The sequence below is a fragment of the Mustela nivalis genome, assembly GCF_964662115.1.
Source record: "Mustela nivalis genome assembly, chromosome: 5".
NCBI lineage: Eukaryota > Metazoa > Chordata > Mammalia > Carnivora > Mustelidae > Mustela > Mustela nivalis.
In genome coordinates this window covers 31,760,852-31,905,030 of record NC_139024.1, presented here as the reverse complement: position 1 = coordinate 31,905,030, position 144,179 = coordinate 31,760,852, and the positions used below count along the sequence as shown (strand labels likewise).

At 39.4% G+C, this 144,179-nt stretch overlaps 2 protein-coding genes and 1 long non-coding RNA gene across 4 annotated transcripts in view; 2 read left to right on the top strand and 1 right to left on the bottom strand.

Annotated features, from left to right (window-relative positions):
- POU3F2 (POU class 3 homeobox 2) overlaps positions 1–6,313 on the top strand; it is a 9,171-nt gene extending 2,858 nt beyond the window's left edge. For both annotated transcript variants that reach the window (XM_082731864.1, XM_082731865.1), the window contains exon 2: positions 1–6,313. This exon is cut by the window's left edge and continues 2,363 nt beyond it. In XM_082731864.1, the coding sequence (XP_082587990.1) occupies positions 1–802 (802 nt within the window). In that variant the 3' untranslated portion in view covers positions 803–6,313.
- A 27,918-nt stretch (positions 6,314–34,231) lies between these two features.
- Positions 34,232–113,625, bottom strand: FBXL4 (F-box and leucine rich repeat protein 4). Its single transcript, XM_082731670.1, has 9 exons — positions 113,467–113,625; positions 96,878–96,995; positions 95,644–96,227; positions 87,144–87,489; positions 78,520–78,764; positions 68,454–68,667; positions 49,267–49,338; positions 44,965–45,277; positions 34,232–34,783 (listed from the first exon to the last, which is right to left on the bottom strand). Exons 3-9 carry the CDS (start codon positions 96,153–96,155, stop codon positions 34,620–34,622), a joined length of 1,866 nt encoding a protein of 621 aa, XP_082587796.1. The 5' UTR covers positions 96,156–96,227; positions 96,878–96,995; positions 113,467–113,625; the 3' UTR covers positions 34,232–34,619.
- On the top strand, positions 112,959–121,467 carry LOC309865396. Its single transcript, XR_014312068.1, has 2 exons — positions 112,959–113,267; positions 121,263–121,467. It is a non-coding gene; the product is annotated as an uncharacterized lncRNA (long non-coding RNA).
- Positions 121,468–144,179: the final 22,712 nt, after the last annotated feature.

Sequence of the window (144,179 nt, the reverse complement as noted above, 5' to 3'; positions counted from 1 at the left end):
CCCGCCCTCCATGGGAGCGTCCAACGGCGGCTTGCTCTACTCGCAGCCCAGCTTCACGGTGAACGGCATGCTGGGCGCCGGCGGACAGCCGGCGGGGCTGCACCACCACGGCCTGCGGGACGCGCACGACGAGCCGCACCACGCCGACCACCACCCTCACCCGCACTCGCACCCGCACCAGCAGCCGCCGCCGCCGCCACCCCCGCAGGGCCCGCCGGGCCACCCCGGCGCGCACCACGACCCGCACTCGGACGAGGACACGCCGACCTCGGATGACCTGGAGCAGTTCGCCAAGCAGTTCAAGCAGCGCCGGATCAAACTGGGATTTACCCAAGCGGACGTGGGGCTGGCGCTGGGCACCCTGTACGGCAACGTGTTCTCGCAGACCACCATCTGCAGGTTTGAGGCCCTGCAGCTGAGCTTCAAGAACATGTGCAAGCTGAAGCCTTTGTTGAACAAGTGGTTGGAGGAGGCGGACTCGTCCTCGGGCAGCCCCACGAGCATAGACAAGATCGCAGCGCAGGGGCGCAAGAGGAAAAAGCGGACCTCCATCGAGGTGAGCGTCAAGGGGGCTCTGGAGAGCCATTTCCTCAAATGCCCCAAGCCCTCGGCCCAGGAGATCACCTCCCTCGCGGACAGCTTACAGCTGGAGAAGGAGGTGGTGAGAGTTTGGTTTTGTAACAGGAGACAGAAAGAGAAAAGGATGACCCCTCCCGGAGGGACTCTGCCGGGCGCCGAGGATGTGTACGGGGGGAGTAGGGACACGCCACCACACCACGGGGTGCAGACGCCCGTCCAGTGAACTCGAGCGGGGGGAGGGGCAGAGCGCGGGGCTCCCCCTCCCCTACGGTCCACGGCCCTTTCCCGGCCCCCTTGTTCCCTCTCTAACTTCTGATTGTTCTTTTATTTTAATTATTATTTCCCCGTCCCTTAAGAAGAAAAAAGTAATAATAAGGAAAGCAACTAAGGCACTGGACTATCCTTTAAACGGTAGCAGGTGTAATGATGTGTTTTGACCTTTACAGGCTAGTACCCAGGCAATGGAGTGGAGTGTCTCATAGAGAGAGTGAGGAGAGAGTGTGTAATAGAGAGAGAGAGAGAGAAAGAGAGATGGCAAGCACTGAGTTAAATACCTGGCAAAACTAAATAAATTACCAAAAAGAAAAAAAAAATCCACCAAACCGTGATAAACACAAACAGCTTCCTGATGCTCAGAGTTGGCACATGCTGCTGTGTTGATTCAATGTGGATCCTCATCAGGAAAGAGGGGAAAATACACATGTTCTTTGATGTAGTCAGAATTTAACCACATAAATTTGCACTGCAGGAAAATTGAAGTTTACATGAACAAATTCATGAACATATCTTTCTTTTCAATTTTGAAATTGCCGGGTTTTGTTTGGTTTTGTTTGGTTTTATTCAGCAGAGAGAGTTGAAGCCAGCTCTTGGCTACTCTCCATTTCCAACGCTCTCGCGTTGCCCCTTGTTCTTCTCACTGTTTGTGAACTTTGGTTACATTCGCCCCCCCGCACCTGACCCCAATATTGGTGTACCATCTATTTGGTTCTTTTACCAAAGCAAAAATGATTGGCTTCATACAAAATAAAGCATTCTCTGCTTTCAGGAAACGTGCATGGTCTACCCGCTTTATCCAAGGCAAGAATCCGGTTTAGAATACAAAAAAATGAGTCAAGCATTGGTTTTTGTTACCAGCCACAAAGTAAACTTCATTTTCAGGCAGTGTTTCTGGGGGAGGTTGTGGAGGGGGAGAAAAAGAAAAATCGATAGTGAGTGACTGATTGCTTCATTTTATCAGGCGGGCCCATTGTGAAAGAGCTCAGAGGAAGTGTGGAGGTTAAATATATTTCCAGAGTTGTCCAACAGAAAGTGGCACTTTGAAGAGAACTAGGGAAATATATATCTTCAGAAACCCCTGTATAGTTCTCTGCCTTCGGTTTTAATAACTTAATTATGAGGAATTATTTGTGCTGACAGCAGCAGTTAAACTTTGTTCCTCTAATAGCTTTTTTTTTTTTTTTTAGCATAAAGAAAATAATCTGGGAACTTAATGGTGTATGCATAGACTGTTTCTTACCACACAAATACCCACATGAATAAGAGAATATCTCCACTCTAGACTGGTTTTGTCTTCACTAGCTCATTTGTTTATCAAATCACATTTAGGGTCCCACACCCTCTTCTCATAACTTATTACAGAAAATACCAGTTTGACCTGGACAGCTTTTCCCCCCTCTTTCACTAAGGAAGCCAAATGAACTGGGAAAAAATGCTATTTTCTATCCTTCCTTTTCTCCCTTTGTTAATAGTTTTAAGTGCGTTTTTTTACCTTACCTTGATGGAAAATGGTTAACTTCCATAACAAAAGACTCTACTGGGAAGTGTAGGTGAAAAAACTTCTAACTGTATTGAAAATAAATACCATTAAACTGTGATCAGTTAAAATATTTAAAAATAATCAGCACAAAAGGGCGCTCAAAGGGAAAACACTTTTTATTAATCTTAAAAGTTTGGGGCTTTTTTTTTCTGGTTAAGTATTAGGCAAATTTTTATTTAAAAAAATAAATTCTCAGTACCATGAAATTATGATTCAGCATCAAGATTAGCACTGCACTCAGTAGTTAAGGTTTTAGGAAATATGCTTTATATTGTCTTTTCAAACACCTGTGATTGTTTCATTTTCAATGTTTTTGCAAGATAAATGATGACTTATAATGGGCATATTTATTTGCCTGTATTTCATTTCCCCCAACGAATGTCACAAGGAGATGGGCACGGAGTTGCTGCTTCGGGGTGCGTCACGCTGCTTGTTCCTGAGGTGTGGGGACTGGCCTTTAGTGAAGCAATCCAGAGCGGGGCAAATAGCCAATGGTAAAGGGAGGAAATGAATTTTCAGATTCTTATTACCAAGTGAGTAAGGTCAGATGCTGGAGTTCAGGGGACCTGTCCATAGCTCCTCTGACTCTCATAGGTTTACGAAGACGAAAGTTACCACTGAACCTTACCACTATGTATATATGTTTAATATCTGTCTTTTGAAATGCAGAAATAGTTTAAATGTTTCTTTGTCTATTTTTCTTTTTTTTAATGCTACCCAGGGAAATATTTTCATATCATTTTTAAGTGGCCTGCCTCAATGTATATTTATTTCTTTCAAAGCAAAAAGGTTCTGGAAACTGTTTTTCTGTAGCTTTAAATGAGTAGATGAGCAAAATCTATATGGGATGTAATTTTTTTTTTGTTCAGTCTCTTTAAGAATACTTTGTTTTGGTACATTTGGTTGTGCTTGTGGGGAAAATAAAAACGCAGAGATCCTTATATATTTATGTTAAAGTAATATTTTATTATCTACATAAAACAGAAATGCACAATACCTTCATAGTTTGTTCTAATTATTGAAATATCTTTATTTTATTTTTAAAGATAGTGCCAAGTTTTAAGGGGGGAGAAAACCCTAGACCTTATACTGACTGAGTTGAGTTGTGTGTAAAATACTTCCCTTCCTTTATACTTCATAAAGTTTTGGAATAAATTTTATGCGTATACTGCCAGGTTTCATGTTTATAACTTTCAGAGCTTTTTTTTTTTTTTTTTAAGAGAGACTACTGTTCTGATTCTTTTTCACTTTTCATTGCAAAAAACTATCAGTCCCAGACCTTTCAGTCACTACACCTATAGCATTAAATTGAAATGGTCATTGGGTTTGAGCTTCCATTTGTTTGCCATTTCATGGTCTGACAAAGAGATGTTTATCCCTTTTAAATAAATGCAGATATCCCTACATCTTTCCAGGTCACCTTTACCTTAACTGATTGTGCTTTTTTTTTTTTTTTTTTTTTTTTTTGAGAGCATCAGTGGAACTAGGTGGACTTTAATCTTTATGCACATGTGCTCACGTTATTTGGTATCTAAAAATGCAAAGCTTAGTTAAAGGTATTATTCTTTTTAATAAATAACAAGTATCTTTCAACAAAGAGTATCTCTGACAGTATGCAAAATGTGTGTTTACCAAGTGATTATTGGTAGATCCCATGTATTACTTCTGTTAGATTTTGAGGGAAAAATAGGTTTTGCAATGGTTTATACAGTAGTGTCTGTTTCTCTTCAGGCAAGCAAACAGGCTCTAAAACAGGGTGAGAAAAAAAAGGAGGGGGGGAGAATGTATGGAAGACATTCAAGGCTGTGATGCTAATCACAGATTGTTTCAGATATTCTTAGAGAGAACGTTATACCTACCAAAATCAGTTTAGGGTTAGTGCAACATCCAAGCAGTGTTTGGTTAGTTTACAAGTTTGCTGATGTATTTAAAGTCCTCCTTGGAACACTGGTTTAAGTATAAATGTCCATTTTGAAAGGCAGTTTCTGGGCTTATTACATCTGATCATCTTTTCTAACTCCTAGTCAATATTACACAGGTCCCAAACAGATTCAGCCAAATGATCTTATCAATAGTCTGAACGAGAAGTGACAGAAAGAAGAAGTGTTTTGTGACCGCAGACATGCTGATGGGTAAAATGTTTAAGCTGGGTATAGATTTGAGTTCTGGGTCAATATCCTCCTCCATTGTAGGCAGAAAACAAGCAGCATCTGCCCTCTGCAGGGCATTTTAGTGGACCTTGAGAAGGCGGTTTTTGTTCTTAGCCACAGGGGCTACTGACTAGAAACCATCACGTGTTAAATGGACACGCCATGGTTTTGACCCATGCTTGCCGTTCAGATTCTAAAGCTACTCAGGCAGTTTCATGCCGGTTTGGGGAATGTCTTACATGCTAGAATGAAAAACTCCATCACTGCCACTAAGAGATATTTGTGGGGCAGTCATCCCTAAGATGTTGGCCAGCCACAATGACAAACGCTTTCTTTCCCCCAAAGACAATAGTGCAGAATGCGGTCTTCTGCAAGAGCTCCCGTTGTTTCCTCCAAACATGTCACTTTTTTAAATTTATGGTATAAGATAGGGGAGAAATGATCATGTGGGAGAGTTACATGAAGGTCAGAGAGAGGGAATGGCCACAAATAATATTATGCTTGGCACTTGTAGACATTCTCAGTTCCCATGAAGTTACCTCCTGTGTATTAGAGATGGCAGCCACAAAGGAGCCCTTCTTCCAGTCCTGCTCCTACCAGTGGAAGCCACACACTGGTTGGCAAGGTTTTCTGATGAAATGGCTTTAGTAGAGGCACTCATCACTCTTATTTTCTTATTTCTCCAAGAGCCACTAATAAAGAGATGCAACAGCAACAATGGGGGAGACTAGCATGGGAGGGCTTTGGTACCTGTATATCTCTATGCTACCTTCTTTTGCCTTTCACTTTGCCTTACTGTGGAAGCAACTTGGGTAGTGCTTGGGTTGCTGGGTGAGAGAAATTATCGTTTTGTCACTGGCTTCTGTGATTTGTCTTTGTTGATTTTTCAATCAGTTTATAGAACTGTGTTCTAGATTCTATTGAATTCCTAGACAAGTTAAAGAATGAGATAAAGAATGGAGCTTTTAACCGAAAAAGAAAGACGGATGGTGAAGGGAGGGTCAAAGGTAAAAGTGTTTCTTTGGGTCTGCTTGTAGATTTCAGTGAGGCAAAAGGGACAGTGTCTATTTAAAATGAAAAATGCATCTGGAGGTACGAGCAATGAATCTTGACAATAGGACTAAATGGGATGTTCAGCTAAATTTTATACCAACATTATCCGTATTCAAGAAAGTTTACTTGTTTCAGTGACGCATAATCTCTTAACAGGGGGGCAGATGGTGGTAGGAGAGAACCAGGGCTCCTGGTGTCTATTCTCAGCACTTGATTCAGTACAGGAAATAATGCAAAAGTGGCAGGGGCTTGCCACTTAACTAGAAAATCAAGGAGTAAACTTGCCTACCTTGGTAGAACTTGGGCCAGAGTTATTTCAATGCTTCCTTATCTAGAGGTGGGCACAGAAGTGCCAGAAAATGGCTTTTAGTTTTCCTAAAGGCTTCACTTGGTTATGGAGATAAACAAGCAGAATATTTTCACATTGTTCTTGTGTTTTGTGGGAAGCTAGGAAATTTATTTCCTCCTTTATTTTTTAAGGAAAAAAAAAGTTAATTAACTTTACCACGTAGTACTTTCCCTTTACCTTAATAACAACAACTCTGCTTGGCTTAGCTGTTAGAGGTTTTACAAACAATATCATATCCCATCAAAACAACCCTGGCCTCTTATTGTTAGAATTCTGGTTGTTGATAACATGAAGATGTATTTCTTTAAAAAAAAAATGTCTGAAATGTTATTTAATACACCAGTAAAAGTGCATCTATATCTTAAAGTTTATTCCTTTCACGTCTTTCTGAGTTTTTATAGCTCTTTGTCTGGGATTTGGGGGGAGGGGGGGCAAAAACTTCCATATGCGATTTGTACGTGGAGAGCTTGGGCTCTGGAGTGCGCTGGAGCTGGCGGCAAAGGGCTCTCTGCTCTCAGAATGGGGAGCTGTCATCTAGAAAAAAAGAAGGAAATAAATGCCCCACAAAGACTCACTTGTCACTGATTTTAGAAAGACAGGGGAGCACTAGGACCCCATCTGAGCAATATGGAGGGGATTTTGATTGTTATAAATTGTATACGATTAACTCTCGGTGTGCAGAACGACGGCAATAGGAAATCTCGCTGTGGAGTACATTTGAATCTGCATCCTTTTTGATATGGGGCATCTATTTTTCCTCCCACCAGTGTTTCCTCTGGGTCTGTTGTTTAAAGGCGGGAGGTGGGGGGAGCCCACACACAACAAAAATATGGCCAGAGTTTGGCAGGAGAGTGGAGAGAAAGAAAAAGTTTCTTGCGGGGTGTATAACACAAATTAGCCGTTGTAAATCACTGGGCTTTTAGGTTCAGGCAAGTCCTCGTGGAAAGGGTGGGGAGTTCTTTCCCTCTTTCTGATCAGAAATCTCATTCCGGCAGAAGAATTTTGATGTTCCACAGCACACGATTCTGGAGACAGTGATTTGACATTAATAACTTTTTGTTTGTTTGCTCCCTTAACAAAATATTCCTTCAAAGTTGTTACAGCGCCTGGCCGAGGCTGGCGAGGGTGCTGCCGGCCGGCTGCAGCTCGGTGCTCGGACGCAGAGGAGGCGCCCCCAGCCAGGCCGGGAACCCCCACTTGGGGGAAGGCCCGGCCGCTGAAAGGAAGGCCCACCCCGCCCCGCCCCCCCAGCTTGCCGGCGGAGGGAGGAGAGGGGCGCGAGGGGCCCGACTGTCCCGTCTCCAGCCCAGGCCCTCGGCTCTCGCTCCGGGACACAGAAAAGCCCCACAGTGTCTGCCAGGAACCCGGGGACCCTGCGGCTCCAGCGGCTCCAGCGGCTCCGACGTCCGAATCTTTAGGGGGAGGGTTGCTCGCCCCGACGTCGCGGGCTACTCCAACACTCTCACTCTCCAGGGACACCGGGGTGGGGAGAGGCAGTCAAGGATTGGTGGTCTCGCCCACCCGAGGCTGAGGATAGAGGTGGTGGCTAGGGGGAGGAGGGCAGAAGCCTTGGGGACAGCTGCCGCTCCTGGGAAAGTTGGTTACAGTCGCAGCGAGTTGGTGGGGCCTCTCTAGGGGCGCGTGCGGCCGGGGCAGAGATGCGCTGGGGCGCAGGGATGACGGAGCGACGAGGGTCCAGGGGCGAGCGACTCTCCGAGCTTTCTGCCTGCGCGGCTTTTCCGAGTGACTCTGCCAAGTTGGGCCCAGGACATTGCTTCCTGCACGAAAGAGGCAGTCGTGGGAGGTGATGCCCGGAGAGAAGGGGGCAGAGGAGGGACAACTGGGGAGGAGAGGGGAAGTAGAGTTTATTTGTTTGCTCGGGGGGCGACTAGGAGTGGAGCCTGGAGTGGAGCAAGGGAGCCGGGAGAGAGCTGGCAAGTGAAGTTCTGAAGCACGTTCCCTTCAGCCCACACCCAGGAAACTTCTGGCTGCTCCAGACCTCAGCTCCCGGCCTCCAGCGGAGAAGAACCTGCCCACCGAGTGGGGAAGCGTGGAAGAAAGCGAACCTCTAAACCCCTCGGAAACCGCCCGCTCCCTGCTGAGCCTAAAGTCGCCCTTTTATCTACCCTGGAGAGACAGCAGGTCCCCAACGAAGGGAACCAGGGAGCTCCTCTGGGCACCCCAGCCTCCCAGTCAAGCGAGCGGGGAGGGGCCGCGCCCCAGGACCGCAGGCCTGGGGTTCTGCTCTGCAGTCTGGGTTTTCCCAGCAAGGGCGGACGCCCCCACCACCTCCGCTTAGCCCTCCGAGGTGCCCAGGAGGAGTCGCCTAGTGGGAAGAAATCACTCAATTCTTAAAAACCCTTGTAGTCGGGCGCTAGTAGTTCTAACACGGCCTTTTGCCTATGGAGGAGGTGAGGCCTGGCGGGGAACGGGGGCTCTTGGGGGCTGGGGGCGCGGCGGGGCCACGGGGGCGGGCAGCTGTCTGAGGAGGGCTGGGAGGGCCGCCAGGGACGGAAGCAGGGGCTCTGGCGGGGCGCAGGTCGGTGTTGGCGCCCGGCCCGGCCTGTGCCGGGCGCGCAGGGCCTCCTGCTCGCTCCCGCCGCGCCAGCCCGCGGCCACTCACCGGGCCCCGCGGCCAGCCCGGGCGGGGACGCACGCAAACAAGGATGCTTCTATTTACTCGCCTCTGCCTGTGGATTTCTAAGACATTCAGCAGGCACAATCATTAAACTAATTTGTATTTGATTGTTTGGGCGGACGGAGGGTAGTTTTATTGCGCTAAGCATTCAAGCAGGCACGCATCGCTGATTACCAGTATACATTAAATAAAGTTGTTTGTACACATTGTCTTACCACATATAGGCAGAGGCTTATTATTCTAATTACTCTAATTAGTGCATTGAAATGTTTTCTACTTGATTTGAGGAGACAGTGATTAGTTCTATTACTTCTTTTAACTCGTATTTTATGGAAAACTGTTGGTGCATGTTCAAATTACTTTATTTGCCCCTGGAATATAACGGTGACCCAAACGCAGTGAACTGCACGGTCCTTGCGGGGCCCCAACTTTGATGTGGGCCTCAGCTTGGAGGAGGCGTTCGTTATTTATTATTTCCCTCCCACCCCGCGCGGCCGCGTCTCCCAGGCCCGCCGCCCCCGCCCCAGCCTGAGCCCCAGATGCGCGCCCCGCACTGGCCGAGTCCAAGCAGACGCGAATCCGAAACCGGCTTCGACGCCGCATCGCTGGCCTGCTGCCCCGCTAGTTCCCTGGGTGCGATTACTTTTAAAAGACGCCCTTAAGCATATATTCCGTGAATCTGTTTCTTGAGCTTTAATGTTACTATTAATTGATAAGATCAGCTCATCAAACATACTATTTCGATAGGGAATTGTAATTAAAACCTTAATCCTGTTTGAGACTTTTTTTTCCTTTAAATTCCTTTTTCTTATGGACGGGGTGCAAAGTTCACTATAAAAGTATTATAACAGGGAGATTAATTCGTTATCTAAATAACAATCTTTGCTATTGATCCAACGTACTTTCCTCCACCTTTTGTGTTGGTCGGGGAGACCCTTAAAAAGGAGAATATGACAAAGCAGAAGATTTGGACCTAGTTCCGCAGACTCAGATCGACTTGGCAAAACGAGGGGGTCCGCGGCCCTCCCCCTTAACCACAATCTGAGGAAGCTTCCGAGGTGGGTCTTGGCCGGCCCGGGGACCCCGCGGGGAAGCGCCGCTCCAGAGCCGCAGGCCTGGGAGCCGGGCCTCCTCCGCGCTCCTCTCCCTTGGCAAAAGGAGATCTGCTCAGTTTCTAGGTAAATATTCCACCGGTTCTGCTTTTACTGTTAATATTTAAACTCGGATTATCCCGTCTCTAAATGCGCGTTCCTAACCTTTGCCGGTGGCTGGGATGTAATAAACCCAGGCGGGGCTCGGCGGTTCAGCCTCCCCGGGTCGCGGCCGCAGCCTCCCGCCCCCCGCCCCCGCCCCCACCCCGCCCCGCCAGCGCCCGCCCTCCGCCCCTCGCCGCCCGCCGCGAGAGCCGCGCGGGAATGAAATCAGCGCCTCCCGGCAGCTGACGGCTGAGCATTCAGGACGCTCGCAGGCGGAGGGAGGCCGCCCTTTATCCCGGCGGAGGAGTCCTCGGGGGCTGCAGGCGGAGTTGGGCAACCCCGCAGCGCCCTGGGGGAGAGAGCGCCCCGGGGCCCCGTGGCCGCAGCCCCCCAAATCGGGGTGGGGGGCGAGGAAGTTGGGCGGGGGGTAGCGGGTGTGTTTGTGGGGAGCGGATCCACTCCTCATCTCTCTCCCTCCTCACACGCCCCTTTAAAAGAGGTCGTGGCCCCAGTTTGGGAAGAAGCCCAAGAATGTCTGTAGCGAAGAGGCGCGTCTGCGTTCCGCATCGGTCAGCTCAGTGGCCTGAGGTTGTCTTCTCAGCGCTCTCCCCCCATTCACACCCGCCTTCTTGCCTTCCAACAAAGTCTTCTTCCACCACGCACAGACTTGTTATGTAATCAAGTCTCCCCGGCGAGTTTAACTCGAGAATAAAGGACACCCCATTCCCACCCCTCCTTTCCATTCCCTTCCCTCCTTCCTCCCTCTTTTCTTCCCCCAGTGCATCTGTTCTCCAGGACTCCTGTCCTCGCACCTCGCACCGCGGCCGCAGGCCTTAGCCGAGTAGAACTTTGGCGCCCCACAGTGGCGTCGTCTCGGAATTACTCGCGATTTTACAGCCTCCTGATCCGTTCCAATGTTTTGTTTGGATCCCATTGCTTTCCCCCTCCTCTTCCTCTCCCTCCTCACTCTACATTCCTTCCCTCAACCCCCAGCCAAATACTCTTGAAGGTGACTTTATACATATGACTCATACAGAGGTTTCTAAACATCCGGTTCTAGGTAACTCCCGAGTGGGGATTTGAAATGCTTCATCTGGAAAGATCATACATTTTATAACAGAAACGTTCCCCCCAAAAAGGTAAGAAGAAAGAATTATTCCCCAGCCTTCGGGTCCCTACGTGTTTGGACTTTGGCAGGTCTTTTCAGTCTCCCAGAGAAGTCCTGGTCCTTTAGGGGCATCGAGACCAGAATACCAGGTTAGAAGCAATGGTTAATACAAAAATGAATAAGATACTTAGAGGACAGTGTGCTCAGTAATTCAGCCCAGGTTACACCTGTGATTTCTTTCTGTATAGTAGGTTTGTTCAGTCTTAGGTTTCAAAAAGTGAGTTTTTAGCTGTTGCTTGAACAGAGACCTATCCATGGAAAAGCTTTGCAGAATAGGGACACCGCCCCCCCCCCAAATAAATACCTACCAAAAGCATCAATTCAGCATATGGAGCTGAATTTTGTTTCCTTTAGAGCCCAGTGAATTAGTCCTTCTCCCACACTATAAGCCATTCTCACGAGGAACGGTGATTTCTCCCTCTGCTTTTATCCCAAATATCTTAGATAAAAAGGGAGAAGAGAACACGGACCCGAGACAGCTTGCGGCAGTGCCCATGGATCAGGCTTATGGAAATGGGCCTGCGCTCCTGTACCCGCTCTGCGCCACCGAGAAGTCAGTCGACAAGCCCAAATCTCTGTTGTTCTCTTTTGCAGGATGTGGATAATGCCACTTCTTTCTTTCCAACAGAATTTAAGTAAGGCTCAAATGAAATAATGAACCCGAAATAATGTACCCAAAACCAATGTGAAGTTCTGTTGTCGCCAACTCCCCTGGAGGCCTCTGCTGTGACTGTCCAGCAAAAGATGTTTTCAGCTTAAAAGTAATGACGCAGCCTTATGACTATCAGTGTGGAGAAAGAAAAAATGCAGGGATCACCATCTGAATTGTATTATCTAGGAAAGGACCAGTGATTCCGATTATTTTAACTCAGGCTACCACGGCAGTGGATTTTTGTTGTTGTTGTATTAGGATGTTCAGGCTTTGGCTTGTGGCTAAAACCATCATTAGGCCTTCAGCGCCCCACAAGAGTAATCCCAGCGCTTACAGCTCCGCTGTGATTCCGGGACCAGTCCAGCACTCCAGGAAACCACTCCTCCTCCCCATTTTTTGTTTCGTGTTTTTTGTTTTTGTTTTTGCTTTTGTTTGGTTTTAACATCTTACAACCTCTTGGCATTTATAGCATCCTTGTCGGGTGTCATTCACAGCACCCTGCATTAGTCAAGAAGAGAATACTGGGGTCATATACTTAAAGCCAGTCACATACATACATAAATCAGCAACAGCAACTATAGTACCAGCCACCAGCAGGTTCTTTCCAATCGATACGGCCCCCACCTGTGGAGAGCTCCAGTGGTCGCACGCCACATCCAGTCACTGAACTTGGAAAATAAAGACAGTTTGGACCCAACAGGCTCTCTGCTACACCTGGGAGTTCCCCGGAGGGGCGCTGTGGCTGAAGCCTGTCCTGCACTCTGGGGTACCCTTGCCCACTGGAAGCGTCCTTCACCACCCTAAAGTTCTTCCGCCGCCGGCAGGGGGTCGGGGTTGGGGGCGTCCCTCTGTCACTTGGGCGTAGGAGGAGTGGCCCTGGCCGGTCCCTCCCTTTGCCTGCGTCCGGAGGAGGCCCTCTTGGGGCGCCCAGCCCGCTAGGGTAGAGGGAGAGGTTCTGGGCATTTCCCCGCCAGCGCCAGAAGCCTCGGGTCGGGTGTTCTGGAGGTGAAGGAGGGTTGGAGGGCAGTTAAGACCAAGTGTGCGCGCAGGTCCCCGCGCAGGCGGCCGAAGGCGCGGGCGCGCTGGGGGCGCCTGAAGTACCCGCGGAGCAAGGGTTTCGCCCCGGGCCGCTTCTGAGCTGCCCCCTTCTTCCTCTTGTTGACAACGCGGGGCAGAGGACGCGTGCCAGGACCAATTTTACACTTTGTCTCCCAGGAGGTGTGGGGAAGCAGGAGGCGGTCGCCGGCCCGCGGGGCCCCACGATCGGGACACCCCCCCGGGACCTGGCAAAGACACCTCGCGCTGATGACGAGGTGGCCCGACCGAGAAATGACCTGCGCCTTCCGATCCTCCGCCCTGTGGTCCCAGCAGTGCTCCACGGGGTCTCGCCTCAATGGTTACCTTCTGAAGGCCTGGAGGCCCCAGAGGCTTCCCCTGTCTGGCTCCCGGGGGTGGGGGGAGAGAGGCGGCCCAGGCTGCCCAAGGCCGTGGAGGGCAGAGGGCTTTGCCAGCGAAGAAGGAAAGTGAGGTGGCACCAAGACGTTCCGGATCCTGCCTATCCGGCCTGAGCCAAAGACTGAACACTAGGTGCACCTTCACCTAGTTGTGGGAGAAGCCAAACCACTAGCCCGAGAACAGCAGGACTTCTTCCAAATGCGTGGAGTCCCTGAGCCAAGATGTGTGGGCACCGCTCCCTGCAACAAGGCGTTGATAATGCAGGTACATGAAAACACACGCATTTCCAACAGGATAGACCCGTGTTCAATCCATTACGATTCTTCGTTAGAATAATCAAAGTTGGAAGGGAAAGGTAATTTAGCAATTTTTCTTTTTTCTGTTTTGAGAGAGAGAGAGAGCTTTGGCAGAAACAAGAAGGAAGTCGAGTGGGCACTCTAGGTAGGAGGCAGCTGGCACTGGGTGAGACCAGGGAAGCAGGAAAAGGCAGAGGGTGAGCAGGTTTGGTCCGCTGGGCCTGAGAACAGGAGCCGGCGCTGCCGTGAGACGCTGCTAAAGGAGCCTGCGTATAGAGTTAATTGGTAGAGGATCTTGAAGAAGTTTTAATTAGATTCAAAAGGCAATTAAGAGCCATTGTAGAGGAGTGATCTGATGAAAATAATGCTTCAGAAAGGAAGAGAGTTGGCGCGATGCATCAGATAGATTGGAGAGGATAACAGCAGAGAGGTTGGTGAGGGGGCTGTGGGGAGACACCTGACTCAAAGTTATCAGGGAAGGCTGAGAAAGAAGGCAGATGATGGTGCCGATGTGGCTGTAGGCACTAAGAGGAGGGAGAAAAAAAATTGCCAGACCATGATTACATTCTTGGGGAATCAGATGGACACGGAGAAAGAGACAGGAACAAAGAAATTGTGTTCAGCTGGCGATGTACTAGTTTCACTAGTCTCTCTCTCATTCACATGTGCACACACACAGTATCACGAAGTCATCAGGGTAGCAGGTTTTTTAGCAACAATTATCTATTTATTGAACTTACCTCTAAGGCTAAGCTGGTTAAATCAATTTAATTTCAATAAAATTCAAATTTAATAAAAATGAAGCACCTATCAGATGTCAGGCCCTTTTCTAAATGACGTCTCTGTAATGTAACTGAGCTAGAAAGAGTTGGAACGGAGAGAAAATGAACATATATCAGAGGTCTCAAATTTTTCATACACAGAAGATACCGACCATGTAGAGAAACTTTTATAGACAGACCATAGCCAAGGTTCTTTTAAGTTCCCAAAAGAAGGCCTGCAAAAGCCTTGTGGCTTCCTTTTTTCTTCATGTATTTTGTATCACATATTTTCATCCAAATCTTACCTTGCTTTAGGGGAGTTAAAAAAGAAGTCTGTTTTGAGGAAATTTAGATATACATGCAATGTTCCTTATTTAACAGGTCAAGTGTCGAAAACAATGACAGGTTAGATTGGAGGATAATATATTTACTTACATTTAAGACTACTTCCCAGTAAAAGTGTGCAACCCCCCTCTCCAACATTTCCTAGCCTTAAAAAAAAAAAAAAAAAGGAATGGTTTACTGGATGATTATGAGTTAGGAAGAAAGAAAAGCAATTTGAATAGAGGTCAGTGGAACGTGGGTCTGCCAGTATTCCCTAGAATGTGGTGTAAAGTCACAGAGAGTGCCTGTTTTCAAAGACAGAGCATGAACTGACTTCATATAATTTCTCTTCCTCTTTCGTATACCACAGATATAGTCAATCTACATTGCTTTTATTTCCCACTTCCCATGTAAGTCAAGCTCACCAGATGTCCTTGATTTTTTTCCCTTGGAAGCTCCATTTTTCAGAAAAGAAAAGAAAAGAAAAGAAAAGAAAAAGAAACTTTTCACCTGAAAGTGTTTCTTAGAAATGAATATCTGGAGGATCCTGGGAGAAAAAATGAAAAGCTCTTTTTCTGCCCTCGTTGTCAGAATACGATTTAATCCTAATTTGTTAAGGGCATTAAAGTTTCTACAGTCCTTTCCCAAGCACTTCTTCAGATGTAAACATTCTACTCCCAGCCCACACCACCTTCTGAAACATTTTACAAAAGGCATCCTGTAAAAACCTCTCAGGAGCATCCCAGTGGACGGGAGAGACGACTGAGTCTGAGGTAGAGGATGTGTGTGTCCAGCGAAGGAGCTGCCCGTGCGGCCTGCCTCTTCTCTCTGCCTGTCATCAGCACAGCTCATTTGGAAGGAAGAGAAAGAGCTACTTTAAAATAGTACAGCATGGGGGCTGAGTCATTAGGGTTATCTGCGTAGTAAAGCAACGTCTTAGAAACCAGTTAAACAATTATTTCTGAAACAGTTTCAGGTAGCATAGATTTGAATGGCACCTTAATCAAATGATAAAGTATAGACTTCTCTTCATAATTTTTCAGTCTTCTCAAATAGAATGATCTAGAAAACTAGATCACGAATACCTGCGTACCTACCAATTTCTTTGAGAAATCGAACATTGTCAGTATGTTCTTTGCCCCTCACTTTTGGCTCCCTGGTGGACTTCTCTCTTCTCCAACAGAGGTAACTACTATCCTGAATTTAGTGTTTTCCACCTATTCATTTCTTTGTATTCTTACACATATTTTAAATTCTTTTTTTAAAAAAATTTTTAAAGATTTTATTTATTTGTTTGACAGAGAGAGATCACAAGTAGGCAGAGAGGCAGGCAGAGAGAGAGAGAGAGAGGAGGAAGCAGGCTCCCCGCCGAGCAGAGAGCCCGATGCGGAACTCGATCCCAGGACCCTGAGATCATGACCTGAGCCGAAGGCAGCGGCTTAGCCCACTGAGCCACCCAGGTGCCCCTTTTTAATTCTTTTTAAAAATATTTTATTTTTAAGTAATCTCTAACCCAACATGGGGCTCGAACTCACGACCCCAAGATCAGAGTCACGTGCTCCACCAACGGAGACAGCCAGGTGCACCAGCAGATGTTTTTATTCTTAAGATTTCTTCATGTTTTAAAATTTTATATAAATGATTTGAAACTGGGGCGCCTGGGTGGCTCAGTAGAGTAAGCCTCTACCTTCGGCTCAGGTCATGATCTCAGGGTCCTGGAATCGAGCTCCACATCAGGCTCCCAGCTCAGTGGGGAGACTGCTTCCCCGTCTCCCTCTCTGCCTGTCTCTCTGCCTACTTGTGATCTCTGCCTGTCAAATAAATAAAATCTTTTAAAAAAATGATTTGAAATTTTTGAATAAACCACACTTTGTAGAAAAAATGTTAAAGATCTCAAATCCAAAAGACAGGCATTTTTGGATACACTGCTCTCCTTTTCAGACTTGTATAATGCAATTGGTTCAAAGGCCTGTATGGCTATTCTAAACCAGTTATGCTGGGACATTGTGAAAGGCAGAAAGGACAGCAATTGCAATATTCACGTTTTGCCTTTTTCAATAAGCAAAACCCATATATTTTAAATTATCAGCTTCATTGTGTATAAAAGCCCAATACTACCATATGTGTGTACTTATAAATACCCGTATGTCTCAATACTTGCCACTTCAGAAATATTTATTTCCCCACGGAAGCATTATTTGTTCACTTTGAGTACTTTTATAAGTATTAAATGGTTCAAGAAGGATTCTACTTACAAGTATCGAGAGAGTTGGGATATGAAAAGGTAGTTTCTTTCTCCAGCTATGAATAAAAACGACAGGTTGTTTCCAGAGGTGGTTCCGACAATAGCCCCCATGCCGCACACTTTGCTGGAGTGAGGTTTCTGCCATGCTCTCCTGCACGGTGGTGTCAGACCCCGACCTTCAGTCCTTGGTCCAGGCCCTGGCTTTGATTAAGAAAACACGGCCATGCAAACAACTCTACGTGGCTTGCAAAACTAAGATTCAAGAGTCCATGTCACTTCTATTTTTGAACTCCTGAAACCCCTGAGGGGGGAGGAAGGATAAAGTCCCTCAGCCAACAACCTGGCGGAACCCAAGCCCAGCCGATCAGCGAGCTGAATGCAGCCACGGGTGACGACAGGCAAGAGCAGAAGGATTGGCCGAACAATCCAGAACCATGAGAAATAATAAATCATGGGGCGCCTGGGTGGCTCAGTGCGTTAAAGCCTCTGCCTTCTGCTGGGGTCGTGGTCCTAGGGTCCTGGGATCCAGCCCCGCATCGCATCGGGCTCTCTGCTCAGCGGGGGACCCTGCTTCTTCCTCATTCTCTGCCTGCCTCTCTGCCTGCTTGTGATCTCTGTCTGTCAAATAAAATCTTAAAAAAAAAAAAAAAGAAAAGAAAAGAAATAATAAATCATATTGCTTCAAGCCATACATTTTGAGCGAACTACAGTGTAGCAATAACTAACTGAGAGAAAGAGTAACATGGGAATGGACCTGTGCTATAAGGGGAAGGCATTTAAAAAAAAAAAAAAACTCACAAAAGGAAGTCTCACCAGCTCTTCATCTTAGTGAAACTAAATATCTAAACATTCTTAGGGTCTAGTTCCTGCCCAACCCGCAGTCCTCTGAGGTGTGTCAATTGTGAGCAAAAGAGGCTGTACACTAGATGAAATTTTTCAAGTGACCAGTCCAAATGGCACTGCACTCGTGGCTAAGTGTGTGGGGACCCCTGAACTCCTCTGGTAGTTTTAGTAATATTTATAATTGCCACAAGGAGTTTTTAATCTGAGCCCCCAAATCTGTACCAATTTCCAGGACTGCAGAAGCATATGAATTTTATGTGTAAGCTGACACAGAATTCTTAGCTGGAGGAGAACTCAAAGCTAAGAAGAGTAATATAAGAAAACAATTTAGCAGAGTTTAAGAAGATGAGGAGATGTGATGTGGCCCAAGAAGTGGGCTGATACTTGACAGAGGGAACAACTGGAATAGGCAAAGGAAACTTGCTCTTTATAGGAAATGGGTGGGAGGAGTAGTCACTTGTAAGAATATTTTTTTCAGAATACTAGTATTTGACTATTAGAACTCTTCCATTTACAAGTCATTGAAACTAAATAAAGCGGGCTTAACCTCCCCCCGCAAAAAAAAAAAAAAAACCCATACAATAAAACAAAACAAAAACAAAACAAGAAATGTATTAGATCATACAGCGTAAAACTTCTGAAATGACTGGACACAGAAGGACAAATGGCACCAGTGGAACAGAGTCGGGCTCACCTCATCTGGCAGGTGAACTCATTCTGGTGACCAAGCCTGCTGGCTAGATGATCAAAGTTAGGCTTGTATTCTGTCCTACAATGAGCCTTATCCTGAAGAGTTCCACTTGAGGTCCAGAATTAGTCTTATTGCACATTCTTTTTAAACAGAGTGTGGTGTGTGCCCCTGGCCACGTGCATGTGCGCGTGCGTGTGGAAAGAGCTGCCGTGCTCGGATTGGTCCGTCCTGAGTTCACATGCCAGCTTCTAAAACTAAGGAATAAGCTTCGTCTAAACCACATGCCCCTCGTCTGACAGGTGTTTTCCCAGAGAAAGTCAGGATGATGGTACAAGAAAGGTTAAAAGGTAGTGTGAACAGGAAAAATAGGAATGAAGAAAAATAAAGTGTCTACTATAATCAATGTACTTTAATGTATTTTAAACTTGTCTAGGCTAAGACTTAAAAGTAAGGGCACTTGCAGAACTCTTTCTTTTCTAGCTTGACGTAGCAACTTTAAAAAATGGGTTATATCATCATGTAAGTGAGTTACAAAAGTGAACGTTATTAGTCTCTTAACCTACAGTTTCCCTATTTCTTACTGTAGAGGTAATAGATTTTTCTAGGAAACAACTCTTAGAAGATTAAAAGATTTCATCTAAAAAATGTACTTATTTGAAATTCCACAACATTCTTAACGAAAAAATATTATCTGCATAATTACATTAAATGGCTTCTGGAATACATTACCACTAATGATGCTAATAGAGTTAGTCCAGATGCAAACTATAAAAACATCCATTATCTTTTGTCCTTGAAGGAACTTCAAAAATTGCTCTTTTTTTTCCTTGCAGGAAGCCTACTAATGCTATACTCTAATTTCTTGTGTGTTGTTTTGTAAACTGTTCTACAAACCCTTGGTATCTCACAGAAGCTTCTGAAATGATTCAGAAAATATATTCCATAATTGTTTACTTTTTTCTGTGGTTCAACATCATATGTAATTGATTTCAACAAGATAGTAGTCAACCTATTTAAATCTGATTTTTATTTATCTTCTTAGTTTGTATACAGTCTACAGATATTAGGTAGGACTGTACTTGACAAAAACATATTCTATTATTTTATTTAAAAAATTAAGTTACCATTATTGGTAATACATAAAGTTGAAAATAGATTTCATTGTGCAGTAACACTAGCGTGTTAACTCACAGAATTTACAAAAAAAAAAAAAAAAAAAAAAAAGTCTGCAAGGATAAAGTACCCTAAATATTCAAGTTCATAGAAAAGTAAAAGTCCCACGAAAATGACGCTTATTTAAAAATAGATATTTGTAAGATAAGCAAGTACATGGTGATAGAAAGCCTATACATTTAAACCTCAGTGAGTGGCTAGATCTCTCCTATAAAGTATCTATATATTGAAAACTGCTGGTAACTTTAAATGATCATATGACATGGTCATTAGTACATATGCAATGTTTTGAATACAGTTAATAGACTGTCTTTATTTTCTTGTATATAATTTGTAGGTCACAAGCTTTTTTGGCCTTGTCAGGAAGTGTATTTCCAGAGAAATGGAGCCAATGGGATATGTATATATGTATAGATATTTATACAATAGTAAAAGGAATTGGCTCATGGGATTGTTGAGGTTGGCAAATCCAAAATCTTAGGGAATGCTGACAGAGTAGAGACCCAAGAGAACCAGTGCTCTAATTTGAGTCCAAAGACTGGTTTGCTGTAGAACCAGGAAAAGCTAATGTTGCAGAGAAAGCCCAAAGGCAAAGGCAGGATGTTGGAGAAATTCTCCCTTGCTTGGGGAAGGCCAAGCGTTTTGTTCTATTCACCCCTTCAACTGATTAGATAAGGCCTACTTACATTACCGAGGGCCTTTTGCTTTACTCGAAGTCTACTAATTTAAGTGTTAATCTCATCCACAAACTAAGAATACATCCCAAATGTTTGATCAAATATCTGGACACCTAGTGGTGCCAAATTGGCATATAAAATTAACCATCACATATATACTCCTTATAAACTTGGCATCCATACACGTTTTGCAACTCTACTTAACCTTCAAAAAAAAAATAAGGTCACAATTCCACCTAACATGATACAATTATCCTGTATACAACCAAAAACCCACTAACATTTTCCCCAGAAAACACACAGTCCTGAAATGATGTTTACTTTTCTTGATATCCTGTAATGTAAATACTATGCTGTAAAATTAATAATACTTAAATACTATGATCTAAAGTCAATTCATCTTATATTACATAATAAGGAAATGAGAGACTGAAAGTTATTTTGCCATGTAAATATGTACACAAACATATTCATAATGAAATAAATGAAAAAAATATATAAAGAAGTAAATAAAGTATTCATGGCAATTACAGTATTTACTTCTGTAACTGGTCACGTGGTCATGGCTGGTATTCATGACTACCCTCCTCCCCTCCCCATTGGTATTCCCTTTGCCTTTAGCAAGCACTTCTGCCGGTCTTGGTTTTTCAGTTGGTGGGGAGACCCCAACCTTCATTCCTGACCGTGTTCTGGCACATACAGTAATTTTCAGGCACCAGACCAGGTGGCAAGTAACAATTAGGGAAATGTAGGCCAGGAGGGGTCAATGTCCAAATAAGTGGACGGTTTGAATGTGGTCTAATCTTATCTTTTTTTAAAAGATTATATTTATTTGAGAGCGAGCGAGCACACACACATACAAGTGGGGGGAGGGGCAAAAGGGGAGAGAGAGGAAGAGAGAATCTCTCAGGCAGACTCCACACTGAGTGTGGAGCCTGATGCAGGGCTGGATCTCATGATCCTAAGGTCATGACCTGACCTGAAATGAAATTGGATGCCTAACGAACTGAGCTACCCACGTGCCCCAGTCTAATCTCCTTTTACTAAAAATGTTGTAAACATTGCAAAGCTATTATTTTCTTAAGTTTTCAAAGAGCTTTAGACCTATTGTCTCAATATCAGTTCTAATCCTGTCAGGCCTTTTTTTTTCTTTTTCCTTTTCTTTTTTTAAATAAGCTCTACGCCCAAGGTGGGGCTGGAACTGACAGCCCTAAAATCAAGAGTCACACACTCAATGGACTGAGCCAGCCAGGTGCCCCAGTCAGGCAAATTTTTATGGCATTAAAAACTTCTACCGATAAATATGTTGTTTTCAGAGGGCATGTCTCAGAGGATGCTGAGAAATAAATTATTTCTTTAGTTTGTCTTTTAATCAGGAAGATTTCGAGTTTTCCGAAGAAAGTGTGAACGCTATTCCACATTCATATACCTATCCCATATATGTATCACATGAAGATAAGTGCTCAGTTTTATGGGGGTGTAAATCTGGTGCCTTTCACCAGCATTGAATTCATAGTTGGAGTTTCCTATTTCCATTAAGTAATTAAAACTTGTTGAAATGAAATATCATCTTTAAATTGCCATAATTCAAAATAAAGTATCACACATAATTAGAAAATAGACTAGGAAAAGATGGAAAGAAGAGACTTTGCAAAAGGGATGGTAAATCTAAAAGTAATAAATTGAAGTGACTTTCAAAATAGATGGGAAATTAAGAGAAAATAAAACTGCCTTTAACAACATTGCCTATGTTATAAAACTTGGATGTTAATAGTCTTGCCTTAGCCTGGCGACAGGCCACGCGGTGTATAATCTCCAAAATTTGTTCAAGCAATATTTACTGAGCCCCTACTCTGTGCCAGGTGTTAGTCTCCTTCCCAGGAGACAGAGCAGTGAACAGAACAAAGCCCTTGTTCTTATTGAGATAAAAATTATAGAGGGGTGGATACAAATCAACATATAGTATGTCAAAGAGGCGTAAGTGCCCTCGACAAGAATGTAGGGTGCAAAGGCGAGGGACTGATGGGGTAGAGAATATGCTACTTCATCAGATGGTCCATAAGGCAGTACTGGAGCGGAGCCCCAAGGAGGGCAAGGTCTGGAGCCGAGAAGACCGTCGGGGAAGAGCATTGCAGCAAGGAGCAGGTGCGGAGGCGAGGGCGGCAGTTTGGGAGAGAAGAGCCTAGAGCGTCAGGGTTTTGGGTTTTATGTTGGAGGGTTTTAAGCAGAGAAAAGGACATTATGGGAGGATGTTTTAAAAGCAGTTTGTAGGTGTGGAGATTAGATTGTGAGGAAGCAAGGGGAGAACCAGGGACACTGGATGTCACCATCTAGCAGTAGTTATAATTTTGTAGTATTTCAATCTGGGGTGGATCTATCCTGCGGATTTGGAGAATCAAATACAATCAAAGCACATTCACTTCAAAGGAATAGGAAGATATTTCATTTCCACATTTCTAAGACTTACATATGAACATAATTCTATCACTTACAGAAGTCCAATATACTAAATATGTTTTTTTATTAACATATAATGTATTACTTGTTTCAGGGGTACAGGTCTGTGATTCATCAGTCTTACACAACTCACAGTGCTCGCCATGGCACATACCTAAATATGGGTTTTTTTTTTAAAGTTAAATTCACGAAGACGAAATACAACCACCAAATGAGGAATGTTTAACTGGGAAGAATGGTATTAACTAATTTTACATTATAGTATAAGGTATCTCACTATATAGGGTTATTATTATTGTTATTATCAATATAATTTATAGAACCTGTACTGCTTAGATCAGTTTGGACACCTGGGGTGTTTGTTAGAAATGTAGTTTTCTGGGTTCTGTCTAGGCTTGGAATCTCCAGGGATTTGGGGACTGGAAGTCTACATTTTAAACAAGCTCCCAGATGATTCTTACATATGATCATGTTCAAACCAGCAAATCTCAGAGTAATGGAAGAATATCAGTTTGAATATTAAGAGGAAAAACAAGGAGAACTGTACTCTCTTACTTTACCTCCAATCCCTTTGTTAATAGGGTGGGAGATGAAAAAAAAAAAAATGAAGATTCGATTGCCCTGCCATAATTCTAGGGAAAACAACGAGTTAAATTATAATAAAAATTGAATCCATTTGGACACTATGAGAGGCATTTCGCGTTGCTGCCAGTTCTCTTCCATCAATGTCCTTTGACTAGAAGGGCAGATCCCAGGTAGGGTCTTCTATCAGCCTGGGTCCTGGATGGAGCCCACCTGCACCTGAACCACATCATGGAGGACAGCTATGGCGACCAACCCACAGTAGCTAATGTGCTGCATAAGAAATAGATGTTATGATACTTTTCAGGTTGTTATTCATCGTAGCCTGATAAAGGCTAGTACATAAGTGCCTCCAAATTTATGTATTTTATTTCAAAGATTCTCTGGTCACAGGTTTTCCCCAGGGAAATTCTGAGAAATTTGCAATTTCTTACCAGAAAAAAACATGGAGATTTTTCCCCTTAGTCCTACCCCCCACCCTCTCCCTCCTGTTTTTAGTTTTAATTTATTGGTTAAACTGATGGTGGCAATCCGTGAGGTGTGTCAAAGAGTGTACAGATGTATGTGTGTATATTGTATGTATGCTAACATATTACTGAAGGACACATTTTAATAAAGATTTCTGTCTTAATTCAAAAAAAAAACCCAGTTCCTGAGGCAGAAAGATATCAAAAGTAAAAATTCTGAGGTTCCAAGAATCTTGGTGAAAAAAATGTGTACATAGCTTGTCAACGTGACTGCATATACATTAGTGAGAGAATGTTCTTATGCAGTTTAGAGTTCAGTATATGATAGGTACATATTTGAGTTATGGTCATTTGTGTTTGGAAAATAGGTGTAATGAATCTCCATGACAATTTCATAATGTAAAATTGCACTGACATGCAGAAAGGAAATGTCACAATTTATCTGGGGATATCATTTTCAAAGTCCATGGAAATATGGGGGAATTTCTTTTTTAAATTATAATCCCCCAAACCCACAACGCTCTATCAATGTACATGACTGATGTCAGATTTACATCAGCAAAAATAATTTGCTTCTCCTTGTAAGTTTTTGCAAAGTTTTTCTTCTTGGTATTCTTAATTTTCCTACTAGTGACAATTTGATAACGGTTTCGGAAAGTTTGTTTTAACTTTATTCTTACAATGTAGTCAGTGGCAAGGAAGAATGTCCTTGTTTTTGAAGGATCTCTTGACCACGGATAATGCAACCTCTGAGGGAAAACTAGCGACAGCTTCTGATGCCTCTTCTCCGTCTGGCAGCGGTGAGCTGGGGCGGTTCACATGAACTCAAAAGAACAGTGTGTGCATCTCATCCCAACCCAGCATTGAGTGACTTCACACTGAAAGCCTGAAATCAGTCACACTGGGAGTATTTCCATGACAAAAATTGGAAAGCCCTACAAGCCAGGGATCCCTCCCTCCCCAGAGAGTTGGGGGTTAAACCTTGGTCAAAAGTTTTCAAAAGTCACCTTCTTTAACATTTGGTGTTTTAATGTTCAGAACATCAAAAAATAGATGGCCTAGATTGATTTCTGAGGGAGGATTTATGGCTACCGAGTTAAAACTGAAGCCAGCAGCTGATTACGGAGGTTTAGGACTGTGGGTGCTGAGGAATCCGTCCTAATGATGCTCCTGGAATGCCCCTCTGCTCAGACTCCAGACCATTGTCAAGGTGACGAACTGAGAGTAGGACATGAGATCCTGACTTTGGTGAGGAATGTCTATAGAAGGGGAATCAGAAGGTATTTTGAAAGTTGGAAGCAGAACAGTTGTCGAGTAGTCTAATATTTTTTCTCTTTTCTTATGTAGCTACACATGGTCAGACACACTGCTGACAGATGCTAAGGAAACATATGCTAGAAACATTTTTCAGATCTTTCAATTTTACGAATATTTCTGATTATAAGGACTTATGAATATTTATTTTAGGTTTTACTGGGTGGAATTATTTTTAGAATTCTTAAGCGAAGGAAACAGGGTTTTAACACTATCAATTCTCCATTTGGGGTATCTGTCAGCAAAAACATCTCAAATAAGAACAGTGGTGTGCCAGAGTCTGTGTTGGTATTAATAATTCTCGAGCTTTTGTGGTTGTAATCTTAGCAGCAGTTTACAAATGTCCTATAGAAAACACTGCAGAAACAGAACTTCCCACCAAAAAAGAAATTAACAAAATTAATTAAACACATATTTACTTAAAAGACTGAAATGTATATATGTTTTTTTAAATTTTTATTTATTTAAGATACAGAGTGAGAGAGAGAGGGAGACCACGAGCAGGGGTAAGGGGTAGAGGCAGAGGGAGCAGCAGACTCCCCGCTGAGCAGGGAGCCTGACATGGGACTCGATCCCAGGACTCCTGGGTCATGACTTGAGCTGAAGGCAGTCACTTAACAGACTGAGCCACCCAGATGCCCCTATATGCGTGTGTGTGTATATATAAAACTACACTATACATTCATATGTGTGTGTATACATGTATACTATGTCCCTATACTTGTGTTTTTATATATAGTATATACTTTTTGTATACTACACATACAATACGGTTCACATAAAAGTATCTTCTTTGGGAAGAAATGGTCTTGTAATAAATTACTTACTTCTTTCATTCACAAACTAGCTAAACAGGTGCTAGTTCTGAACTGTTGTTACTGAAACATACTACATATTCAACATTTTAAAATAGTCACTGATCGGAAGTTAATCTAAAATTTCTTTTTCTATTACTATACAGTTGATGAGTAGAATAGCTTACTGACTAGCACGACATATAAATGTTACATAAAGCAGCATAACAGTGAAATCCTACATACAAATAATAAAAATTTTCAGATGGTACAGCAGTTCCTTTAGCCATTCCTACTGACTAGACTATATCATTCATATTCACAAAATTTTAAGTGCCAGAAGTAAATACATTTCTAAAAATCTAATATAGGAAGAAAATTTGACTTAGGAATTTTGGGCCAAAATAAAAAGTAATTGTGCTCAGAAATATTTTTTTAAATCACATCACCAAAGTGGTTAGTCAACTTCCTAATCTTTCTCTTAAATAATACATTTAAAATATTTTTATTAGAAATAAATTATAATGCATGATCTTGAGGAAGTATATTAAAAGCTACTGTAGTGAATTTTTTTTAAAGATTTTATTTATTTTGAAAGAGAAAGCATGTAAGTGGGGGGAGAGGCAGAGGGAGAGAGAATCTCAAGCAGACTCCCTGCTGAGCAAGGAGCCTCATGCTGGACTCAATCCCACAACCATGAGATCGTGACCTGAGCTGAAATCAAGGGTGCAGTGCTGAACCCAGTGCCCCTGTGGTAAAGACTTTTTATAAGACATCATATAATACTGCTTAGTAGCACTTTCTAAACAGTGCCCTAAGAAACTATAGTTTCCAAGAAATGTTGATGAATATGCCACAGAAAATTGGAAAACAGCACAACCCTTACCTCATCTCACCTTCACAGCATCCATTAGATATAAAAAGGTTCTGAAGTTCGGCAGTAAAGAAATCTGCCTAGCTGTGCTGAATTCATGGTATCCCATGCTTATTTCACCATAGATTTTTTTTTTGGGGGGGGCACATAACCTCTTGTGAAAATTGCTCTGTGATTATTTATATGCATTCTGGAAAATTCCCCCCACACTAACATGTGACTAGTACAGAGATTTCTACCTATATTTGTGGTCCATATATATGGTCGACTAAGTGGATTGATGACTGTCTCATCTTGTGCGATTCTTTCCATTCTAGCTCACCAAAAATAGTTTGGTGCCACAAGATCTGTAGAACCTGGGAACTAATTAGTAAGGAAGGGATTGGCTTCTACAAAAACCAAATGCCACAGTACAGGATACCTTATAGGTAACAGCAGGAAAACACTGTGTCAAACTCTGGTTTAAGTAACAAACCAAACAAACTTTAAGTAAATAAATCTTATTTGGGGGAATTACGGAGAAAGGAGAGAGAAGTAAATAACAGTGTGAACGCAGTCTGCAGGTTAATTGCAGACTCGTGTAATTTTAGAGTTTAAAATGAGCTAATGTCATTTCATAACATGAGGATGGATTGTGAGTGTTTAGCACATAGATGATGGTTCATCTACCAGGCTTATCCTCGTCTCATTTCATAGAAGCTGTGACACAAACCTATTTACCCAAACCTTCCATTATATTCAGCAGTGTCCTGAAATGATCAGTTTTGAAAGTGAGCTAATGAGATACTCAAGCTTATCTTATTATTCGGAAGTACAGAATAATACAAACAATAAAAATCATTAGACATTGAACAGCATTTTTATACAAATAAAATTTAAAACATCTCAGTTAGTTGTCTGTGCAGATTCTCGTTTGTAACATTTGTAACAGAAAGAGCTGTTTTATCTTTGGTGTAATCTACTCAATTTATCTGATCATATGACTGCTTTGCTTTTAAGTTTTTCCTTAAAAATTTTATACCTAACACTGCACCAATTTACTTCACCAAATACACTGATAAAAATCTTCCTTCCTTTGAAAATGTCAATTTCAACGTAATTATCTTTTCCCTTCAAAATGTAATAAACCATTAATAGCATTCCTATGTACAAAACTTTGAGCCCAAAATTCAGACTTATAGGCAAAAATCTTAAATACACTTTCTGCTGTGCCAAAGGAAAAATCTTGGCCTCTATTCACATTTATAATATATATATAATAAATCATGATCGCTGATTAAAGTAATTTATCTTTTCCCTTTTGACTTGTAGCTATTGCTGTCAATCATCATCTCATTTGCTTATTGACATTAATGTACTGCTAGAGAACTAGGCTGGAAGGATAATATGACAGTTGCTAAAATAGTTCTTTAGCAATAGCTAACATTCTGTTAAGGGTCACTGACAAAATTTTCAGAATGGCTGAAAAGAAAAGTTCTTCTGAAATATTAATTTAGTATTAAATGTGTTAAGAGAGGAGAAAACTAGATATAACACTGAAAAATGTGTGATAAATGGCTTTGAAAATGAAAATTACTAGTCAGAAATAGGTGTCCTTTAATACTGTAAAGTAAAACATGAAAAGTCAAACACTCATTATTAATATACATGGTAAACAAATGAAATTTTTATTTGGTTTTATATCTCTTTGTTATTATTACTATACTTATAAATATGAGTTTCCAATCTTTAGTTAGTTCCTGGGAAACACCAAAAATAAAAACACTTCTTTAAAAAAAAAAAATCACTTTCTCTTCTTTACATATTGGCTCCAAATTAATCACCCAACAAGAAAGGAGGAATGTTATCTAAATGTTTTTCTGCATTTTGTGTGTTTTTTGGGTCTTACTTCAGAGAAATTTAAATTAAGAGGTTTTTTACTTATGTTCATAGAGTTAGGAAAGTATTTTAATCTACTCCTAGCCACTGGGAAGATAATTTATCTTACCCAAATGCTAATAAATATTAAAAAACTTAAGTCAGTTGACAATATTAATAACGATGGGTCATTTGGCTTCAGATTTTAATAGATAAGTCTACATATTTTGTCTTGTTAAGAGAACCCTTATACACTGCTGGTGGGAATGTAAATTGGTATAGCCATTATGAAAAACAGTATGGAGGTTTCTAAAAATATTAAAAATAGAACTACCATATGATTCAGCAATCCCACTTCTTGGTATATATCCCAAGAAAATGAAATCAAGATCTCAAAGAGGTATCTGCACTTCCACAATCATTTACATATTATTCACAATAGCCAACGTATGGAAACAACCTAAATGTCAACAGACAAATGGATAAAGACTATGTGGGATGTGTATGTTTGTACACATGTGTGTATGTGTATATTGATATATGTGACATGATTTATATATATCATAACATATATAACACACATATAATATGGAATAGTATTCGGCCTTTAAAATGGTAAAGTGAGAAAGATAAATGCTGAGAACAGATTTGAGAGTGGTGTATAAAATTAGGAAGGTCAAAGATTTGGTCCACCAGCCAAATTCAGACAGCCACTTGAAAAGGGCTTTAACATTTTTTAATGGTAAAAAAATAAATAAATAAGAATAAAATAAATCAAAGGAAGAAGAGTATTTTTGACACATGAAAATTACATGAAATTGAACTTCCAGTGTCCATAAGCAAATAGAGTTTTACTGGAATGCAGTCACATTCATTTATATGCTGTCTATGGTTGCTTCCACACCCCCTCGAAAGGGGTGAGTGGCTCAGGCAGAGACCCACGGATCTCTCAGCTTACACAGTACAAATGTAGTCATTAACTCTCCACATTCTGAATGCCACATATATTGCCACACCACCATGTCTTATTACCAGTGGACACCCATAATGCCAGAACAAAAAGAAAAAGAAAAAAAAAATGTGGACTCCGAGTTTCCTGTGTTTTAGGCACAGTGCAGTATGGATAATTCTGTTACCACAGTAGATGGCAAAGCATTGTGTTTACTGAGCAATGACACTGTAGCTGTTCTGGAAGAACACTATACATACAATGGAATTATCAGATAAAGTACTCATCACAGTGGCCAGAAAAATGAAATTGGAAACAAGTAATCTCATTACTCATTACAGAACGTCTTTCTAAAAATAAAAGAAAAATGAAAATAAAGCTGCAGCCAAGGTAAGCATCCGAGTGGTTCATTCATTAGCCCTACAAGGAAAGCCTGTTACCAATGGTGAGTTAATTAAATTGTTTTTTGATTCATCAGCTACAGAAAAGTGTCCAAAGTAAACTTGCTTCGATTATTTAATTAGGCTTTTGGCAAGAACAGTGGCTGGAAGAATTGAGGACATTGGGAGTAACATCAATAGTCAATAAAAAAAACAAAGCACATGATTCTGAGTCGTTTTCCCTGGCTCTTGCTGAGTCAACAGATGTTACTGCTACCGCCTCATTCTTGTTGTTTATTGGCTACGTCAGTGCTAAGGCTGAAGTGACTGGAGAGTGAGTTTCTACAAATAATCTGTGTGGAGCAACTACAGGAAAGAAACTACAGACAAGAGTATTTTCTCAGAAGTTAAGAAAAAGGACTTCAGGGCAACCTGAAGTAGAATCTGCTAAGATGTGTCACATTTGATGGTCAAAATATGTGGGGAGCAAGAAAAAGGCTGAGTCGGTCAAATTTATAAAACTTGTGAACATGCAAAGTGTTGAAAACTCATACAAATAACAATGGTTATTTACTGTATTATTTATGGCAGCTATTTGTGGAATACATGTGACCTGACCTTGTGCTAATGACCCTGCCCTGGGCAGTGAAGGCCACGGAACCAGCCTCAGGAATCGTCTGTCGGCTTTAGAAGCTTGATATCCCGAACTGTCCTACTACACTGCAGCCTGTTGGCTTAACAGTGGTAGTTTTATCGTGAGTTTTTGAGTTCAGAACAGTTATTTTAATTTTTCTGGACCTGAAGAAATACCTTCAATCATGATTACAAAACACGGATTGGCTTTGGAATATAGCCTTTGTTGCAGACTTGATCCTGTTTTGTAATGAATTTTGACCCAGAACTGAAATACTGCAAAACATTGGGAAAAGTTATTCCCACTGAATGTGGAATTCAGGAAAAGGTTTCTCCAGACTCAAAGAGCATTCTGGAGTAGTGCTTTTCAAAGGGTGGCCCTCAGACCAGCAGGGTCAACTGACTGCTCATTAAAATGTGCATTCTACTGAATCAGAAGCTCAGGAAACAGAACCAGCAGAACATTGCTCATATGCGAAACACATACTAAAGTAATTTTGGTGACAACTAATGTAATTTGAATCACAAAGTAACACCAAGCAGCTTTATATATTTCCTGTGCTATCAGAAGGTAAGACAAGAAGCCGCATCTCCATTCTCACGCAAATCTGCAGCATGCATTTTCTGAGCTTTAACCATAAGTCCAGCAGTGGTTTTTTGGGACCCTGATGCAAATGTAAAGGAAATTTACATTTTTCAAATCTATTCAAATGTGCAATTGAGGAGCTCCACCCAACCTTCAACTGGAAGTGATTAATCTGCAAGGTAATAGCATGCTAAAAGGAAGATACCAAAAGAAGAAAGAATCTAATAGAATTCTATCAGTGCCTTCCAAGCGATAAATATGCTCAGTGAAAATATTCTCATGGATTAACATATGTACTTGGCAATACTTATCTGTATGAAAAGATATTTTCCAAGACAAAATATGTAAAATCATACTAGAGATCAACATTAACAGATGAATACTTACAATCAATTTTGAGGACAGGAAATAATAACTTTGAATCCCAACTAAGTGAAATATTATCCTCCTCAAGAGTATTTCGTTCTTCTTGGTAGAAAACCGTATCACAAAAATTGTTCTCGATTACTATGTTTTTTTTTTTAATTAATTTTTTATTTTTTATAAACATATATTTTTATCCCCAGGGGTACAGGTCTGTGAATCACCAGGTTTACACACTTCACAGCACTCACCCAAGCACATACCCTCCCCAATGTCCATAATCCCACCCCCTTCTCCCAAACCCCCTCCCCCCAGCAACCCTCAGTTTGTTTTGTGAGATTAAGAGTCACTTATGGTTTGTCTCCCTCCCAATCCCATCTTGTTTCATTGATTCTTCTCGTACCCACTTAAGCCCCCATGTTGCATCACCACTTCCTCATATCAGGGAGATCATATGATAGTTGTCTTTCTCTGCTTGACTTATTTCGCTAAGCATGATACACTCTAGTTCCATCCATGTTGTCGCAAATGATTACTATGTTTTGAATTCTGTCAATCAAAATTTGTGGAATTTTTTTTCCTATCACCATATAATACCCATAAAATAATCTTAATTTTGCCTCATAGTCTGTTACAGAAAATGTGTGTTGACCAGTGCTCTAGAGTCAGAAGCCACTCTGGACATGTAAAACACGGGCTGAAATCACTGGTCCTAAATCCAGATGTCCAAGGCATGTATTATGGCTCTGCCACTAACAACAATGTGGACATGTGTAAGTTCTTCCATCTTTCTTTGCCTCAGTTTCCTCAACTGTAAGTGGGAATAAGTAATGGTATCTATCTTACAGCATTGCCTTGAAGATGCAGTGACTTAGGAAATGCAGAGCACACAGAGTGTGCCTGGCACAAAGTAAGCACTAACTTCATGCCAGTTGCTAATTTAAGATAAAAGTACGACTTCATCCAGTTGGTAGTCAATTTATAAGTCTCATCCTCCTAAAAGTTCCACTGGATAAAACACTTAAAATGTTTACATACATTTGTGAGTGAAAAGAAAATCCAAGTGCATGAAGGTAACAATGTAGGTCAACCCCCAGACCTGTCCCAACACCCCTTGCTTCCGCCATGAAATAGAAGATAGAATGGGTCATAGCCATGGCAGCAACCTTCATACAGAAGTTTCTTACATGGAGGACACTCTGTTACTATTTTAATATTTCAAAAGTCACAATATTACCTTCTTTATATTCTATGAAAGAATAAGCACAGTACTAGTACTAGTACTAATTTATAACCTTTACGTGTTTAAAGTTTGACATATTATATGGTCTAACTCAATAATACATTCTTATTCATTCAACAAATATTTATTGAATGCCTAATATTTGTCATATGTATAAATTCACTCGCTTAACTACTTTGGGGGGGCAATGCTTTCATGTCTATATTGTTGAGAATACCCTCAAAAATTGCCTAGAGACATATATTAATCACGCTTATTTTTTAGCTGAATGTGCTTTTTCTTAAATGACTACAAGAAATTCTAGAATAATGCTATCCAATATGATAGCCCAGGTGACTAATGAACATTGGAGATGTGGCTAATGCAACTGAAGTATGGAATTTTTTTTTTTTTTTAAGATTTTACTTATTTGACAGAGAGGGGGAGAGAGAGAGAGAGAGACAACGAGAGAGGGAATATAAGCAGGGGAGTGGGAGAGGGAGAAGCAGGCTTCCCGATGAGCAGGGAGCCGATGTGGGGCTCAATCCCAGGACCCTGGGATCATGACCTAAGCTGAAGGCAGATGCTTAATGACTGAGCCACCCAGGTGCCCCTGAAGTATGGAATTTTTTATTACATTTCAGTTAACTACAATTAAATAATATAGCTACACATGGCTAGTGGCTGCTGTCCTACCGGACAGCATAGCTCTATAGGATTACTCTAGGATGTGCAGAAGTTGAAATTTAACTCTATGTGGGAAAATAAATTTTGCTCTATGTGGGAAAATAAATATTGTTATACCATATACTTAGTTTGCTAGTTAAAACAGCCTTGTCGGGGCGCCTGGGTGGCTCAGTGGGTTAAAGCCTCTGCCTTTGGCTCAGGTCATGATCCCAGAGTCCTGGGATGGAGCCCCGCATTGCATCGGTCTCTCTGCTCAGCAGGGAGCCTGCTTCCTCCTCTCTCTCTGCCTGCCTCTCTGCCTACTTGTGATCTGTCTGTCAAATAAATAAAAATAAATGAATAAAAAGAAAAAACAAACAAACAGAAAAAACCTTGTCTTTTCACACCACAGAACATTTTCTGTTTACTTTTTTAGCAGCAGAACTAAATCAATTCACTATTTAACAAAACAATGTTGTTTGTTTTTCCTCCACTGTAACAGATTCCTAATTATTTAAGGTGCTAGGCCATGGGGGTGGAAAATATGTAAATATATATAATATTTATTTTTATATATAAAACATATATAGTAGTCTATATATAAATGAGATATATATATATATAAATGTGTATAAAAATATATATATAAAATGAAATCCACATATATATTTCAGAAGTCTTAAACCTTTCCTCCTGGCAAATTTTTAAGGCATCTGCTTAATAACTAGGAAGTTTTTTCTTTAGTAGTTTACCTCTGTTTTCTTTAGCAGTTTACCTCTGTTCTTGATTATGCTCATATTTTTATACTGGTATGATCCAGTATAAAAAGTAGAATCTGCTAAGATGTGTCACATTTTACCTAGTAAAACAGGTATATATGTCAGAAGGAAAATGGAAAAACTAAAATTTTCAAGTCAAAGAGTTAATGTATCACCTTTCCCCAACTAATTCTGGAAATTCTGTATATACCTAAACAAAACACTGGTCAGGTCATAAGGCTTATTAAGAAGACATCCTTACATGGAGGTGTGAAAAATTAATTTTATTTTTAAATATCATGATACTTTCTGGATCAACACATTCCTTTAAAAATAAGTTAAAAGGTTTCCATATTACTCTTTTATTACACATGTAATTACTTAATAAAGAATAATATTACTGATTAACATAAGATAAAAATAATGTGAGCCACTCACATACTCTTCAACAAAAGTGCTTGCAATATTTTATGAAAACATTCGTTTACATTTTTACGTGATTTAATGGACAATTTCATATTTTTCTTCAAAATCTACAAATGCCTTCATGGAACATTAAGACATTCCCACCATTACATAAACTAAACAGAACCAACCGTAAAATAAAACCCTACAAAAGCACATTGATTTTATTATAGAACACATATTAAGTCACTGTGTAAAGCTCTTTTTTATGAACACTTTTGGAAAGCTCACGTTGAGTTCTAGCACAGCTCTATTATCAATCTGTGAACAGAAGGACACATCAAGCAAGGAAAGATCTTTACAAGACTCCAGAAGTTTTCTTAAGGATGCTGGACTTACCATTCTTGTTCCTGTTAAGACAAAATAAAACACCATAAATATCATATTTCGATAGTGTCGTGATAAAGAGCACCTTTACTATTTATTGTTTAAAATGCACTTAAATTGCCTTTTAAAAATGAACAGCATTTCTTTAAACAAAAGACACGCTTCAATAAACCTGTAAAAAAAAAAACATGAACTGAATTCTCCTAGCCCACTTGGCATCTAGGATCTGAATTTTGTCAATACTCTATTCAGTTATCTTCCTGTCTACCTCCTACCCCTCCAGACCTTTCTCTTTCTGTCACCCAACTTTCCCTCAACCTGCGGGCCAAGCTTACAGTGATTTTCCCTCACAGTCCACGCAGTGTGGTTACCGAGCAAGCACCCTTGCAGGAACTTCTGTGTCAGGCGCTGGTGATGCACAGATAAGTAAGACACGTGTCTGCCATAAGGAACTCACTTACCAAATCTGAAAGCAAGTAACTACAGTACAATCTGGTAAATTTGACAGTAAGCGGTGGGTATAAAATGGCATTACCAGAAGTCAGATGATGGATGCTGGGTACCGTGTAGCCCATGGTAAATGTGAAGACACTATGGGACGTTTGAGGAGCAGCTCAATTACATACATTATGAAAACACCTGCTACCTAGCAGATACTCGGTAAATACCAAATACCATTAGGCTTTAGGATATCTGTTATAAAAAAACAAAACGACAACAACCTTGCTTTAACTACAGGTTTTCTAGGGAGAGAAAAAAAAAATCACAATCCTATCTCATAGTTCATCTATGCCTTTTTCCCTTTAAGAAATCCTTTGACTCCCTTCCCTGCCATGGGCTCTAGAAGTGGTAACTATACAGCTCTCTTGACTGTGGCTGGCCCCCGGATTCTCCTGGGAATTCAGAATGGGAATTCAGTAAAGCCTTCCGTGTCCATAGATCTCTTCAACAAAAGACAAGAAAAACTGGTTGGGGGTGTTATATTTAGCCATGTGTACCAAGATAGAGATGGCCAGTGTGACAAGGAAAGAACAAGGCAAAGCCAAAGGGAGAAGCAGACACAAAAGGGTCTGTGAGTGTACAGGGGCAGAGCAGGGAGGGGGCCAGTGCCTGGGCATGAAGGACAGGAAAAGAAAGAAAAAGGAAAAAAAACCCAGCTTTCTTGCCTTTTGGTGGTTTTCCAGTCTTTCCCAAGGTTTGGCCACAGCTAGCTCCTACCTATGGATCGCAGAGAGATGCCTCTATTTTCATAATCATTTCCTTTCCTTTACATGTATGTTAGCTTGAGCCGTTTCTGTTGCACAAGCTCAGAGAAGCTCCACTGAGACCCCCGGCTACATGGTGTTTTTCACCCACCCATGTTCTACTTGGTCATTAGAATCTGAGTCTCCTGATAAATCAGAAGACCCAAAAAGCCTAATAAGAGAATGTCAGGGAAGGCAGTCGGGAGACTGAAAATTGATGCAGGCTAGGGTGTCCTGTCTTGTGCCACGGACGCTGTGCACTTTTCTTTCCTTATCTACTTACGACACAGCTATGTTCTCAGCTCGCTCCTTCAGGGCTGGGGCCGCATCTCTCTTGTTCGCTGACCCATCTCCAGTGTTGGCAACAGTGCCTGACACGGTATATGCTCAATAAGTGTATAATAAATGAGAGAATGAAGGCTGGTGTTTAATTTCCCAATTCCATCAGCCCAGGTTAGACCCTTATTAGATGGATTACCGCAGCTAATCTCCCTGATTCTGATCTCCTCCCTCTCCAATTCACCTACCACTTGTTTCTAGATTAATATCCCCAAAAGCTCTAAATATATCACTCATGCCCTGAATTAAAACCTGATAATAGCTCTTCCTTGTTTAATTCTTTGCAGATTCCTCATCCTGGTGTTCAAAACTCTCCGTGAAAGCCTCCATTATACTAACGTTCTAAGTCAAATTAGATTTGACTATTCTCTGAAGATACTCTGTATTTTTAACTCCAATGCTTTTGTTTCATGCTATTCATTCTGCTTAAAATGCCCCCCCGATTTCCTATTCACTTTTCAAGGATACCTTTCAAATACCTATTAACCTTTTTAATTAAACTTTTTCTTATTTCTCTAATCATATGTACTCTGCTTTCTTTGAACCTCCAAATGGCCTTGTTTCTGGCATGCATTTAAGTTATTTATATATTGTTTTAATTTTTGGCCAGGTTATAAACTCTCTGAAGGTAGGAACTACATCTTACTCAGCTTTGTACTGACCAGTAAGCATTTCTGGTATGAAGAAGGTATGCCACTTAACGTTCATATGTGCCAGTTACAAAATGACAGAATCACTATCAGCTTGGGGTTTAACTAAGAAGCTGGTTTTGTTTTGTGTGTGTGTGTGTGTGTGTGTGTGTGTGTGTGTTTTAGTGGATTCAAACACTTAAAAATAAAAGGAAACCATAAAACAATAAAAATGAAAATATAGCATAGTGGTTTAGGAGCATAAACTTTGATTCAAATTCATATGTCCTTACTAGCCATATCCTGGAGATCCTGGGCAAATCACATAACTTGTTTCAACCTGTTTCCACTTCTATGGCTATAAAATACCTCATGCAGTTGTTGTGAGGGTTAAATCAGTTAACATATGCTCACAACAGCATAAACCACACAGTGCATTGTTGTTAACATAATTATTAATTATTATCCATACTTTTACTGTGTCCTTCGTATTTGAAATAAGATGTTCAAATACATTTACATGTATGGCCCTCTTTCAGCTATAATTTGTTTTGGCCTGATAATGATACTTCCTTGCTCTTCTTTTCTGAGTACAGTTGACCTACAATGTTACATTAATGTTACATTAACTCCAAGTGTTCCAGGTAGTGAGTCAACAAGTTTATACATTATGCTATGTTCACCACAAGTGTAGCTACCATTTATCATCGACTATATTCCCTATGCTGTGCCTTTTAGTCCCATGATGCACTTATTCCGTAACTGGAAGCCTGTATCTCTACTCCCTTTCACCCATTTTGCCCATCCCTCCACCACCCTTTCCTCTGACAACCATCAGTCTGTTCTCTATAGGTCTGATTCGGCTTTTTGTTTGTTTATTCGTTTCCTGTTGTTGTTTTAAGATTCCACTTATGAGTGAAATAATGTTACTTATCTTTCTCAGTGTGACATGTCACTTAGCATAATACCCTCCATGTTTCATAAATGGCACAACTGCATCCTTTTCATGGCTGTGTAATATTCCGTGGTTTATCTCCATACCACATTTGGTTCATCCATTTTTTATTTATAGACATTTAGGTTGCTTCCATATCTTGGCTACAATACATAATGCTACATAAATATGGGGGTGCATATATCGTCTTGAATCTGTGGTTTTGTTCTGAGTAAACACTAAGTAGTGGAATTGCTGGAACATACAGTAATTTTATTTGTAATTTTTTGAGGCACTTCCATACTGTTTTCCACAGTGGTTGTACCCATTTACATTCCCACCAACAGTGCATGAGGGTTCCTATATCTCCACATCCTCACTAGCATTTATTTCTTGTGTTTTTGATTTTAGCCATCCTAGTAAGTGTAAGGTGGTATCCCATTGTGGTTTTGATGTACATTTCCCTGATGATTAGTGTTGTTGAATACCTTTCATATGTCTATTTGCTATCTGCATGTCTTCTTTGGAAAAATGTCAATTCAGGTCCTCTACCTATTTTTTAATTGTATTGCTTCTTTGGCATTGCGAAGTTCTTTATATATTTTAGATAGTAATTCCTTACAGGATAAATCATTTGCAAATAACTTCTCCCATTCAGTAGGTTCCTTTGGTTTATTTTGCTGTGCAAAAGCTTTTTACTTTGATGTAGTTCCAACAGTTTATTTTTGTTTTTGTTTCCCTTGTTTCCCTTGCCTTAGGAGACATATCGAGAAAAATTTTGCTACAGCTGATGTTAGAGAAATTACTGCCTATGGTTTCTTCTAGGATTTTTGTGATTTCAGGTTTCACATTTAGCTCTGTCATCCGTTTGGGTTTATTTTTGTGTAGGGTATATAAAGTGGGCCATTATTACATTGAGGTATGTTTCCCACTTTATTATTATTATGATGAAGTTTATTTCACTTTGTTGAGTTCTTATCATGAACAGATGTTGAATTTTATCCAATGCTTTTTCTGCATCTATTGAGATAATCAGATGATTTTTTAGCCATTTCTTCTAGGATGTCCAGTTTGTTGGCCATGTAAGTTTTCACAGTATTCTATTTGTATTTCTGGTGTGTCAGTTATTACTTCTCCGCTCTTATTTCTGATTTTGAGTTCTTTCTCTTTTATTTTTGGTGAGTCTGGCTATGGGTTCATTGATTTATCTTTTCAAGGAATCAGTTCTTGGTTTCATTGATTTTTTCTAAACATTTTTTTTTTTTTGGTCTCTATATCACTTATTTCTGCTCTGATCCTTCTATTAACCTTGGATTTTGTTTGTTTTTCTTTTTCTAGTTCCTTTAGGTGTAAGGTCATATTATTTGAGATTTGTTTCTTGAGGCAGGCCTGTATCACTATAATTTCCCTTTGAACTGCTTTTGCTATGTCCCAAAGATTTTGGACCATAGGTTTTTGTTTTCATTTTTCTCCATTTTTTAAAAAATTTCTTTGATTGCTTCATTGACCCATTCATTGGTTGTTTAGTATCATGCTGTTTAGTCTTCAGGTGTTTACATCTTTTTTAGTCTTTTTTCTTGTGACTTACTTCTAACTTTTCTTTCTTGTGATTTATTTCTAGTTTCATACTGTTGTGATTGGAAAAGATGGAAAACATGCATGGTATGACTTTAATCTTCTCAAATTTATTGAGGCTTGTTTTGTGGCCTAATATGTGATCAATTCTGGAGAATGTTCCATGTGCAATAAAAAAAAAATACATTCTGTTGTTTTCAGAAGAAATGTTCTCTATACATCTGTTATGTCCAGCTAGTCCAATGTGTCATTCAAAGACATTATTTCCTTGCTGACTTTCTGCCTTGATGATCTATCATTGATGTAAGCAGAATGTTAAGGTCCACTACTACTGCTCTATTACCATCAATTTCTCTCTTTACATCCACTAATGCTTGTTCTATGTATTTAGGTGCTCCAGTATTGAGAGCATAGATATTTACGAGTGTTACATTTTCTTGTTGGATTTATCCCTTTCTTATTATGGGGTGCCCTTCTCTGTCTCTTATTATAGTTATTGTTTTAAAGTACATTTTGTCTGATATAAGTACTACCAACCCCCCCCCCCCTTTTTTCCCCACTTCCATTTGCATGGTGAATGTTTCTCCATCCCATCACTTTCCGTGTGTTCCTTTTCAGGTCTGAGGTGAGTGAGTCTCTACTAGTCAGGATAAACATGAGGTGGGATTTTTGTTTGTTTGTTTTCAAATCCATTCTGCCACCCCATGTCTTTTGATTGGTGCATTTTGGCCAATTACATTTAAAGTAATTATTGATAGGCATGTACTTCTTGCCATTTTATTATCTATTTTCTGGTTGCTTTTGTAGTTCTCCTCTATTCCTTTCTTCTTTTGCTCTCTTTCCTTATGATTGATGCGTTTCTATAGTGTTACATTTTTTGTTTGTTTGTTTGTTTTCTCTCTTTATGTATATCTATTATAGGTTTGGGTTTGTGGTTACCATGAGGTTCATAAATACCATCCTAAGTGTATAGCAATCTATATTAATTTCATGATCTTTAAGTTCAAACACATTCTAAGAACAAAACACAAAAAGAAAAAAGTACCCTTTTATCCCCTCTTCATGTTTTATGAATATGTTGTGCTACCTTACATCTTTTTATTCATAATTTTCTAATCTCTAATTATGGCCATTTCTTTGCCCCTAAATAAGTCCCTTTAACATTTCTTGTAAGTCTGGTTTAGTGTTGATAAACTCCTTTATTTTTTGTCTGGGAAAATCTCTCTCTCCCTTAAATCTGAATGACAGCCTTTCTGAGTAGCGTATTTTTGGTTATAGGTGTTTTCCTTGCAGCACTTTGAAGGTATCATGCCAATCTCTTCTGGCCTGCAAAGTTTCTGCTGAGTAATCAGCTCATAGTCTTATAGGTTTTCCCTGGTAGGCAACTTTTTGTCTTTCTTTTGCTTTTAAGATGATCTCTTTATTAACCTTTGACATTTTAATTATTATGTGTTGTAGTGTGGACCTCCTTGGGTTCAGCTCATTTAGAATGTTCTTTGATGTGGATGTCTACTTCCTTCTCTAGGCTTTGGAAATTTTCAGCTATTATTTCTTCAGGTAAGCTTTTTTTTCTTACCCCTTTTTCTCTCTTCTGGGACCTCTATACAGCAAATGTTTGTGTGCTTGATGTTGTCCAAGAGATCACTTAATCTACCCCCATTTAAAAAAATTATTTCCTCTTTTCAATGTCCATTTTGGGTGCTTTCCATTAACCTGTCTTCCAGATCTCTGATAAATTCTTCTGCGTCTGCTAATCTGTTGATTCCCTCTAGTATGATTTTTACTTCAGTGATTGTAGTCTTCAACCCTGACTATTCTTTTTTATATTCTGTATCTCTTTATTGATGGTCTCACTGGGTTCTTCCACTCTTCTTTCCAGCCTGGTTATCTTTATGATCATTACTTTACATTCTTTTACAGGCATATTATTTATTCCTGTTTCGTTTAATTCTTTTTCTGGGTTTTGTTTTGTTTTGTTTTGTTTTGTTTCCTTATTCTTTCTTTGGAGCATATGTCTCTGTCTCCCCATTTTGCTTGACTTTCTGTGTTTGTTTCTATGGATTAGACTGAATAGCTACTTCTCCTAAATTTGAAGGAATGGGCTTGTGTTGGTCATTCCCTATATAGAGTGTATGCTTGATGATTTTTGCTGGTTGGCTGGAGCTATGGCTGGTATGGGCTGGAGGGAGTGGGGGTCCTTTCTACATAGTGAGTGCCCTGTCGGGATAGCTAAAACTGAAGTGGATGCAGGCCAGGGTGCCCCAGGGTTCTATGTGCTGAGGGCACCCTAGCAGGACAGCTCACGCTGAAATGGGTGCGAGCCAGGGTGTCCCAGTGTGCTCTGTGTAGGGGGTGCCCTGGCTGAGTGGCTGGAACTGATGCAATTGCAGGCCAGGAGGTCCCTGAGCTCTCTACACAGAAGATACCCTAGCAGGATAGCTGAAACCAACGTGGGTGCAAGCCAGGGAGATACAGGGCTGCACACACAGAAGGCATCTTGGAAGGACAGCTGAAGCAGAAATGGATACAACTAGGAGTGTTCCTGGAGTCTCCCCACAGAGGGTGCCCTGAATGGCGGCTGTAGTTGAGATGGAGAACAGGCTGGGAGGTTCCGTGGCACCCCACACAGGGAGCATCTTGGCAGGACAACTAAAGCTAAAATGTGGTCACTGGGCTCTTCACAAAAAACATGCCCTGGCAGGATGGCTGAAACTGAACTGGGTGCAAGTTGGGTTGTCCCATGGTGTTCCATGGAGCAGGTGCCCTGGCTGGGTCGCTGGAGCTGACACTGGCAAGGGTGGCAGTGTTCTGGGGTGCTCCACCCAGGTGGCCCTGGGCTGAAATCAATGCAGGCATGGGCCTAGGGTACCTGGGGTGCTCCATCCAGGAGGCACCCTGGCAGACTGTCTGGATCTGAAGCAGACGTCAGCCAAGATGGTCTGAAGCACTCTGCACTGGGGGTATCCTAGCAAGTCATCTGAAGCCAAAGCAGTGTGGGCCTAGATTGTTTTGGGGTGATTTGCACCTGGGTCACCTTGGTGTGAAGGCTGGAGCTGTAGTGAGAACCAACAGGTGTGTCCTGGTGTGCACCACTTTGTGACTGCCTTGGTGGGACAGCTGGGGCTGGTGTGGGCTAAGGGCCCAGGGATCACTGAAGCACCAGGCTCGTTAGGGTGCCCAGACTGTGCAGTGGTCTGTGCCTTCAAGGTGGAGGGGGAGTGCAGACCATGTCCATCAGCCCCACCCACTCTGAGAGCATCCTAGCAGCTCCTCCCACTGTTTGGTGGACTTCTAGCACCAACTCTTTTATATACTAGCTGCTCTTTCAGATCATGGCTTTCTGGGGAAAGAAAATAATAATAATAGAAGATGAAGAAGAACAGAAAAAGTGAGAAAAGCAAAAAAGATAAAAATGAAAACAAAAACAGAAACAAGAGACACACACAAAAATCCCACAGCTTATTTTCTATGCCCTAGTGCCACTGTCCCCAAAGGGGACTTGTGGACCCTGGTCTCACTGAGGTCGCAGCTTCACTGTGATGACTGGGAACTGTGGTCTCCAGATCCTGCTGGGGTCTAGGCTTTTTTTGGGGGTGGGGTGGGAACAAAAACCGTGTTGTTCTCCAGTCTCTCCTACCCAGAGAGTAAGCCCCCAGCGCCAATGCAGTTTGGCAGGGTTCCCAGTGTTGTCTCTTTTGTATGCTAGTTGCTCTTCTATACTGAGGCTTTCTTTTTCTGCCCAAGGACAGAGAGATCTGGTCCCCATCCCTCAGTACTCTCCCCCACCACTGCTGTTGGCATTGTCAGGGCTGGGGGCGGGGGGGTTCCTTCCGTTACTGTGTTTCAATTATTGTTGCTGTTCTATCTCCCACCTGCAGAAGATGTTCAGTCAGCCTTCAGCTCTTCTGCAGGATGAACTGTTCTATAAACAGGCATAAATGGGTGCGTTCCATGGAGGTAAGTTCAGGGTATTCCTATGTTGCCATCTTGGACTGGAACCTTCCATACTTCCTTGCTCTTACATTTAGGAAAGTTACAAATGTTTTCAAAAAGAAGCCATTATACTTCTTACCTATTTTTCTTCTATGTCTCTGTCAAGTAATTCATCCATTTGTTGGCCAAAGTTAGGTCATTGGACCACCTACCCCATTGTTCACCACAACTGTGCTTTTTGTTTTAGATCAGTGTTACCGACTATCTTTATGGTTTTGTAGCATCTCTTTCAGACACTGGCTACTCTTCATCTCTGCTGTATGAGGTTTTGAGGGGGAGGGTTGAAAGACAGGTATTAACCAACAATACCACCAATCCTCTGAAGCAAAGCCTAATGTGATTAGCAATCCAATTTTAATGGCCCTGGCCACTGCTCCTCATTCTCTCTCATGTTCTTGAACTTCCCCAAATACTTCTCTGACAAAAGGTCCAGACTAATTCAAGGTGGAACGTAGGTAGGAAGGAAAAGAAAGAAGCAAAGAAAAGCAGGTGTGGTGGGATGGAAAAAAAGTGCTCACTATGCTGGGGCCCAAAACTTGGCATTTGAACCACTGTTCTGCCATATACTAATTGCTGGGCTCCAGTCCCCCTTCTATAAAAAACAATGATAGCCGATTCTCTGAGCTAGAAAGAATAAAGAAATACAACATAGATGAAGTAGCTAGCCCAAAATGTACATGCAATAGGCAAGAATTTCTTCCTAAATTTTTAGGCAAGAATTTCTGTCTAAAAGTAGCTTGAATAAGTAACATGCAACCTGGACTGTGAGTTTTCAAGGAAACCAAACTCAGAAGCTGAAAATCTTCAGGTTTTCCTGTTGTTGAATGTTTAATAAACGGAAAAGGATATAATTAGCACTCCATGGGCTAACCTACAAATACTCACAGATTATTAGAGAACACAGTACGAGTGCTATAAGAGTCCCAGAGCACCAACTGTAGGGGCAATTGTAAGTCTGGTGTTGCCAGCAACACCTCACAGGGCTCCCGCTGACGGACTGCAGTAAGGACACAAGGAATCCCAGAACTGGGAAGGGTTTTTCAACAGATCTTCACTGGGGCAGAACTATTCCTAAAATCTAGAATGATCAGGAATGAAGATTTGGCAATATTCCTTAATAACGAGTTTATCATCAAGAATTGTGTGTGTGTGTGTGTGTATAATTCATTATAAAAATGGATTAATTTCTTCTCTGTCTTTAATAAAAATGGAGAACATAGCTCATATAAATTTTCACTCTTCTTACTAGACCAAGAATTAGTGTTTGTTTAAAGGAGCTTTCTGCTAGATTCAACTACAAAATTCTGTTATTTTCCTTACTCTTTTACCCATTATTCTCGGTATCAGTTAGCCTATCTTGCACCTCCTCGGACCAAGCAGCCTTATCAGGACAACATTTTACTGTATCCACGAAGTGTTTTTTGTTTTTTCTCTTTCCTTGCAACAAGTCATGTCAAGGCTTTAAAACAAATCTCTCTACGCACCCTTACCTAATATGTCCAGTTGCCGTAATCTGCTACAATTACACGCCAGCTCTTCGATGTCTGTGTCGCACACGGACCTGTTAGCGGTGAGGAAGAGTTTTTGCAAGTTGGGGAGCTGGCGCGCCAGTCTGGCGAAGCACCCGGTGCTGCTCTGCAGCGTGGGGCACCAGCCCAGGTCGAGCTCCTCCAGAAGCGGGCAGCCGGACGCCAGCTCCGCAATCCCGTTCTCGGTGATGTTCTTACATCTCCACAGGTCCAGTGTTCGGAGTTTTTTACACTTGGCTCCTATCATGCTGGCTATCACGTCATAGTCTTCAATCTGGAAAGCAAATCATTCCAGTCTCTGACGTGCTGTGCTCAGAAATACAAACTGTGTAGAGCGAGTTAAAACACTCTTCTTATTTAAGTTAAAACAGTATTAATCATCTATTGTCTGCTTCCATGTAAACAGACCCACGTTCTTGATAATACCGATCTACCCACTCGTCTCATGGATCTGCCACTGTCTCATGAAACAGCAAGAACCATCACCTACTTAAAAATCCATTTAACAGAACTCCAGACAGGGGACTTCATGAATGAAATCCCAAAACAGTATGAAACCCTCATAAAGAATGTGAGGATTTTGTGTTGTTCTGAATGCCTTCCATTCTGACCTCGCTGCCGCTTCTCATCGACGGGGCCTAGTTTCTTCTCTTTTATACATAATTCATCAGCTTTGGTGGGTAGAGAAGATCGCCCCGACAAAGCTGTGCACTTCGCCAGGCTCTGAAATAGTATGTGAATCTGCTGAGAGTACTAATAATGATACTGGCGTGGAGTCAAATGAGGTATTTGGGGACTGGATATACAGCACAAAAATAACTTAGATCATCATATGCTAGTGTCACTTACTGCAGGTGTCCACTAGTTTACTTCCTGATCACAGGCTACTCCCTGACCAGACGAGGATTAAACATTTCAGTTCACGGGCTTCATACACCTTAATAATGTTTGTTTCAACAGGTTTCTTTTAAGACTTCCATTTGTTTTAGAATCAGGTACCAAAATGATCACCAGAAGTCAAAAGGAAACAAAAGAGCTACCACTTCCAATTATTATTTCCTTTTGTTCATTCATTTATTTCTTTTTTCAACTACCATGTGCCAGCATCACTGAGGCTAGAACAACAGGGAACCGGAATACAAAGACTTTGTTCACATTTTTGGGAAAAGACCGTACAGACAAATGAGCCAAATAAATTCAGAGAGTGAAAAGTGGTGTGAAAATAATAAAATAGGGAGATCCGTCTGTCCAGTGCTCGGTATACGGTGTGGTGGACGGAGGGAAGAAGGTAGCGAGGAGGGAAGGAGGGAGCGAGGGACTGGTGACTGCTGGATTTCCAGGAATGAACCCATTGCATTCAAGGAACAGATGTAGGACCCGGTGTGGCCCAAGGTGAGTGACGAGACCCAAGGGGAGTAAGGAGAGAGACCGCGAAGGCGACAGCTATGCAGGGGTCAGGCCATTAAGCCAAGGAATCAATGGAGGGTTTGAAACAAATATGATCTACATTAAAAGAAAAATTCCTCTGGCTTCTGTCTGGAGGATGGTCTATGGTGGGTAAGAAGAGAGAGGAAGCTCAGTTGCATGAGCGTGTAGAGACAAAGGCTTGGATTAAGCTTACAGCAGTGGAACTGGAGAAATGGACAGATCTGGGGATATGTTTTGAGTCTGAACTAAGGCCTGATGGCTTAGGTGTAGTCATGATGATTTTGAAGGTTCTGGTCTTTGGAACTGTGTGTGGGAGAATCATGCAGGAGACCATGAGAAACAGGCTTGGGCGGGGGGCAATATAACTACTTAAGTAAGTGTACCTGAACTATACAAACCTGTAGCTTTGAAAATTACTGCAGTCAATTAACTTCTTTACAAAGAAGTAACTTTAAAACTTTCTAAAACCCATGATTCTGATTGTTATTATTTTGATGGTCAAAACTGAAATCGGTCATCTTGTCCTCTGGTCAGTTGACAGAAAGAAACTGAAATAAACATGGTATTAAAGTGTCAACAAAGATCCGTCCGTGTTACTGTTCTGGTGACCCCTGGACCTGCTGTGAAGCACGAACAGTATTTCTATGACAGGTGCGAATGTTTCAGCCACAACATCAGTAACGGGACCAGCAGTATTAGTAGTATTTCTGAACTTCAATGTCAAGTCCTTAAAACTTAATTTCCCAGAATACAAATATCAACAGCAACCATATTTTACTGAAGACTACATACTTTAATTTAAAAATAGCCTCCTGGGGTGCCTGGGTGGCACAGTCGGTTAAGCATCCGACTCTTGGTTTCATCTCAAGGTCGTGGGTCTGAGCCCCGTGCTGGACTCCACACTGAGCATGGGGTCTGCGAAAGTTGTTTCTCCCTCTCCTTCTGCTTCTCCCAGCCTTGCTCATGCTCTCTCTCTCTCTCAAATTAATAAATCTTTTTAAAAAATTGAATAAATATAAATAGTCCATTTATCATAATGCCTAAGAAAAGTCATGCTTTAAGGAGCATTTTCTACAGTATATCACTTAATATGGAACTGTGGGTTCGGTGGTCAGGTAAAGTTGGAAAACAAAGGCTTATGGAAAGGCACACACTTTCTTTGTTGCAGGACATACCACTGAAAGCTCCAGGAGGAAGAGAGAGTAGCATCACTTCCTAATTTTGGCCAGGAATCTCTATGTCACTCTTCCCCAATACACTGTCCCCCAATTCCTTAACTGAGTATCTTTCAGGACTAATATTCCCTGGGTCAACTTGCAAATGCAGACTTAAAACACACCTCATTCTACTGACAAACGTATACAATTCCTAATCTAACGTGTCTGTGGTCAGAGGCCTGCTTTTCTAGAGGATGTTGCTCCAGTTTAAGGGGAGGCAAGTTAACAGGCAGAAAAAAGTACCTCTAGCCAAGATTAAACAGGGCACTTACCAGTCTAAAGATGACAGGCTAGCCACAAGCAAAGAGCCAAGTGGCAGTAAGTAGCTGGTCTGTTGTCACAGACAGAGCCATCACATGTCATTGGGCCTATCTAGAAGTGTCTTCAGAGGGACTCAAGAGAAGCCCATGGAATGGTTTACTAAGGTAAATATTTGATCAAAAGTAAGGAAAGCCTAAAACTGTGTTAGTGGGCTCCCAAGATTGTTTCCAGAGACCGGGGTCAGTCAGAGCCCATACGTGGGGTTTAATCAGGCCTCACCACCCGGATGGCTCTCACATGGGGATATGGACATAGACAAGTGGCCATAACAGGCCTCTCTAACCTATACTGCCAAATCTTGAGGCAGCTCTGAAGCCATCATTGAGCTCTAAAAGGTATTCACATAGGATTTCTTTCAGATTGAATCCAAGCATAGGACCCCAGGAGAACTTCTCTGATCTTGTAACCATCCTGCTAATAACTCAGGTCTTCCTAGTAAGTGGACACAAAACTGGAATGGTTCGGAATCTCCTGCATCTGTTTTGCAAGCGGGAGGTATAGAAAGTAAAGAGTGATGGACTGCTCCGCAGTCAGTTGTCTTGGGAGATGCACTTGCTCTGAGTGTGCACACAAACACAAACACTACTGTCGTTGGAGTCTCAGTAGTATTCATAAGCCACATTACTCAGATGGAAAAAATGTAACTCATTCCATGAAATCTTTCAGTGGCACATAAAATCATAATTTTAAATCTGGAAGGACTTTAAAGACAGTCTAGTCTAATAGTCCTTATGCTTTTGGATTTAATGGACCCGTAACATTTCAAAAGAATCTGAGTTCTAACATAGGGTGCCCATCTTTTTTCTCTTAACCAATAAGGACAATAAAACAAACACACACCAAAAACAACAGCCAAAACAAACAAAACAAAACAACAACAACAAAAAAACCTACCTAAATCATTAGCATTTCCAGGAAATAATTTCAGAACTTAAAACTAAAATTAGCTTTGTGAGAAACTTACTGCACTAGTGGCATTGGGTATGACTGATCTCTTATTTTGTAAAGCGATCCAGAGAGGTAAATAGCTTCTCTGAAATAACATCTGGCTTGAGGCAGAACCAAACTCTTTTCAACCACGTACACTTCTTCCCTTGCTCTCATAGATAAATAGTGTCAATGTTTCGAAGACATACTCTCCAATTTAAGAAAAATGTTTGAAAGCGGGGGACACCGTAGTTCACCATAAATCTGAAAAGCTGCAGGTGCGTGTGGAGTGGGCGGGTCAGGATGCCATTAGCCCACGGGAAGAGAAAGAGAACAAGCGAGGGAGGAGAAAGAATTTTCAAATACTCACCATTACACAGCTGCCCAAGCTCAGGTGCTGAAGCTCCGAACAGAAGTTCAAAATGCTGAGCAGCGCTGTTTGCTGCCATCGGGGACAGCATTGGCGGCAAATATGGAAAGTGAGAGAAAGTGAAACAAAGAGAAGAGGTCAATTAGACATTAGAGGCTGTCACTGCTTTTCTTGAAACAGAGCTCACAACCCAGGTTACAGACACCACAAATACCATTTAATGAGTCCCCAGGTGCTCCCACCATTGATTGGCTTGAAGTCAAGGTAATCATTACCAGTTTCCATGTGAGTCCCCATTTCATATATGGTTTTGCATGTCCTACTGATACCTATATTCCCTGTGACCTCTCGGCCCATCTCCCAAAGGTAAGCAATTGGAAAGTCTGGTTAAGACTGAACAAGAAGACAAGCTAAACAGCCCCTCCCTCAAAAAAAAAAAAAAAAGGGGGGGAAAAAAAAAGCCAAAACCCAGAGAGGGCTGGTGACACTCTCAAGAACCGCGGCAGCTCTGACATTCACTGATCAGCGGCCGCCTGATGGAGCTGCCAATAGAGTCACCCCAAATCAGGATCGAGCCAGTGACTTTAATGTCAAAGGATTCTCTCTGCTGACAACGATACCAACAACCATCGAGCACCTGTCACTAGCAACATGCTGACTGGAACATATATAATGTGCACTTTCTAGTCATGTTCCTGCCATTTACGCCCATTTATTCGGTGCAATGAAAACGGTCTCACCACCAAAGAAACCCAAAGGTATGCCGGACTGCTACACAAGCACGGGACCTAAGATCTCTCTAGTCCTAACTGTTTGATGAAATGCCTGCCATGAAACATTAAAGAAACAAATAATGCAAAGCATTCAAATTTCACTGGAAATCTAGGGTTTTTTTAATTCCATAAATTAAGGGGAAAAAAAAACGTACTCAAACTTATGTGGCAAAATTTCTTTCCATACATTTTAACTCAATCCTATCTAGTTAAATGACAAGTGTTCAGAAAAGTGTCAGTCAGGGAAAGGATAAAGAATGTGTCAATGGCAACACAAAACATGAATTCACCCCCAGATAAGATTCTCATTGAGAAAATAATAACTATTTCAGATAAAATAAACTTAGATAAGGCAAAAATAAAATAATAGGCCCAGAACAAAACTAGACTTAAGACTAATTGTGTCACTGTCGGATATTTCTTTAAATTTAAGCAAAAAAGAAAAAAAAAGTTTATGTTGATTTTACAATTTTATGTTTAAGTTTCAAGACCACTTATATTTATAAGACAATCCCATGTTGCTTTCAGAAGGCTGGCATTAGAAGAGCTCTATGAAGATTAGTTAATTTTCAGATTCTTTATAGTAGTTAGCTATTTTAACTTACTAATAGATGGGAAAACGTCATTAGGTTTGTTTTGTAAAATACCAGATCCTGGGGCACCTAGGTGGTTCAGTCATTAAGCATCTGCCTTTGGCTCAGGTCATGATCCCAGAGTCCTAGGATGGAGCCCCACATCAGGCTCTCTGTTCATGGGGAAGCCTGCTTCTCCCTCTCCCACTCCCTCTGCTTGTATTCCCTCTCTGTCTCTGTCAAAAAAATAAATAACATCTTCAAAAAAAAAAAAAAAACCAGATCCTTATGATAAGGTTGTTTGAAAGATTTTCCCACGAGCAAGATCCAGAACATAATAGAGAATTTTTAGAGAGAAATCCACATATTTTCACGGATTAGAAATCATTTAAAAAAAAAATACACTCATTTCGTTCAAGGAACTTGCTGGTAATTTGTTTTAAACTATTACAATGGTAAATATCAGGTATATAGACAAGTACAGAATCCAAGATAATGAATACCCATGTAGCTGCAACTCAGATTTACCAAATCTTAACATTTTGCTTTCTTTGCTTACTCTTCTGTATTTATGAATCCCTCCAACCATTCACTACTTCCTTAGAAGTAACCTTTACCATGACTTGGTGTTTACAAACATGCTTAAAAATTATGATATTATACATTATGGATTCATAAACAGAATATTGTTTACATGGTTTTCATATAAAGGATGTTATATAAATATGCATATACTTTTGCATCTTCCTCAAAAGTGCTTGTGAGTAATTTGTTCATGTTGATACAGCTTTAGTTCACTGACTTTTTAACTGCTGTATCCTATTTCGTTATGTAAATATATTACAACATATACTCTCATTTAATGAATATTTAGTTTGTAAGTTTTAGCATAATGAAGAATGTTAAAATAACCATTCTTATACATGCTTCCTTGTACATTTTCTAGAAGAGTTTTTCTCTAGAGCACATACCAGAGAAAGAATTTCTAGATTTTTTGTATGCTTTGACTATATTAGATTTTGCAAAATAGTCTTCCCAAGTGCCTGCATCAATTAATGCTACCATCAGCAATAAAAGAGTACTGGGTTCCCACATCTTTGCCAACACAGTCTTTTCATCCTTTTTAACGTCCGCTATCTGATGAGCACGGAATGGCATAATATGCATTCGTATGATTACTAGTGAGGTTGAAGATCTTTTCCCATGTTAATGGGCCACTCATATTTCCTGACCCATAAATTGCTTAATCATATCCTTTGCTGATTTTTTCCATTAGGTTATTTCTTCCTTCTTGACTTGTAAGAACTTTTTTTCTATGCTGGATACCAATCTTTGTTAGCTATATCCATTACAAATATCTTCTCTAAATATGAGACTTGTCTTCTGCTTTGTTTATAGAAGATTCTGAGACATGAATTTTCTTTTTTTTAAATACTTTATTTATTTGACAGAGAGAGAGAGAGAGCACAAGCAGGGGAAGGAGAAAGAGAAGCAGACTCCCCACTGAGCAGGGGGAGCCTGATGTGGGACTCAATCCCAGGACCCAAGGATCATGACCTGAGCCAACTGAGCCACCTGGGTGCCCATGAGACATGAAATTTTAAATTTTAATAGAGTCACATCAATCTTTCTCCTTTATGTTTGTATTTTGTTCTCTTTTCTAAAGAGTACCTTTTTGAGGGGCACCTGGGTGGCTCAGTCAGTTGAGTCCCTCTTTATCCAAGGAAGAATATTCTTCTTTTTAAATAACGACATTGAAGTTTTTCTTTACACTTAGGTTTTTAACCAAACTGTAATGGATTTTTATACATGGCAAGATATAAAACTTCATTTTTTTCCTTAAGAATAACCACTTTTCCTGGTTCAACTTACTGAAGATTCTATCTTATTTACCTATTTGTGGTGTCTTCTGTTATATTTCAAGTTTCTGTAAATGTATGAGTCAATTTCTAGATCATTTTCTTCCTCTTGTCTATTTGCCTCTCCCTGCACTAACACTTTAGTCTAAATTATTATACTTTGTAATACGTCTATAAAGGTGGTAAGGCAAACACCTTTTCCTCATTTTTCAAAACTCTTAACTGTTCCCAGTCCTTTGCTCTCTCCAATGAATTTCTGAATCACCTTAAAGATTTTAGTTTACCTTTTTAAAAGTACTACAGAAAGATCAGTTTTTCTTTTTTCCTTCCTCAATGGTCATTATAGATGATCCTTGAAGAATATCAGCATTAAGGGTGCTGACTTCTGCACAGTCAAAAATTCTTAAGTATATTTTTTGACTCCCTCAAGTCTTAACTACTACTAGCCTACAGTTAACTGGAAGCTGTACCAAAACATACTCAGTTAAACACACATTTTATATGCTGTACTATATACTGTATTTTTATAATAAAGCAAGCTAGACATAGGAAAACATTATTAAGAAAATCACAAGGAAGAGAAAATGCATGTAGAGTACTATATTTACTGAAAAATAGAGTACTGTATTTATTGAAAAACATATAGAACTATATTTATTAAAAAATATCTGCTCACAAGTTGACCCAAGTTCTTCAAGTGTCAACTGTATTTAACTTATTGGCAGTTTATCAATTTCTGTGTCATAACTGTTGATTATATCTGATGACTTCTCACTGAACTTTTCTTCTTGTTGAAGGATATCATTAATAGTTTTTTTAGGGGGCACCTGGGTGGCTCAGTGGGTTAAAGCCTCTGCCTTCAGCTCAGGTCATGATCTCAGGGTCCTGGGATCGAGCCCCGCATTGGGCTCTCTGCTCAGCAGGGAGCCTGCCTCCCCCTCTCTCTCTGCCTGCCTCTCTGCCTACTTGTGATTTCTGTCTGTCAAATAAATAAATTAAAAAAAAAACCTTTAATAGTTTTTTTAGAAAAATCTTTGGTAGAATCTTAACAACAACACACATTTATAGAGTAATTATTAACACGTCAGGTACTGCTAAAAATTATATATATTAGTCCTCACAACATCCCCATACACTCATTTACTCACTTAATAAACATTTATTCAATGTCTACTCTGTGTTACCCACTGTATAGACACTTGGGATTTACTGATAGTAAACACAGCAGATAATAACCTATAAGGTAGATAATATTATTCCCATTTATTTACTTATGTATAAAGATTTTATTTATTTGAGAGAAAGAGAGAGCATGAGCGGGGGCGGGGGGGGGGGGCAGAGGAAGAGGTACAAGCAGACTCCCCGCTGAGCAGGGAGCCAAACCCCTGTGATCTTGACCTGAGCCAGTCAGATGTTAATGGACTGAACCACCCAGGTGCTCCTAGTCCCACTTATTAACAGATAAGGAATGTGAGTCAGAGAAAGTTAAATACCTTATTTAGTCTTTTTTTTTTTTTTAAGATTTTATTTATTTATTTGACAGAGAGCACAAGTAGGCAGAGAGGCAGGCAGAGAGAGAGGAGGAAGCAGGCTCCCTGCTGAGTAGACAGCCCAATGTGGGACTCGATCCCAGGACCCTGAGATCATGACCTGAGCCGAAGGCAGCGGCTTAACCCACTGTGCCACCCAGGCACCCCGTCCTTATTTAGTCTTTACATTTTCTCTCAGTCTTGAATGAAAATTTAGTGCTCGCTTCGGCAGCACATATACTAAAATTGAATGAAAATTTAGCTAGGCAAAAAATTTTAGGATGACAGCTACCTTCTTCCATCACTTTGAAAGTGTTACTCCATTCCTATTAGCCTCTATTATTTTGATAAGTTTACTGTCACTCTAATTCCCTTCCTCTGCAGGTAATAAGACCTTTATCTCATATTTTGCAATTTCATCACAATGTATCTAAAGATTTATTTTCACTTATTCTGTTTTGGTTTCCTGAGTGAACATCTGATTCAAAGATTTGTATCTTTCATTATAGAAGATGAAGATTCTTAATAACTTTCTCTTCACATATTGCTTCTCTATCATTTGTTTCTTCTTTTTTTCCTTCTGGAACTCCTACTAATGAACACTGGAATCTCCCAAGCCCAGTGCCTAGAGTAGTTTAAAAAATATGTCCACAAACTATTCCATACTTTTTCCTTCCAGAAATGGAGCTTAGTTCTTCTCCTGTAAGAGGGTGCTGGGCTTAGTGACTTACTTCCAACCAAAAGAACATAGCAGGAGTGATGGTATGTTAGGTCATTGTGATGGTTAACACGTCAACTTGACAGGGCGACAGGGTACCCAGGTATTCAGTCAAACATTATTCTGGGTGTTTCTGAGAGGATGGTTTGGGATGAGATTAACATTCCAATCAGTAGACAGAACAAAAGGCTGGCTGTCCTCCTGTCCTCCATGTTAAGAGAATTCTTCCTGCCTGATGGCCTTCGACCGGGGCATCAGCTTATTCCTGACTTCAGATCGACACTGAAACATCAACTCTTCCTGGGTCTCAAGTTTGCCAACCTTCAGACTGAGAATATTAGCTCTCCTGCAACTCCGGTTTGCTCACTCACCCTGTGGGCCTTCTTACTTGCCAGTCTCCAGTTCCTCAGAATAAAGCTACACACACACCCTCTTATCTCTGTTTCTTTGGAGAACTCTAATACAGTTATAAAAGGGCTATGGCTCCTCCTGGTTCTACCTTCCCCTGCTGCTCACTCAGGAAAAGCCAGCTGCCATGTCAAAAGGACACATGGAAAGCCTACGGAGAAGCCCACGTAGAGAGCCACAGAGGCCTCTGGCCAACAACTAACAAGGAAGTCTGCTGACAGCCGTGTGTGTAAGTCTGGAAGCTGGACCTCCAGCTGCAGTCAAGCTCTGAGATGACTGCAACCTTCTTAGAGACCCTGGCCCAAAACTTTGTGGCCAAACAGCTTCCAGATTCCCGATCTACAAAAGCTGTGTGACATCATGAGTGTCAGCTATTTTTAGCCACTCAGTGTGGTGGTAATCTGTGTGCAGTAACAAATAAATAATACAATGGCTGGCATATACAGTAGACACAATATATATTAAGTTAATAAATAGGATAATTATGAGGATTAACTGAGGTGTGTGTGTGTATGTGTGTGTGTGTGTATTTTATACATACAAACTAAATGCAGTGATGCCTGACATTCATTCAATGAATGCTTTAAAAAGTTTAAGTGAAGTCCTAAAAACCTCTTCTAATTTAGCAATTCTATCTTTGTGTCCAATGTAGAATTTAATCAATTTTTATTACAATAACTATCATTTATTTCCTAGATTTCTAACTAGCTCCTTTCTACAACTGCTTGGTCTTGCTGTTTCAGTGTGTGTTCCATAACAGTGTGTGTTCCATAATTTCTTATTCCTCTTTAAAAGATGCTTTCAGGGGGCGCGTGGGTGGCTCAGTGGGTTAATCCTCTGCCTTCAGCTCAGGTCATGGTCTCAGGGTCCTGGGATCAAGCCCCACATCGGGTGCTCTGCTCGGCAGTGAGTCTGCTTGCCCCTCTTTCTTTGCCTGCCTCTCTGCCTACTTGTAGTCTCTGTCAAATAAATAAATAAAATCTTTTTAAAAAAAAGATGCTTTAATTTACTTCTTTGAACTCCCATTCCCTGACCTCATGGCTAATGGTCTTGTAGACTGCCCGCATCCAGAACCACCACTTCTACTGAAAGGACAGTGGACCTGCTCTGCAGCAGTCCTGCGGTGACTGCAGAACCAGTAGAGGCTTGGCTCAGTTCTGACCATGAGGTCCAGCGGATCCCAGGTCACTGGATCCTTTTTGGTGCACGTGCCCAGGCCTGAATCCCTCCTTTCTCTAAGATTTCCATCTAATCCCTGAGATGGCTTGGGACAGCCATCTAACCCAGTCACCTAGCCCTGACTATGCCCATGTTGGGATAATATGATTCTCTTGATAAAGTTGGAGAAGAATTCCTGTAAATCAGTATTTCTAATTAAAATTAAGAGTAAGGAAAAAATTTATGGCCAGGAATACCATATTAACCTCTCTGGGCTGCTCCTCAGATGAGCCGTATCTATTGCTTACTGTCCAGCTTAAAGATTATAACTTTTAGGCATAGACAACACACTTTTGGATTAAAATTCTCATAATTATATATCTAGAAAACATTTTCTGTAACGGCAACGCATTCTGGAGGAATCTCAAGCCACAGAAATGGAATTCATGGCGCACCATACTTAGTCATGCACAGATTTTACAATAACATACAGTCTGCGCATTAAATTAGGAATTAAAAATTCATTTAATAGTAAAGGGAGCCTTTATTTTCATTCCCCGCCTTAAAGAAGGAACACATAATAAAAGAGATTTATGCTGAATGATACCACCCAGCTTTATTAAATAGGAGATGGGAGATGAAATGCCGAGACCGCCGTACAAGGGGATGGAGGTGATGGCCACGGGAAACAAGGATGACCCTGGGAGAGATGCTGTGAGGAATGCAACCAGGAGTCAAATAGATAAACAAAAGGGCTGACAGGCAGCACTGAGGCAGACAGGGACAATTTTATAGTTTCATGACTTTCTCCAGCAGAGCTCATGAGAAGCCAGAGACTGTGGGAGTACCCAGGTTCAGAGAAGACAAACAATAGTTTGCGATCTAAGTCCAATTAATCAATTTCCTCCTAGAATATCTTTAGGATATTCTTTCTCTATGCTGTTGGTATTCAGAACTAAAGAAGTGCTACTGATGCTGAAGCAAAGAGGGAAAACTAAAGAGAAATGAACTCTTTGTTTCCAGATATAGAAGGGCCTGATTTGGGGGAATCACAGATTGATTGATTCAGAGGAGGAGTTCATAAACTATTGCCCACAGGCCAAATCTAGCCTACTGCCTGTTTCTGTAAATAAAGTTTTATTGGAACAAAGGCACACCCAATCCTCTATGTATTGTCTATGGCTGTTTTTACACTATAACAGCAGGGCTGAGTAGTTGTGACAGAGATCACACAGCCTAAATACGTTTAACGTATTTACTGTCTGGGCCTTCATGAAAACAGCTTGCCCACCCCTACTTAAGAGTTAACAATTCTACCATAATGAGTACTTGCGGCACTTCTACACATCTAGAATGCACAAATGGATGGACTATACCTACATTATCAAATGTGCTATGAAAAAGGAATTCAGAAATAAAAAGTGAAAAATTGTATGAATCTCTTAAGGTACCAGGTCCCCAAGTCCACAAACTCTGCTGGTTAGTTCTCTTAAGGTATCAGGTCCCCAAGTCCACAAACTCTGCTGGTTACTTCTATAAAATTCAACAGAAGCACCAGAGTAGCACTATAAAATTAAAATACCATTTAAACAGTTATCAGCCTTAATAATGCAGGACAGCAGATTCATTTTCAATTGAGTCTGTAATTTTTAAACAAAGGCCCAACCTTATTTAAATCACCATGGAAAGGAATTCACTAAGGAGTGACCGGATCCATGTTAGTTTATCTGACAGAATTATCAAAACATCCCCTAGGTGAATGCTGGTATCTAGGAGTACAATATATGCTCCTAAAGAAAGAATCCTTTTGCTTTCCACTTAAAATCTACCTGTTCAAAAGCTTCAAAATCCAATGGATAACTATATGTCACAGAGAATTATTAATGCTTCTCCTTGTTACACAGAAACTTATTAAGAGGTAAAAGAAGGAATTGAAATTTTCATTCAGTTTTTTTTTTTAAGAAATACTACCCATAAACTACGTAACCGTCCATCCTCCAGACTTCTAAACTGCTAAGCAAAAATACTTAATAAGATGATAACTGATGTTTATTATACTCGCATATAAGTTTTAGACAGTCCAGATTTATGGCTTAATAGAATTATATTTATGCATACCATGTACATTTTATAATACATGAGACACTGTTTAATCAATATGTGCAGTACTGTGTTCACATTTTATATTAATACAGTTTTATGGTTGTTATAACTAGTTTATGACCTTTGTTTCTCAGTTAAAATTAACTGTTACTTATCTTTAATAAAGAATGCAACCCTTAAATACAACATTCTTAACATAGGAAGGTAGGATTCCAAATCAGTATTCTCCACTCTAAAAAATGATTCCTAGAAAACATTCTAAAGGAACATTGTAAGTTTATATATTACAGACATATATTAGCTAAAATATAGAGACTAGTGACATCACCTGATCACAAACAAATATCCTTTCACTGATCATTATATTTCAAACACATTAGAACAATATCTACAACTAAAGACATGGGATTTTATAAAAGTATATTCAATATGTGAAGATTCATAAATTAGCATAAAAATACCACCAAAGAAATCCAAAGAACACAATCAATCAGCAGAATTTTAAAATATACCTATCCGTACGGGAGCCCATGGCTGGTTTAGTTGGTAGAGCATGTGACTCTTGATCTCTAGGTAATGAGTTCGAGCACCATATTGAGCATTGAGATTACTTAAAAAAAAAGAAAATACACGTATATGTATGAATCTTTCTCTAATTTTAATTTTTTTTTTTTTGCCCCAGTGTTCCAATCTCAATAAATTTGAGGAAGGGGAATATAGAATAAAAGAGGTATTTTGTGGAACACCTGAGTGGCTCAGTCTGTTGAGCATCTGCCTTCAGCTCGGGTCATGATCACAGGGTTCTGGAATCGAGTCCCACATCAGGCTCCTTGCTCAGTGAGGAGTCTGCTTCTCCCTCTACCTGCTGCTCAGCCTGCTTGTGCTCTCTCTCTGACAAATAAATACATAAAATCTTTTTTAAAAGAGTATTTTGAGACCTGTTTAAAGTACTCGCAACTATCTATAGGTAGAAATAATCATCATTCTAGAATATTTAAATTCAATTACTTTACAGAGCTTTGCTATGAACCATCTACTACAAGTTGTTATCTTTTATAAAGTCTAAATATACAATATGGTATAGGTTATATAATGATACCTAATCACAACTGAATATAAGAATATGTTTCCAAGCATGGAGGACAAGGGGAGTTAGAGAGGAGAAGGGAGTTGAGGGAAACTGGAAGGGGAGGTGAACCATGAGAGACTATGGACTCTGAAAAACAATCTGAGGGTTTTGAAGGGGCAGGGGATGGGAGGCTGGGGGAACCAGGTGGTGGGTATTAGAGAGGGCATGGATTGCATGGAGCACTGGGTGTGGTGTAAAAACAAGGAATACTGTTATGCCGAAAATAAAAATAAAATGTAAAAAAAAAAAAAAAAAGAATATGGTTCCAATAATTTGTTAAATTCCCAAAGTCCAAGTGTGTGATAGAACAAAATCATAAACTAAATCACACACGTTGGCCCAGCCTCATTCAGAAGCTATTTTCACCACTGTAGTGGATCTCTTCCATAATCATACAGTTGAATACAGTTTTGCTCACAGACTAAACCGACCAATTTCCATATCAACCCATCATGGATGATGGCAGAGATCTGCAGTCACAAATTCACGGCAGTTTCCACACCAGCTGGACTTGATAGTAACCTTACTGACTACATAAAAAAAGAATGTTACAATCAGAGGGGTAAGGGCTGGACGGTAAAGAAGCACGTAAGAGGAGCCTGAGGCCTACGTTGGTTGACACTGTTCGTTTAAAGAGAGCGCACTAGTCCAAAGACTTAATCTGTTCTCTTTCCTGTTCAGATGAAAGTGTCCACCTGTTCTCTGCTAATGCCCTCAATCACTTAAGTCGCAAAACTCCCAGTGTTCTCATTCTAAACTCACCAGAGAAGTCTGATAACTACAGTTTGGTTTCCCCTGTGATATGCCAGCAGAGAGAGAATGTGCTAATCAGCTCATCAGCTGTCTCTAATGAGTGATGCCCTTGCCAGGTAGACTTCTCACACCTGACTTCCCGGTGGATAATTATGAGTCTGATCCCCAAGAGATGACACTGCCCCCACATCCCACCTCACTGCACTTCACAGGGCTTCTTGGCCCTAAATGAACACCTGACCCTCAACGAACCACAGCCACATACACTCAACCCCACCAAAGGCCTCATATTCCCACTGGAACTTTTGTAAAGCCTATCAAGATAAAAAGAAGTACAGATACATTCTTGCCTGGAGACATACAGTGAAGACTTTAAAAGTTGCTGACTTCTAGTATATGATAACAAGTTAAATATACTAAAAGTTATTAAAATTCTTAACTCTTAATTCTGTTTAAGAACGGGGGCACCTGGGTGGCTCCATTGGTTAAGCATCTGCCTTTCGCTTGGGCTGTGATCTTGGAGTCCTAGGATCGAAACCTGCGTCGGGCTCCCTGCTCAGCAGGGACTCTGCTTGTCCCTCTTCCTCTGGCCCTTGCTCCCATTCATATTCTCTCTCTTGCTCTCACTCTCTCAAATAAATAAAGTCTTGAAAAAAAATTCCGTTTCAGAACAAAGTAATTACTAATATCCTTTCGTTTTGTATGTTACCTAGCCAAATTAATCTGTCTGAAGTGGATTGCATTTACGTGGCAGTTAGCCAATGACTGCCTGCATCAGTCAATGTAGGTGACCAACATAGGTTTTTCATACATCAGTTTCTCCTCCTGGTCTCAGTTATCGACACCAGCTCTGTTAAGTAAGTGGCCATCCCTTTCGTTTGAGTCTGTTAGCTGCACTGACTCCATTAAAGGAAAGGCCATCCTGGCTTCTACTTACGAGCATAAAATAATGTGTTCTTTAAGTCAAAAAAGAATGGAGTAAGGAGACCACCATTATCTCTGTGTCAAAAAGCAGATTTATGGCATTAAATCAAATCAGACTGTTTTCAAAAGACAGTTTATGTATCTCTTCTGGGACAGCTGAAGCACAGGGTGGTACACATTTTTACTTCTCTATCTCCTCTCTGCCAAATAAACTGGTACAGAAGAAAGAAAATATGAGGAGAGTGCTGATATCCAACAGAAGTAAAGATCGACTACTTTTGTTGTCTTCTAGTTGATGAAGATGAAGGCAGCGGGGTCCTTGAAACGGTTGTCTCTGCCCTGGTAGGCCAAGTAAACAGCTGCCAAACCATACTTGCGGATTACTGTCATATACTAGTCCCCCACAATACCTATAATCAGTTTTTTCACTTCTTCAGATTCTTTCAATTTATGCTCTATCATTCTTGAAGTGAGGCAATCAAAACTGGATGCAGGTGTTCCATTTATAACTCCAACTTTTAAAAAACACACTTGGTTTTCTTGTCTGCTGCTAAGCAACAGAATGACATTCTTACTGAGCTACTATCATGCCCCATCTCACACCCATTCCAGATTTTATATATATCTATATCTATATATACAAAGATATATTTTTTTTTAACAAACAAAGAAAAGGTAAACAGACTCAAAGTTCTAACGCTAACCCAGATTCTTTTAGGAAATGCACAGGACTGCTCTTAAAGACACTTTTTATGCAATGTGTTAAAAAGTTATTGTTCTGCCATCCTCTACAAGCTGTATTAGTCCATTAGGGCTGCTCTAACATAGAGCCATAGAGAGGTGGCTTAAACAACAGAAATTTGTTTTTGCACAATTCTGGAGGCTAGAAGTCTGAAATCAAGGTGGTGGCAGGGTTAGTTTCTTCTAAAGCCTCTCTTCTTGGCTTAAAACTGGCCATATTCTTCCCATCTTCACATGCTCTTCTGTCTGTGTGTGTCTGTGTCCTAATCTCCTCTGCTTACAAAGACACCAGGCATATTGGATTGGGGCCCACCCTGATGAACTCATTTAACTTTAATTACCTCTTGAAAGACCCTTTCTCTAATGCAGTCACATTATGAGCTACTGGGGGTAGGAGTTCAACACATGAATTTGGGGAAGACACAATTTAGCTCTTAACAAAAGTATAAAGAGCAGGTTGCAGATATACGCCCCTTTAGAAGCAAAGAACTGTACCTTCCACTTATTTCCAAATGGTTCAGGAAAAAACAAAGTTATGCATATGGTAGGGGAATCTATTTTTTATGTCACTTTTCTTTAAGTCTAAAATCATTTCGAAATAAAAGGTTTTCTTTTAATTATTTAAAAGTCTATTTAATGAGTTAAATTCTTACAGCCCTCCTCTCATGAAAATACATCATCATGTATAGCAGAAGAAGTGCTTGTAATCAATGCTTATCATACATAATAAGAATCTTGTGAACAGAGAAGAAAAGCACCAACGGGACTGAAACAAAGTCCTTCCTATCAATATATATCCAACTCTATTATAATGACCTCTTCATCATGAATGGTAGAAGATCCTAAGTTCAAGTTTCTTTCCTGTCTGCTCTAAGTTCCCATCTTTGCCTAAAAAATGTTGTCTGTACAGCCTAAGAGACCCACTAAATTCATTAAAAAAAAGTTACCCTATTTACCAATCCATTTCACTTGTTACTCTGGGATCATATAGTAAACAAGGCCCAAGTCTTGGCTCAAGGGTCATTTCTTCTAAAAAAGATCGCCCAACATGACTAAGCACAAGCCATGACACTCTTAGTATGCATTTGGGCTTACTGAACACCAGTCCACTTTGTCTCTATCGCAATACTATCTTGTTCTTTACAGGCATATGTTTACTGCTCTGCATCCACTGAAATTCAACAACTATGTACCATTAACTCTGCAAATAGCTTATTTAGTGATTTGTGTGTGTGTGGGGGGGGGGGTTGAGTTACAAGAAGACATTTGTTACTTCTCTGATGAAACAATTTTTCATCTCAAACCTAAACACCTAAAAAATAAAAAAGATCTCTTGAAATAAATGAACAAGTTTGAATTATATTTCACTATCTTTTAGGGCTAAGAATTCTGAACAAATACAGTTCAAATATTTTCTTACAAATTTTTCAAGTTCAGATCTAACCATCCATCTGCTTAATACATGTGCTTATCTAATAATGAAAAAAATGAATTGATGAGCTAGCTATTACTCAATCATTCAACACAAGTTTACTGAATACCTACTACATATATTCATGATAGTGAATACCAGACACTGTTTTATGTACCAGTAATGAAGAAGAATATAGTCAAACATGGTCCTTCCAATTACAGAGTCTGCAAGTTAGGAATGAACATTTCTTTCACCAGAAATAGATCAAAAGGTTGAAAGAGATAATTCAGCCTAAATCTCCCTTAGCACATGATGGGAAAGATACTCTCTCATTTAGGAAGATCTGTAAGAATACTTCACAGAGGTGGAAATATTTGTGCGGGATCATGCTGAGTAAATCTATACTATCATTTTCACATTTACTTAAGCTCATCTAATTTATACAGTATATGGTTCTTTTAAACATATAACCTTATTTGGCCTTTCAATAGCCTATGTGATAGGGTAAGCTTGATTTTTTTTTTTAATAGACAAACGTTTAGTGTAGTACAAGTGACTTACCCAAGCACCTAAATCTTTTAAGTAGAAAAATGAAGATAGGGACTGAGTTATAGGACTTAGGGCCCTGATACAGACTAAATAACAAATATCTTCCCAGCTTGCAAATGACCAAATAGTGTGTGAGTCAGAGACCTGAACCCTACTGCCAGGTAAAATTTTTAATCACGGCTAGTCACAACAAGATCCTACTACTGCTTTCTCTCACTGTGGGGTACCAGCTACAGTTAATTAGCCAAAGCAGTGGAGCTGGGCAGAAAAATATATATATATATTTTAATTTGATGTGTTGCATTCTGTAAATTTAAGATGTACAGTGTGTTACTTTAATACCTTTATATATTGTAATATGATTATAATTGAAGCAATCAGTATTTGTATTATATCATTACAGTATATTATTATTGTCTCTATTCATTATACTGGGCATTAGATTTCTTTAGCTTATTGATTCATGTTATACGTTTGTATCCTTAAACACCATCCATCTTATCCTTCCCCCACCCTTAACCCCTGGAAACCACCATTTTACTCTGTGTTTTCTTTTTATAGGTTTGACATTTTAAATGAACTAGGCCAAATAAAAAGCTGGGCTCAAAAACTGGTGACAATGGGGGTGCCTGGGTGGCTCAGTCATTAAGCGTTTGCCTTCAGCTTGGGTCATGATTCCAGGGATCATGATTCCTGGGATGGAGCCCCGCATCGGGATCCCTGCTCGGAGGAGACTTGCTTCTCCCTCTCCCACGCCCCCTGCTTGTGTTCCCTCTCTCACTGTGTCTCTCTCTGTCAAATAAATAAGATCTTAAAAAAAAAAAAAAAATTGGTGACAATGACAGCTAGATCTTATTTAAGGTCACTCCCATTTTAGTTTACTACCAAAGCAGCAATCAAGCGTACAAGATATACACCAGGATACAGCCCTGGCACCTGACAAGGTTATGCATGAGGCTCAGTGGTCAATGCAGCAGTCTTGATGGTAAGATCTGCCCGGGAGAGAGAAGCCCACAGCCCTGTGCTCACTGCCTGTTTCACCACTGGCTCAGGAAGGGGCCCTGTCAGCAAGCCAGGATCTTCCTACCAGCATAAAAGGCAATTTTATTCTCACCTTATTATGCTGTCATTCTCCTGGGTTCTCAATCTTACAGAGTAATCAGACCTGCAACAGGCCTGGCTATGCCTAACCACTTAAGAACATACTAGACATCAGCAACACATCATTTTACATACCAATATTATTCGTGGGACTATCTGTCCCAATGATACTCTCTGCTATGGAATAATATTGAGATTGGCCTACATAAACTATTTGCTTAAAGCAATTTATTACATATTGATTCTACAAACTATTACTTAAATGTAATCTGAATAACTTTTTTATAAATGTAGAACTAAGACTTCAAAGTAAGTTTGTTCATAATAAAAATAAAAGACAAACATTCCACTTCCCTGTAGTAGTTTCAACTAGAAAATATTTATACGGGGCACCTGGGTGGCTCAGTGGGTTAAAGCCTCTGCCTTCAGCTCAGGTCATGATCCCAAGGTCCTGGGATCAAGCCCCACATCGAGCCCCACGTCAGGCTCCCTGCTCAGCAGGAGCCAGATTCCCCCTCTCTCTCTGCCTGCCTCTCTGCCTACTTGTGATCTCTGTCTGTCAAATAAATAAATAAAATCTTTAAAAATATATATTAAAAAAAAGAAAATATTTATAGAATGTACCTTAGTAGTTTATATTTTATACTGGACTGTGATGTTGTGTATTAGTTTCAATGTTATACTTTTTTACCTGTTGCAAACTAGAAAAGGAATAGGTAGTAAGGAAAAACCCCTGGTTTAAATAAAGACAGTAAAGATATTAGAATAACCACCATTCTATGCTTTGATATATCTCACAATTTTAACAATAATACTAAGACCACCAAAGCTAGATTCAAAGCCTGACTCTAACTTACTGCCCTGTGCCACTAGGAACGTTACTAATCTTTTGGGACCTTCATTTGGACTAGTGTAAAGAAATTAAATTATATGCAAAATGTCTAGGACAGCAAACAGAATATATTCAGGAAATTTTCCCAAACTTTGGGACTAAAATCCAGGTCTCCAATATTGCCTAAAGCTTTGTTCACTATGCACGCAACCCTTGTGTCATATAAAATGGCACAAATGTGTTATGTTTCTTATTGTAAATTATATATAGGCACGTAAAGTGTAACTCTACTAAATCATAGATCTAATGTCTCTGAAGTTAAATGCTATAACAGACTCAACATCTTATCTCATTTTTGCTTCTTTTAGAACTTTGTAGAATTCAGAAAAATGGGTAAAAGTTGCACTGGATAATTAGTATTCCTTCTTAGAAAAAAAAAAAAAAAACCAAAAAACCTCTCCCAAGAAGTTCAAATTTATCTTTTTTTCTTCTACATATTTCCTTAGAGCAAAGAGAGGCATTTAAGATTAATTGCTATTCCCTTTTTTTCAAAACAGTTTATAACACCTGAATGTACTACCAATGATCAACAATTACATGGAAGGCTTAGAGAGAAGCCAGGCCCCTAAATCGTGTCTTCTCATTCCCTGTTCGCTCTTCATCCAGCACCACCACGACTGAGTGCAGGACAGGAAATGTACATGCATGGAAGAATGAAGGGGTGACGCAATGCGTAACATGCTCTTGGATGTAAAATAAGGCCTACATGCATGATAGGAAGCCTTATTAAAGAGCAAAATGAAATAAAATGAATGTATTTCTAATAAAATCCTTGCTGAAAGATACAACTAGAAGAAGAATATATAAGGATTAACAAAAATGTTTAAAAAGTATAACGATGAGATTGTCCCTACCATCGAGCACAATATACTACAAAACTGCCATGATGATACTATTTGGACTAATATTTATTTATTGAGAGTTTATTATGTTCTAGGTGCCCTCTAGGCACTTTACATGTAACCTGTAGTTTACATGTAACTTAATTCTTACAATTATCCTGAGATATGTATTTTTATTCTCTCTATATTAGAGAAAAAAAAACTGAAATACCAGAGGTTGAATACCTTGGTATGTAAGGTGACCTTCAAGACATGCAAGGGTTCACTACAGCAGGAAAACATCTGGTATACCATCTTGGAAAAGTAATTTGGTTATCTTAGTCATTCATTTAATAAATATTTATCAAATGACTATCTTACCAAGAACCATTCTAGACCTTGGTAATATGGCAATGAAAAAGATGTACAAGGCTCCTACCTTCATGACATTTATATCCCAGGGTAAGGAGAAAGATAACAAATAAAATCACTTCAGAGTGATAGAGATGATAAGAAGGAAATAAAACTGGATGATATGAGAAAACAAACCAGAAGCGGGGGTGGGGGGCTACTTTTTTTTTTTTTTATCAATTTCTAAAAAGTGATCTCTGAAAAAAAAAAAAAGAAAAGAAAAACTTGAACACTGAGCTAAGAAAAGGGCAGCCATGTAATAAACTGGAAGAATATTCTAGACAAGCAGAAAAGCAAGAGCCAGAACTGGGACCAGATCAGAATGTTCAAGTTATAGAAAGAAGGTCACCTTGACTGGAGTAGAGAAAAGGAGAGTATGACAATAAGCGGGTGTTTACTGCAGGGGCCCAGGCGCATCCTCTTAGATCCAACAATGCCACTCACAGGACTCTGTCCTACAGCAGTAACAGCATGTAGATGCAAAACTCTGCATAAAAGAATGTTATTGCTAGGTAATTTTTAGAAGGAAAACAACTGGAGAAACCTGAAAGTTGATCACTTGGGGAATGGTTGAATGGATTATGCTATAGCCTATACCACAAAGTTAATGAAAAGAATCAGACGCTATAGGGTGTGATCTGGAAAGAAGTCCTAGAGATGCTATGTGAAAAAAGCAAGTAGGTCAATATAAATGACAAGATTCCACTTTTTGTTAATGAGACTTCTAAACTATGGTATGGAAAAAAATTTTGTTAAGCTTTATTTATTTATTTGAGAGGGGCAGGAGGGAGAGAGACGGTGCGCAACAGCAGGCAGAGGGGGAAGCAAACTCTCTGCTGAGCAGGGAGCCTGACTCAGGGCTCACTTTCAGGACCCTGGGATCATGAACTGAGCCTAAGGCAGATGCTTAACTGACTGAGCCACCCAGGCACCCCATGGTATTGAGAATTTTAACTCCCAAGTCTAGCCCCGGATAAATTCCACTTCGCTTCCTCCCCACCTGCACACTGTCACTCTGCCTCCTTCTCTAATTAATTCCCTGCCAGCATTTCAGCTCACCTCAGCCCACTGTTTACTTCTCTACCTGCAAACATGAACAGTATTACAACAATTTTAAGAACACAGAGAAGAACATTTTCCATAACTATACAAACAATACAATAGACTAAATAATTTTGAAATGACTGAACCAGCTCTATTAATTTTAATACAATCAGGCGGCATCACAATCTATTTAAAAATCAGAAAGCGTATTATCATGGGTAATTACAGGCAACTAAATATTCAGTTGGCTATCACACAAGCAAAGATGTAAATGATGATTATCCTTACCTCTACTTTTGTTCTATAGAGAACAAGACGCCTAAGACCACATAATTTGGCAATGTGGTTGAAAGCTTGAGGTGGTAGTTTATCACAGGAGGAGAGGTTTAAGTCCTGTAAATTTGGACACATCTCAGAAATAATCTCCAAGCAAGTTTCATTAAGAAAGTGGCTGCACGATAATTCAAGGCGCACTAATTCAGATCCACAAACCTTCAGAAACCTGTAAAAACAATGTTCTGTGTGAATTTTGTAAAATGAAAAGATACTTTTGCGAAGTACATTGGAATTACCTCAATTGTTATTAGACACATTCAGAAGAATGGATTTCTATTAGGGAAAATGTAAAACTTGTTTCCCTTAAGTTCTCATTTACTACTTACCAAAATAGGCATGATTAGGCTAAAATAAATCAACCTGATATGATAAGATGTATTCATATCTTATAAAAAGTCAGCTAGCGCTAAGTAAAAAATTAAGAAAGCAGAGAACGTATTTATCCTATCTAAAATTCACTTCCTAGTTGATAGAACCAAAAAACGAAAACATAACAAAACTCTTAGTAGACAGTTCCCCCAAATATCCATACAGTCCAGGATAATTTATTTTGAATGTGGCACACAGGGTGAAATCTTTAATTAAATGACCTTAAAATAAATCAGACTAGCCTCCTCCTAACTAAGGAAATGTCTTATCTGGTTTAACTGTCCTATTGTAATGTTCCTTAAAACTGTTACTATTTACTAGAATGATGCTGAAATTATTACAAGATATTCAATTGCAGCTTCACATAAAATACACAGAAATAATTCAACATGGTAGACATAAAACTCTATTATCAGAGTGGTAATAACAATATTTGTTGTAGTTGCATTACAGATGAGGGGGACTCTCCTGCCCATAATCATCATCTGAAAATAATATAAAAGTAAATGTGAGTCTAGGAATATTTGAATCCATGAAACTTTATCAACTAAGCAAATTGACCCTGAAGTGCACCCTGTCCAGGTCTCTTGACATTTTCTTGCCTGTCACAGTGCCACATTAGTAACAAACTCTTACTTTATTTATGTCACATCTTTTTCCTGAATGGATTAATTAGCTTCCAAATACACATATAAAGTAAAATTAACTAAATCAATCCTTTATGAAAATAAAAGAAGTTAACACTGGACTTCTAAGTCAAAAGATTAATTTTTAGCCCTGCTCCACTTCCTGGCATGTGACCTTGGAAAAGGCATTTACCCAAGTCTCAGTACTTTCTCAGCTGTAAAAGGCAGACTAGAATTACATAATAGCACTCACCACACTGCCTCCTGGTTTTGAACATCAAACAATATGTGAAAGCAGCTGGTAAAGGTCAAAGCACCCCACAAACATTAAAATAAAAGTTGAATCTTGGCCAACTCACATTCAAACAACAAAAAATTCAACTGTTACAAATTTATTTTAAATGTTGAAAATAACTATTGCCCACATGTCTTATTTATACCTGAACACCTATTTATTCTTAATCCACTGCAATATGTGTTTTGCTCTTCCTAAATTTGCCCTTTCCTTTTAAATGCCAAATTCAATGCCCTTTCTTTTCAGTGCTTGAATTACTTGACTTATTGTGGCATTTCACACAACTGCCCACCCCTTCCTTAAAATTCCCTGACACTCCTCAAGCTACTCCCTTTCCCGGATTTCTTCCAACCTGTCTCACTACTGTTACCTTTGCTAAACTGAATTAACTAAACTGTGCTTTGCATCAAGTACGTTCACTTATTCATTCAAGGAATATTTATTGAGCTCCTATTATGATTCAGGCATTATCATAGGCTCTGGGGAGTTAGCAGTGGATAAAACAAAGTCCCTGCTCTCATGGAGCTTACCTATATTTTGGTAGGTGAGGCAGGCTATAAACAAGTAAATGAGTAAAACAAATAGTGTATTAGAAAGTGAGAAGTGGGGGTGCCTTGGTGGCTCAGTGGGTTAAAGCCTCTGCCTTCAGCTCAGGTCATGATCCCAGGGTCCTGGGATGGAGCCCCGCATCAGGCTCTCTGCTCAGCGGGAAACCTGCTTCCTCCTCTCTCTCTCTGCCTGCTTCTCTGCCTACTTGTGATCTCTGTCTATCAAATAAATAAATAAAATCAAAAAAAAAAAAAAAAGAAAGAAAGAAAGAGAGAAGTGTTGAGAAGGAAATAAAAGCAGGGAAGGGCAATGGGAAGGATCAAGGGTAGACAGGGTAGTCAGAGACTCCTCTCTGAGAGGATGAGTCAAGACCCAAAGGAAGTAAGGAAGTAAGAAAGCAGGTATCTGGGAAAGAACATTCCAGGCTGAGGGAAAGGCAAGCACAATAGTTCTGTGGCAGGACACCAGGTGGAGTGAGGAAATGTAAAGAGACTAATGTAGGAGAGCAGGAGGTACAAAGTGAGGGGGAGGAGAGGAGCAGGTCAGAGAGGCGTTAAGAGGCAGCTCATATAGTACGTGTCCCATAAACATGTTGGCTTTGAGAGAGATGGGATTCTTAGTCATCAGAGGGTTTTGAGCAGAAAAGTGACACAACCTCCTTGTGTTTTAGCAGGATCACTCTGGTTTCTGTGTGGAGAACAGACAGAGAGGGAAGAGGAGTAAAAACAGGGGGACAGTCAGGACACTACTAAAATAATCAGGAAAGAGAAGACTATGCACTGGATCCAGATGGTAGCACTGAATGTGGTGCTCAATATTCAGATTCGGGATCTAGGTCAAAGGTGATCAGGGTATACTAAACTACAACACACCTTCTCTACATGGAACTGAACTCAGGCTTTTTTATTCCTAAAGCACTACATTTTTTTTCCCTCTTAACTACAATTTCCTTCCTTACTAATTTGTTTATATTGAGTTTTATAAACTGCCTCAAATCCCTTGGCAACTGAAAGAGATTTCTGGTGTACCCAATACTTAGCACAATGTCAGGCACGGAAAAAACATTTGATAAGAGTTTACTAAATGTATCTTCCAATTATGAAAATTCACTTGAAGAATTTAAGTTTCCTCTTACTCCAGAACACACTAAGTTCTACAGACTCAGGGTATTTTTCCCTTACTAGGGTGAAACTATTCCCAAGAAATACAATGAAATTAATAATTTTACCTAACTTTGAGTATAAATAGTAGTTATAGGTAGTTCTTCATATTTTTGTAAGCTAGCAACCTAGAAATGGATGTAGGGTTTCAGACTTTGATAATTCTGCAAGTATTGGCAAATTACAAAAGCTAAATGAGCATATTAACTCTTAAAATCTTTAGGCATCTTATCTCTTGAAGGTCTTCATTTTTTTTGGCTAAGTACTTCATTCTATAATTTTTTCTCATACTGGACTTGTAACACTTCGACATTTCTTTTCTCTTACCCTCATTACTGAACTTCTCTGAAGAATTTATACTGATGTCAAGCCAATCAGCAGAATGCCAACTGTTAATAGACTAGAAAACTTCCCCAAATGATTTAATGAATGACAGAATTCGAAAGCACAATAAAGATAATGATCATGCCTATAGTACCTTTCTGACTTTCCCTCTCTTTTTCTATATTGCATATTTTTACTCAGAGCAGATTTAGTTAATATTACCATACTGTGTCTTCCTAAATTTACAGAATCTACACACCTACTTCTTCATGATCTCTGCGGTTCAAGAAGGCAGAAGTAGCAGCAGACTCAATTAATTAGCCAAACACAACTCTTCTTTCTTTCCTTAATGCCCCTCATGTAAGTTTTATGTTACTGCATAATTACATTCATGTTTTTGTCTTGGTCATCTATTTATTCGTCTCAATTGTGATACTGGTCACCTTAAAGGAGAACTACAGCTTCTTTATTTTCTATAGTCTCTTCATTCCATGATATGAATTCTCATAAAGTATTTCCTGATACTGAGGGTATCAAGAGAAGACCTAAACTAGGTCTCTTGCTATGGGGAAAGAAAGAAATGGCTTAACCTTATGTGGTGAATTAAATTGTCCACAGTAATATAGGCATGTAAGAAGTAATTTACTATGTGGTAACTTGCACCCTCAAATAATAAAATCATATGAATAAATGATTTAATCTGAGCTTACTCATAAAAATAAAAGGCACCAGTCCTCACAACTTGCCTGATGTAAAAAGGTAAGGGGGGGAAAGGTAAGGGGAGAATTAGACAAGTATCTATGGCTTCTGATTCCTAGTGGTACATTTTGTTAGCTGACTCTGAGTTTTATAAAATAGCATATTTAAGATAACTCTTTAATATCTTATAATTTGGAACATTATTTAATACATCTGATCCAAAATAAAGCCATTAAAAACAAAACTTGTGAGCAGGGGAAAGAAAGTCTTAAAGCTGCCTCAAATCTCTGGGAATTAACATTCTAAAAGAGACAACTATATAAAGCATAGGTAGGCAGCTAAAGAAAAGAATAAGTAATAAGCCCTTTATCCCATAAAATTGTAGCTCTGTGTCAAAACACCCAATAAAGCCTTGAATATAAAAAAAGCAACCAAGAATATTTTCTTGGATCTCCTCTTAACAATTAGAGGAGTCAGGGATAAAAACCTCTACATAACTGAGGTGGAGATCAAGGTGATTAATTTGGGCAACTATCCAAAAAACATAGTAGTGGTAAAATAAACTAAAGGCTTTTTGAGAATCAGAGTGATAGATTAAGCCTCAAAGCACAAACAGGCAGGGGAGCAAAGAAATATTGGAGACTTTAGGGAACTGTATTGTAAAATAAAAATGGAATTATAAAAGATGTGATTCTAATGAGTAATGATATGCATGAGCAGTACTTGAAGTTGCAAATCACAAATCTGGAGATAAAATAGGATTTTAATAACTGATTAAAACTTTTAGGTTCTTGTTATTCCAATTCAACCTATTTTCCTACTATTCTGAATAATATAAATTCCTAAAAAGTTCTTTGAAATGCACTTAAACAGTTCCAAGTTGTGAGGAAAGGTTTTGCCACAACAAAAATAAACTGTATCAAACTTTTCCCAAACACTTGCTCAAAAGCAGCTCATCATCACTGGGCTCTCGTTTCAAAATGTACTTTTTTTCTTCAAAGTATTATTAATAAGTCTTCTTCACAGTAATGAGCATAAACAGACCATACTTATTCAGAGATTACTCATTAATAATCAATCCATGAATATTTATTGTTTATTCAGGGAATGCTGCCTACAAGCCAGCATGACTATCAATTCAGAAGTCAAGTCAAGGGGGCCAACAGCAATCAGTAGGCAAAACTCCAATATCTCCCACCCATAAAAAGAATTCTCTCTTCCTGGTATTTAAACTTTTTATTTTCTTAATGGGAACAAGGACTATGCTTAAAGGAATGCTATCAAGATTTATAGTTTTACTGGCTAAAATATTAGCATAAAATATGGAAAACTTAAATTTATGTATGCACTTTTGTGATTATTCAAAGAGCCCCATAGCAACTAACATGGCTGAATTGAAAATGGGCGAGAAATAGCTGGTGAGAAAGTAGACTGGAGTTTTAATCTTGCAAAAGAAGATCTTTATCCATTTTGAGTCTAAAATTTAAAAAGTAGCATTACTAACTTTCTTCTCACAACTTATGCCTCTGCTCATGCACCAGAATGAGCAAAACAAAGGGAGTTTTAAAACAGTGACTTAATATTACTGTTCCATTTTACTCATGATATCATGGTCATATACAATGTTTTGCCAAAGAAGCTGGACTTCAGCTGTTCACTACCAATGCTTTCTTTAAAGTCTACACTCATGGGGGTGCCTGGGTGGCTCAGTCGGTTGAGCATCTGCCTTCAGCTCGGTTCACTATCTCAGGGTCCCAGGACGCTGGCACAAGTGCCATGTGGGCGCCTCCACTAAGTAGGGAGTCTGCTTCTCCTTCTCATTCTCCCTCTGTGCTCTCACACTCTCTCTCTCTCACTATTTCTCTCTCAAAAAGATAAAACTCTTAAAAAAAAAAAGTCTGCACTCATTAGTTATCATTTTGTTATTTCATTAATAAAAATATAGGAAGGATGTTTACATGTTTATAACTTTATCTTTCCTTTACACTGACGTAGGAACTATGCTAAACATCTCTTTACACAGTCAACACTCACTATAATTTCTTATACACGAAGGGTGAAAACAAACAATAAATTTCTAGTAGTGGGAAACGTTGAAGAAAGAGCTCTGAGAGGAACTAAAAATAGCTGAAAGGTCCTTATAATGTAAAATAATGCTATGACACCAGTTAGTCATCTGTGAGTCAGTCGGTCTTGATTTTGAGCCACAGCAGGCTAAACACCCACAGTTATGGTTAGCTTCAGTCCTCCTTGGTCCCATTAGCAGGAAGGAAAACTTTCTAAATGAAGTATGGGGTGGGGTGGGGAGCAAGGGCAAGTAAAAAGGATTCAGCTTTGTTGACTGTTTCCTTTGCTGTGCAGATGCTTTTGATCTTGATGAAGTCCCAAAAGTTCATTTTCGCTTTTGTTTCCTTTGCCTTTGGAGACATAGCTTGAAAGAAGTTGCTGTGGCTGATATCGAAGAGGTTACTGCGTATGTTCTCCTCTAGGATTCTGATGGATTCCTGTCTCACGTTGAGGTCTTTTATCCATTTTGAGCTTATCTTTGCCTATGGTGTAAGAGAATGGTGAGTTTCATTCTTCTACATATAGCTGTCCAATTTTCCCAGGACCATTTATTGAAGAGACTGTCTTTTTCCAACGTATATTTTTTCCTGCTTTGTCAAAGATTATTTGATCATAGAGTTGAGGGTCCATATCTGGCTCTCTACTCTGTGTGTGTGTTTTTATGCCAGTACCATGCTGTCTTGGTGATCACAGCTTTGTAGTAAAGCTTGAAATCAGGTAACGTGATGCCCCCAGTTTTATTTTTGTTTTTCAACATTTCCTTAGCAATTCAGGGTCTCTTCTGATTCCATATAAATTTTTGGATTATTTGCTCCAGCTCTTTGAAAAATACCGGTGGAATTTTGATCGAAATGGCATTAAAAGTATAGATTGTTCTAGGCAGTATAGACATTTTAACAATGTTTATTCTTCCGATCCAAGAGCATGGAATGGTCTTCCATCTCTTTGTGTCTTCTTCAATTTCTTTCATGAGTGTTCTGTAGTTCCTCGAGTACAGATCCTTTACCTCTTTGGTTAGGTTTATTCCCGGGTATCTTATGGTTCTTGGTGCTATAGTAAATGGAATCAATTCTCTAATTTCCCTTTCTATATTTTCATTGTTAGTGTATAAGAAAGCCACTGATTTCTGTACATTGACTTTGTATCTTGCCACATTACTCAATTGCTGTATGAGTTCTAGTAGTTTGGGGGTGGAGTCTTTTGGGTTTTTCATATAAAGAACCATGTCATCTGCAAGGAGAGAGAGTTTGACTTCTTCATTGCCAATTTTGATACCTTTTATTTCTCTTTGTTGTCTCTGACTGCTGTTGCTAGGACTTCTAATACTATGTTGAACAAGAGTGGTGAGAGTGGGCATCCCTGTCGTGTTCCTAATCTCAACGGGAAGGCTGCAAGCTTTTTCCCACTGAGGATGATATTTGCTGTGGGTCTTTCATGGATAGATTTTATGAAGTTCAAGAATGTTCCCTCTATCTCTACACTTTGAAGCATTTTAATCAGGAACGGATGCTGGATTTTGTCAAATGTTTTTTCTGCACTAATTGAGAGGACCATGTGGTTCTTCTCTCTTCTCTTAAAGAGGCAACCCACAGAATGGGAGAAGTATTTGCAAATGACAGTACAGACAAAAGGTTGATATCCAGGATCTATAAAGAACTCCTCAAACTCAACACACACAAAACAGACAATCCTATAAAAAAATGGGCAGAAGATATGAACAGACACTCCTCCAATGAAGACATACAAATGGCTATCACACACATGAATAAATGCTCATCATCACTAGCCATCAGGGAGATTCAAATTAAAACCACATTGAGATATCACCTTACACCAGTTAGAATGGCCAAAATTAGCAAGACAGGAAACAACATGTGTTGGAGAGGGTGTGGACAAAGGGGAACCCTCTTACATTGTTGGTGGGAATGCAAGTTGGTGCAGCCACTTTGGAGAACAGTGTGGAAATTCCTTAAGAAATTAAAAATAGAGCTTCCCTATGACCCTGCAATTGCACTACTGGGTATTTACCCCAAAGATACAGATGTAGTGAAAAGAAGGGCCTTCTGTACCCCAATGTTTATAGCAGCAATGGCCACGGTTGCCAAACTATGGAAAGAGCCAAGATGCCCTTCAACGGACAAATGGATAAGGAAGATGTGGTCCATATACATTATGGAGTATTATGCCTCCATCAGAAAGGATGAATACCCCTTTTGTAGCAACATGGACGGGACTGGAAGAGATTGTGCTGAGTGAAATAAGTCAAGCAGAGAGAGTCAACTATCATACGGTTTCACTTATTTGTGGAGCATAACAAATAACATGGGGGACATGGGGAGATGGAGAGGAGAAGGGAGTTGAGGGAAATTGGAAGGGGAGGTGAACCATGAGAGACTATGGACTCTGTAAAACAATCTGAGGGTTTTGAAGGGGCAGGGGGTGGGAGGTTGGGGGAAGCAGGTGGTGGGTATTAGAGAGGGCACGGATTGCATGGAGCACTGGATGTGGTACAAAAACAATGAATACTGTTAAGCTGAAAAGAAATAAAAAATTTTTTTAAAAAAGGATACAGCTGTGTTTCACTGGATAGCTGTCAAATGTCCAACAATTTTTAAAATGTGGATTCTATAAAAATTCACCAAAATCATTCTGCTAAAAAAGAAATGTCTATTTTTTTTTACCATAGATATCTCCTAAGCAAATTTACATAATAGAAAACATTTTGTATACATAGCATGTTATAAAAAAAATATTTATACTGTCTGACCCACAATACCATAATGTTTTATCTAAGAACTCCCTTCCCTGGCTCTATTTTTGGCGGGAAAGAAAGTAACTCAGGGAATCCAGGGTTTCAACATGTGCTATAAGCCATTACTGCTTGTGTTTATTTTTTACTTTGTTGCATAAACTATCAATATTAGCACTTTGAACACACGGTTACTACCCCAAACATTATTATTTCATCCGAATCTTATGGCATCAAATATTTATTTCTGGAACTGCATCTTTATTTTTATAGTCTAGTCAAGGGAAAACAAGGCTCAATATACAAATTTCTAATTCATAAACCACTGTTCAAGAACATATCCACTGAGAGTGTGTGAAGGGAGAGCTATTGTTTATTTTTAACTTCTAAAAACAGGATAGATTATTCATTAATCAAAAATAACAGGTAATTTCCCCAAAGTTTCAACTCCTCCATTATTTAACTTAATGAAATGATGGGATTATACTGTAATGTACAATGAGAATAACCTCATCAAGGTTAAGAGAAAAACACCTGTTTGTATCATAGGCAGAATTAATATGGCATTACTAAATGAATATGCACTTGTGCAAGCTTTCAATGTTTAACAGGTGACATTTAATAGTAAGAAAACGAAATGCTTAAATAGAAAGGAGCAGAAACACCTGGGCAGGTCTGCAAGTGTGGCCGCCTACTTAGCATGCAATTGCATTTTCAACATAATTAGTTTAAATGAGCTTCTAAATTTGGGTGATGCATTGCACATGTAATTAAGATTTAATTAAAAATGTTCTATAATAAATTGTTTTCCATTTCTGACAAATCACATTAGAGAGGTGGATTTTGATTTGGAAATAGTTTTTAAAATGTGTTAATCATCGGCGCTGAAAATATGAGAAAGAAAAAGAGGAGCACTGCTGAAAGTTACTTGGGATTTACAAAATAAGAGGTAAAGGACAGCGTTTTCCTTCATAGTACTGTGAGGTTTAGCTGAAGAGGACGGTGAAATTCACTTGCTTTGGTAAGTAGAAGCATGCCGAACGTGATGATACACAAGATGGATTTCTTTCTTATTTCTGTAAAGGATATGGTAGATACTTTCAAACTTTTCTTACGGGAACGACCCCATTGTTAAGTACTGCTTAGTGGTAGAATGTGCGAAGCACGGCTTGGCACTAACCTGCTAAATCCCGCCACAGAGATGAAGCCCCTGTTGCCAGTCCAGGATAAATTAAGCCACTGGACGAGGGTGCAGCGAGGTTGCAGAAATTCCAGCGAGCTGTCATTGAGCTTTGCCCAGTACGGCTGCAGGTTGAGGTGGGTGTACTGTAGAGGGTCGCAGCAATGCTGGTTCAGCAGTTTGCAAGTCTGGGCTAATCTACACAGGTCTGGCAGCGTCAGATGATTCAGAATCAGCTGAATGAGCTACATCAAACAGATTAAAAACCAGTATCACTGAAGTACAGCGTATGCTCTAACAAAGAACAGCAACATCACGTGTTTCCTAACAGTATTTTCACCTAGGACATCGACACCACAGCATTACCCAAAGTCAGAAAAAACCATACTTACATAAGACAAGATAGATTACATTCCAAAATTGTTTCAAGTATACTTGGCTCATGTCTACCACTTTTTTTTTTTTTTTTTTTTTTTTACAGTACAAACATCTATTTTGGCAATCTGTTGACTAATAGTTTTTCATAGACTCAACATTTCCTGAGCCATCTGCTACACCTCAAACGTGGTGAGAGATGAGAGTTGCCATTTTCGGAGTTTTGCAGAGTCCAGTGGGAACTGGAAAGTACAATGACATGTTTTAATGGCTTTGAAAGATAGGAGCAGAGGCGGCTCGGGAAGATACAGGCCTAACCCCAAAGGGAGAGGCTACTTGTACCTGGAAGGCTCAGCTCTCAAGCGTGAGAGGCAAACTAGGTGAAAGACTAGTTAATGTTTAAGGGCTGCGTTACAAAGAGCCTCAGAGAGGAGCCTGAATGTACTCCGGAAGCAATAAGGAGTCTGGAAGGGATTTACACTGCAGAATGACCTGGTCAGATCTGTGTTTGGAAAGCTCACACTGCAGGGGTTACTCTTGGAGGTAGGGAGGCAGGAAGGGAAACCAGCCAAGGAGCTGCTAGAGAGTTCCCTGAGGAAAGAGAAAACAGGGGCCTGCTGGCAGGGATGATGTAGCAAACACATACAAAAAGTCTTAAACAGAAGGAATCCAAAAGATTTTTATCTCTAATTAAAATAATTTCCTTGAACTAGTCCAAGATTTGTTGTTTTGTTTTGTTTTTATGGTGAGCAGTTTGGGGCTTCTAAACTAATTTTTCTAAACTACTGCTGAATAGTCTCTTCTGGACCAAGAAACAAAGAAAAAAGAAGATCAAATATTTGCTAAATGCTAAAAATCTTTAGATGAGAGGGAATATTGAGTTTCTTGCTTAATGCAATGTATTTGTCTAGCTACACTTTTTGTTTTGCAAATATGCCCTTTAACCTAAATGATGTTCTTTAATTTATTTGACTATGTAAGCCCAATTTCATTTCAGGTCAGAATTTCACTGTTTTAGGCCAAAAAATTACAAAACTGTGATAACGTGATATTTAAAATAAGCTTAAAGGGTACATAAAATATGAGCATTGCTGACTAGTACATAGATTGTGTTCAGTAGGGCTTGGGGTATTTTCGCTCTTTAAGACTGAACTGGACTTTTAAAAATATTAAAGGTTAGTGATATTTTAAAAAAGGAAAAGGAAATTAAAAATTAGTCTAAATCTCAACACCCCAACAATATGCTAACTTCTTTTTTTTTTTTTTTTAAAGATTTTATTTATTTATTTGACAGAGAGAAATTACAAGTACACTGAGAGGCAGGCAGAGAGAGAGAGAGAGAAGGAAGCAGGCTCCCTGCTGAGCAGAGAGCCCGATGCGGGACTCGATCCCAGGACCCTGAGATCATGACCTGAGCCGAAGGCAGCGGCTTAACCCACTGAGCCACCCAGGCGCCCCAATATGCTAACTTCTAACATCTAAAACACTTACACAAAGAACAAAAGAAAACTGGAGGAAAACATTAGAAAACCCAAACACTGAAGAAAGGTAGAAAATGAGAAGTCTATCATCAAATCTAACGAACCTTCTCCCCACTGGTAAGTCCTTACGCTTTTCTGATCTCTTCCAATGAATATGCACAAAATCCCATTTTGGATTTGCACTGAAAGAATGATACTATATACATTGTTCTATACTTGGCTTTTCTCATTTAATGCTGTATCTTATAGGTACCTCTTTATCTGCACATAGAAATCCACCCTATTTCTTTCTATAGATATGGCATACTGTTAACTAATTTCTCACTGACATAATTCCATTTTAATACTGCAGTAACGTTGTGTATGTGCATGTACGCATATCTTGGCAAACTCTGCAAATATACCTTAGGGTGAATTTGATGCTTTTAAATTTTGACATAAGCACAAAATTGCCCTTCAGAGTGTTTGCACTGATTCACTACGAACTGTGTAAAAAAAGTGCCCATGCAGGGGCACCTGGGTGGTTCAGTCGGTTGGGTGACCCACTCTTGGTTTTGGCTTAGGTCATGATCTCATGGGCTGTGGGACGGCACCCCGCATCAGGGTCTGTGCTCAGAGAGGAGTCTGCTTGGGATTCTTTCCTTCCACCCTTCCCCTCACATGCGCTTTCTCTCAAATAAATAATTTTTTTAAAAAGTACTTATTCACTTATGTCCTAGACAGCCCTGGAATCAATAAATTTCATCATTCTGAAAGCAGAAAAAAAGGAAACAAAGCAAAAACAGTTTGGTACTGTTGTTTGTTTATTCTTCTTTTCTTAACTACAGAAATGTAACCCTTTGCCAAGGGAGTTGCCAATGTTTCTTTTCTGTTGGTCTGTTTCTGTCTATTCTGTTCCATTTATTTATCTGTTATTTCTCTCACATCAATAGACCTCTGAGTCAAATGAGTTTTGTTCTTTTTTAGAGTTTATGCACTGAGATGCCCTGGATTGTCTGGTTGCAAAGCAGACTCTTTCTTCATTGTTGACCCACAAATATCATTCTCATAGGTTCAGAATATGTCTTATAATCTGAGAAGACTAGTGCCCTTTCCATCACTCTTCTTTTCCAGAATTTTTCTGAGTATTTTCATGATTTTTTTCAGGTAAATTTTTCAATTAAAAAACAAAAATTCTTTATTTTAATTGGGACGTCACTGAATATACCGATTAAGGAAAACTGACACCTTTACTTGATTGTGTCTTCTTAGGCAAGGGCATGGTACAATTTATTATTTAATCATCTTTCATGTCCCTAGAGTTCCTAAAAGCTACTGAATTTTGTCTACAAAGTTTGTGACCTGCCAACTTACTTACTGTTCCTAGTAGTTTTAGCCTAGTCTCCTAAGAATTCTAGTACGTAATCATATCACCTGCAAGTGATGACTTTATCATGATGATGATGATGATGCCTCCATTCCAAAAATTATGTCTTTTCCTTCTCATATTTCCAGCATTAGCTCATGCTTTAGAATAATGGGAAGTAATAGTGTTGTCTTGTTCCTGGCTTTAATTTAAATGTGAGCCACAAATGTGAGGTACATATGTAACTTTGAAAGTAAACACATTTTTTAAAAAGTCAAAGAGTGCAGTTAATAATACTGTATTGTATACTTGAAAGTTGCTGAAAGTAAATCTTAAGGATTTCCAACACAAACAGTAAAAAAAAAGTTAGCAATACAAGGTGATGTATGTCTCACCCATCTTGATCTTGGTAATCATTCTAGAATGTATATGTGAAAACATGTTGTACACTTTAAATATAGACAATTGTATTTTCAATTATTCCCTCATGAAGTTAAAAATAAAAGCAAAAGAACAGTGACATTAATTTTAATAGTTTATTTAATAATATTTTTAAATGATCATTTCAAATGTAATCAATATAAAATCACTGAAATGTTTTACTTTTTTTGTATAAAGTATTTGCAATCCTGTATTTTATACTTTCAGCACATCTCAATTCAGACTAGCCATATTTCAAGTGCTCAATAGTACATGTGACTAGTGGCTACCACAGTGGAAAACCCATTTCTAGTGTCTGATAAGTAAATATGATGTTAGCTTTGGTTAGTAATATTTGGTCATAGACAATTACAAGAAGTTTAACAAGGTATACAATTGTTTAACAGAAATGGATATTTGGATATCCATCCAGCTGTCATTTGTCAACTAAATTTATGTATCTATAAAGATGAGAGAGGATTTTTCTCCTTTTGACCTAGAACTATGGTATTATAATTCTCTTATAGCAAAAACAATTCTCTAATACCAGAACACCCTTGAATTCCAGGAACACATCCTGAATGATTTTGTTGTACCATCTTTTAAAATAATTCTATTTACTTTATTGTATTTGTTTGCAGAAGTAAAACTGGTCTGTAGACTTTGTATGTGCTACAATGTTAAACCGGTTTCATAAAAATGTTGAAAAATTTCCTTTTTCTTTATGCCATGGAAGAGTTTAAATATTATAGGATTTATCTGTTTCTTAAATGTCTGAAAGAACCTATGAAAGCCATCTGGTCTTGGCAACAGTAGGACCTTAAATATTTGTAGAATGAATTAAAAATCTGTTGTTTTAACTACAATATTAAAAGTTATATCAGGACATTTTTAAGCAGTTAGTACAAGAAGGCATTTAAAATTAAATATATCCCTGTATTAGAGGATCAATAATTCACTTTTTCTAGATGATTTGTAATTTAAATAACACCCAGCAATTTCTGACATCATTCCAAACGAAGGACACTAATGTTAAAAGATGTGCATCTTGTGTGAAAACATCCTCTGATACTTAATATTACATTTTAAGCAAATATCAAAACAGAAAAAGCATAAGGAAAAGTCACTGAGATCATGATATTACCATGTGAAAAAGCACTTTTGGATTTTGATTAAATAAGAGAGAACTCATTTCAGGCCTACACGACAATACCCATTAATCATTCCATACCTGGTATCTATCACAGTGTGTTTTTATATGGGGATAGCCTAGCATGAAGTACTATTTGATACTACAGTGCATGTAGGATGTGATAGTGGGGAGGACTCTCCAGAGTTGGTCTATTCGCCCTCAAAACCCGCTCTACTCATAAAACAATTATTTTCAACTATGGAAACACTGTCAGTTGACATATTTAAAAATGGGGGTTTTTTTCCACTTTAAATAATTTGGATTATCTTAAAATAATTTGGGTAATTTTTTTTTTTTTTTAAGTTTCTCTTTTTAGTCCAGGACAGATCATTCAGTGTTTGGTGCTCTCTCTGCGTGGTGCTTGGCTTTCGTCAGGGCTGCGTAATGTCCACAGACTACAGATTCCTTCTCCTGGTTTCCGCCCCATGCCTCTGTGGTCCTGAGCAAACCCCTGATCTGTACTGGAAGCCTTCCATCTCTGCTGCCCCTTCCCTTCAGCGCAGAAGCATGCTGAAATCTCTCCCAACTTGCATCACAGACAGATACCTTCCTACTCTGCTGCTTCCTCCACCATTCACTTGTCCTTTCTCCTTTTAGAAGGTAAGTTAGAACAAATAATTCCTTTAATTCATACTCTCCCTCATTCTGATATGCCTTTTTTGAGTGCCACCCAAAGGGGCGAAGTGTTAGGCAAGATGACCAAGTATTCCCTATTGGTGGACAGTCTTCTCCATGTCACAGATCATAAACAGAGTGTATTAACAGAAATACTTTTCTGCTTATACTCAAAGTAAACAGTTTTTGTCTCTGCTTCTCTTACCCTCCTTCATGCCTTAATCAAATATGACAAGGTTTTCCCATTCTTCACCTTAGGTTCACAACTCCACTGAATCAGCTTCCACTGATTATCCTACAGGATTATCAAAGAACTCCCAGCAACCAAAACCTGTGGGCACTTGTAATTTAGCTCTCCGCAGCAATGTGGCTATGTCCTTTTTATGTCTTCTATGCCTCTTTCACTTCCCATTGCTTCACTGTTAAGACACTGTCATCTTCATCTCAAGGGCCTTTTCTGACAGGTCTTCCTCTATGGGACTCCTAAATGTTAGTATTCCCAGAATTCTGCTCTTGGCCTTTGATTCATACTCTAAGACTTTCACCAATTAATTTTATCTACCACAGTGCCCCTCACCTCTTCCAAGTAGACTCAGTCACATATAAAGTCAGACCTTCCTCCTGCGTTTCAAACTGAAATACTAACTGCCTACTCTCCTCAACCAGCTGGGGTGCTTTGAGGACTCACAGGCACGTCAAAGTCAATGTGTTCTTCCTACCTTCACCCACTGTTTTACTATTAATGGTATGTCCGTCCACCTAGTCATTTTGAGCAGAAACCTGAAAGTCTGATGTTCTGCTTCCTCTAGAGATGAACATTTACTAGTTACTTTCAATTTCTACCGTCTGAGCTCTGGAATATTTCTCCTATTCATCTCCTTTCCAAATCTTCCAATATCCAGGCTTCATCATTTCTTGCCTCAATGACAGCAGTAGTTTCCGAACTGCTGTCCCCTGCCTCCCACCCTGACCTCCTCTCGGTCTCCTCTTCATTTGCCAGCGGGGTAATCTAAGACAGAAATCTCATTTTCTTATTCTCATTTTTAAAATAAATTAAATAAAACCTTCAGTGTTTCCCTACTGACTACAGAAAAGGTTCACGGTCTTCTTTATACCATGACACATAGGAAAGACGGAATTTACATGAAGGCCAAAAACTTGGGCAATTATTCCAATTGTGGGCCAACACAGGTGCAAAAGTGCCTGCATATTATGGGTAATTCCTGGAATGTTAGCTATTCCCCACCTTTCTCTCCCTCTCAAAAAAGCATTACAAAGAATACAAGAGAATACAAGAAAGTGAGTGTGAAACTATTATGGGTATATAATCTTGGATCTCCTCTAATTTCTTACCAAAACTTATTTATATAAGGTCTCAAGTATCTAGGAGTTCCCCCAATTAATCTCGCTGTGTACTGAAGAAACACAGCACCCTGAGGAACATGGGCTGAAGGGATAAAAGGCAAATCTCTCAGTAAAACCTGCAAGACCTCTCCGACGCAGACTGTGCACCGCCAGGGCTAGGATGTCCTGCTCCCATCGACACGAATGGTGTGCCGTGGAGTTAGGCACCGAGGCAGTTCTGAGCCTCCATCCGGTTTCATCTCCTACGGCCTCTGCTATCAAATCCTCTTCCAGTCACCCTGAAAGGCGGGAGTTCCCAAACAGGTCACACGTGTTCACTTCCTCTCACCTCTGTACATTCTCTTCCCTCTGCCTGAAGTTCCCCTCAGTTATTCATTGGAATGCTCTCTGTCAGCCATTTCTCAAGTCTGGATAAAATTCAAAAACTGTTCAAAGCATAATTGCTGAATTTAAATCTCTACCTTGTAGTTTTAGGAAGTGGGTAAGAATCAAAGAAGTGATTTCGTTTCCTCCTGATGAACTGCTCCCACTGTTGTGAGGGCAGACGCTCCCTGAAGCCCTGAGGGACAACCCTGTCGGGATCCCACGCTCCTCTTTCGCCAACTCAACTCTCCCTTCATCTTTCCTCAGTCCTCTCACCCAGGGGCCAGCGGGTCTCATCCAATCTGTGAAGCTTTCTTTCTATAACACAAGACTTGACCCAGACAGCCTGGGTGGGATCCTGGCGCATGGCTTACTGACTAAATTACCCTGGATCCTTAACTTCATCTTTTCGTGGCAGCTTTAGCTACTCCACAGGATGTATGGCAGCATTTTAACTGTAAATGTTGTACGGACATTGTGGTGACCCTTAGGCCTTCAAGAGGCCATCTCACTGTTCCATGCAAGTTAAGCTACTTGTGTTATTACAAAGAAACCTGCAATACCTACCAGTTTGGAAGAGGATAGTCTAAATTGGCTAAAATTTGTGTTTATAAATCTTTCCTAAAAAGACTTGGTTATATTGTTTTTAACCACACATAGCAGTTGTCAGCGAGGGACAAAAAATGCCTCGTGGTCCGCTTCTGGCATCTGATGCCTGGGAGCCAGGGATGCTAAGCATACTGCATAAATGCCCCTAGAGAGACACAGTGAAAACAAGGCTTTCGGCAGAGGCACCTTCCACCTACCTAGACCAAAAATTATAACTAGTCGTAGATTATAAATGAGAGTTAGTAGAGAAGAATAAAGGACACTTGGGAAAACTATGGGCTTATCAAGTAGATAAGCATCCCTTTCACAGTCTTACTAACACTCTTAATGCAAGACAGAAGTGGTAAGATTATGTAACATAATTTTGTCTAGTTTTTTCAAAATCAAAACATAGCTGACCCTTGAACAATAGCAAAAGTTAAGGCTGTCATCCCCCCCGCCCACAGCTGAAAATCCATATATAACTTCTGACTCCCCAAAAAGTCAACTATTAAGAGCCTACTGTTGACTTAATTAAGCCTTACAGTGAACACAAATAGTCAAGTAACACATTTTATATATTATATGTATTATGACTATATTCTTTCATGACATAATCTAGAGAAGAGAAAATGTTAAGAAAATCCTAAGGAACATGCATTTACAGTACTACACTGTAAAAAAAAAAAAAAATCTATGTATAAGTGGACCCACACAGTTTAAAAGCCATGTTGTTCAAAGGTTAATTATATATAATACATGAGATTACATACACTTTACCAACACTTGCATTTCTCTGATAGTAAAATAAACATTAATATCTAAACATTTAAAAATTATAGTCTTATGTCAATACTGCTACTAATTATCTTTGGCTTACCTCATAAGGCAGTTTATCAAAATATCCATTATTTGGCCCCTCCCCGAGGGCAGTACTACTAAACTTTTTGTCAAGACTATCCATTCCACAAACATCCTTTTCTTCATAGTCATCATCTTCTAAATCATTCATGTCAATAAGTGAAGTCTTGAGAGAAAGCACTGGCTTGTCCTTCGTACCGTGTAACACGACAGCATCTAATTCAGTGTAATAATCCAGAAGAGAACTATTTACTTCCAGCCGTATGAGGTTTGTGGGAAAATTTATCTGCCTGATACAAGGTTTAAACTGGCGAGCCTGGGAAGCATTCACCTTCGTCGGTTTCTCGGACCAAAGAATCTCCCATCTGCCAAAGAAAGAAACTTACCTATAATACGCTTTGGAATGAAATTTACTGTTACTTTAGGATTATGGCCCCATTCCCAATATGTTCATGTGATGCACAAAGGTATGAAATAAGGTGAACAGAATCAAACACAAGTATTGTTTCCAGTACATAAAAGAAATATATACTAAATGCCATATACTTTGAAATATCTATACTGCTTAAATTATTTTTATAATTCCCTAGAAAGTTCTTTCTGGCAAATTTCACATTGGTCAGTTAGAAACTGGCATCGCTAGAACTACATAAGGAACACCATTTGGTTTTACAGAAAAAGAAAACCCTAAGTCACAATAAGGCACACAGGATGAACAAAGCTCTTACGTGTCCCTGTCCTAAACCAACTGTGGAAATGACACTGAGTGTCTTGTCACACCGGGGTCTCCTTGTCCAGCTTTTTCATTTCTTTACTGGTGTCATATAAACTCAAAACTTCCGTTATCTCTGGTTTTCTTTCATCTGGTCATTAAGTTTCGTCAAACTTTTCACGAAATTCTTGCTTTTATATGCTTTTCCTCTGAATTCCCATTATTCTCCTCTTTCAGCCATCTGTGTATGTTCCGTATCTAGCAAGTATCTAACACATACCACGTAAATAACATTTTCTCCTACTCCTCCAAGATGAACCCCACATTCCAGCCAGATTAGTCATTACCTTCTGGATAATAAACTCATTTCCATCGTTCTGTCTTTGGTCATGTTGTCTCCCCACAACAAAATGCTCAACCTGCAATTATCAGCCCATTGATTCTTCAAGGTCCAACTCACATGCCATCCCTTCATAGAGGTCTCCTTATAAAACTATTTTCCAAAATTATTTAAAGATTCTCCATAATGTAGCATCATTAGATATGTAATACTCTCACATATGTGTTATTAGTAACCATTTCTAATATTGTTCCCAAATATATCAGAGAAACTTTAAAGTGCAGACCAAAAAAAACACTTTAATAAACATCTTTCCATTTCTAATGACTTTAGTTAGCAGAATTTTTTAAATACAGATTTCATGTGAAAGACTAAGTATTTCTAAGTCTCTCAACACATACTTCAAACTGCTTTCAAAGAAGCTTATGCCAATAGCATTTAAGAATGACTACTGAAGGATGCCTGAGTGGCTCAGTCAGTTAAGCCTCTGACTCTTGATTTCAGCTTAGGCCATGATCTCAGGGTTATGAAACTGAGTCCTGTGTCTCCACACTCAGCATGGAGTCTGCTTAAGATTCCCTCTCTCTCTTTACCCCCCACACCTCACCTACCCCCTGCACGCACACATTCTCTTTCTCTCTCTAAAATAATATATGAACTCTTCAAAAAGAATGACTACTGAAAGTTTTATTTATTTTTTAAAAATAATCTGTAATTTCACGGTAAGCCACATCTCCACAAGATATAATTTATAATTCACTGATTACCAATAACACTTAAAATGTTTTCATAAACTTATGAATCATATAAGGTTCTTTCTTTTTAATATATCATCTATTCATTTCCTTGGCCAAGTGACCTATCAAGATTTAAGTAAAAATTGATTACAGCAAGGCATTTAGGAAACTGAAATAGACAAAAGAGTGTGAGTCAAAACTACAGAAGTCATCAACATGCAGGTACCCTAATGGTCTTTAGGCCAAGATGGCAGCGAGAAAGGCACAGAGCACCAATCTGGAAGCACATGGCAGAAGTTCTCGGGGATTATTTAAACACATCACTAACCATTATAGTAGGAACTTTCGCAGTTACAAGCACCTTTATAATCACTTCATATCTGCTGCTTTTATAAAACCCATCAAACAAAGAGCCTGTGAGTGTTATACCTGGAGATAACACGGAAGTAGGAATGGAGAGATCAGTGTCACTCTCTAACCAACCTTGGGAGATGAGGGAAGAGTTCTAAGGAGTAGAGCAAGTTGTGGCAGGTTCAGAGTGAAGGAAAGCATGCTGGGCATCTTGCTCTTCCTGTGACAAAGCAGTAAAGCCCACCAGGAGTGCCAGGCTAGACCCAAGTACCCCTAGAGCGTAACTGCAAAAATCTTGAGGGTTCCTAACAATAGAACTGATTTCAACACTCTAATGTAAACCTATGCAGTTAAATAGAGCTAGCCATACAGATACAAGGAACTGAAGTAAGAATCATTTAAAACCGTGTTGGTGGGAAAATGCTTTCCTAATTTGGGACAGTATATTTCCAAAAATCGTGAGGCAAATGGTTTTACTATATGTAAACAGTAAACTCTTACTACTTGTTGCCACGCTAAAATGACATCAGATGTTAGAGGAACGCTATTGTCTGGGAAACAAGGACTGCGCAGGGCCCTGTAAAGTAATGGCCCATACTGGGTCACAACACATGTGGTCTAACCCCCATCTATTATGATTTAGCTTCACTGAGGAGTTTTTATGAGGCTTAACAGAAACACTGAAAATGTGATACAGAAATCATCTCTGCCAGGTCCTTTGCAATAAATAAACACACAACTAACACATGTTCTTCACGTATAGTTTGAACTGCTTTATAATGCAAATTACATTATAAATTTACAAACAGCTTAAAGAAAAGCACTGCCTAGAGAAGATTCTATTTTAATAAGGTATTAATCCACTAAACTCCTCCCTACCTACCTTGCAGAATGGACAAAGTTAGATGATGCTTTAAATTAACTTCCTTAACTTTCTAGTATATTTAAACATATCAGTATTAATGTTATTTTAGTAACATTTTTGCTTCTTCTATGTAGCATGAATATTCTATATTTACTTACACATATATCTTAAATTGTAGATATGATAGTACAAAGAACATCATCATGTTTGTTTTTAAAATATCACCAGTTTTTAGAAATATTTAAAAATATGTCTAAATATAAAAAACTTTCATGTATCTAAATTATTTATATTTTACTTTTTCTTGATAATCTAAAAAGCAAAAATTATAAAAAGAGAAAAATTATCTTATATGTCTGTGGTGTGGCCATCTGAATTAAACTAACATTAACCATAAGACCAATACAAATTGATCCTGAGGTGTCTGCATTAAAGCATTTTTTTTATTTAAAATTTCCTAATAGAATTACAATATATTATTTCAAAGTTAGAAAGAGAAAGGTATCTATTTTATTCAATAAGATAATATGCCAATATTACTTTATTCTGGAAAACTGAAGCCAGAATCTTAAAATCTAGTCAGAGAAAACAAGCAAGCAAATACAAACAAATGTACATGTGCACACATGTGGATGAACACACACACACACACACACACACACACTCCTTACTGGGAGACAGCCCAACTCTTTCAATCCTCTTGACCCAGTACAGTGTTAAGGAGATCAGACTGCTTTAAGTCATGCCCTCTGTAGTCTATACATTTATCTGTTTACTATGTAGTCACATACTGTGTGTGTGTGTGTGTGTGTGTGTGTGTGTGTGTGTGTGTGTGTGACAAATCTGACAGACTCCAACGTCCTATGTAAGTATTTAAATCTACAGTATTACATATGAAAATTCAGCTTGGAATTCCATTCTGGCTGTGCTCAGAGCACTTAATTCTGGGATGGTAACCAAGGGCATTCTCTTCATCCGCCCACCTATTTCCCCATTCTGTTGATAGTACTACTGAATGCCTACTATGTGTCCAGTACCTAGAAACAAAGAAACAAACCACTCCACCACCGTGATGTTAATTTGTTGCTGCCCCCATTGAGAGAGAAAGAGAGATGTTCACCAATGGAAACCAGAGAAACAAGTTTTCCAGCATACTTAGGTTGGAAACTTGGCACATGGTTACAAAAAGCTTCCCTTCTAACCAAAATTTCTCCTGGTTGGTCAGCGTGCCTAGCAGCCAGCACAAAGAAAGTTCTCTTGCTAACACTGCTGCGTTCCATCAGCCGAAAGTGAAAGGACAGAAGAGGAGCACCAACAAGAATAAGAGAAAAATACTCTGATACACGCCTACTCACTGCCTGCCTCCCAGCCCATCTCTAATTGGAACTAACTAGCATCTGCTTTAACAAAATCATGCTTCTTGGCCTACAAAGTCAGGACCACACTATGACCAATTTGTGAAACTGTTGTCTAAGCAACTCCCTTTGGCAGCAAATTCACTCTACGACAGCCACTTTCTGCTTTCTTAACTTCAGTGTTATATAACAAGTGTTTTTAACACTCAGAAAAATCCATACCACTGAATTTTATCCCCAAATAACTTTATTCTAATCAGTTTCTTTAATATGACCTCAATTTATCCTTTTACTTTCTCCTCTTTTCCTGTCTCTCTATTCCAATGTGTAACCCCATGCTAGCCTATCTTCTGACCCTTACATAAGCATCCATTAAGATACTACCCTCAGTACAGGGACATTGGATACTACTGGTTTTCTTTTCTCTGAATCAGGTGCTAGGCAAGATGTCAGAAGACTTTGAGATCTTATAGAACTACCTATAACTTGTCTACTTCACTTACTGAACAAAAAAAAAGGAAACCAGACAAAATGGGGAAAGACTGCTTTTAATTTTTGAATGTTCTGGTACAAGTCCATTTCATGCCAATTCCTGAGCCACTCCCAACACACTCGCTTGCTAATTCTTAAGGTAGGCATAAAACCATGTGCTCAATTAAAATAATAGTCCCAGGGTTCCTAAACAACAGCGTGATGGAGATCTCCATGAATAAATGTGAAAAATAAGGAAGTGTATTGGTGTATATAAAAATACGCACACATACACATGTAAAGTCGCCAACCACTCTTTAGATTCTGATCATGCCAACTTCCCAGTATAAACTGAGGTTTCTTTTATAAAGTGATGATGATGATAAATAATGCTAGTTATTTCAAGGGTTTGCCTTCAGAGGTGTACTTATTTAGCAAAGTAAATAATCTGACAATCTATATCGGTTCTCTGATGTTTACTATTATTATGTTTCCTAGTTTATGAGAGCCAACGCCCCCTACCTGTACTCCACTCAGACCTCCTGGGCAGTTCTGTGGGCCCACCTCACGTCCCCCTGCAGCCTTCTTCAGAGAACTACTCGGGCTCCTAGAGCCTCTTCGTCCAGAGGGTGGCCTGTGCCTGGCAGATTTCCATTCCCCTTGCCACTTCTCTAGCCCTTAGTCCAAGATAAACCGGTGTAGGAACCTAAGAGCCCGGCTCCTCAGCAACTTTTCCTCTAGGCTGATTGGGACTTCTTATGAAAGTGCATCCTTGTCTGACTTTTTCCCTTCCCTGCAGTGCTCTCCCCATTCTCATAGAGGTTCCTCCAGGAGCCTTTCCATTGCAATCCTCCGCATAACAACAGTCCTCTCAAGGTCTGCTTCTCAGACACTGGATCTAAGAGCCCTGCGATTTCCAAAGTCTAGAAACCACTAGTCTAGATCTAAAGAATGGCACTTCCACGCTTGTGGCCCTTTGCTAGCTTGTTGTCTACACTCAAACCTTGTGACTTCTTTAAACTCCAACACCTCACCTCACGACTTCACCTTTGCAATGTGCTGTTCTTTCTCCACCTTTCCTATCCAAACTAAAGCTTCACTCAACTTTTGGGTCTCTGTTAAGTCACTTCCTTAAGGAAGACTTCTCTGAGCCCCACAGACCAGGTTTGCCTTCCACCAGCACATGATCTCTATGATCTCCCAGTCTTCTTCCAGGCTGGCCTGTAACACTCAAACAAGAGCCAGGTTTGTCAGGTTCCTTGTTTTGTTCCCAGTAGTGAAGTGGCAGAGAAGGTGGTCAATGTTTCTGTTTAAAGAAATTCACCAAAATGTTAACAGTTACTGAATCTGGGGAGAGTTGTAGGTTTTGTTTTGTTTTGTTTTTTTCCGTGTATTTTCTTTCTTGATATTTTATAACAAGATTTTTTTTTAAACAATGAAACCTCTACTGATTTCATAATCAGTAAAATTTAAAAGGTCCTTTTTTATCCTGCAATAACATATATTGGTTAGATTCTTTTTCTCTTAAAATTTAAAGGAATGGTATTTTCTGTGGAATAAAGCTAAAAATAAAATAAGCAAATTCTAATTATTGCTACATTTGTAAATAAAGTTGTCACTTTAATCACAACCATATATCACAACTCTAGGAACCCAAGAGCACGATTTATATTCAAAATGAATTATGCAGACATTATGGTTTAAAGATATTACATGTTCATAGATCTCATTCCCAAATTTGCCTAGCTTTTCAGGGGAAAAAGCTTAACTTTGTAGGAAAGACACAAAGAATGACAGAATCCAATAAAAACAACTCTCGCATAGGAAAGGATCCTGCCCAAAGTACTTTTTTTCTCAGAAACAAACCAAAACATATCTGTATATTATGTGATTTTCTGTTTTTTTTTTTATAGGCTCATTAATAATATTCACGATTAATTATCAAGGTCATTCTGAAAAGAACAAATAAAGACTTTCCGAGCAGACTCCAGCTTGAGCTGAGCTGTACTCTGCATTTGTTTCCTGAGACTGGGGAGGTGTTCCCTTAGAGCTGAGGGGACGAGGGCCTTCAAGGAAGCAGTATAACTGATCCCTGTCCCCACTCCTCCTTCAGTGGCAGCTGGGGACTGACAACTTAACAGGGGTCCACAAACTGCTCTGGGGTTAGAATTAATTCAGACTGGCAGGGCTTCTTGTCTATTTTGTTCTTGTTCACTGCTGTATCCCCAGTACACAAATCAACACTTAGCACATGGAAGACACACATATATTTAATAAATTAGTACAGTGATAGAAGGATCAGTGGTATCAACAAGTAATGGAAAAATGAGCAAATAATATGATCAGATAGTAAATAAATGGCTTTTTAACATGAAAGCATATTCAACCTCAGAGATAATAAATATTTCAACTTAAGGTTTACATAAGATAACATTTTCACCTACCAAAGTGACAAAAATATTAAAATTTATGAACACACTCTGCAGGTGAGGCCTGGACAAAACATGTATGCATATACAATACTGGCAGGAATATAAATAAGCAGAGCTTCTTTGAAGAGAAATTTGGCACTATATATCAACATGGCAAATGCGTAGACCACCCCCCCCCCCCGGCCCCGGCCCAGCAATTCTTTTGGAATCTTAACCCACAGATATACTTGCACATATGGAAACTCATTCATGTCATGGTTATTCATTGCATTAATGTTCATAAGAGCAAAAGTATGGAAAAACTAAGTACCCATCAAAAGGTGATTGGTTAATAAGTGGGGATACATGTACACTGTGCTTTACTTGCAACCACAGAAAAGAATGAGGACCCTCTCTTCTCATTTATATGAAAAGGTACAGTATATGCCGTTAGGTGAAACAAGGTAGAGGATGGGGTGAAGAGTCTGCTTACTGTGTTTGTATAAAGAAAACAAAAATATATTTGTATTTGTTTATATCTTCATACGGAAACTCTGGAAAGAACTAAATGAGTGGATAAAAGTGGTTTCTTTGAAGACGGCTGGGCCTTAGGCACAGGGAGAACAGAATACATGCAAGACTGCATTATGTGCTTTTTAAATTACTGAACCATGTGAATATATCACTGGATCAGGAGTTATATTTTTTTAAAAAGAGGAGGCTGAACTGCAAAAAGAGAGAGAGAGGGGCACTGCTGTGCAAATTGATGTAAATAAATAGGCTTTTAGAAAGAATGTATGAATCAAAGCAACATTTGTTTTTAAATGAATATGCTTGCTACAAAGACATTCCCCTAAGATTAAAACTAATTCCCTAAGTACCCCTCCTAAACTATCACTCTATATAGATCTACTTTGAGTTACTGTGTGTAAAAGCAGTAACATGACGTTTGTTTGAATATATGTTACAGGTCATATTTCCTACTAACTTCTCAGACTGGCCCACATCCCAATTAGCTGAAATCACGTTTTTTGTTTATTGTAACTTGTGACACACAAATCTCATCATCTATGAATATTACAGCGTAAAGTGTTAAAGGTATAAAGAATGAGTACAGCTTTAAATGCATGATCTTTCTTTTCCCTATCAGAAAACTAAAGGAAATTTTGAAAATCCAATTTGTTGAAATTACCTAAAAGAGTAAGAAAAGACCTCCATTATTAAAACAAACAAAACCTTTCAGCCATATAACTTGGTCATTAAAAAATGAGTCTTACCTTACTTCAGCTGGTGGAATTGGGGAATAGGGATTTGCAGAACAAGCCAGAATTCTGATGACGGCTCCAGGATGATAGGTTTCCAGAACATGAACGGCTGTTGGATACACCTGTTGTTCAAAAGCAAGTTCCACATAGTCTTGGCTTTGAAAATTAGGCGGCGTCCTCTTGAATGGCAAGGAAGCACTAGGACACTGGTCCCACCATGTTCCGTAAGTTCGAAATACAGCTGTCTGAGTGAAGTCACCAGAACTTGGAAATACATTTGGTACACCTGCCAAATTCCACATGGTATAGGACATACTGTTCTCACTTCCATAATGGGAACTGAAATCGACTACTTCTTTGGCATACTGGACCACCTCTGCATTGAGAGGGGAAGTCCGGCTGTTTGATTCTATAGTTCTATGGCTGTTCATCATTTCTCCTCTTGTAGCTGTCCTGGCTCGGCGCCGAAGGCATATATAATAAAACATAGTCAGAACTGTTAACATGGGAAAGACTGGTGACATCTAGGTGTGAATTATGAGGCTTCAAAAGGTCAGGTGTCCTCAGGAAGATGCATGAACTCTTTGAACGATGTTCTAAAAAAAATGGATGGCTTGGTAAAGTAAAAAATAATTCAAATATATAGAAAAATGCATGGATAAGATAATAATCGGTCTTTTCTCTCAATGTAATTTCCCAGAATGAAACTAGAAAACCAAAATTCACTGTAAATGTAAATCTCCAATATAATTTACTGAATGAATTTTTAAGAAACCTAAATATTGATAATGCATATAATTTTATGCTATATGGGAAGCAAAACTGATATTATAAGGTAATGGAAAGTATATGATCCCAAAAACTCTATTTTATACAAAATTGTAACTATGTTTCAAAAAACACTAAAGTCCTTGAACTTTTAAAACGAAAATCATTTAAAATATATGGCTAGCCACCGAAACACTGCTTTAAATCCAAAAGAAGGCATTTTATAATTTCACATTTTAACAAATGATTCCCTATTGTTAATTATGACTCACCTCCAAACTTGATAAGTACAGATTTCACATTATGGGAATACAGTTTTCTGGAGCTGACAGGTAATCCAGACCAACTAAATTAACTGCCTTACACATCACAGATCACCAGACAGTGTTTAATTTATAACTCTTAGCAGTATTTGTTAGGGCAGTCCATGGCTGGCTGGCATCTGGTTTGCTGCCAGATACTCTTAGAAATCACTCACCCCAGAGAGAATGGTCACAGGATACACACAGGAAATGCAAAAGTTGGCATTCATCCATGTGGCCTGAAAATTGCATGCTGATTTCAGGTTCAAATGTTGAAATGTCACATTCTTTTACCTATAAGACAATAGTTTTAGAAGATCTTTTTATTTCCAACTTAGGAAGTAAAATATCCCCAAAAGATTATAGATCATCTTTTAGATAACAGACAAACATTGATAAATAGCTACTTATTAAGCAGAACTTTCAAACTGAACAGGTCATATATTTTGGAATTTTGTGGACAATTCTGAATAATTTTAAAATTTTGTGACAGACTGTAATAAAAATGTAATAATGACCCCTTTCTATATACACAACATAAACCTATAGCTTATGGGTCCACATATGTGGGCAGACATATATTACGGGGACCAAAGCATATTTTTCATCTTATTGTTTTATTTTTCTTTTTAAAACATTTCTGAGTGTAGCTGACACACAAAGTTACATTAGGTTCAGGTGTACAACATAGTGATCTAACATCTCTACATGTTATGCTATGCTCACCACAAGTGTAGTTACCATCTGTCACCATATGCTATCACAGTATCATTGACTATATTCCCTGTGCTGTACCTTTTATTCCCAGAACTTATTCATTCCGTAACTAGAGGCCTGTGTCTCTCACTCCTCACCCATGTTGCCTGTTCCTCACCCTCCTTTCCTCTAGCTACTATCAGTGTTCTCTCTCAAACCTATTTATAGGTCTGATTCTTTTTGTTTATTCATTTTGTTTTTTAAATTCCATATAGAAGTGAAATCATGAGGTATTTGTCTTTCTCTAATTTTTAAAAAATATTTTATTTATTTATTTAACAGAGATCACAAGTAGACAGAGGCAGACAGAGAGAGAGAGAGGGAGGCAGGGTCCCTGCTGAGCAGAGAGCCCGATGCAGGGCTCGATCCCAGGACCCTGGGATCATGACATGAGGGTAGTCCAGAGGCTTTATTTAACCCACTGAGACACCTAGGCACCCCTCTCTGACTAATTTCAACTAACATAATGGCCTCTAGGTCCATCCATGTTTTCCCCACAATGGCAACATAATCCTTTTTATGGCCATATAATATTCCCCTGTGTGTGTGTGTGTGTGTGTGTGTGTGTGTGTGTGTGTGTTTACATCTTCTCTATCCATCCATCTATCAATGGACATTTAAGTTGCTTCCATATCTGGCTAGTGTAAATAATGATGCAAAGAACATAGTGGAGCATATCCTTTTGTGTTACTGTTTTTGTTTTCTTTGGGTAAATACCCAGTGGTGGAATTATTGAATTATGTTTCTATTTTTAATCTTTTGAAGAACCTCCATGCTGTTTTCCAAAGTGGCTGCACCAATTAGATTCCCACCACCAGTGCACAAGGGTTTCTTTTTCTCCACATCCTTGCCAACAATTGTTATTTCTTCTCTTTTTGATTTTAGCCACTCTGACTGGTGTCAGGTGATATCTCATTGTGGTTTTGATTTGCATTTCCCTGATGATTAGTGATGTTGAGCATCTTTATGTGTCTAGTGGCCATCTGTATGTCTTCTTCAGAAAAATGTCTGTTCAGGCCTTCTGCCCACTTTTTTTAAATCTTTTTTTAAGGTTTTTATTTTATTTTACCTATTTATTTGACAGAGAGAGATCACAAGCAGCCAGAGAAGCAGGCAGAGAGAGAGAAGGAAGCAGGCTCCCCGCTGAGCAGAGAGCCTGATGTGGGGCTCAATCCCAGAACCCCGAGATCATGACCTGAGCCGAAGGCAGAGGCTTAACCTACTGAGCCACCCAGGTGCCCCCTCTGCCCATTTTTTAATCAGACTATTTCTTAAAGGCAGGATCTAGCCAAAGATCTTCATTTCTCAAAGTACTCAGTACATGGTAGGCACAAAATATTTGATATGCTGACAGAAAGGTGATGAACAAACAAAAAACACTATAAATCTAAAATAATTTAAGATTACATAATAGCATTCTTGTGCCTCTTAATCCCAGCCAGATCCAAACACAGTGAAAGGCTTGACAAAATACAACCAGTAAAACAGTAGAGAATTGAGCTTGAAACAAGTGAGGATAATCCACAGTTGTAAGAAACAGAAGAAAGAGAGCAAGAGCTGAAGCTACTATAACTTCTGGAACCAGGTACAAGCCTTAATGGTTATAAGTGGACTAACACCGTACAGAGAGGTTATTTCAAGCCACAGGTATGTGGAAAGATCTTCATAAGTCAAAAAAACAGGAAAGATCATCCTATCTGTTAAAAGCAGAAATAAGAAAACTCACTGGCCAGGAAGCCTAAGGAGACATGACCTCAATTTCGGCAATGGGGAAAAGTCCTCAGAGGAAAATCAGAATCCTGTTAGGTGTATACCATGCATACAGCATGCACTGAAATTCACACTACATTCATGAGTTAGAATCTCTACCCCTTCCCCAAGCAAAAAAATTTGAAAAGATAAAGTAGCCCTGAACTTGTAAAACTTTAGAAACTTTAGGGGCAGATGTGAAACCTCTTTACAGGAATACTTCCAGGATGCATGACACAGGACAGACTAAACCCTTCCTAAAGATACATCACAGTAAAAACTTACAGACTCCAAGGGAAGATGAACCATGATGCAGGACAGTCAGTAGGCAGGCTCACTAAATGGAGAAATTCATACCCCAAGAACAAGAAATAACAGAATAATTTGAACAAGGTATTTTTTTAGAGAAGAGTAACAAAACATGTATTAAAATAAATAAGGTGTTTCTGCAGCGCACATTCCAAGTGCTGATGTACCAGGAATCAAGAAATCAGATTCACCTCAGGAAATATAACACCAAGGGCTAAAGTATAGGTAATGTTATAAATGTGGGAAAAAATAATTATCTAGTATATCACTTCTTTATTCAAATATTTTACCTACCACAAGTATAAATCTATCACAAAAAAAATTACAACTGCACAAATCTCAAATCTTTGATGCCAAAATTTAAAATGAGACAGCTCTTTTACCATATATACTTTATTTCAAAATAGGCCCCCAGGTATCTTAACAGGCATAATTGCTCAAAGAATTTACTTGCTTCTTCTCTTTCTTAAAAGAATAAAATAAACTACAAAAATGAAATTTAGGAAATAAAGAACAATTTATAAGTATCCAACTCAACCAACAGACAATTAGAAGACTGCATGTTTTATTCCTGGAAACCTTAAAAAAAAAATACAGAATTCTCTCTGCTCAAGTAGACAAATGAGTTTGGCTATATAATCTTTTTCTTAAGATTTATTTATTTATTTGCAAGAGACAGATAGAGAGGAAAGGGAGGGAGCACGTGGGGTTGGGGCAGAGAGAGAGGGAGAAAGTTCCAAGCAGAGCACAGAACCAGAAATGAGCCTTAATCCCAGAACCCTGAGATCATGACCAGAACCGACCAGAAGGGAAACTGAAAGCTGGAAGCTCAACCAATTGCAGCCACCCAGACGCCCCTGGCTATATGATCTTTGGACATCACTTCTCACTCCACAGTCTATATAAACTGCTTCAAATAGGCTTCTTTCACTTTCTTTACAAAACTGAATTTATCAGAAAGTAGAAATGTTATAAAACATCTATTTTATAGAAATATCTGTAAAATAAGAAATCATCATTCATGTGAACTTTCATGATCATTCTTGGCATAAAGATTGAGACAAATTGTGAAAAATCAAATTCTATTTGACACACCAAGCCCCAAACTTTCTGTTTCCCAGATAGCTTTTATGATTATAGATCACAGGATAATACAAAAGCAGCAAGAATGCCATATACGCAATATCATCTTTAAGCTGGGTTAAAGTTAAGTAAAATTTTACACTGAAGCAACATATATAAAAGTGAGTTATAAACTGTAAATATATGTACTATATAATCAAATTTCTGCAGAGTAGAAGAGAAATGTAAATGGATGCTTTATTTCTCCAACTATGAATAACAATAATCATTTTTTGTAAGGTAAAGCTAAAAATGACAAATTTTTGAAAGAAGGAAAAGCAGTACACAGTACACTGAAAAAGCAAATATTTTTTTCCAGCCATACTATTCAGAAAAATGTAATAAAATTAAAACCTGTCTTTGAAAATGTAAACAAGGCACAGAAATAAAAAACAAAATGTGCAAACCCATTGTTAAACCCTTTCGTTGATTCTAAGCTCCTTTCCAATCAACTAAGATGATGCTATTAAAGTGTTTTTGAGGGGGAAGAACATATGGAGAAGAAAGGATAGCTCACTCTACTCTTCCCTGGGAAATGAAGCTGAAAAAGGTAATAGAGCCATAGTCTCAGGACTCATGTGGGCAGCAATGGCCAATGCTGAAGTCCAAATTGTCCATGTACTGTCTGGACTTTTGCCAAGGCATGGAGGCAATTTGTGATAACCAATGAATATCCCAATGGGCAATGAACCAAATGCAAAAGACACAATAACTCTATTTTATGAGGAGAATGGGATTCAAAGACAAAATGACTTTTCCCACCTGGTGCAAATAAATAAATATTAGTCTGGTATACTAAAGGGATTCAAAAGGGTGATTATAAAATATACCTTTAGAGACATTTCTTTTCCAATTTATTCAAAATGCTACTTTAATTTTTAAAACTCTCACAACATATAAAAATATTATTTTCCATTTAACAAAAGTCACAATTACAAATAGGGTGGTCCTTATTTTATTAGTTATTTAATCCAATTACTTATCGACAATGGCTATGAGGGGAGAAATTCTCCACAACACACGGAACTTTTATACTAGCACAATCAAGGAATACAGAACAACCACCATTTTAACTTCTATCCTGAGACTTCTATACTCCTTGGGAAAACAACTTGCTTTACACGACATGATTTTATTATAATACAACTTTATTTTCAACTACATCTTTCATATTATAAAATGCTTAACAAAGTTAAATAATACAATTACAGAGAAAGCAATAACAGTGGAAAAGAGAAATTAAGAGGTATAGACAAGGGAGAACATATGTTTTCTACTGAGATTTGAAGTGAGATGGGGAGTCGATGAGGCGGAGAGAAGCAGGATGGCAGGAACTGCGGAGAAGACGGCTCCTGCTCCTGCTCCAGTACAGGAAAGTGGAGAAGGAAACGGACTTTTCTTAAAATAAACAAAAGGAGGCGATCAGAATGAACATGAACAGAACCAGGACCATGGCCAGGCCAGGTTCGCGGTGGGATCAAAGAACCTAGAAACAAGCTTAAAACTCCAAGAGGATTCTCAACTTAAACTGAAAAGATATAGAAGGAAAGAAAAAAGGACATGCAAAAAGGCACGGCCAGATACTGAAGTCACCACACAGTCCTGTTGCAGAAGGGCCCACAGAGAGATAAGCCAATGAAGTGATGGGGAAAGACTAGGGTCTGGGCAGCTCAGCAGCCTCACACCTAAATGTAACAGAGTGCATAATGTGGTAGGAAATCAAGATAAAAAGGCCAAACTCAGTAATGTTATCATTTCTGAATCCTGCTGAAACTGATCAACACTATTTTGAGAAAGGACTCTTCTGGAGAAGTCTAGAATCCAGACATCAGTGAATGGAGGAAAATATCAATCAAGAAGAGGGACATTATATTTTAATTCAGTGCAGCAGCTGCCACTCATTCCCAGCCCTCTTTCCTGGCCTGCCCCCCTATGCTTCTAAGCCACCATGGGCTCTTCTATATTCTTCTGCCTGTCTGATAACTGCCTGATAACCTCTCCTCCCTGGGCCTTCTTTATTCTCAAATATATAGAAGTACCATTAAGAGAAGGCTGTCTTTTGATGAAATGATACCCAAGAATGTTCCACCTACCTTGGCACATCTCCCTCTTCCTTGCATTTCCACACTCCCCCTCTTTGCTGTAGAACATCTGCCCTGCCCCAACTGCACACCTCACACACCTCAGCATCTCCAAGTCTTCCACTGAGGCTGGGCTGCTCTGGAATGCCCTGTTCTTCCCTGCTTGGCAGCCTCTTACTCATCCATTAAGGTCAGGTACAGACTTGGTCTATCACTCACTTTTTCTCTGCTCTTACATTTTTGTGTGCCATTTCTTACATGGTGAGAGATTTCCTTCTACCCCAACACACTATGAATTCCTCAAATTCAGAGAACGTGACTTACTCATAACTACAGGACTCCGCGCTTAGCACGTCCCAAGATAAGCGAAATAAGCATTTGTTCTGCTTTGAGAAGATGGCGAGACAGAATTAAAATAAACACAGAAATGAAACCAGGGACTCTTCATGATAAGAACCCGAGGACCGAAAAATGAAGTAAAAAAAGTTCTGTATCTTGATACAGAGCAAAAGAGGGGGAAAATGGATAATAAAAACCGAATCACAATAGGTAAGAATCAAATGTATGACCTTCTTTGAAGCCATCCAATAAGGAATAGTATACATATTGAAATTTTACTGTTCAAAGAGAATGTAAAAAAGTAGTAACCTCTGTTAGTACAAAAGCAGCCCCTGAACACATAAAAGAGACTTGACCTTGGCTACAAAGAAACTCTGATTGAAATTAAAGAAAGATTCATGAAAGAGATGATTGGAGAGGTAAAAGGAAACTATTTTCTCAAATACAATGAATTTTCTTTAACACTCCAAATCTGCGTTAAGACCACAGAATGATTAAGAAGAACTGGAAAAACTATGAGTGGAAAAGAAGTTCTTAGAAAAAGTGATAACCTAGGAACAAGAGGGCAGAGACAAGTCCAGGAACACCATAATAAAAGAGCCAGGTTGATGCTATTCTGGTATTAGATGAGCTAGGGAGGAGCAAAGGCCAAGTGCTAGCAAAGCAGCCCTTTTTTCTTCACCATAATTATTTACATTTCAATGTATTATATTAAAATAATGTACGGGTGTCAGTAAGGAGACTACTGGACTACTGAGGATGGAATATTACTACTTTACATGCCTCTCTCTTCCTCTAAGTAAATTCTCCTCCAATTGAAACATTTTTATTATAATTACAGTTTTTATTCAACAAGGCCCCAATATAGAATAAACATGCAAGTTCTTAACTGAACCAAGTGTATGGACAGGGAAAATAGAGCTTCCTAGCCAACTTCAAAAGTTTTTTGAAAATCCAGGTAAGTAGAGCAAAAGAAGGGAGGGGAATCACTTGGGAACAAAAAACCTAAAGGCTGAGGGAAAATCCTGAAAACCAAGAAAGACAAACAGTACTTCTTTCTCTTCCAGGAATCGAAGCAGGACTTAAAAATACAAAAAGGATGGCAACAGTAGGCATTTCAGAACATTGTCTGAATTAATGAACAAATGGTGAGGACCACGTAAGGAGTGCCCAAGAAGTCAAACCAGGAACAAACTTGTCAGAACACAAGGGAGAAGATTTAGACTCAATTTAACCTAGATATTGATAATGGCTAGTTCTCTCCCTCTTTCTTTGCTAAACTTTAACAAGCATATCTCACCTTATGAAATATTTCATGAGCATACTTTAGTAGAGAAAGAAATGAATCAAGGAGCCAATGTTTTCTTTTTGTTTTAAAAAACAGAGCTGCAGGGTGATTTAATACAATGGACCTCAAAACCCTCTTCCTGACGAAAGTGCTGGCTCACAAAATGACAGGAAGGACTTGTTTCTAATAACACACATATGATATATAAAGTAACTTGGATAAGATGCCACCATGCTATATTCTCTGTATTCACCTTTTCTTCCCTTGTTAATGATGGGTAAGAATACATCATTCGAATAGGAAGAATTGTGAATTCAGAATAACTCCAAACCTTTGGCTGATATATAATATATATTTAACTAAACACTAAAATATTAGGGATAGTTGGCTAAGGGCAATTCTAATGGACTCACTGAAGAGAGAAAAAAATATCTCTAGCCACTAAAACCATAAAGTATATTGAATTTACTTTATTCAAATACTAACTATACATTTTTATACAGTAAAATAAAGAGCTTTTACTTACAGAAATATATGACATTTAGCCTTCCTAACAAAAATCCAACTACAAGATCATAGGTATGTCACTGCTAACCATTTGTGCTAAAAGAGCAATTAACTAAAATAGTGTAATACTATTAAATTTAGTGTGTAATTTACATTCCAAAAAAATGTACTCCATTTTAAGTGTGCAGTATAATGAGTTTCCAAAGACATATACCAATGTAACCAATTCCAGAATCTAAATATAGAATGTTTCCATCAACCCCAAAGGTTCATTGCTGCTCCCTCCCAATCACCAAACCACTTCCTGTACCAGATAAAAAATAATTTGGTTCCCATTGCTATAACCCAGATTGCCCTTTATTCTTGAGTTACATGTAAGTGAAATAATATGTGTGTATTCTTTTGTGTTTAGGTTATTCTGCACAGCCTATCTTTAGATTTATCCCTGTTACATATATCAGTAGTTTGTTCCTTTTTACTGAAGAATCATAACCATTATGTGGACATATCCACTCACCTGTTGATAAAAATTTCGGTTGTTTCTTGTGCCAAAGTGTTTCTAAAATGGCTGCCAACATTTTACATTTCTACCAGTAATATATGAGACTTCTAGTTGTTCCACATCCTCATCAATAATCAATGTTGTCAGTCTTCAGCCATTCCAGGAGGTGGGTGGTAAATATCTTGTTTTAAATTTGCATTTCTCAATTGACTAGTAATGACGTGGAGCATTTTTTCACATCTTTGCCATTTGTATCTTCTTTAGTGAAGTGTCTATTTTGCCCATTTTTCAGAATCAGGTTTTTTTGTTTTCATATTATTGAGTTGTAAGAGTTCTTTGTACATTCTAGATATAAGTTTTTTTATCAGATATATATTTTGCAAATATTTTCTCCCAGTCTGTGCCTGGTTTCTCATCTATTTGATAATATCTTTTAAAGAGAAAATGTTTCAATTTTTATTAAGTCCAATTCATCATCTTTTCCCTTTTATGGCATATTTTTGTGAATCCTTGCAAACATTTTACTTCAGAGCAATGTCAACTATAATTTCAAAAATTCTAGAACAGATAGTATTTAATACCTTAAACCTGGGAACAGTTAATTGCACATTAGCGAAATTTTAAGATGATACCAAACTGGATGCCTCAAACGCTCCTGGTGGGAATGCAAAAATGGTATAGTCACTTGGAAAAACTTTGTCAGTTTATTATAAAGCTCAACATACTCTTACTAAACCATTTAGCAATTCCACTCCTACATTTTTTATCCAAGAGCACTGAAAACCTATTTTCAAACAAAAACCTGTACACAAATATTTATGTATTTATTCATTATCACTCCAATCTGGAAACACAAAAGATGTCCTTCAACAGGTGAAAGAATAAACCACCATACATCCATACTATGAAATATTACTCAGTAATAAAACAGAATAAACCACTGATTCAGCAAATAGCACAGATGAACCTTAAAATGATTTTGTAAGTGAAAGAAGCTATACCAAAAGCTACATATTGTAGAACTTCATTTATAGGATATTCTGGAAAAGGCAAAACTATAGGGAGGGAAACAGATCAGTGATTGTGAGTGAGATAGAGGAAAAGATAGGTTGCCTCCATGACTAAATGGGCCCACACTAAGGAATTCCTTGGGTGATAGAACTGTTCTGTATGCTTTTGATTTCAGTCTTTGTTTGGGACCAAAACAAAGTCAAGTTGAAGATTTAATATCTTCATATTGGCTTATATCATGGGGGTCCTATTTATTAGTCTGTTCTCGACCAGCACACTCTGAAAGATACCTCTTAGTTGACATGTCCTGCCCATTTTTGTGTCCAGGACAAAGCCCAGTCACAGAGGCCCTTCCACTCACCTGGCTTTAGGGAACTACCTGTCTAGAGGAGAGAACATGAAGTGACCCTTATGACTTCACATAGAAACCCAGCCAGGAACAAATCAGCCAACACAGATCTGTATTTGTATGTAGAAAAAGAATTACCTATCTTAAAAATAAGGAAACAGTTTGAGCCATTAGAGCAAATGGTCTCCAATAAAAGTGAGTGAATAGGAGGATAGTTTTAAAATTATAATTGTTATCTTTAGTGTGAATTAATAGAGCATAGGATTCACATAACATGGAGAAACTAATTTAAAAAAATTTTAAGGTCTTTGACATTAAAATTACAGTAGCCAAATTCAAAATTTAAATGAAAAAAAGTGTAAGTAACTTAGAAGACAGATGCAAGAAACCTACTGCCTGTATAAAATCAATGTGAAAGACTGAAGCTGAAGGAAAGTTAAGGAAATGCTAAAAGTTAATGTACTATTTCAGGAATTCTTAAGAAAAAAACTGACTCAAACTCTTATTCACTTAGAAAAATAAACAATACAATGAAAAATATTTCTGGACATGCAAACATACTTCCTGTAACTCTTCTTAAAAAATATTCAAGACCATATTCCAGTCAAAAACCAAAGAAAGGAAAGTAAATATTTTTAAAAGGGAAAGATGCAATATTCAAGTAACTAGTGACCTGAAGTCAAATTTAAATCTTTACAGACACAGTATTGGTGAAGATGAAAAGGATGGTTAAGGGCAAAAACACAAGTAATATAAAAAAGAAATCAAATCAATAAAACTAAGAATGTAGGGAAAGCAAGGAGTCACAGCCTCACATTACTAAATGGAGGTATAAGGGAACAGTTACAGATGATTTTAGAATTTCTGAACTTGTAAGGGAAAGATAAAAAGGTAAATATTTACCTTTTTTTAAATTTTCCTATTAAAAGATAAAGTCTTTGGACAAGGGATCTTTGTAATGAAAATGTTCTGTATTTTGACTATGGTGGTAGTCACAAGATCTACATAAAATTGCAGAGAATTAAATGCAAACACACACAAGTGCATGTAGAAGTCATGAAATCTGGACAAGGTCTATAGATTGTACCAATGTCAATTTCCTGGATATAATACTGTACTATAATTATGCAAAACGTTACCACAGTTGATAACTAGATGAAGTATACATAGGACTTCTCTGTATTATCTTTTATAATTGCATGTGAATCTATAATTATCTTTTTTTTTTTTTTTTTCCAGAGGGAGGGCACAGAGCCCAATGTGAGGCTTGATCTCATGACCCTGAGATCAGGACCTGAGCTGAAATCCTGAGATCAAAAGTCGGACACTTACCAGACTGAGCCACCTAGGCACCCCCTATAATGATCTTGCTTAAAAAAAAGTTTAAAAATGCAAGAAAATAAACGAACTTTAATACTAGGAGGAGGGAAGACTAGGGAGAGAAATAAAAGTCAGCTATATGATGTTTGATGTTTAAAAGAGGCAAGTAAAGCAAAATGATGTGGAAAAACTAAACATACGAGGATCTGGCACACAGAAAACTGACAGGGATGGCAATAGTAATATCAGACAGTGTAGACGCCAAGGTAAAAATCATTAAACAGGGGCGCCTGGGTGGCTCAGTGGGTTAAAGCCTCTGCCTTCGGCTCAGGTCATGTTCCCAGGGTCCTGGGATCGAGCCCCGCATCGAGCTCTCTGCTCAGTGGGGGGCCTGCTTCCCCTTCTCTCTCTGCTTGTCTCTCTGCCTACTTGTGATCTCTGTCGAATAAATAAATAAAATCTTTTAAAAAATCATTAAACAAGGCAAAAGGGATATTTTATATTTTGTAAGATGAAAATGCAAACAATTACACACAGGATGAATTCAACCAAATTCATAGTCACAGTAGAAAACCAATCTATTTTGCTTACTGATTTGTCAATTTTGAGGGGAAAAAGTAATATAGTATGATTAATGTGTCAGGAAAAACAACAGGGAAAGAATGGCTTATCAAAAAAAAAAAAAATGTTTTAGAGAGATACCACCTCACACCAGTCAGAATGCCTAAAATTAACCAGTCAGGAAATGACAGATGCTAGCGAGGATGCAGAGAAAAGGGAACCCTCCTACACTGTTGGTGGGAATGCAATCTGGTGCAACCACTCTGGAAAACAGCATGGACGTTCCCCAAAAAGTTGAAAATAGAGCTACCCAGCAATCGCACTACTAGGTATTTACCCTAAAGATACAAATGTAGTGATCCAAAGGGGCACGTGCACATGAATGTTTATAGCAGCAATGTCCACAATAGCCAAACTATGGAAAGAACCTAGATGGCCATCAACAGATGAATGGATTAAGAAGATATGGTATATATACACAATGCAATACTATGCGGCCATCAAAAGAAATGAAATCTTGCCATTTGCGATGACCTGGATGGAACTAGAGGTTATTACGCCGAGTGAAATAAGTCAATCAGAGAAAGACAATTATCGTATGATCTCCCTGGTATGAGGAAGTTGAGAGGCAACGTGGGGGGCTTGGGGGTAGGAAAGGAATAAATGAAACAAGATGGGATCAGGAGAGAGACAAACTCTTAATCTCACAAAACAAACTAAGGGTTGCCAGGAAGAGGGGGTTAGGAAGAGGGTGGTTGGGTTATGGTCACTGGGGAAGGTATGTGCTATGGTGAGTGCTGTGAAGTGTGTAAACCTGGCAATTCACAGACCTGTACCCCTGGGGCTGATAATACATTATATGTTAATTTATAAATTAAAAATTATTTTAAAAATTTAAAAAATGTTTCAGAAAAATGTTCAGATATTTAGAAAAATAAATTTGAAATATTATCATAGCAACCATTCTTCATCTAAATTAATGATACAAAATATCCAATTAGGGGAATTTGTACAAAGTATTTTAATAATCTTGGGGTAGAAACTTAGCAATCATAAAGGCAGAGAATAATAGAACTGACAACATAAGTGTTATAAAAATTTCTGTAAAGCAAAATTTCCCAGAAAAAGCATTAAAGGAATGCACTAAGAAAAAAATATACTATCAAATGGTGTGCCAAGTCACTAGTAGCCACTACATGTAAAGTGCTATTACAAACCAGTAAGACAAAGAGAAACACTTCAGCAGAAAACTAAGTAGATGATGAACATGTAAGTTACAAAAGATGCAAATGACCTTAATTTACAGATATTTAACTCCATCAATAAACAAAGAAGATGCAAAATTAAAACAGTAAAAAAAAAAAACAGCATTTTTCATCCATAAAATTACTAAAATGTAAAGAATGACTGTATCACCTCGATATAATTCTTCACAGGTCTCTCATGTTCATGCGTGTCTTGTAAGTGGGGCACTGATAGCCTTTGTTCCAGACTATCTTTTCAAGGAGGTCTATATTTAGCAAACATCAATGGTAGATAAAGTGAGGTTTCCCTTTGGAGAAGAGGGCAGGTTTGTTTATTATCCAGCATAATAAATATAATGCCTCTCCCTAGGACAAAGTTTAGGTGAGTTTATTTGCAGCCCATTATGAAAGATTTGGGTTCCCTAAACTCAGGGTTCCTGTCCTGTAATGAATCTACGGTGTGTGCTTGAGTCATCTCATCCTTACCACATCACCCAGCAGAAAGTGGGGTTCAAGGAAGCAGCACAAGAAAATGAGGATACTCTGGCTACTGTTGTTGCTGTGCCTTGTCTCTGGCCCTGGAGTCTCATGTCTTTTGCCAGTATACATGAAACTGTTGCCTTGCTAGTAGGGTAAAATCTCAAGATCTGTGACAATCCATGGCAATGATACGGCAGCAACAGCATTCTTACAGTGTATACATTGACTCTTCCAATACCTTTTCAAGAGCAAGATGGCACAATCTATCATAATTTAAAATGTAGGTAGCCTTTGACCTAGCAATTGCTTGTTTAAGCATTTACACTGAGGAAATAAACAAATGTGCTAAAATACACATACAAAATGAATAACAGAAATAAATTTCTATTCTGTAACAGAAATATATTTGAAATGGCTTAAATTTCTGTTCTGCAATAGAAATAAATCTGAAACCGCTTAAATATCAACAGGGAATGAGTTAAATAAATTTTAGGCTATTTCTCACTGAAATACCAGAAAGACTTTCAAAAGATAATATTACATGCGCTGTCACAGAAAGATGTTCATCAATTATTACTAACTGGAAGTTATAGAAAATTCTATATAGTACACTGCCATTTATGAAGCAAATATACACTGATGTACACTGATACACATGTATTTTTAGTGTCTGGAAGAACAAATGATTAATGATGATCCCTGGGAAATGGGGTTATAGACCAGGTGGGCATATAACACTTTCATTTTCTCCTTTAGCTACTTCTGTATTACTTGAAATTTTTTTTTGAAGAATGTAGATATCTTTTTTATAATCTAATAAAGTTTCTAAGCATCTATAATGGCAGCACTTGAAAATTCATTATATTTAAGACATCCAGTTGCAATGGTGAAGTAGAAATGGACAAGGGGCTCTCCTGGGTTTCACTTCTATGGGCACTTAGAAACAAGGTACAGAAAGTCCTGAGTCATAGCTGAGGAAAAACACACTACACTTACTAATAACACAATCCAAAGTTAAAGGGCATGCAGATTTTGAACAGCTGCTTTTCTATGTACAACTCTGAGGAGCAACTCTACATGGCAGATTCTGAGGTACCAAGAGAAGGGATTTATTTAGCAATGGTTAATGAATCAACGCACCATGAAATAGGTTAGAAAAAATAATAATTTCAAGAATAGACAAGAAACTTCAAAGGGGTAGAAGGAGGCGAGTGGTAAGGACACCTGGGTGGCTTAGTCGGTTGAGCATTCTACTCTTGATTTTGGCACAGGTCATGATCTCAGGGTTTGGGGACAGAGGCCCTGCTCTGCAGGTTCGGCTCTGTGCTCATTGCAGAGTCTGCTTGAACCTTCTCTCTCCTCCTCCCTCTGCCCCTTCCCACTGCTGGCATTCTCTCTAAATAAATAAATAAATAAAATCTTTTAAAATAAATAGAAAGATAGAAGGGGTAAGGAAATCAATTTAACCCCATTAAGTGGGGTTTAGTGGTCTACGACATACCAGATACTGTTTGAATCAACAGACATTCAACACATTATAAAACTAGAGTAAGAAAAGCAGCATGGTATCAGCATAAGAAGCCAGAGATCACTGACGAGCAGTTCAGAAAACGTCCTTACCATACACAAGAATCAGGACCTTGGATAAATAGAGTATTTGCTATCGGTAGGGAAAAACAGAATCCAACAAATGATGATGGGGTCAGTGGCTAATAATTTTGGGTGGGGGGAAGCACCTTACTTCATTTCTCACACTAAAATATACTTGAGATAGGTTAAAGACGTTTGGATGAAGACTAAGATCATTAAAAGCACCAAAAGAAAACAGGTGGATATATATTACAGTTCATGTGGCAAAAAGTCTGAGAGTATATCAAAGTTAGCTACGCAAAGTTAAGACAGAATGTTGATCACAGGAAAATCATGATGATGAGGCAGTAGTTAACAATATTTTAAAATGCCATGTACACAGTACTACAAGTGCATTTACTCGATCACAGCATTATAAAGAAGAAATTAACCATTTTCCATAGAGATGACCTCTCCGATTTTCAAGTCAGTAACAGAAGAGAAGCGCGGGATACTGCAGGATTCAGAAAAGTCAAAATTTGAGACAGTCTAAAAAGTTGATACTCAAAAGAGATATGAAAAGAAGGATCCAATTCAATGAGCAGTTAGAGAGTGCCTACCACAGAGTGATGCACGTTGCCACGAGGAAGACAAGTGTGCTCTTTCCCCAGTAACTGAGTATCGAATAAAGAACTGTTGGATAGTTGATGTATTAAGAAAACCTCCCTTTACTTAACCAACAGGTATAATATATAGTACAGAACTACAGAGGCATCAAGAGAGCTTTTTAAGGATAAAATGTGCCTGAAACCAAGGACTGCACGCCAGGAAGCAGTAAAGGCAGCTTGTGTCCTCAAACGAATTGGAACAAACAAGATCACCACGCATGGTGTTGAACCCTCCAGGGCAAAAGGCCAACGCCTCTACCTGACCACGGGTTTATATCACCTTGACTTTCTATTTATTCGTATCTTTCAACGAGTGACTGCATCCCGAGGCTATGTGGCAATAAACCTTTGGGAACCATCTAGACAATCCAAAACCACCCCCACTGTAAGCATGTTGACCAGGAGGCCACGGGGATGGTCACCATCAACACTACACTCTAAGGGCACCCTTAAACACAGAGGCCAAGGTTGCTGCCGGTATCCTGTTGCAGTCCTGAAGTCATGGGCCTGGTCAGTTAAACACCAACGATGCCAGGGGAAACCAAGGCGACACGCACAGGAGCAACAAGTACGCAGGCGGGCAGGTGGCCGACGCGGGACTGCGGGGTCAGCACGGCCGGCTGACAGCGCGATGTAAACAACCCCGGGCAGGGTGGACGCCGGGACAACGCTTCACGCCGTGCAGAGTGGGGCAGAGAAGCAGCACCCAAGGCACGTAAGCCGCTCGCAGGTGCCCAGCAAGCTCCGAAAGCGCGGCGCGGGCTTCGGGGGGAGGGGCGACCGGTGGGGAACCTCCGCCCCGCGCCCAGGCTCCCCCAAGCACGGCGCTCCGCCCCGGCCCGGCCCCGCCCCAGCGCCGAAGGAGGAAGACGGAGACCCGCAGGAGGAAAAAGTAAAGGAAGGGCCGTACCCTGCAGGGTCCGGGAGAGGTGCACGCCGTGGGGCTCACCACCGACCCAGGCGGCACCGGGAGACGCCGGCGCGGGGGCGGCTCCCAGAGTCCCGCGCTGCGGCGCGCCTGCGGCGAGGCCGGCCCAGCGCGACCCGGAAGGAACACGCAAAGACCGCGAGGAGGGGCGGGGCCGAGCCAGGGGAGGGGCGGGGCCAGAGGGGAGGCGGAGCGCCGCTCTCGCTGGAGTCCGGCGCTCGACGGAGGGGAGGAGCTTCCTACTGACTTCCCAGCCCCAGTCGTGCCCTACAAATTGCCCAGTTACTGCCCAGCGGGCAGTGGTTGAAATCCACTGCGGGAGTAATCCGTTCCTCGCACCAGCCTGCCATCTGTAGCGTAGTCCTGCTAGGGCTTTTGCTGTCCAGAGTTGGTGGGTCAGGTAATGCATAGGGATTATGGGTGATAAGGTCCTCAGAGCAAAAGTGGAAAATAAATTCTAGGTGCTCTAGAGGCGTAATTCACGGAGTTTGCAAACGTCTTCTGCTCCAGATACAAACCGTCCTGCAAACTCTTTTCCCTCACGTATGGAAACCGTGGCCTTGATCCCTCATGAAACAGATGCTCTCATGTCTCCCTTACTCAGTTACTTTTATTTATTTTCAGTAGATACAATATCAACTTTTTAAAGTTTGCATTATACTGATCTCATTACAAGATTGCTAATGAAATGGAAAAACATTGAATAATGAAGAGACGTTAACACATTACTTGTTACCTAGTTGCCCCTAAAGAGGAAAATAATAAAAATATTTATAAATTATATATATGAACTGAACTGATACATGATGTGCAATAAAAATGGTATGCAAAACTAGATACTTATAAAAAGAATGTAATGTGCAGCATAAATTGCATGCAAAACTGGACATTTTAAAGCAGTTTGGTTGTTTTTTTTTTCAAGATTCTTTTTAAGATTAATAATTTGAGAGACCGAGAGAGAGAGAGAGAGAGAGCGAGAGCGCACAAGTGGAGGGGTAAGGGTCAGAGGGAAAGAGAGAAGCAGTCTCTCCACTGAGCAGGGAGCCTGATCCGGGGCTCGATCCCAGGATTCTGGGATCATGACCCGAATGGAAGACAGATCCTTGACCCACTGAGCCACCCAGGCATCTCCAAAACTGGACATTTTAAAAAGGACTTGAAGCTTAATCCTCAATTTCCCTTGAGAGTGGGCACCTTAGTGAGTTGCTTCCAGAGAACATGGAAGGGAGGAAAAAGTAGCTTTATTGTGGAGAAACCTGGTAAACACTACATTGGCCAGATAAAAGTTAACACCATCAGTGACAAACCAAGTTGATAGCATGCACCCTGATAATGGTGTGATGAGAAAGACACTTCATAATTATCTTTCTCAAAACCCATAAACCTAGTCTGACCTTGAGACAACATTAGAAAACCCGGAAAAACCTACAAAATACCTGAACAAACTGTCTAGCTAATGGAAAAAATAGAACAAAACAAGTAAAGAAAAACTGAGAAATTGTCACAGACCTGATGCGAACTTGGGTGTTAGGACCACTAAATGTAACATGATATTTTGAATGGGATCCTCAAATGTGAAGTGGATGTTAGTGGGAAAACTAGTGAAATAGGAATGGAATTTAGTTATCAGTGGTATACTAATGTTGGTGTCTATTACAATATATGATGTTAAGAAATAAGGGGCAAATGGATGAGTGGTATATAGAACCTTCTGTACCACCACTGTGACTTTTCTGCAAATCCCAAGTCTATTCTAAAATCAAAAGTGAATTACAACTAAATTAATTTATTAATATGTAAATAAAACCTGCTCTTATGATTGCCTGATTTTATGAGTTGATGCCTTTAGGGCACTGAGACCCAGGCTAACTAAAAAAAATTTTCTCATTTCTAATTTTTGAAATAAATAATTTTGAAATAATTTTTTTCTTAAGGTATAAATATAGTCAGAAAAGAACACAAAATATGAATGTAGAGTTTGATGAAAAGTAAACACACCCATGTATTCACCACTTAGATCAAAACATAGATAATTACTAGCACTCAGAAGCCCCACACTTATTTTCTTAAAACTCTTTCACTCCCCACCAAAGGTAACCATTTCTCTGACTTTAATACCAGAGTGGTTCTTGCTTTTACATAGTTGGATTCATACATTACAATCTGGCTTCTTTCTCTCAACATTAGGTCTGTGAGAGCTGTTCATGCTGCTGAGTGTAGTGGTAGTTTCTAGAGTTTCTAACATATTAATACACTGTAACTTATTTATTCTACTCCTGATGGACACTGAGCTGTTTTTTGTTTTGATTATTATAGACAATGCTGTTAAGAACATTCTTGTTCATATGTTTTGTTGCATATCTTTTGATTGCCCCCCCTCCATACCTTTTCATCTCCTTGGTGAATAGATATAATAGTTGAGATATAGCAGTTGGTGCTATTATTTATTTTGTTTAGTGTTTTGGTTTAGTTTTTTTTTTTTTTAAGATACTTAAAAGTGCTTCTTGGAAAGTGTGTAAGGTTTTTTTTTTTTAATTTTTTAGTTTTTATAAACATATAATATATTTTTATCCCCAGGGGTACAGGTCTGTAAATCACCATGTTCACACAGAAAGTGTGTAAGTTTATATTTAAGGAAAGGGAAAGACTAGGGCAAAGTTCCATTTCTGTGACTAGACTGAATTTTGGTCATCATTGCTCAATCTACCCTCCCTCCAACCTTTTCATCTCAAGTGTCATAGCATTGCCATGCTTCATTTACTGAGCAGAAGAGCCAAGTGGGGCCAAGGAAAAAGGGCGATACTTATCAGTTAGTGATGGTGCTGATTTAATGGGTGAACTAATGCCTAGTTATTAAATGGAATGTTGTTTGGAGCTGAATAGCATCCCACGCTGTAACAGCGCTATTACAAATAAAGAAAGTCCCAACAAAGCTTAATTGTGCATAAAGAACCAGCTCAGCAAGCTGGTTATGATCCATTCTATGTTCGCTTCAAAAGTTACAATGTTCTACTCAGATGGGGAGGCGGACAAAGAAGGACCAGGTTCAAAACTCTTCTTTGTCTCTAACTCTTAAAACACTCACCATTATACCCTCCACTGTTTTCAAGTGATTTGTCTTTATCTTAAAATGAAATGTGTACCAATTATAAACTTTCAGTCATATGCATGACAATAAGACACTATATTGGAGGTGAAGCTAGCGTATGCTCTTTACACGGCAGAGAGGACCAAAAATATCTTCACCATGACTCCGTTAGGTTTCCTATCATTGGTTCCCAAGTAAAGTCTTCTGTCAAGTCAAGATCTCTCAGAAAATGCAACTCTGTACCTTTTCTGCATAACTCAGCCAAAATAATTTACCTCATTGTGAAATCTTAAGTTAACTAGTTTGTTGAAAAGTGGCTTACCATCAATAATATTAGTCCAAGGGGGCACCTGGGTGGCTCAGTAGATTAAGTCACTGCCTTCGGCTCAGGTCATGATCTCAGGGTCCTGGAATTGAGCCCCACATCTGGCTCTTTGCTCAGCGGGTAGCCTGCTTCTCTCTCTCTCTCTCTCTGCCTGCCTCTCTGCCTACTTGTGATCTCTCTCTGTGAAATAAATAAATAAAATCTTTAAAAAAACATAATGTAAGTCCAAGGTTTTAATATCCCAGTGGCCAAGGAGCATGAATAAGAGCCGATAGGAGTGATCTCTTGGTACACTTTTTTGAACCTCTTAGGGTCTATAACATGTTCTATTTTAATATTAATCTACCACGATATTCACCTAGAAACAGTCACAGCCCTAACTGTGAAACAAAATAACACTTCTAAGCCAAAAGTCCACCCCAAATTCATGTAATCCCAACGCCTGTATTACTGATGGAGAAACTAAGGCTCGGAGAGATTGACTTCTCCAAATCATACTGTCAGACTCTCAATGACACCTGGTTCTCTGGCTTTACATCCAGAGGGTTCTTTTTTTTTTTTTTTTTTTTTTAAATATCATATTACTTTCTGATTTAACAGAAACTTAGCTAGTCCTATTACCATAACCTTGAAGTACCCTGAATACAGTAGAAGAAAATCCAACTTGGGAGTAGGAAGACCTGTCTATCCAGCTCTGCTATGTAAGTAACTCTGTGATCTTGGATAAGTTACAACTTCTCTGAGCTTGTTCTCCCTTCTGTGAAATGTGCCTAACTCATAGGCACTGGAGGGATTTAAAAGAGAGCATATATGTGAAAGCACTTTGTGAGCTATAAAGTAGTATGCAAATGTATGAATATTATTAATATTTATTAAAACATGTGAAAGATAAGAAATTGAATCTTTCCAGCACAAAATTTCAGAATAGAACTTTCACATTCATTCTAGTCTATTCCTTTCAATTGTCACCAGAGGAGAGAAAAGGCTGGAAAGACTGGGTAATTTTTCCAAAGACTTAGGGCAAGTTGCTGGCAAACCAGGACTTGAATTAGGTCTCCCAATTTGCAGTTTCAATAGACTTCTATTATGTTTGATAAGTGAATACTAACTACAAATCAGCAAGTTGGTTTAAAATAATCTGATAAAATTTTAGACTGAATTTACACAGGCTTAGAAAGGTTATCTTGAAATACTTTTAAAAGTACTTTTAAGATATATTTAAAAATAAAAACTTTTCAAACTCACAATGTCTGTGCTGTTTTGTCTTATATTATTGCTCCTCCTATAGCTTGGATCATTTGCTTATTCCTTTTCCTGTAGCTTGGATCATAACTAAGCATTAATAAAACATTGCCTGTGGGGGCACCTGGGTGGCTCAGTCGGTTAAGCCTCTGCTTTCCGATCAGGACCCTGAAGTCCTGGGATTGAGCCCCACATTGAGCCTCACATTGGGCTCTCTGCTCAGTAGGGAGCCTGCTTCCTCCTCTCTCTCTCTTTCTCTGCCTACTTCTCTGCCTACTTGTGATCTCTGTCAAATAAGTAAATAAAATATTTAAAAATAAATAAATAAAATAAATAAAACATTGCCTGTGGTTGGGGCCTGGTGGGTCAGACAGTTAAGCATCTTTGACTCAGGCCATTAACCAAGGGTCCTGGGATCCAGACCTGAGTTGGACGCCCTGCTTGGTGGGGAGTCTGCTTCTCTCTCTCTCTCTCTCTCTCTGGCCCTCCCCCTGCTTGCTATCCTCACTCTCTCTCTCTCCCTCTCTCTTTTTCTCTCAAATAAATAAATAGATAAATCTTAAAACACACACACACTGTCGGTGGTTGAAAATAATGTTGGAGAACAACCACCTAGATACAAAGGACAAAACAGACCTCTTCCTGAAGTAACTTCCTGCCCATGCTCCTAGGAGGATGGAAAATGCAGCCACAAAAATGACGCTCATGGGCAGGGTCTCAAGTAAAGCCAATTGAGGCTACAATCTGTTTTCTTCTTACTTTTTCTTTTTTTAAATGAAGAAGCTTTTGAAAGAATTCTTATGCGTGTGTGTTAGACAGAACCCTGTGGTCTATTCACAGAGTGACAGAGTGACACGGCAATCAATAGAAAAAAAGTAAAGGTTTTCTGTCAACACAAGTAAAACAAATACCTGAGAGTTTCCATATTAATGTTCCATATAATTCAGTCCTTAGTGGAAGATTCGAGAGGACTGGGTCATCCAGATAAACACTCATCATTCACCCATTTATTTGTGCCCTTAACAACAGTGAACGTCCCTTCCCCACTGTAATATAATCTGTGTATTTAAAACAAAGAATGAAAATACCATTTTCCAGGTAGCCCAAATCCTTTGGAATGCAAACAAGTGCATCCTATTTTTGTTATTGAGCCATAAATATGTTCCCCATTTAGTTAATATGAGTAATCAAATGTATATAGAAAATAAAAATGACTCAAGAATTATATATTAAGTATAATTTAAAATGAAATCTTTACAATTGCTGAAACTTTCTTGGAAAGCATCCCCAAACCAGTACCCTTTGCTGATGCACTTCTTTCATCCAGCATTTCTGCATCTCCCATGGGTGTTATGTGAAAGAGCAAAGGTAATCTGGCAGAAAGCTCTCTAAAAGCACAGCTTTAAATATCATTCTTTAAGGAGCACCTGAGGCTCAGTTGGTTAAATGGGCTCCCTTCTCAGTGGGGAGTCTACTTTCCCTCTGCCAGTCCCCCAACCCTGCTCATGCTCTCTCTCTCTCTCTCAAATAAATAAATCTTAAAAAAAAATTATATATATATATATAATTTTTGAGATACCCCAACTGTTTGGGGTTTCTTGGTTCTATTCCTCATAGTCCCTTACTGGGAAAAATTCCTCTATTTCAAAGTCATTTAAAAAAGAAACAGAAAATAAATTTACTAATGACTTGCCTCCCCCAGCCCCCACGTTATAAATTGGTAGAAAGTTCCCAAAATTTTGAGAAGAAATTGACTTTTCTTCAATATGTTCTCAGAATGTTACTGAAGACAAAGCTCTCTATTATATACTCTCCTCTAGCTAGTTTTTTCCTTGCTTATCATTTCAGCCTTTAATGGCATGAGATTTGATTGCTTTCGAGTAGGGGTCTTTTCTTCCAAATCAAATGACTCATAGAGCAAGTCAGTAAGAGAGGAGGGTGAGCAGCCAGGATGGCCTGCTGGCAGCGTTCCTCCTTCCGCCCGTCTCCTGGCCTCCTGCCCCCTGGGAACGCCTCTGGCTGCCAAGACAGCACAAACAACTTGGAGATGGGCCAGACAAGATTTAACGATGGTCAGTTGGGATCGATCTTTTATGGAACTGGGCACTTTATTTACTATTTACTAAGTAGATTGCTATTCATATATTGTTGGACTAGCTTATGGGATGAGATGTCTTGAGCTAATTTCATATTTGTATGTCCTATTTCCCTAATAGTGAATATTTTTCCATAGCCTTTAGTGCAGCTGGAAAACAAGTTTAATGCAATCACTCAGAAGTACCTCTTTAGAGAACAAACACAAGTGTTTGAGATTCAGATGAGTCTATGATCTACTTTCTTTGAAGGTCATATTTTGAAATTGGAAGGAGCCACCTTAATATTTCTATGGGCAATATTAGTATTTTATTCTTCCACTAATAACTGATGTTCATTTAGACTGAGAGTTGGAGTTCACATACAAATTGTGCTTGGTGTTTTTTTCTATTCCAATTTTGTCTGTGCCTCCAACTACAGACAGAATCCAAGCAGGCATTCTTTTATATGGAATACCTGACAAATACAATTTAGGTAAAAATGGTAGAAGTTCTATAGGCCAATACTTCTAAAACTTTAATGTGCAATGGACTATTTCTCAGCCATGAGAAAGGAGGATATTTTTTCATTTGTGACAACATGAAAGGGCTTCGAGCACATTATGCTTAGTGAGATGAGTCAAACAGAGAAAGACAAGTACTGTATAATCTCACTTATATATGGAATTTTTAAAAAGTTAAACCTGTAGGGGAAAAAAATATCAAATATTGTTACCAGGGAATGGAGTGGGGAGGATTCAAATGCTGGTGTTCAAGGATACAAACTTGTAACAGGTAGTAAAGAAACCATAGAGATCTAATGCACAGTGTCATGAATATAGATAATAATGTTATACCATAATTATATAATGGGATAAATTTTGCTACATTGACCATCATATTACAATATATAAATGAGCCAAAGCAATACGTTGCACACCTTAAATTCACACAATGTTACATGTCCAATTTATCCAATAAAAAAAAAAAAAACCTTTAATGTGTCTATGAATCTTCTGGAAATCATGTTAAAATGTAATTCTCATTATAGGTGGAGCCCGAGTTCTGAACGAATCACAAGCTCCAAGATTATCTAGATGCTGCTGAACCCTGCAATCCACTTCCGGTAGAAAGCTCTAGGCCATTTCCCTGCGGAGTACTTTATCTCAACGTGAGGGCTTACCATGAGCAGGTACTCATGTTACAAAGCAATACCTCAATGTCAATGGTGACTCGAATAAAGTAAATGGATAGAATCTTGTTGAACATTTGTGTTGACTTCTTTTGATGGCTAAATAAGGATAAGGATAAATAATGTATATTCCCTTTCTGTTTTACTGATAGGGCAGATCCAAGAGAAAAATCTATGACGTGTTGGCGTAAGTGGGCATCTCTTAAGTCTCAGGAGACTGTGGCAAACCCACCTTGCAAGGTAATTGAGAAAGCCAGCAGCCAATATTAGAATAGTTTGGGGGATAAAATTCTGGCATATACCAACGCTGCATGAGCTTGGCCAATTTCACTTTCTGTACGTCAAAGTTCTCCACCAGTAGTGTCATGTCTCCAGCTGCTGTTCCGCTCCATTCTGGCTTTGTTTTCACCCAGTTCAAGTGCAGCAGGGAAATAAGGGCATAAGAAAAACATCAGATTTGTTATTCACAGCAACAGCTCCAAGCCCAGACAGCTCCAAAGTAAATCTGAGCAAGGTCTTGCTGTGACTTTGTGACCAAAGACTTAATGTTCTCATACCATTAGTGGGCTCTGGCACTTTATCAAACCTGTGATATTGACTAACTACCAGTAATTGCTGATTTATGGGCAAAGTTTTCTCAGCCTTGTTTTCTTCAGGACTCTAATATACCTTTCTCTTCTGGAAACATGTTGAATCAGTCAGTTCACGTTCTCTGTGAGCTTTGCTGTTGACATATCTAAATAGAGGACATCTTGCCCTTTTACCTATTGCTGTTGAGATGACTTTGTAGGACTTAACTTCTCTTAGCTCTTAAGAAAGAAATCCACACTTCTATGCATTCAGGGAGGGCAATTAACAGAATACAGCATGTGGAAAATAAACATTATCGTTCTATACTTTTTTAAAGCTCTTTACTTAAGCAGGAGAAGACAATGATATAACTACAAGGATTTCTAAAGAACATCTAGTCCCAGATAGCAAATGGGTTTCTCTTCCAGTGTCATAGGACATGGCACAGGAATGAGGTCAGATGCACTTGTATCGTCTAATCCAGAATTAGTATCAACCCTAACTTCTAGTCCATGCTTCCCTTCCCTATTTTTTTCCCCTTTTCTACCTTTCTTTCTTTGTTATCTGGCACTCTCTACCTAGATACAAGTACCAACCAAACCTCAAAATTAGAGCCAAGGAAGAATTAGGGTCATGTCAAGAGCCTAAAACAACTCTGTCAATGTTGCCTCCCTTTCAGACTTCTTCTCCTACCCATTCCATTATTAACCAGCACCTGGGGCTCCCCAGAACCATCTCCACGGCAGGCTGTTTCCTTTACCATTTCCAAAGGAGTCCATGTCGCTATGGGTGCTTTGTGCCTGAAGGATCATGTTACAGCAAACTTTGAACCATGCTATGAAATGTTTATGACTAAGCCACAGCTCACAATAGTTGCACACATAGAAAAAATCTCTGGTTTCCAGTTAATTCCTTTTCCAGAATCAAAAACTCCTATCAGGTGCCTCCTTCATCGCTTTTTCCACTTCCTTATTCATCACATACAGCACTGGGAGGGAGGCAGATGTTGGTGAGACCAACCGAGACCTTATCATATCTTGGAGGTGTCCAAGTATAGAAATATATTTTGCCCTGTTTATTTCTAGCTTCAGTAGAGCGCTAATTGCAGCCAAGACGTCTAGAGCTCATTTAGATTTTTCTCTGGTTGTGTGACCTTGGCTGAGTTACTTCACCTTTTTGATATTTTGTCAAGTATGGATAATGGCATCTTCTTTTAAATGTGGTTAATCAAAGAAGATATGCAAAAGAACTTTGCTTTCTCCACAGGAAAGGTTCTAGTCTATATAAATACAAGGAATTATTAAGATACTGATATTTTCAGGCTAAGTTAAGTGTGATTGAATTTTACACCATTAAATGTGCATGTTCAGTGATTTCTTTATTGGTAGGCTGATTCTTAGTATGTTAATGAAGACCTATGTATAGTTTTCTTGATTAACTCATGGCTCAGGACTTGTTACTTCAAACACCAAACAAGATTCAGAGTTTTGAGGCATTGCATCCAATATCTCAATTATTCATCTTAAGAATTAGTGTAAAATTAGCACAGATCCCTGTTCATATGGAAATAGATGGGTATGTTAAATGGAATGCTGTAGCTGGAAAAAGTCTTGCATAATGAAAGGATTAATATTAATATCTTTGAATGGAAGAAGTATATCGCATTATTAGTAAGAAATAATTCATTCATGGTACTTGTCATCTAAACAATTATTTTATGTGGTTTATCTCACTTCCAAAGTTCAAGCTATTCAATCCATCGAGGAAATATTTTAAAATGGAAATATGCAAGCACATTTTTAACTTAAAGTAAAAGCTATGTTAAACACTGAAATTTCTTCCTTGTTTCTTCTCCTTGTATTTTCTATCACTTCTCATGTTCAAATTTTCACATCAGTCACTGTAGGGTTTAATTCTTAATCAGAACTGGATAATTAGGGTACACTTCCACTAACTATACAGATAAAATACTAGGTATATATGATAGTTTGCCATCACTAAAATCTCTTAGTTCTTTCAGGTAAGTCTCTCAGAGTCTTATCTGAGTTTATTACAAAAATAAACCCAAGGGCCGGGCGCCTGGGTGGCTCAGTTGGTTAAGCGACTGCCTTTGGCTCAGGTCACGATCCTGGAATCCCGGGTTCGAGTCCCTCATCGGTCTGCCTGCTTGGCAGGGAGTCTGCTTCTCCCTCTGACCCTTCCCCTTCTCATGCTCTCTCTCTCTCTCTCATTCTCTCTCTCTCAAATAAATAAAATCTTTAAAAATAAATAAATATATAAACCCAAGGGTGCCTGGGTGGCTCAGTCCGTTAAGTGGCTACCTTCGACTTGGGTCATGATCCTAGGTTCCTGGGATCAAGGCCACATCGGGCTACCTGCTCAGCGGGAAGACGGCTTCTCCCTCTCCCACTCCCCCTGCTTGTGTCTCCTCTCTCTCTGTCTCTCTGTCAAATAAATAAATAAAATCTTAAAAAAAAAAGTAAACCCAAATTGTGACAACAATAATTTATGGAAATGCTAAAGGAAATGAAATACCAATGTACATCACATGTACATATATATAATATAACATAAATTTACATTATATATATAATGTATAATGTATAAATGTACACACATGCACACACCCTAGACTCAAGTTGAGGCTCTAATCAGTTTTAAGTTTCTGAAGCTTTTCACTATTATAATATAGCTTTATTCTAATATTTTGCCATTCCTTTTCATTTAGAAATTAACTCAATAATTTCATATTGAGAATCTGTTAGGTGAAAGGCACTTTGCCAAATGTGTGGAGGAAATAAAAACTAACAAGAACCTCATGATGTAGGTGTACAAACCCCTGTATACAAATATTTTAATCAGAAGAGGACAGCTCAAAAGCATTTTAAACAAAATTCTGTGTGAACCTAAAGTTGGACAAAATTGTCACTATGCATGGCTGCATGAAGGAGTTGGCATGTTTAACTGAGCTAAAAAGATAACAATTTGAGGGATTTCCAGGCAAAGGCACAACATGAAAAAAAGCTTGTGGGGGGTGGAGGGAGGAAGCAGGAAGTGTTTTGGGATTGGTGATAAGAGAGAGTTGCAAAGAGTACCGAAGTATCTCCTACTTCTTTTCTACCCAGAGTACTTTGTGATAATCTTACCTCTTTTTCAACCAAAAAAATTGGTTTTGAATACAGATTGATACGTGAAGAAATTCTAAAGCAGAAAGTGATTTCCCAGGGAAAACATACACAATAATTTCACTGCTTTGAATTGCCAAAGACAACTGAGGATGGTGTAAACTAACATTGTAAACATTTATGGGGGCCTAGGGAGTACCCAAAAGGAAAAAAGAACCATCTGATAATACAATGTTGGCAGCCATGTGACAAGCCCGGTGCACAGACAAGATGGACGGCAAAGCCTAAGAGTCCACTGGCTGAGAGTCTGTCAGCTGAGACACAGGTCTGGGCACCAAGAATCACTTCATACTCCAGTTGAAGTCCCATGGTAAAGGGGACTGGGAGTCTGGGAAGACATCAAGCAAATAATCCTGAAATGGATGGGTTGGTTTCTTCAACCATTTCTAACTCAGAATTCTGGGAAGAGAACCCCTAAACATACTACTTATTTACATATTTACCCAAAGGGCCTATTCCACTTACTATGACATAGAACAAACTATTCTAAAACCTCAAGAAGAAAAATTGCTATTATGTTCACAGATTCTGTGGGTCAGGTTTTTGACAACAAAGTGACATCAGCTTGCCACTGCTGTATACTGTCAGGCCTCAGCTGGAAGGCTTGAAGGCAGAGGCCTGGATCATCAGAGGGCTCATTCTCTTGCATACTATGGAGTTAACACTGGCTTTTGGCTGGAGAGTTCCTCTTCAATTGCGCTTCTGATTCTGAGCTCCCCACAAAAAACCTTGTTTGATTTCATCACAATATGGTGGCAGAGTTCAATGACAAGCATCCTAAGAGACAGAACCACATGTGGCCACATGTCCCTTCTGTGTCCTTGCTTTGCAAGTCATATAGCATCACTTCTGTCCTCTTTTACCTGTGGAAGGGTTGGTTGTCAAGCTCCTGCCCAAATTCAAGGTGAGAAAACAGAGACATTGCCTCTTGGGAGGAGGAAAAGCAAAGTTCTGAAGAGCGTGTCGAACCAGAAATACCACCATAGCCATATTTGGAAAATACAACCTGTCACAGGGCCGTAGAGAGCTCATAGGACAAATACTTTTGCCCCCTCTTGCCCTCTCCTATATCTTCTGTAACTATTGTGGTTTCTTAAATGAAGGGAGAGGCAGAGGATTAACGAGAACTCTGGATTCGGCTTAGGAGAATTATTAATAAAGTTTATTATGGGTTTTCACAATTCGAACTCAACATAGATTAATAATCCCAGAGCATGGGAAAGATAAATGTATTTGAAGAGGTGGCTTGGGATAAATCGTTGAGAACTTTAAATGCTACTCTGAGAATTTAGGTTTTATGCTGGACTTGGGACTTTGTTTTGTGTCCGCGGAGAAATGGCTGCACAGAAATGGTTTCTTTGGCTGCATCATGAGTGACATAATCATTTAGGAAAATGACACATTCTTAAAGCCCTGGGCAGGATGGCAAGACATTAGAAACTGAGAGAAAACAGAAGTTCTCTCTCTCTCTCTTTTTTTTAATTCAAGTATAATTAACTTACAGTGTTATAATAGTTTCTGGTGTATGATACAGTGATTCAAGAATTCTATACATTACTCAGTGCTCATCTTGGTAAGTGTACTCTTAACCCTCTGCACCTGTTTCACCCATCCCCCCACCCACCTCCCTTCTGACAACCACCAGCTTGTTCTCCATATTTAAGAGTCTGTTTTTAGATCTCTTTTTTCTTTATCCGTTTCTTTTATTTCTTAAATTCCACATATGAAATCATATGGTATTTTTCTTCCTCTGTCTTACTTCACTTATTATACTCTCTAGAGCCATCCATATTGTTGCAAGTGGAAGATTTCATTCTTTTTGTAGCTGAGTAATATTCCATTTTGTATACATACTAGAGCTTCTTTATCCAGTTATCTGTGGACGGACACTTGGTTTGCTTCCATACCTTGGCTAAATAATGCTGCAATAAACATAGGGGTATGTATATCTTTTCAAATTTGTGTTTTTGTTTCCTTTGAGTAAATACCCAGTAATGGAATTATGGGAACATATGGTAATTCTATTTTTTATTTTCTGAGGAATGTCAATCCTGTTTTCCATGGTGGCTGCACTGGCTTGTCTTCCCACCACCAGTTCATAAAGGTTCTTTTTTCTCCCCATCCTTACCAACACATGTTGTTTCTTGTGTTTTTGATTTTAGCCATTCTGAAAGGTGTGAAGTGATAGCTCATTGTGGTTTTGATTTGCACTTTCCTGGTGATGAGTGAAATAAAACAACTTGTCATGTGTCTGTCTGCCATCTGTATGTCTTCTTTGGAAAAACTGAACAGCTGCATGCAAAAGAATGACCACTCTCTTACACCATATACAAAATGGACCACTCTTTTACACCATATACAAAAAATACCTCAAAATGGATAAAGACCTAAATGTGAGACCTGAAACCATAAAATTCCTAGAAGAAAATTTAAGCAATAATTTATTTGACATAAGCCATAGAAACATTTTTCTAGATATGTGTCCTCTGGCAAGGCAAACAATAGCAAAATTAAACCGTCAGGACCACACCAAAATAAAACAGAAATTCTCTTAACTGACCTCTTCTTAACAGAAATGCCGCATTCATACTAGCTCTAATGTTGTCTCCAAAATCCATGGACTGATTTGCAGGACATCCTGGATGTTGAGCCAGTAAGACACATCTCAACCCTCTCTTGTATTCCTACTCCTTCCAGGTGAGTTGTTTGCTTACCAATAGTCAGAATGTTTGTTTCCAAATGTGTTTATGAGCTTTAGTTGCAATTACATAATTTAAGGAATACTTTAAGACAAAAGTAATGATAAGTGTAAAAGGAAAGAGAGTTGATGTTTCTGTGAAAACTGAACTACCTGCTTTGGGAAAGACTAAAAAAAGGTATAATAATTGTTGTAGAATTAAGGGTGTGTAAAGCAAAGGTAAAAGATTGGGGAGAAAATTAAAATCTGGAAAGATTCTATAGTGAGTCTTGTACTTTCAGAGTAGACAACACAGTGCAGCACAGTGGTGAAGAAACCATAGAGCAAAATTTAATGAAACCACTTCCAATTCTACCATTGCTATCTATGTGACTTTGGATAATTTAATTAACTTTTGCATGCCTCCATTTCCTTATCTATAAAAATAGAGTTAGTCACTACCTACCTCGTAGTTTGTATGAGAATTAATAGAGTTAAAATTAATAAAGCGCATAAAAAAGTACCTGCTACATAGAAAGTATTTAAGAAGACTATTACTAATTATTCATTATTATTACACACTGTGGATATAGTTTTTTTTAAGATTTTATTTATTTATTTGGCAGATACAGATCACAAGTAGGCAGAGAGGCAAGGAGAGAGAGAAAGAGAGAGAGGAGGAAGCAGGCTCCCTGCTGAGAAGACAGCCCGATGTGGGGCTTGACCCCAGAACTCTGGAATCATGGCCCGAGTCGAAGGCAGAGGCTTTAACCCACTGAGCCACCCAGGTGCCCCAGGTGGATATAGTTTTCAGAAAGGACAATATGTAGGGGCTCCTGGGTAACTCGGTCAGTTAAGCGTCTGCCTTCAGCTCAGGTCATAGTCCCGGGACCTGGATCAAGCCTTGTGTCTGGTTCCCTGTTCAGTGGGGAGTCTTCTTCTCCCTCTGTCTATCTCCCTGTTTCTGCTCTTTCTCTCTCTCTCATAAATAAATAAAATCTATTTTAAAATTTTTAAAAAAGGAAGAAGAATGCAGAACATCAATAAGTGAATCAATTCAGGAAAATGCTCTGGCTACATTAAAAGAGGAATGCATGAATATACGTTCATAAGTTCACAAGGTGTATATGTATCATTATTTTTATAATTCCCTGCTGAAACAGACCTGATAAGCTATTGGCTTCAATTATGGTGAGATAAGAGATGCTTCTCTGTCTGTAGGACCCTAGCAGGAACAGGGAGAATGGAGAGGAAGGGGCAGAGATAAGAGACTTGGTAGAAAGAGACTCTATAGTACCTGAAAACTGCTTGCACACAAAAAGAGAGCAAGGACTCTGACCCCAAGGTTTGAGCCTGAATTCTTGAAAAGAAGTTTATCAGAAAAGAGAACTTGATTTGGGAAGGAAAAATGAAAATGTTTATTTAAATATAATTGATTTGCGGGGCACCTGGGTGAGTTAGTGGATTAAGCTTCTGCCTTCGGCTCGGGTCATGACCTCAGGGTCCTGGGATGGAGCCCCACATCCGGCTCTCTGCTCAGCAGGGAGCCTGCTTGCCCCTCTCTGCCTGCCTTTCTGCCTACTTGTGATCTCTCTCTCTCTTTTTCAAATAAATAAATAAATAAAATCTTTAACATAAATAAATAAATATAATTGGTTTTTAAACTTTGGTGTTTCCTGGGATTTGTTCGTGGGCCCTCTCTCTACATTTCTCCCCCAAATCCTCACTCTATGTAAACTCATCTCATTGCTTCGGTTAGCATATTCTAATCATGTCAAAATTCATCATCCAGCTCAAATCTCTCTGTTGACCTTTAGTATATGCAGCTGGGTCCCAAATACATAGCTTTTCTCGAATGTTCCACAGAACACCCATTGAACACTCAGTGTGTGTCAAGCAATTTGTCATCTTGCCACCAACAACTGTTCCTTTTCCAAACTGCCTTAACTAATGATACCATCATTTACTCAATTATTCAGGCCATGGGTGACCAAAAAGTCAATCTAAATGTCTCCTCTTACCTTACCCTTACATTTAATTGGTCTCTAAGACTTGCCATTTTACCTTGTGAATACTATTTTAATCTGTCCCTTCTGCCTCCTAACTCAACTCCTTGCCTTCATAACTGGTTTCTTTGCCTTCATGCTTCCTCACTTCTAACCCATTGCTACCAGAGTTATATTTATAAAATGCAATATGATCATATTGCACGAATGGTTAAGACTCTTCAGTGGCTTCTCATGGTCTGAAGGATCCAGCCCCAGATTCTATAGATGGCAACAGCATCTAAGTCATATTGTGATCTATTCTCTGCTTTTTTCTCTTTATTCATCTCTGCACCTTGTGCTCCATGATCAGTCATACAGATTTATCATGAAAATAACACCCCTCCCAGAATTTACCCTTCAAAAACTTGGCACAATGGAATTTATAAGACAGAAGATTTGAACCTGCTCCACAAAGACTATCTCCACTGGCTTCAAGAAACAAAAAAGAAACTATCTCAATCAAAGCTTTCTGAATTCTTTTTAAGAAAGTCTACCTAGTATTAAGTGTCCAAATCTTGATCTCAGCTAAGGTCTTGATCTCAGGGTCAGGAGTTCAAGCCCTGCTTTGGGCTCCAGAAAGAAATCTAGTATAATTTTATAGGGGGAAAAAAGATCCTCCAAAAGGTATGTTTTCAATCTATATTTTATTCTAAATATCTGTTTTTTTTAATTTATAAATATTTGCTTCTAGTTAACAACTATATTTTGTATTTTCCTGACATTTATTTCTATGATTAACATTGGTATTTTTATAGAATGAATAGGACCAGAACTCTGATTTGTAATGTTATATCTATAAGACAAAAAGAATTTGTCTAAGAATGACTCAACTTCTAACAATCATATAAGAACTAATTATGCTGTCAGAAGTGCCCTATACACAAAGTTAAAAATGAAAAAGAGAACAAAGAAGTTATTAAAAGAACACCAAGAAAATACTTTGCACAGCTCTATAATAATAAAACCTAGAAGAAATGAACAGTAGTCTAAGAAAATATAAACTTCCAAAATTGGCCCTTGAAGAGGTAGTAAATCTAAATAAATCAATTTTCATGGAAAAAAATAAAGTTGTCACAGAATTACTACTTAAAAATGTGCAGGACCCAGATGGTTTTACAGATGAATTATTTCAAACTTTCCAGGAACAAATTGTTTCTATGTTATATAAACTGGTCCAGAACTTGGATAAAGAAAGAAACTGTTTCTCTTCCTTATATGAAGTTAGCATCCATTTAACAAGGAGAGCACAAACTTCAGACCAATCGCCCTTGGAAGAACTGACACAAAACTCCCAAGTAAATGATAAACCCATTTACTTTAAATATTTTTCAATGATAAAGAATGACCCAGCAAAGTTAATTTAAAAAATGCAAGGATAGTTCAATAGTGGGCAATGTATTAATAGATCAAAAGGAAAATCATATTATTATTTTATATTGCATAAAGAGGAGGCTTTTATTTTTATAAACTTGACCTTGGAAAATGCACAGATACTCCATGGTTGGCATAACTGTGACCTGCCCTTAAAATGAGTATGAAACAGTTAAAAAAGGCTCCCTGAGATGTCACAAGGCAGCATAAACTCCACATGTTCTGTGCAGTGAAGGAGCCTCTCTCAATCCGATTCTATCTACACCCTCCTCCCAGAAATGGAGGCTGAAAGGCCAAGTCCGTCACCCAGCACTGCCCTGGAGAAGAGTGAATATAGGTAGAGTATGGGGGCATAGTGCAGGAAGCCACGGCTAGCATTTTAATGACCATGCTCTCAGGGAGAAATACAACTGATGGAGCAAACGCCAGTGCAAGAGTTCCTTCTCTGGAACGGACTTTACAGCTCCGGTGTGGAGAGGTGATCCTTGCACTTAGATGAGAGAGGACCAGAACAGTGGGGAACAGAAAAAAGTCACTGGTGCAGCTCAATTGAAGAGGAGCATCCAAACTGGGGCAGGACCAAAACCATGACCTTTGCCACAGCTGAAACCACATTTGGTATGTGCTCTAGTTGGGGATATTTCTTGCTAATTAAGTTCATCCTACAAATTGTACCTTAAGGTAAAGAGAGAGGGATGCGCCAAGCATGTGACACAGGCCGTGAAGACCTCGGGGCCTATGGCACATTGCCACTTTCTAAGGACAAGCTCCTGAACTGCTTTGCTTGGTTTGGTTTTGTCTTTTTACGGGCACTGGGATGAGATGTGCCTCTGGCTCCGGCTTCAGGTGAAAACCACCGGCCACTCTAGCCCATGCTCATAGAGAAAAAAGTTGGTATATGAAGCAAAGGCAGCCTGATTGTGGACCCTGCAGGCATTAAGCAAATAGTAGAGGCTGAAAATTCAATATATTGAAATTTGAGTGAAAAGATGATGTTTGAAATCTGAGCATGTGATTACCTTTTAAAAATATACTTTGACGGGGAGGGCGCCTGGGTGGCTCAGTTGTTAATTGCCTGCCTTTGGCTCAGGTCATGATCCCAGGGTCCTGGGATTGAGCCCATGCATCGGGCTCCCTGCTCAGCAGGAAGCTTGCTTCTCCCTCTCCCACTCCCCCTGCTTCTATTCTCTCTCTCACTGTCTCTCTCTCTGTCAAATAAATAAATAAAATATATAAATAAATACATAAATAAATAAATAAATAAAAATATACTTTGGGGAGAGGGCAGAGCTCCTCAGAATCTATATACCTACCCAGATGAAAAATGGGTACTTGTCACAAGTCACATTTTATTTTTTTTAAATAGGCTTTTATTTTTCCTTTGAGCTATTTTGGAATCATAGCAATGTTGATTAGAAGGTACAAATAGTTCCCATATACCTCCTGTCCCACACATGCACAGCGCCCCCTAGTAGAGTGGTACCTTTGGGACAATGGATGCATCTACCTTGATGTACCGATATCACCAGGAGCCCATAGTTGACACTAGGGTGTGTTCTTGGCATTGTACATTCTATGAGTTTTGAAAAATTCATAATAGCAAGTATTCATCATTATAGTTATCATACAGAGTTGTTTCACTGCCTTAAATATTTTCTGTGTCCAGCCTACTCATCCATCTGTCCCCTTAACCTCTGGAAACCACTGCTTTTTATACTGTCTCCATAATTCTGCCTTTCTCAAAATGCCATATAGTTGGAATCATTTGGATTTATCCTTTCCAGATTGGTTTCTTTCACCTGGTAACATGCATTTACCTTTCCATGGCCTGTTCATGTCTTTTCAGCACTGAATAATACTCCATTGTCTGGACATACCACAATGTATTTACCCATTCTCCTGGACATCTTGGTTACTTCAAAGTTCTGTCAATAATGAACAAAGCAGTTATAAACATCCGCATGCAAGTTTTTCTGTGGAAATGTGTTCCACGCCTTTGGGTAAATATTAAGGAGTGCAATTGCTAGCTTACACGGCAAGAAGATGTTAGCTTTCTAAGAAATTGCCAAACTGTCTTCAAAATGGCTATTTTGCATTCCCACCAGCCGTGAGTGAGAGCTTCGGTAGCTCCACATATGAAGCAACTTTTAGAGTAAACTTATTTAGTCAAACAGGTATGCATGGCCCAAGGCCTCAGGACCCCAAAACACTCTGATGAGGCAGAATGTTCCAAGTTGTCAGAAGTTATCTCCTTACAGTTAGCCAAGGGCCATTCCTGAAGATGGGCCTTTCTCTGGAATGTGATGAGTTTGAACAACCAAAGTCTCCTGAGTTAACTCTTTTCTACTCCTAAAGTGCAAGTCCTGAGCATCCAGCTATTCCCAGGAGGTAGTTGATCTATACCCAGTTGCTCTCAGTAAGCACCTGGTCTACACCTAACACCCACCATGCGTTAGTATGAGAAAGGAGAGCGCATTCTGACTTTCTACCAGGCAGTCTGAAGTAAAAGACACAATCCTTGGCAAGGCTGGGAGTCGACCCTAGAGAATAAAGCATGCACTCTAGATGGGGAATGCCCCATCTCTCTCATAACCAGAAAACTTGTGTTCAGGACACAGAGGGTGAAGCTGATAATGATGGTACTCTTAATGACACCTAAAGGTCCACTCTCGATATTTCAGGTTAGACAAGGCCAGACCCAGAAAAATAGTACACTCCATTTTAAGGAAGCTGAATTTATCCTGGAGCTAATGAGAAGTTATTGAAGGAATTTACATGGACCACTGCAGACTAAGGTTTAAAATTTTAAAATATTGCTCTGAACACAATGAGGATGGAGGGAGAGAGGAATGGATGCCAATTTAGGAGGTTGCTGCATTAATTAAGGCCAACACTAAGGACTGAACAAAGACAGTAACCGTAGGAGTGGAGAGGAGTTTGGATGAGAGATATTCAGGGAGTAAAACTGATGTGCAGGGAAGCATCTAGCACAATGGTCACATCCTGGGTTAGATGAGAGAAAGAGAACACCTTAGTCCCAGGCTTCCAGTAGGAAATACACAGGAAGGTATAACATGCACATGGTGGACACCACATAGGAAGGGTTAATAGCATCTTTAGTAAGTTGACTATTGGAGGAGGAATTTTAGGAAGATTATTCTGAAAGCAGTAAGCCATAGGTACCAGAGAGAGGGGAAAGCAAAACCTGAGATACCCTAACTAGGGTGTGACAGACTAGAAAAGATATAAGCACCAGTGAACTTTCAAAAGAAAGATCCCTCAGTTCTGACATTTGATTACTAGAAAACAATGAATGAGGGAGAGAAAAATTAGTCACACTTCCAACTTTTAATTCCTGGCGACATACCAAAGTTACATGACTGGAGTCTCATGGATAAATAATATTATTAATTCCAATAAGAAACTTCCATTTGAATTTTATTGTATCGTTAAATAATTTCTCTCCATTTGGCACAAAAGTCTCATTACACTTACAACCATAATCCCCATTGGAAAAAGAAGTTTTCTTGCCCAGAATTGAGCTGATTGCCAAATTCCTGTTTGTGCTGATGGTGTTTAAGTGCCATAGCTTTTGTTTCTAGGTTACTCTTGCTCCCTGATGAATGGGGATTTAGTTTGTGGAACCATTTAATACACCAAGTTTTAAAGCCTGATTGTAACTTCTGGTTCGAGATGTTTGACCTTTTATCCACATTTAAATATCTGAAAAACATTTGGAAACTTCAGCTGGGAGATCAAACAAAATTCTGTCACAAAGGTTCCTGACCTTTCTACATCTCTGAGAAAAGGAATTAAGACTTCAGGCTTTCTTAATACACATTTGAAACTAAGCTCATTGATTGAGAGCTTTCTGTTCTGCATTTGGTTCCGTGGCTTCACCTGGTGTCAGTGTGAAATTTGTCGCTCTTTATCCTTTATTTTCTTTTTTCCTCTGACCTCTGTAAAGTTCAACTGACTTTCAGGTGAATAAATACAAGTCCAGATTGTGTTTAGATTTTAGTAGACCATTGCCAAAATGGTCACAGTCTTAAACTGGGAAGCTAAAATGTCAGTAATTCGAACACTGGCTGGCAGAGGGTTGACTTAAATTTGAGACCTCAGTATTGTTTTCATTTGAGTAAAACTGAGTATTTTCCACTGCTTCATTTATTCGTTCAGTAACTCCTTTTTAGGGCACACTGTGTGCCAGGTACTTGGGATGCATCAGTGAATAAAACAAAGACCTTTCATTCATAAAGCTCATACTTGAGTGGGGATATAAAATTATAAGCCTAATAAGTAAGTGTATCTATGTGATTAGTTCTCTGGGAACAAGAAACATGTAGAGCAGGCTAGGGAGGAATTAGGAGAGGAGGTGTGGTGGAGAAGTTGCTATATTAAATATAGAGATCAAGGGGGACATTGTGGAGGAGGTGAGATGGGAGCATAAGCCTGAAGGAGGTGAGGAAAATAACCAGAAAGATATCTGGGAAAAGAGCATTCCAGGCAAAGGTAAGAGGAAAAGCAAAGACCTTAAAGCAGGATGCTGCCTAGAATGTTCACAGAAGCAGTAAGTAGGCAAGTTGCCCCAGGGGGGGTGGGGGGGAGGTTAGCCGAGGACATAGGCTGTTGCAACCATAGGCATGAATAAGTATTCTGAAATATCTGACAACTTCAAAACCATAACTGGCGCTTGATCTGGCCATAACTATGCAACCTTTGCTTCATTCTCCCACTCCCCAGAGGAACTTTCTGCTTGTTAAGCTCATATTTTCATCATCCTTCCAAGCCATTCCTGTCTACTTCTACCTCTACGCCCTTGTACATCCCTCAAGGCACCATACTTCGGACCTTTATCCTAGTAGCAAAATCCTCCCCTTTGCTAAGGTCACCTCATGGTCCACCCACCCTCGGTGAGGTTTTCCTTAAATTCATTTACCCATTTTCTTTCATTTACTCAGTGCCACCCAGTTTAATCCCTTGAGTATCTGCTATCTTGTGTCATGCCTTTATTACGTCATGTGTGCCAGTCTTTTCCTAGAAAGTATGTACTTCCTAAAGTCTGAAATCATTCATCTGTTTCTAACTAGGCTTTGCTGTTAAATATAACTGGGAATACAGACGTGAGTAAGACTCTACCACTATCCCAGAGGAGTTCAATCTGGAGAGAAAATGGCTGGCAAATCACGACCAGTGATACTCTAGGATCTCTATACCGCTGTGAGTCTGAGAATGACAGAGCACTCTGAACAGAGAGAAAAAGAGAAACCAATATACATTAGATGCCACACATCATCTCATTTAATTCTTACAATTGCCTTGCAGATAGAAGTTATAAGCTTCATTTTAAAAGATGAGGACATTGAGGCCCAAGAGAGGTGAAGTTTCTTGACCATGGTTACTCAGGTAGATACAATCAGTACTGGGACAGGATTTAGGCCTTTGATTTTCATTTAACTACACAATTCTTCCACTCACTTATTATCCTTTACCAGTCTGAAGAACACAGCAACTAAGAAATATGTATTATACCAATCAAATAAAATAGCTATTTCTTTCATTTGTCCTTATGTTGCCTTTCAAATATCAGAGGATGCCCATGGTAAACATACTTTTCTTTATTTTATAAACTTCAACCTTGTCTCTCCTCAGACTTCGATTTAAGAAAAATGAAATCCAGTTCTAGCTATATTTTTCTCTTGCAATTCCTATTATATGTTTGTTTAAAGATCACTTGTGAAACGAAAATGTCAAGTTTGAATTCTAACTCTGCCTTTCATTTATTACAGGTTACTCAGTTTAGCGGTTTTAGGTTGCTCCATTTGTAAAACAGAGACAACCTGTATGAGGATCCTAGTAGAATTAATTAATATTTTAAAAACATCTGATACTATGCAAATGAAAAATACTAGTTAAGTGAACACGATTTCAGTTTTCATTGCATGTGTAGGAAACATTATAGGATACATACATTAGCATGTTAGCTAATTAGGTGACTTCTCAAGTTAACTGTTAAGGAAAAAAAGACCATCCAAATGAGAACAAGCAGGAGCCGTATGTTCAGAACTCACTATCACAAGGGAGTCAGCCACCATCACTTGCTTTGCGGCAGAGAAGGGAACTTTTAGATGTGCTCTAACCGGAGGCTGTGGGCATGGGGAGTTGTAGTTAGGCTAAATAGAAGTGGGGCACCCTAAGTGAGTGGTTTAGAGTGCATATCTGGTTTTCTCTCTTTGGCCATTAGGCGGGAGCCGAGACAAGAATTAAGGAAGCTGTCAGTTATTCATCAAGTCCTGGCCATTTTGTTATGGACATCATTGTTTGGCTTCCTGGATAGTTGCTATCGGTAATTGGTCGGACTTTCCACAAGTCTGACGTCCAGCAGGTTGACTTCCTAGGCTAGTTAAAGTAGGTAATGGATTCACTTTCTGGGCTGGTTGTTGCACATTGTGGATCAGAGTTCTATTTTCACACAAGGCTTGGCCTTTGTCTGTTTGTACATTCAGTCTCTCAGTGCAGGTTTATTCAAAGTTGAGTTAGCAAGTCTCTATGTTTTACAGAACTCTACATTCACTTTAATGAGTTGCTGTTTTTAAAATTTTAGTTCTAGAAGCATCTAGAATACATGTGCTAATTTTTCTAAGCATTAACCTCATTAAATTTGATATATTAATAATTTGGGTATGCCTTCTCTTGTCAAAACTTTTAGCAAATATTCCAAATGTGACTTAGAATTTCTATCATGATTTATTAGAAAATACATGTAGAATAGAAAAGTCACTGTCCTGTTGTAAAGAGTTTATTACCATTGTTAATCACCAGTTGTTAATTGGTCCTTCAGAAAAGTTAGATTGACCATATATGCGTTCTATTTTTTGAAGGCTTATAGGAGAACAAACAAACAAACAAAAACAAACCTACAGCTGGGATTCAAGATGCTACACACTAAACAACAGGAAGTTTCTAGAAAATAAAATCACACTTAAAACTCCCCATAACAAAAATCACAGTAGCCAACACAGGAAAGGTAATTCAGGCATGTGCTGAGAGAGTCATACGACACCATCAACACTGTGGTTTCAGTAAATATTTTCTTGGTCATTTCAAATGAAGGTAGCCAGAAAGACAGAGTAGACATTTGTCCACTGCTTGCTTGAATAATTTTAATTAATGACCCATCTCTCCACTACTCTTAGTTCTCATTATCAGAGGTCAGATGAGACCCCTCCTAGCCCTAGGGGGCAAACCCAAGCCTAAGCTAATCAGTATGTCAAATTTCATGACTACAGTGATTGGTTCAAAGGTGGGCTCCTGACCTCACCTGGTCCAACCGGAATAAATGTAAGAACTTTTCATGAGAATGCTGGAACAAATAATCTCATATTTCCCCTCGTGGGTATGAGCCACAAAAACTATTCCCTAAGGGCAGTGGCAGCCAGCTTGTAAGCACAAGAGTGCAAATTCAGGAATAAGACCCACAAGGATGAAGCATGGCCCAGCAGTGTACGGGAGAAACTCGGTGTCCTGCCTTCTTAAGTGAAGAAAAACCCAGTTCTTCCCTACTAGGAATCTCTGCCTTTGTGAGTCGCCTTTACTACTCACACAGAACGCTTGACTTCTGACCCTTCTGGGCATCAAATGTATAGAGGTTTTTTCTGCACAATAGCAGGCAACTCTCTGTGACACCAGATCAGTATCCTACAATTTAACTCAATGTTAATATTACCTACCTGGAGATAGTACCTGGCCCCAGATCCTACAGGCTAAAGGTTTAGTCTCACAAGACAGTGCTTTCCCACCCTCCCCACCTCCCCTCCTCACAACCCTACCCCTTCAGATGCCAGTTCCAAGTCCAGGCTGTCCCCTGTGCTTCTGACCAACTGATTATGGGTTGCAGGGTCTAACAACCCCCTCCCTGGAGTCAAGTAATTTGAGCAGCTGACAAAACTCAGGGAAGCACTTACTTACATGGACCAGTTTATTTACCAGATATGATAAAGGATACAGAGGAACAGCCAGATGGAGAAATACACAGAGTGGGGTCTGGGAGATTCTGGAGCTCAGGAGTGTCTGTGCCTTTGGAGCTGGGGGTGCATCACCTTCTGGGACATGAATGTATTTGCCAGCCTGGAAGCTCTCTGAACTGCTATTGGTATTTTGTGGAGGCTCCTCCTGTTGTCATGATCAATCATTAACTCCAATCACAGCCCCTGTCTTCCCTGGAGAATGAGGAGCAGGGCTGCAAATCATGGCTTTTCCCAGCTTCTCATCAAGGCTTGGTCTTTCCAGTAACCAGCCCTAATCCAGGAGCCAGCCGGGAGCCCCACCCACAGTCACCTCAGTAGAACAAAAGATCCTCCTGGTGTTCTTATCACTGAGGAATTCATGAGGGTTTTAGGAGCTTGGAGTCAGGACATGGGAGCAGAGACCGATATATATGTATTTCTGTTACCTCACAAGCTGTAAAGAGAGAAAAACCAGAGAGTCACTGATGGTGTTGTTTGAATCTATTTTCCTAATTATCACTGTATAGTCTTCTCCCAGTTAGAAAATAAACATAGGGGCCGCCTGGGTGGCTCCGTGGGTTAAGCCTCTCCCTTCACCTCTGGTCGTGATCTGAGGGTGCTGCGATCGAGCCCCGCATTGGGCTCTCTGCTCAGCGGGGAGACTGCTTCCCCCCCTTTCTCTCTGCCTGCCTCTCTGCCTACTTGGGATCTCCCTCTCTCTGTCAAAACAAAAAATAAAAAAAGAAAGAAAACAAACATAGAACAGCACAAAGATAACATAAACAAGGCTAAAGAACTAAATAACCCACTGCCCATAATCCAATCATCTAGAGATGGCCTGGTGAACATTTCAGGGGCAGATCTCCAATGGACAGGCACCTGGATGACAAGCTTGTATCTAGAAACTGGGCGCTGCATTTGAGGAACAAACCAGAAAAGCAACACATATCCTATTTATCATCAATAACAGTGGACTGCGATTGCCAGGCAAAATGCTGAATGTTTTTCCACAAAAGCACTGCGGCAAGGATGATTATTTCTCGCAAGGAACAGCGACGGTGGCAAACCAGTGAACAGTATAAGAAAATATGGCAGATCCAAGCCAGGTCTGATTTGACAAACTCACACAGATAATCTCAGTGTCAAAGAAAAACTGGGAAGTCTCTAGCTGCCACTGAGGCAAAAGTCCTCCCTTTGAAGAGGAGAGACCTGTTCCGATCCCTAAGGCTGTCCTGCCCTCAGGAAGCTTTCCATCAAGAAATGTGCTTTAGAGCCCCCCAGGTGGGAAGGCAAATGAGCAGCCAAGGGCTTAGAGGGATTTATTTGATCGGAGAAGTGCCTTCATTTTAGGCCTTTAAAGCTCCCTCCTCCTTAAGTCGAAAGATCCCACTCCCCGAGACATTTCGGGGCAGTAAGAGAACAAAGCTTGGTGCCCTAGTCCTACAGAGACATTTTCTTTACATGTGAAACAAACAAAATGTGACTGAGCTCGAGTTATGTAAATGAGCCAGAGACAGCCCCTGTTCTCCGGAAATGGCCCCATTGCTATTCACTTCCTCAGCAGGCTAAGACCTTTAGCCCCAAGCCTGCGGTGCCAACCTCCAGCGCTCACACATCAAATTGCTTTAAATAGAATCCAAATAAATGTATTTTTAGCCTCTTGGAGTCTACCTACTTTACAAACCCGTGAAACTGCACCCAATATCTGCTAAGCATAGATAAGCAAAGCCTGTGGCCGTAAACGAAGCCAACCCCTAGGTGCCCTTCAGAGTTCTCTGACCCAGAAACTCTCCCTCTTACTGTTGAACCACAGCACCCAAACACAGAGCCCCCACTCTGATTTCCCCCTACCTCTCTAGGACTTCCTCTGCCCTATTCCCCTTCTGGGTGGCGGCCCTGCAGTGATGCTTCTGGAAGGTCTCTTGCCGGAAGGGGCTTTCCCCACTGTGCTGCAATGTTTATGTCCTCCCCAGCCAAGTTGCTTGTATGTGACTGTGGTCCCTTCTCTACCTTGTTCAACCCTGACATCTCTGAACTTACCAGAGCCAGCTGAGTCCAGTCTTTCCTAATGTATTTGTGCTATTTTGTTCAGAAACAATGTATCCCCCAAATCTTATCAATGAAATGAATTTCATTGTATATTAATATTAATATACTTCTCCTGCTCCCCCAAGTTTTGAACCAACTGACAGATAAACAAGTCAAGAGGACGGTGATCAAATTTCTGAAACAACTATGAAGACTAAGGCGTTGGTGCGTGACAACAAGGGCCGTCCCCACGCTCCACCAAGAATTATGTGCAGTTAGTCATTGGGTCTCAGTCTCGAGAGGGGATGGAGATCTGACCCTCCGACTCCAGCAGCAGATTGGATCTCAATCCCTCCAGGCAGCCAGGCAGATGCACCTTACTGTGACAGGCAGAGGCTAGAGCTGAGGCTTTCCTCAGCTGTCCCAGCCAGAGAAGCCACTAGTGACCGGGCAGAGAGAAGCTAAGAGCTTCCTCATGGATGGCTTCCATGAGGAAGAAACAGCAGGATTGGCAGTCAGTGTTCTCAAGAGCACATTCTCTTCTGTGACTGTAACTGTAAACATAAAATATTGCTGTGGAACGAGTTTAGCTTCCAGATGATTCTGTTTTCCTCAAGAACCACCACCTTGACAGTCCCACGTTTAAAGGAAGAATACTACACCTTCTTCTCATGAAAACATTGATTCAAATACTCAAGCTCTACCAATGAAAAGGACTACGTTTATTTTTATATTTAGGGTAACATTTAGGATACCTGCCTAAAAATATATCAGCTTAACTAACAGTTACATCAAAAGTTAATCAAAATCTTTAAGCTAGGAGTCATTGACTGAGAACCCCTAGCTTAGGGTTATGAAACTTCCGGGTTGTCTTTTCTAGGAAAACATAGCACAGTTTGGGGTGGGTTTAGAACCTCTTGTAGGGATGACTTTCTGGTTTTTCAAAATGAACAGGTCCATCTCAGTTCGAAGAAAGTAGAGTCCAAGAGCTCCAGCAGTGGCGACAGCCTAAAATACAGGAAAGGAGAGTCCGTGTGGGAATACCTCATCCTAAGTGTCTTGAAGGCAGGTTGTCCTATGATGTTTAGCAAGTCACAACCTGGATGACTAATTCCATAGGCTCACGTATCTGCCTGGCACGCTTCTGTGTTCCGAGGTGTGCTTGTAAATAGTAATCTGGTGGAAATGAAGTACACAGAACTTCAGTGACAGGAAATAAGGACGGAAAAGTTTTGAGCCCACGAGAACAAGAGGTTATATGAGGGTACTGTGGCTTTAACTCTAAGCCCTGAAACCCGGAGCGTGTTGTGACACTGTTGTGACATTTAAGAAGAGTTACACCAGACAATTTAGATTTCACTGTGACATATGCTGTATAAATTCTTTAATGTTTAGCTTATCTTGCACTAAACAGCAGAAGAATACTTAGTAAGTGCAAGTAGGTCAACATCACTTTAATTTGCATTATCAGTTCAGAAGAACATTTTACACTATATGTGTTGTGATAAAACACTGTGTCATTTCTGTCACCCGATGCGGAGTATTTTTAGGTCTTTGCACATTATGTGTAGAGATATTTGGTATTGCCTTTAATGTAACTTGCCATCTGTGTTCTAGTTTCTAAGCATTGGCAGAAGTGAGCTAAAAGCATTGGCCAAACTTCAAGGGGTTAAGATTTTTGCTAACAAATATGGACTATTTGATATGAAAACCATCATTGTTTGATATGTCAAATAAAACATTTGTCAATCAAAAGTCTTTAAGCACTGGGCTATGTGACATTTACTCTTTTATAAACCAACAAAGTCCCTGGTGGCATGCCTTTTTTCCTCTCATTTAAATAGTAGTAGGAGAACAAATCATACTTCAGGGCAAGTTGATAACTGCCAGTCACGATTCCTGCCTTGTTTACTATAATGAGGAGGGTAATAAATGCATCTGACCATTTCGGCTGGCATTTGCATAGATGAATGATTTGTCCAGTCAGTCGCTCTCCAGTGATTTGGGTCTTTTTGTCAGCACAAAGAGCATTCAGTCTCTCTGGAATTTACAGCAGCCAAGCTCTCATTAGCAAACATCCTTTACCATGAATGATTCAAATAATTACCACTGAAATAATAAACTGTTTCACAAAAACATTTTATTTGATGGCTCCAAACATCAACTTTTCTGAATTGTTGACATTCAAATAAGCCAGAGAGCTCCATTGTTAAGGAACAATGGCTCTCTTGTTAAAGGGTGGGCATTGTTTTACCTCCAATAGACCTTTAAACTTGGCCAGCTATCAAATGCGTCCCTCAAACTGCCAGCCAACATTCTGGGTAATCAGAGGGCATGTACCAGATGGAGCTGTTAAAACTTTACATATTCAAACTCCAGGAAATTTTCTTTAGATTTTCTTTTGAGGTTGCAAACCTAGAACTCCAGATTAATTAGCAGCTGCTACTTTGTATCTTTTTGCACCTAGTGGAGCCAAATAATATTAAATGTCCTCACTTATACTAAGCTATTCAAGTGCGAGTTCTTCGCTGTAATGGTATTCTATGTGTATAATTAAGTGTTATTTGATATAGTTTTGGAGTTCAAACAAATGAGCAAGCAACAATTATACCTTATTATGATCTTCTCTAGTGCATAGCCATAGGGTTGCTCTCGGTGCATTACCAAATCCATAGCACCAGGCAGACAGCAGTTCCTGTTATCAACTTTTTTCACCCTCTGCGCCATGCATAATTTAGAGAGTTTTATTAATTTTGAGCCGGTTTAATGTATGCGCATGTTCTAAAGATCTAGGTAGATTGTATGACTAAGTTTAGCTTTCATAGTGCAATTGTTTATGCATGTAAATGTCTGAAAAATATTTTCCCTCAAAGCTTAAAAAGCTATGGTTT

Bases quoted from the DNA above. Each gene is read 5' to 3' on its own strand.
- FBXL4 (XM_082731670.1), bottom strand. From the start codon at position 96,155: ATGTCACCAGTCTTTCCCATGTTAACAGTTCTGACTATGTTTTATTAT. The intron at 78,765-87,143 runs GTAAGCCAAAGA...TGTTTGATGTAG, and splicing joins TTGATAAACTGCCTTATGAG to CTCATTCAGCTGATTCTGAA. The intron at 34,784-44,964 runs GTAAGGGTGCGT...TTGTCTTAACAG, and splicing joins ACGGCAACTGGACATATTAG to GAACAAGAATGGTAAGTCCA.